Genomic DNA, 138105 nt, shown 5'->3' with positions numbered 1-138105 from the left:
TACTCTTACAGCAGTATGGCCTGAAGGGGAGACCAGTGGCATACACTTTGAGAACTCTGACTACAGCAGAGTGCGAGTATGCACAGATAGAAAAGGAGGCACTAGCTTTATATAGCAAGAGCCACAGCACAAAATGCATACTTACAAAAGGTTATAAAGGCTATAACACAGGGATGGCCTGCTCACACAGTCCCAGAGCCATACATACAGTACAGAGATGAACTGACAATACTCAGTGGAATTGTGTTCAACCAGAACAGTAGTCCCAAAAGTGTTGCAGAATAACATGTCAATAAAAAAAAAAAAAAAAAATGAAAAAATATGGTTTCATCAAAGTAGGGTAATCTTTGGCTGGTAAGGGGGATGTGACATATTGTAACATGTACTATAGGTATAGCTTCAAAAGAAAGCTATCATGTGATTGTATGGAGTGTTCAAAAAGGAAGCTACGCAGTCATTCAGGGCAGGTGGTCATGGCTCCAAGTAATAAGAGATGTTTGCAAGTCTACCGCTGTACGTGTCTACTTTATAAGAATAGATACTAACACAACAAATATCATCTGGGTAAAGGACATTTTCCAGCAGAAATTGAAAGTGCAGAGCCAGGCTAAAAAACGCTGTCCGTCCGATCGCACCCTACAAAAAGGCGCCCAGCCAGTCTACAGGGGTCACTGGTGCACGGTGAGCCCTGAAAATGTACCTGCAATCTAGCGGAGTTTAACTCCAAAACAATCAGAATCTTAAATTACATTGGAAAATTGTCATAAAATGTGTTGAAGAAAACATTTCTGTACAGTTTCATAATGCAATTCACCAACTGTCCAAATAATATAATAAAATCATAGCTTTAAAGAGTTTTTAACACTGTACAAAATACAACATTACAAAAACAGAAAACAACATGAAAAAACAAACCAAAATAACTAGACTCTTCTCTGAGGCGTTGTTGACGCTTTAGAAGCCTCGTTGAACCCTGTCTCCATATTATGGAGCGCCATTTGTACCAAAACTGTTCATCAATTAATTTGTGAATTCATAAATTAATTTGTCAATTCGTCCATCAATTCATCAATTCGTGCAGCAATTCTTCAATTAATTAGTAAATTCATTCATAGGAAAGGCTTGGCGGGCTTCTGGGTGAATCGATTGGTCCACGATTGACCTGCGAATTAATGAATTAAAAGATGAATTGATGGACAAATTGACGAATTACTTTCTCAATTGATAGACGAACTGTCTAATTATTTTTTAATTGATAGACGAATTGACTAATTAATTTCTGAATTGATGGACAAATTGACTAATTAATTTCTGAACAGACGAATTCATTTCTCATTTCATGAACAAATTGACGAATTAATTTCAGAATTGATGGACGAATGGATGATTTTAATCTATGAATTTGTGCAAGAATTGAATCGTTAATTGACAAATTAACTGATGAATTGACAAATTAATTGATGAATAGTTTTGGCACAAATGTCGCTCTATACCATATTTTCACGACATCTTCCAGTTTCACTTTGTTGCATTTGGATGTTCGCCTTCACAATTTGTTGACGTTTCTGCCTCTTTTTAAGCAAGTCAGTCGGTTCTCCTTGAGCGCCAGGTTTTTGTGTAATCCAAAGAAACCCGCTCAGATAGGCTTTCACATTTGTTCCTCAGTGGCAACAACGGCACACAGCCCCCATCTCAGCACAGCCAAGTAAGCTTTACCAGAGAGTAAAGGATGTATTCCAGCCAGAAGGGCTTGTCCTTTGTGTTGCGTGGGGTCCATTGAGCGGAGGAGCTGAACCAATGCTGCCAATTATTGTGCTTGGCAGGGGGATGAATGCATGAGCATCTTTAAAAGCGTATCAGCGTCACTTAGGCTCTTTTGAAACGCTTTACATGCTTCGTTTTAAATCTCATGAATGCAACACAATTAGTCAAAAACAGCTTGGAAACAACTTGTATTCAATTATCGATATTTATAGAAAAACATTTTTCAGGATAAGCAGCTAGTGTTTAACCAAATTGGACTTGTATATAGATATGAAAAATAACTTAGGTTGGCTGAAAGCGCACATGTTTGTTTGACTTTCTGCGGTATCTCTCATACAAACTTGTCATCCAGCACGAATTGCAAGATCAATGTAAAGAACAGCCGAACACTTAGCCAGTCATATTTCATGAACACATGACATTCCTTTACAAATAACATTATTTCGTTACACCATACCCTTTTTAAAAATGTTTTACCATTGCCATAAAGTTATTTATCTAATTAATACTAACTACGAAGGGTCTTTGTCAGTGCACTCGTTGTATCTGCTTTCAAGTGTAGCTCAGTAATATAAACACAACGCTACATGTGCAATGTTACGTTGCTTCTTGATTGCACACTTCTTGCCATTTCTTCACAAATGTCTGAGTTTCACAAACTGAACAATAATGGTAAGATGTTTTATCAAGCATATGCGACATAAGGATACTGAGGTCTGTTGCAAGGTGTATTATTATAGAATGGTATACAGGCTGGCAGACAGTAGTATTATAGAACCAGGCTGGCAGACAGCAGTATTATAAACCAGGCTGGCAGACAGTAGTATTATAGAACCAGGCTGGGAGACAGTATTATTATAGAACGGTATACAGGCTGGCAGACAGTAGTTGTATAGAATGGTATACAGGCTGGCAGACAGCAGTATTATAGAAACAGGCTGGCAGACAGTAGTATTATAGAACCAGGCTGGGAGACAGTATTATTATAGAACAGTATACAGGCTGGCAGACGGTAGCATTATAGAATGGTATAAAGACTGGCAGACAGTTGTTTACTATTGCAAAAGCACACACAACACAGTACAACGTTTTAACAACAAATACATCTGTCTGGAGACAGCTGTCTGACTTGCAATGGTCACCCCTAATCTGCACATTAAAACACTTCTGATTGTTGTCTTCACAGTATGGATTAAACTGATGTTCTACAGAGCACTTCATCCATGACCACTGTAATCACTGAGTTTAGTGAAAGTAAAGTAAAGTGAAATACCTTTTATTCCTTCATTCGCAAGTTACTTACCTATTTAAGACATACATCTATGAACTGAGTGAGTTGTTAGAGGATTACCTCTACTTTTACTTTATTTTGTTCTGCACCTTCAGAGCCTATACCAAAGATACATTAAAATAACACATTTTGTCCATTGACTCATTTGAGTGATATGGCCTGGAAAGAAGCACATCTCTCTCTCTCTCTCTCTCTCTCTCTCTCTCTCTCTCTCTCTCTCTCTCTCTCTCTCTCTCTCTCTCTGTCTCTCTCTCTCTGTCTCTCTCTCTCTCTGTCTCTCTCTCTCGCTCTGTCTCTCTCTCTCTCTCTCTCTCTCTCTGTACATTTTCACCTATTAGTCCAAACAAGTAGTATTCATCTTGTAAAGAGTGTAACACAAATATTTCAGTTGAATTGCAGATGTAATCTAACAGAAGTAGTTTTCTGTGAATTTATTGCAAGTGTTGTTCTCCTTGTCTACAACGCATCCTTAAGGTGGATCTCTCTGCACACAGGAACCTCCCAATATTGAAAGGAAACAGCTCCTAATGAGCCTGTAATAGCTGAAGGGATCATTCACAAAAGAAGACAGGTAGGGTTAGGTCGGCCAGGGTGTCCTCGGCTCACCGCGCACCAGCGACCCCTGTAGTCTGGCCAGGCGCCTGCGGGCTTGCCTGTAACCTGCCCGAGAGCTGCGTTGTCCTCCGATGTTGTAGCTCTTGGGTGGCTGCATGGTGAGTCCGCAGCGCAGGGGTGGTAGCGGTGAGCTGAGCGTGATAAAATAATTGGCGATTCCAAATTGGGAGAATATAATAAAAATAATTGGCAGCGACAAAATTTATTAAATAAATAAATAAATAAATAAATAAAAAAAGACCCCACACAGAAAAATGTATTTGAACAAAATCTGTTTCAGCGAAACATGATAAAAATGTACTATAGTTTCATCTTTTCATTTTTAAAGTGGTTGCGGTTGCTAGTTTACATTCGAAAATATTAATCTCCTTCTGCCTAATATGTTTTGATGGTCGCATTCTGAACAAAGAGACAAACAACTAACTAAACAAAATAGTAGAATTAAATAATATAGTGAATCCAAATATTGCCTCTTTAAATGGTGTAATATAATACTTAAAGCCTTGTTACTGAACTGTAGTCGTAGGCTAGTGATGACAAACCCGCGTGACCTTGAGGTATTTCACCGTAGCACCGTGCCACTATGAAACGGAAATCCATTAATTTGCCCCTGAATTTAAAGTAAGGACAATTTAAAATATGCCTCTACAGACTTAATTACATTTGTATGTCATCACCTTAATTTAGAATAAGGTTATAATTAATATAAAGTCCTCACTTTTCCAGTTAAAGGGAACTCAATAGAAATTAAACTTCAAATAGCTTTAACAAAAAAAAAATGTCCTTTAGTCAACATAAATGAAGGGCTGCCAGCAAAAAACGTGTTGTACGAGTTAACACAGAGTGGATTTTCTAGTTTCTAGTTTCAGAAATTGCATAAAATAACTCAAAACATGACAATGGAATAACACAGAAACAGAGCAATAAGGTGTGATGCTCCTCAAATATGAAACTCAAAATGAAACCACCGTGGGTTTATTTACACCTTAAAAAATGATAACCACATTTAGAATTTATTTGCACGCAAAAGTGTGCTATATTCCCCCACAACAAAGTGTTATAAGATTAAACTCTTTTAAAATAAAACAAATCTAGTTTATTCTTTCATGACAGTGATTTCAACATTAATCTTGATTTTCTACAGTTGTTTATGTAATACCTGGTTATATTTATACTACTGAAAACACAAAAATAAAATAGAACAAAAAAAAATAATAATAATTTCCAAATCATTGCTTTTATTTGCCACAAATTTGTATTTATACAAAAGTCAAAGATAAGTAAATTAATCTTATCTTAGAAATCACCTTACAGTTACTCAGTACTTGCAATATTAAATTATCTCCATTTAGATTAAAATGTCCTGCCATAAAAAATAAGCACTCTAAAACATTAGTATTTTTACACATATGTACACTTTGGATTAAAAATAATAGCAGAAAACATTAAATACTGGGAGATACTGAAATTGAAGAAGGAATCTATGAAAAAGACCTAGGAGTTTATGTTGACTCAGAAATGTCTTCATCTAGACAACGTGAGGAAGCTATAAAAAAAGGCCAACAAGATGCTCGGATATATTGTGAAAAGTGTTGAATTTAAATCAAGGGAAGTAATGTTAAAACTTTACAATGCTTAAGTAAGACCTCATCTAGAATATTGTGTTCAGTTCTGGTCACCTCGTTACAAAAAGGATATTGCTGCTCTAGAAAGAGTGCAAAGAAGAGCAACCAGAATTATCCCAGGTATGTCGTATGCAGACAGGCTAAAAGAATTGAATCTGTTCAGTCTTGAACAAAGACTACGCGGTGATCTGATTCAAGCATTCAAAATTCTAAAAGGTATTGACTTTTTCGACCTGAAAAAAGAAACAAGGAGCAGGGGTCACAAATGGAGATTAGATAAAGGGGCATTCAGAACAGAAAATAGGAGGCACTTTTTTACACAGAGAATTGTGAGGGTGTGGAACCAACTCCCCAGTAATGTTGTTGAAGCTGACACCCTGGGATCCTTCAAGAAGCTGCTTGATGAGATTCTGGGATCAATAAGCTACTAACAACCAAACGAGCAAGATGGGCCGAATGGCCTCCTCTCATTTGTAAACTTTCTTATGTTCTTATGTTCTAAATTAAATGTCCATGTGCCCTTTTAAAGCTAGGATACATTGTGGTAATTGCAATGAAATGTTGTATGGTAGGTCCAGATTTGAGTCCATTTTTCCTTCAGACCTTGCAGCCACACACAAATATATATATATATATATATATATATATATATATATATATAAAGCCAGCATGAGTAGCAATTTTTATATTTCTCTATAAACTCTCGCTTTCTCGTTCCACCTCTGAACACCAAACCCCGAGAGAGATTTTCACCTCCTTTTATGCAGCTGTGTCTGGGCTCGATTGCTTGCTAATCAAGCAAAACCAATGTAACTGTGTCTGATTCAGTGTTTCTAACACGGTATAGCAGTTTCTGGATCAACGTCAGGTGGTGGGTAGAGTCAGGGCAGCAAACACGTTATTTACCTCTGTGTGTAGGTGAGAGGAAGTATTTAATCTGACCAAACATAGCACCCTGTGGTTCATTATCCTCTTTAGTTTGCACATAACATGATGTCTGTCTATTTTTGTTTTGAACTTCAGCTGTTGAGCAGACAATAGGCCTTAATGAATTGGACCAATTAAGCTTCTAATAAGTACTTAATTGATCCAATTAAGTAATTTAGGGTACAGTTAGAACAAAAACCAGAAGAGACACCCGCCCTCCATGACCAGGAACTGAGACCCCTGCAATAAGACAACTCTTATCCTGGCCACAAGGGTTACTTCTCTCGAACAGTACACAGCTGTGGCAGAGCAAGAGCTCTGCCTGTAATGGAAGGAAAATATATATTATAAATATATTGACATAAAATATATTGTCATTTTAGTCTTAAGGTTTATTTAATATTCTTGAATGTTTATTTGTTATTTTTATTTTGCATTTGTATAATTACTAACTACTTTAAAGTATTCACATGTCAAAAAAACGAATATTAGAGTATGATTTACGTACTGTACAATATAATGAAAATATTGAAATATATTCTGTAACACATTTTGTAATCTTCAATATATTGAAATATATTAATCAGTATATTACATTTTATTTCTCAATATATTAAAATATATTTTCGTTCCGTAAGGATAGTGTAGTGTTTTATGGTATTTTGGTGGTAGTCGGCAGGGATGGGGTTAATTCCTGTCCCTGCCAAAAACATGTGAGAATGTGGCTTTGCACAATACGCACATCACATAAAAGAAGAGCCCAGGGCTCCATTTGGGAAGAGGAGTTTGGGAAGTGTCTCTGCGTTGTTACCGTGCCTCTGCATTGTTACCGTGCCTCTGCGTTGTTACCGTGCCTCTGCGTTGTTACCGTGTGTGGCGGAGTGTCCCGCCCCTATTTATTATTATTTGTATTTTTGTTTACGGCGCGGGTAAAAGCGCCGCGTCTTTTATTATTTTATATTTAAAAACCCCGTGAGGATGCATGGCTGATCAGCTACTGATGATTTAACTAGCTGACAGTCATGCATCCTTACCAAACGCGTGCAGACTCTGGCCGAGGGATAATAAGATAATTAACAACTAGTTAATCCCTCGGCCAGAGTATATAAACCTGCAGCTCTCTGCACTTGAGGTTGGGTGTACAGAGGAGAGTACGGGGAGCAGAGAGAGCGAGCAACATTCGAAAAACAATTGCTAAAACATGCTGGATTCTCCAGCACGACACTTACTTGTTTGTTTATTCGTTTGGCCCTCATGCCCTTTTGTTTTGTGTTTTGTTGTTTTGTTTAAATCTTTTGTTTGGTTTGTTAATAAATACGCTGAGTGCCATTGCACTCAGCTTCACCCACCCATCCACTGTTTTGGTTTGAGTTACTTCCTGGTCCGTGACGTCATCAACCTCACGACTGCGAGCCAGACTGTCACACCGTGCCTCTGCATTTTGTATTTGTAAAGTTCAGTGAAGGCTCTGCCCAGCCTGAATAGTTTTTGTATTGTAAGTAGTGAAGACGAATGCCCAGCCTACGTTTTTGTGTTTGTTTAAACCTTTATTTTGGGCCGTGTGCCTGTTTATTTGTTCCTGTGTTTTGCTTTATTTAAGTTTTTGTTTATTAAATGGCACACTTGTGCTTTGTACTGCCACTATCCTGTCACAACAACACAGAGTAAACATTTTAGAATTGTAAGAAGTCAAAGGCAAAACTGAATTTCAAACATGCTGCATACCTGTAACTGCTCAGCACAGTTGCAGCCATGTCTTCAAACAACCCAGCTGTTGGCTCTTTCAAATGGGAATTGCCATGTTGTAGTGACTCGGTGATGTTCAATAATTATATATATATATATATATATATATATATATATATATATATATATATATATATATATATATATATATATATATATATATATATATATATATATTAGCTCCTATATACAATTATTGACCTTACCTCCTGTTTCTCAACTCTGCCATTTGGACTTTACTGCCATTTTTATTTCTTTAGATTTCTAATCTGATCTCATTCTGTTTTTAACTGTATCAGGGGGAGAACACAACGTAATTGATTCAAGCCCCCAGAAGTTCAGTATAAGTTCAATAGCTGCCCCTCCCCCTTTTTTTTGTCCATACTATAAATTCATACATTTTAATTCATTTTTAATTTATTTTTTAGATTGTGGCAAGGCTTTGCTTAATTAGATACAAAGTGTGGAAGACTGCCCTTTACAAAAAAAAAACATAGATTGGGGTCCTATCACCAGCCAGGTTTGTGTTTCTGTTTTTGGAGGTGGGAGTTCCTAGACAAAGTTACTTGGCTTGGGGTACATCTACACCTGCTGCTGCTTAACTAGGTGATGTATTTGAACTATGAAAGCTAATCGTTGAAGCTCATTTATTCAGCACTGTATTGTATCGTATATTTTGCATTTCATAGTTAATATCATTTTAAAGTTTGAGCTTCAGCAACTCACCCAGTGAGCTGTATGATTGCCTTCGTGTTCCAGATGACTTGTTCTGAGCTGGGAAGTGCAGCACTATGCCAACCTAATGAGCCACAGCATCTGTGCATACACCTGAAGCAACTCTGTCAGCCCTGCAAAGGCTAAATTGGACTTGGCTGCAGGATATTGTTACATTTTTATATTTACTTGTTAGTTAAGAACAGCTGATAATGAATCATAATAACTTTTTTTTAAAGATTTTATTTAGAAACTATTACAGATTGTTCTTTTGTACACTATTACTGTGAGTAATATCATATTGAACTTCTATTTCTTCTACTGTCCATGTACAGAACACAAGGATGGGTCATATGTTGGCCTTGGGTCAATTACCAAAGGTAAGCTTTCAAACATTGCTGTAATGGATTTAAATACTTTATTCTATGTTCTATGAAGTTATTGACCTTCTGTCGTGTGTGTGTGTACTCAAGTTGTGTTTTTTTGGTTTTTTAATATGGTAACTGTTTTATGTATTCATTTACAGTTAAGGAAAACCAGGGCCGTCGAGAGCCGTCATGGGCCCCGTGGAAGGATTGGTATGTCCCGCTGCCCCCCCCCCCAACGGTACTACATTCATCCGACTTTGTAGTATACTGTAGTCTAAACCAAGCAATTGCAATCTTAGCAGTGTCTGAGGAAGATAATTTCAACCGATACAGCTTTTTGATAATGGATTTGAAGGAAACTGTCAACGGCGCATAGAAGTTTCAATATCTCAATTGAAATTTGCAGCAGGATAGTTTACTCTTTCTCAAAGTAGTTATGTTTAAGTTTACAGTATTCAAACTTTGTTTTTAGGTAAGTGAATAAATATATTTTTTGTACAAACTCCATGTGTAATAGTCATTAATCGGAAGCTTACTTAACATCAAATAACATGCGTTTTTAGCATAAACTAAATTTTAATGGTGTTGCTATACACTATTTTATTTATCCCGTGCCAAAAATAAACCACTCATCTCTGCTCTTAGCTAATAGCCTGTATTGGTAAATATATATTTGTATTTTAAGCACTCTAATTGTGTTTACCACCAGCTGAAGAAAGTACTGTATTTATTTTACACGATACAATGTTTCTAACAAACTGCTACACCAAGTTGTTTTGAGCAAATAATAGATCTTAATAATAGAATAATTCATACTGTGGTATATATTGTGCAACTTTAGGGTTCTTTTAAAGTTTTTAAAAGTCTTTTAAAAAATACATAAAATTGCTTTGCCTTTTTTCAGCTTTTTGGTGCAAAATATGAAATGCAAAAATTTAAATCCTTGTGTGAAAGGAAGTGTTTGACAGCGCCTGGATACACAATCATTACACAACAGAAGCACATCGGCTCGGTGTGCAGTACGGGAGTTTTTCTTTTTAATGTGGTGGTGGGAACGCAAAGGGTCTTGTGCAGGGCTAGTTGTTTTAAAATATTTTATATATATATATATATATATATATATATATATATATATATATATATATATATATATATATTAAAAAAATAAATAAATAAATAAATAAAATAAAAAAGTTCCCCCTTCATCAGGGCCCCCCTTCAGGGCGTTGGGCCCCCTTCGTGGCGTTGGGCCCTGGGAAATTTCCCTGTCCTCCCCGCCCTCTAGGTGGGCCTGAGGAAAACTACAGAGCAGTTAAGATACAGGCTCTTACAGAGGTCAATAGCAAGTATAGGGTATACATGATGCTTTTTTCTGTTACTTACATTTTAAACATAATTGGAGTGAAACCTGAAACTTGTGATTGACCTGTTCTCATTTGAGAATTCAGAAGAGAAAGGCTTTTCAAATCCGAGATGGAACACGCAGGGTTAACTTCGCTTTGTCATAGAACATCTAATGTTGACAAAGTAGTCAGGCCCTCATTTTATCAGACTTATTCTTGCTTGGAGGTTTGCTATCCGAATCTAATGTGGGATGTTTGCATAAAATATTAGTATTTGTGTTCACATAAAAACATTCTTCAAATGGTTTTACAAGTACCTGTTTTAGCAGTCTTTCACATATATGCAGTGCTTAATTTGTAAATAAAGAGGTGCCGGCACGCAAGCAATGACTATAATACCGTTCTTAAGAACTGCACATTCAAAATAATGCATGTTTATTTGAAAGAGTATTGTATGTACTAGTGTTAGATGTTTACAACCACGTATTCTACATCATTCATATATAAAGCAGTTGTACGTGCAGAAAAATGAATTCAAGGCAACCGCAGGACTAAATAAATAAATGAATGAATGAATGAATGAATGAATGAATGAATAAATAAAAGCCTGCATATATAGTAGGGTTGCCATCTTTGAAATGCAAAAAAACTGCCACCGACAACGCAACTGCCCCGCCCCTCACAGTGAATACTACAGGACTCATGTCTGATATGTATGTTAATAAACAATCTTTACTTGTTATGCCAATTATATTGTAGCGTGCACGTGGGAAGGCAGCAGCAGGGCTGGTAGGTTGCGTAACCACACACAAAGACACGAGCTCGATATACGCTCCTTGCAAAAGAGCCGGCTGTTTTGTACAGCGGTATCGGCTCTATGCTTTAGTGCGAGAAATCCCGTGTTCGCGCCCCCCTCCGCCTGTGGATGGATTGCCTCGCCCTGATGCGCCTGCCTGCGGGAACCGAGATCGCTACAATATATACTATACAGTAACTTACAGTAGCACATACACATGTATAGATAAACAGGTAGTGATATATGATACCGGTAGATAAGATTTGACATTTTTCTTACCTTGGTCGTGTTTTCAACAACATTTATTAAGAGATGTTTGGTTTTCAACAGCACAGAGAACTTGAATGTGAACTGATGTTTCAGAACTTTGTAGCCTACATAATATCATTTGAGTCTATTTTTTGAATTTGTACTTGCTGTTTGATTTTGCCGCTTCCAACTATGTATTGTTGTTTTTAACGGTGACATCGTAGAATTCCACAGGAACCGCTGAGGTGGCATCTAACAAATTTCCATTTCAAACCTAGTACCTCTCTCACACGTCTCCTCACTCTCGGGTGATTTGCAAACTCACAAACGTGGCGCGCTTGATTGTTGGTGGACAGACTGGGTGCGTTAAGTAAGTGAGCGGCTCAGAGAGGCTCAGTAAAAGAATCAACTTAACGCCTCGCTGTTCCGCTCCCGCTGGAGATGACAGGCAGGATTGACAAATACGTTTGTCAAGAACGATGAAATGGTTTCGATGTATGAAGTTATGTATTAAATTGGCTAAATTACATGTTAAAAATTGTTGTTTTTGAATTTGTATCATTTAATTTCATTTTTTTAATGTAGAGCTGTTTTATAGTTATTAATGTATTATTATTAGGCTTGTAGTATTAATATTATTCATAATTTTCATTATTAACGTCGGTATTTCCGGTATTAAACACAGCCAGATATGAGGTTCAGTCCAAGCAGATCGCCGAACTCAGCGAGGTACAGCAGGGGACAGTAACTTCACAGGGGGGCATTTTATCTACCATCACCTCAGAAACACAAACAAGCAAATAATTATTATTCGCCATTTTTAAAAGTCGCTCAGTGCTCTCGTGGAGCAGAGCGTTAAGTCATTTAAATCTGCTCAGTGTGCTTTCTGAGCATTCTCACTCTGAGCGGCTCACTTACTTAACGCGCCCACTGTTACAACAACTGTTGTATTTTCAGCAGTATTAATCTGTTATCACTTAAAACGGGCAAGTGGCAATACTGCAGCAATGATCATAATGTTCATATTGAAGTGGCTACAATATTTTTTTCATTAAAACTTATTGTTCTTTATTGAAATTAATGTTCAGCTTTCATATTTTGTTGTGTACTCATTTAATCAAACCAAATAGTGTAAGACGTTGTTTTTCAAATCAAGTAAGCTTATTTGTGAATAAAAACAGTCCTTGTTGTGCTGCCAGTGTCATTAAAGACACTCGGCTAAAATCGTAGAGTATAAAGTACAAACTTGGCAGCAGACTGTCTCTCTTTAGCGCAGACGCAAGAACTGTGTTGAGAATTTTAAGAAAACGCATTTGAGAGCAAAACAATGTATGCGATTTTTAACTTTCATAACTGAAGAGGTTCCGGGGTTGTGGCCTGGCACAAATTAAGAACTGCAGAAACGCCATTTTTTTGTTTGTTTGTTTGTTTGTTTTTCTTCCCCAAATATTATCATAGCGTGTTATGGTGCAGTATCTCACATGATTTTAAATAGCAGCTCTAAGCATTTTGTTTAGTGTCTAGTTATAACTACAGACAGACACTGATAGTTCAGATGTTGCAACCAAATGCTATTGTTTGAAGGATTTTTTTGGTGTTTATCAGGTCATGATTTAAAAATGGTTGTGTAGAAATGCGGGTATTGAATTTCACTAGGCTTGTTTTCTCTGCAGTGTACTTTCCATCCTACTCCACAAACAGAGCAGACCTCTACTCTTCCACGAACTGTCTGCTGCTATGAAATGACATTCACAGTGTCCAATAATTTAAAAGTATGTTTGAAAAAAGGCTGATATTAGATCATCTTTTAACCATTTTTAAAAATATTCTTTCAGATGGTAGACCTTATTTTTTTGAGAAATAAGTACCTCTCAACACACAAAGACCTGCCCATGTGGAATTGTGACCAGAAATGAGACCAATGTACTTACTGATGAGGGGGAGCAAGTTGAAAGGAAGGAGGGAGGGAGGGCAAGTGGAAAGGATGGGAGGGCTAGCTGAAAGGAGGAAGGGAGAGTTTAAAGAAAGGATGGAGGCCTGAGAGTTGTGACTTACAAGGGTCTGAGAGCTCTGATGAAGCGGGAGTTTTGAGAAAGAGGCTGGTGAAAAAGCCTGTAATATGCAAAGAAAAGAATGTGGGGCGGGGGGTGTCAAGATGAATGAAGTTTGAGTATGTAGATTACAGTCCACCAAAGGCTTGTAAGACTGCTTTTGGTCAAAGATCACCCAAAAAGAAATGCAGACTGTACAGTAACATTCCTGTTGCATCTTCATTGCAGTAAAACAACGGAAATTGTTTTTACGGACTGTTTTTTTTTTTGTTTTGTTTTTTTAAATACTATAAGTGTTGAAGTTTCACATTGTCTGTATTTACTTTGTTGAAATGTAATGTCTGCATCTTTAAATTAACTTTAATTAAATTGTGGGACAGCAGCTTTATTCTATTAACTGTTCTTTGCTGTATGTGAGTTTCAGACGTTTATTAAGTGTTGTTGGTCCCTTATATATCCTTAACTTAAGGTGAATATTTAAGGGGTTTAAATTTCTTAATTGACACTTGAAATGCAGAATTCATGGTTTTAAACCCTTTTAAATAATCACCTTAAAACACAAGTCAGGGATATATTGTAGCGATCTCGGTAAACGCAGACTGGCACATCACACAGAGCGACACAATCCACGCACCGGGGGGGCGAACCCGGTGTCTCTCGCACTGCTGTGAGCAGTGGGATGCAGGCACCCCGGCACGCACTCGTCGGACTGTAGCCTGGTGAGTAAGTCAGGGGCGGACTTGAGGCTGGCAGGGGAGAGTGTAGCGTGCATGGGGGAAGGCAGCAGCTGGGTTGGTAGATGACGTAATCATACACGAAGACGTAAGCTTCGTGTGTTGCAAGGGAGCCAGCTCTTACAGCGGTGTCGGCGCTGTGCTTTAGTGCGAGAGATCCCGGGTTCGCGCCTGCACTCCGTCTGTGTGTGGATTACCTCGCCCTGTATGATGCGCCAGCCTGCGTTTACCGAGATCGCTACAATATATAAAGTAATGATAAGCCTTAATGACCCCTTAAATTCACTGTTAAGGGGTAAATACCCCTTATACTATGCACGTAAATTAAGTGGAAATGCAGAGTAAATTAAGGGAAAAATACATTACTTTTCCCTTAAAACTATGATTGGTAAAATGAATGTAATTAAGGGATTTGGTTCATAGTGATGCGTCCCCTCCCAGGAGTGAAACTATAGAAGCTGGGCCGCGGTTAACTCTCCACCGCTTCAGGTGTCTTGTGTTCAAGTTATCACGATCGGAGAATTCAGTATTTCGGGCTTTAGCTCGAGTTCAGACCCAACCCAGGGCGCATCGTATGCTTAACAGCAGAGTGCAGTCACGCGCGGATTAATGCCCTGCTGAAAATGTCAGTAACGGCTGACGAGCTGGTGAACAGCTAGGAGATGGGAGCTGAAACATATCCACTGGCATACTGTGCATCCAGCGGCTTTATAGAATTCCAGAAGAGGTACAACAAAACAACTATATCCACTTAGAACTTACAGTAAAGGGCTTGGTAATGAACCAGTTTATGTAGCTGCTCAACCAGCACCCAGTCTCCTGATCCAGCACGACCAGTGCTGGAATGTCTTAAAATAATCTATTTTGGAGCAAGTGTAAATGCCTATTATAATTATAACGCTAAAAGCTAAAGCAAGCCACAATTTAGAGCAAGCATTGATGTTCCGTCCTACCGTTGCTTGTTGCTAGTTTTACGTATTTACATTTTTTTTTCTTTCTGAAATTTGTGCGTGCTTAATATATATATATATATATATATATATATATATATATATATATATATATATATATATATATATATATATATATATATATATAGCGCTGTTATTGAGAGAAAAAATCCATGTGGGTTGTTTCGACTGGCTGGTCCGTCTATTCTTTTTTGTCTCATTTTATTTTTAACCATTAACTTGCATTTTAAGCAGCTTATATTCATTCCGGCACTACTGTTCCTCACGACGTTCCTTTCCCTTCGTTGGGTTCTTTCATATGACAATGGGTAGCATCACAATAGCGCCCGTTCTCAAGGGTTCCATTGTGAATTTTGCCCCGACAAAGAATTGAGAACTTTTTTTTCTTTTTAAAAGTAAATGAGAAAATTGCCCGTATTATTGGAAAGTAATGTAGTTTATTTGTGATAGACGTTCTAGTTAGTAGTATCCCGGTTTTAAACTGTCCACAGCTGTTCTAGTTACCAAACTGTGTTTCAAAAGACTCATGACGGTTTGAGAGCTGTATGTAAATTAAAAGAACTGTAAATCTGAAATTAGATTAAGCACAATAAGGTCACTCGAGATATTAACGTCGTCAATTAACAGATCATGTAAAATGGGCTGTATACACCATAATCATGCGGAAACCATAACCCCGAACAAATGCTGGCACCGTGGCACAGTAGATGAATCTAATAGCAATGTAAATAACATCGTTTCAGTTTGTATTATAGAGAGAGAGAGAGAGAGAGAGAGAGAGAGAGAGAGAGAGAGAGAGAGAGGGGAGGGGGGGAGGATAAACCACTTTAATCGACAAATCACAGTCATGTCCATTAAATTCGTAGTGTTACCCAATCATTTGAATTTTAAGATAGTAATTAATGCTGTATTAATGTGTGTTAAGGTTGCATATGGTGTGAAACTATTTTATGCACAAATTAAATATCCGTGTAGGAAATAATTATTTCTTAGTATTCTGTGTAGAGAAACCTTTTGAAATGAATACAGGACTGCTTCTTCTTCTAGTACCACCACCACTAATAATAATAATAATAATAATAATAATAATAATAATAAGCAGATTCAATGAACAGTGTAAAAGTCCAAATATTTTTTCACAAAATGTTTTATTTTTTGTCATCACCTGATGTTTTAGAAAAACCATCCCAGACAGTGAAAGAATAATCTTATATAGAAAATATATACTTATATTGAAATATTATTTAATAAATATACAACGATGATTTACATAAATTACCCCCTTTTAAGTACAAAAATGCCCTAGAAATTGACAAGAGACCACCGATTTGTTGCTCCTCACAGAAGACCTATATTATTCATTCACAAGACCTTTCCACAATCTCAACGATTAAAAAAAAATCAAATCAAATACAAAACCAAAAACAATCTACATATTATTAGTCTCGGCTCTGTTCTTCATTTGTGTCATAGCTATGCTATTAAAACAATCAAAGACATATAAAAGTGCATTTAGATAGAAAACAACAAAGTTAAGGCAAAGTGAACGATAATCAATAAGACATTACTGGCAAAAAAAAACCCCATCAAAACACATGCATGCTCAAGACATGCACAGTACACGTCCGAACACACAATACAGCTATCAGAGTAAAGACGTTATCAAAGAGCGTCCCTTCGGACAAGTGTCTTGAGATTTTGGGCAAAGATAAGGCTGACATTTTATCTTGAACTCTGTTTCTGAGTTTCTAATAAATTAACTCATAGAGGAAAGTGGATGCGGAGAAGAAGAGTGGCCATGGTTCTAATTAAACGCTGGGAAGGCAGGGCTGTGCACGGTGTGGATACTGTGTAGACTGGCGCTGCAGCTGGGGTTTCGGAGGTAGCATGGAAACGCTTCCTCCATCGACCCGTCGGGGCTGTGGCTGCCGGTGTCCTGGGACGCGGGCGAATAAGCCGATGAGTCCCATTCTGAGGAGTGGGCGCTGGGCGAACTGCCGAGCTCCATCGTGCACGCGCTGGGCATTTGCAAGAATGCTTCTCTGGTTTGCTGGTGCTCTGGAAGAAGCAAGCACTGGTCTGCCATCTGCAGGGTTTCAGTGAGAGCCCAGATGTAGTTGTGGGCAAACCTGAGAGTTTCAATCTTGGTGAGTTTGGCATCGTCCGGGAAGGTGGGCAGGACGCTCCTCAGTGCGTCTAAAGCAGAATTCAGGCTGTGCATTCGGTTCCTCTCTCTGTCATTCGCTTTCACTCGGCGATTCTTCTTCTGTTTCGTCACCACGCCTTCGCCCTTGGCCTTGGCGCGCCCCCTCTTCGCCTTGTGTGTCTTCTGCTGGGGTCCCTGGGTAACCCCACCATACACGTCCGCTGTTTCCCCGGAGGTCTCGTCCGCTGAGGCGAAACTGTCAGCCAGATCAGATGGGGAAGGCGATGTGACCGGAGAGGAGGGCAAACTTTCAGAGTCAAAAGTTAAGGAGGTACCCTCGTCTTCAGAAATCCCAAAGAAGTGATCCCGGGTCGGGATTGAAGAACAGTTCGTTTTAGGAGACATTCTGGAATAAAGAAATGCATTTATAAAATACAGTTTAATGCTGAATGCAAAATGTAGAACAGGGTGTATCACCAAATTAGAAAATATATGAAAATGTGTTTTAAACAGAAAAGCTGGCGAATTCTATAAGGCTATATACTGTATTTGCAATCAATGCATAATCATTCTTTATATGTCATAGGGTGATGATAGTTCCTAATAATGAAAGACCTACCTGAAAGTGATGAGTGACTATAGTTTTAATCTAATTCACCGACGTTTTTCCTTTAAAAAAAGCACGAGTCTATGAAGTACAGTCTCGTGATGGGGCTGCGTGTCTGGCACACGACTGACTCCGCTCTCCTTAAATAGTGCAGGGACACAATGGGGTTTGATCACCGCGCCAGAGCGTGCCCCCCTTTGGCATTCTTTATCTTATCAGCCTGCCCGGAGTGTGCCTGCGGTGCCTCACCAGCGACGGGCAAGTGACCAATCAGCGCCGGAGCTGGGGACTGAGCCACGCGAGTCCCTTACTGGCTCCTTTCACCCTAATTACACCACTCACCGGGAGCAACAAAGAAAGGGCCAAGATACCAAGGTCGAGCTGAACACAAAATAAATAACAATAGGCCTAATAACAATAGCATGGATCCAAAAATGAACAAGGCAGTGTTTCAGTTCAGGGGATTCAGAGAATCACATAATTCTATTTTTAAACAAGGGTCTAAAAACATAACGAATATTTATAGTATCGTGTTGATTTACTTCACGCTGTATGATTTTAAACAATTTAAAACAATGTGTTTAAAACGTGCTGTGTGAGAATTGTTAAATACTGGGTTTTACAGCGAACTAACTTGTGAAAAATCATTCTTATCCCGTAGTTCCTTTATAAAAGTTTACCACTGTGTCCACATACTTTTCCCATGGTTCTACTTTATATATCCGGTAGTTTACTATAGATTTCCGTGCTTGTTAATACGCTTTACCATACATCTCTGGGCTTTACAATACTTACCTAAACTTTACCACGATTTCACTGTGCTTTCTTACACTTTGTAAGGGTTACTAAATACTTCTCAAATAAAAAACAATTTGTTTTTGTTTCTCAAGTTCAGAATTATAGAAAACTCAGATATCAACACACAAGGCCACTTTCACAAAGAACCCCAAATGCAATGCATTTTATAAATGTTTTATATTTAAACTACAAAAGTATGAAACAACATATTAGCATTTTCCCCCACTGGAGCAATAGGCCTAACTGTCAAAATCCTCTCACTTCTTTGCTGACTTCATAAAATCTAACTAACACAGCCCAACAGAATCACTTTGTGTGTGATCCTTTTAGGCATACCACGAGCCCAAAGTCCCAAAATATGAGTTTTTTCTCTAACCTCCAAAGACTATCATATTTCCTCAATAGCTCCTAACTCAGTTTCTACAACAAACAGAACACACAACAAATGCTTGTATTTATACTTAATGCAAGCGCATAAGCCGCGATTCTTCTATGTGAATTCTCTTTAGATTAGTTTCTAAACAAATCCGTGTTTCCTACAATGACAGAACAAACACCTGCTCTGTGCTAGGTATCCTTTCTTCTTAAAGCAAATACAGAGATCAGGCCACTGGGTCAAAGAAAACCGGAGTAGGCCTATTGTTGAACTTTTGCACCGTCAAAAGAAAATAATCTCTGCGAGCACCATATAAATAATATAAATGGTAAAAAAACAAACAAAAAAAAAAAAAAAACACTTTTGAAATCATGTACTTTTAAAGATTCATGTGCGAGGTGGGGGTCATTTGACTGCTTATATTGAAGCTGTAATGACTCATGCCCTCACACCCTTAAAACGAGCTTGCATTTTATCAAAGTTTCAAGTTGCTAACATAATAATGATCACGATAAATTAAAATGATCTTCAAGCAAAAACATGTAAATATAAAAAGATATATCGTTATTATAATAGTAATAATAACAACATTACACCAAACATGCACATGTTTGATTTTTAAGTCAATTGATTTTTTTAAAATGTATAATTATTAAATGAATTATAGGAATCATGCACCAAGTTAAATACTTTGTTAATCAACGTTCAGTATTAGTATTTTTGTCATATAATTTAATAACACGGTTTGCTAATTATCATTTATTTGCAAATTTAAAATGCAATAAGATATATTGCCTTAACCATACAGGTAAAACGTATATGTATTACCATTCAGGGCAGATACCTGTAAATGATCCTATCTGAGCAGATTCTCGTTTCACATAATGACAATCACCCCTGAGACCAACGTCCAACGCCATAAGCAGTCTAAGATGCAGATATTTAAAATACTTAAAAACACACCTCTGTAAAGTTAATAACGAGCTTCGGGCTTTCGAATTTTAAAATATTTATATCTCAGATATGAAACCATTCTAAAACGTGTAGATGGATTATTCAAATTTACATTATAGTGCTCTGCTTTTGCGCAAACTATTCCAAATCCCACGATTGCGCAGTTGTTTTTTATATTCTGTAATAATAATTTTGAGCTCAAACCTAAAGTTTTTGTTGTGTTTTCAGTCACCCCTTTGTACAACACAGCTTGATGTGGTGTTCTTAAAAGCTGTAGGCAAATGAAATTAACAACGGAACTGGATTTGCTGTCATGGACTTTCTGCACAAACATAACCCTTGTATTCCAGTTTTATTGTGGATTTTTAACGAGCTAAATTGTCATATAAATATTAACGTATGAGGCAGAGATTCACAATGAATGCTAGTATCTGAAAACCCTTTCACAAATGAAACCCAAAGGATTCTTTTTTCTAGAGTCATTTTGGCATTTTGCTGCCACTATGCGCACGCGTCTCCAAAAGCGCACATGTCAGAGAAAATAATTGTTTGTTTTACAAGTGCTGTACATATGGTAACTGGCTTGCAATTAGACGTTTTTGAAAGCTTATTTTTTCACTTTTCATGTGAACTTTTCTTTTTTCTTTTTTTATATGTAGCCTTTTACATGTCTGAACAAGAGAAACATTGAATAGCATGCCCGATAGTTTGGAACTTGAACAAATGGGTGACAAAAATCTGGTGAGCGAGTTTTCAAGCTTAGATTGCCCACTTCAAACGTCCTTCAAACAAAAGCTGAAGACGAAAATAAAGCCCCACCTGGTACTACTGTTTGCTAAAATAATAATAAATAGATTTCGTTTAATAAATAATTAGAACAGATTGTAAAGTGAAGTGGTTGAGGGAATATTAATCACGGTGCCGAGGGCAGGTATCACCTGCTCCGGAGCAAGTCTTGTTTATTGTTAAACTACCTTCAGACTTACACATTTCTGATAACTCTATCCCATTCTCATAGCAACTGGTCGCTTATGTTTACCCATACTTAGCATAACAAGCACAATATTACACACAAAACTGATAAAAAAATCTAGGGGGAAAACTAACCGGTTTAAACTCACACCTGCCCAATAAGAAAGGATATGGATTTGGCATCAAATGGTTATTTGCGGGGCGGCACTTTTTAGTTTACATTGGATTATTTTATACTTTTTTTTTTATAACAGGCCGACTACAATTCCTATCTCCCTGTCCTATTTGTATGTTTTATTGAAAGCATATGGTGACCAGATGAAACACATATTTAATTTGCCACTGTTGGGGAGGTCTTGCAATCTCGTTTGCAGCACACACGTATCAGGCTCTTGTGACCAAATGTTGCCTTTAATTGCTAGGCTCTCTTGAGATAAGAGACATATTTTTTATATACCTAAAACAACACTGTCCCAGATTTCGTCTGCAATTAAGGCTGTATGCGCTCTTGACTTTTGGATAGGTTATGAGGCACCATATGTTTGTGGTCATGTTCTGGTGATGTCCGGACGCACATGTCTGGGGAAAACCCAGACACACAAAAAGTAAAGCCCTTGTACTTGAAAACAAAGTTCGCAAAACCTTTTGTTTACATATTCCAAACCAAGCATTCAGTAAAATGTAAACACAGTATTTATTATATTACTTTAGCGGGAGCTAAAAAAAAAAAGGGGGGGGGGGGAGGGGGGGCTCGGTGCGTTAAAAAGGTGCGTTGCGCGCAGGCACCTAACACCTGTTTTTCTGGCTGTCTCGTCTCAGTCTCAGTCTCGCTCATTTTTTTAGCTCCAAAGCAAATGTGTGTGCACTATAAAAAAGATACTGTGATTTGTGGCGACATATGCTGAGCGAATATGTGTATACTCTTCACAAAGCGCAGCTGCTCTTCCAAATGTACCTAACCAATAATATAATACCTGCAGCCCATGGCGCATGGCTGCCCCCTCCCCCTCCCCCTTAAGACCTTAGACCTCAACTAATCTTGCTGACAACTGTTGTGTTTCATGACTTTATTGTCGCCTTAAAACAGATGCACGTTGTTATAAAATACTCATGATCGCACACAGAAATGTTATTCTTGTGATACAAGTGACCACATATGCTAAGCGCAAGGTGCACATATGTGCTCTTTTGTGGACTGTGCTTCCCAAGTGGACTTAAGAGCCAGCCAATCCAAACAAAGGTTTTTTTGAATAAGAAAAAAACACATTAAATTGTATAGCTCTAAAACGTTCCCCATCTATATATCTTGCTTGCCAGCTTATTTAGAAGGGCAGCCCAAGCTTGGCTCTCGTTTCTGTCCGAGAGGGAGCTGGAAGCGTTGAACGGTGTGCTCTTGGAATGTAGTGGTCTGTTGTGTCCTGGAAAACGATCATTAGCAAGAGGTAGTATTGACTGTATAAACTACATTATTCAAATATATATGATTTAGAGTAGAGAGCATGGTTAAATATGCATGTGGAATATAACCTAAGCTTTACATTATGGATAAAATACACTAAAATAAACTATTTAAGCAGTTTATCGTGTCAAATTCTAGTTTCGATAGTTTAAAGAAATATAATAACAGAAAGAACTTGTTGGATAAAAATAATGGTCGGGTTGGAAGTTTCACAATTCATTTAAGGAGCGCTTCAAATAACTACGCAGTTGTATGAATCTCTGAAGGATGTACTACAGGCACTAACCAAACGCTTAGATATAAAACGCTCTTACTTTGTTGGTTTGTTGTTAAGTGTTAAATTGTATCACCTGTAATGTGATAGGTGAAACTTTCTTTAAGAATTGGGCACCAGTACAGCCTCGGCATGCATGGAAGATGATTAATTCTGTGACCCGTGCTCTTACAGCACGAGCGAGGAACTGTCGGGTCGTATCCCAGTGTCACAGCAGTTAGAACATGTAAGATCAGAACAAATTCCAAAGCGTGCAGCAAATCTCCAGTTGGACGATTGTTGTTGTCGCTGCTGCTGCAGCCAGCCCACTGTGCAGTTGCTTGAACGTTGCGAAAATATTTTGGACACACGTTTAGTAAAAGAGTCGAATTAATTTGCACCACATGAATCCAGAATAAAGCGCATAGCGTACAACAAACAGCTACAAAGTACAAGGTACAGCTCTCGCTACAGTGCATTATTAATACATTTTACATTACCTAAGGAGTGTTTAAAAAGTGGCACATGCCGTGATTTAAAACAACTGCAGCAGAAGTTTGTTCTGAACTAGTATACAATGCAATGTAATGCGCATTTATGCATCCTCGCGTTACCATCACAGATGCATGGACATGTATGGTGCTCACATACATTGCATTGCAAATATATATATAAATGTTCCTTTGCATGCCCTTGCAATCTTAATAGAAATGATCTACGTTATAAAATACAGATTTTAAACAAATACAAAAAAGCGTGCATACTTCTTTGTTACCTCAAATGAAATGTGCACGATGCTCTGATGTGGAAGCCTGCGTTGTAGCCATGTGTATGGAGGGAGCATTAGTCTGGTCTACACCTCTCCATACCTGTGGAGAGCTATACTCAACAAAGGGTTTGCTGAAATCAAACCATGAAATGGCACCTTTTATGCCCATATAAAATTAAAATGAAACCGCTTGTAACTTTTATTTTGGGAATTAAAATAAATATTCATTGGTCTCTTTCTGGACACCTAGGTTTACAGCAACTATCTCCATTTGGGAGTGAAGACAAGGAGCTGTTAATGGACCAGCTTACTGTAAAGAGCCCTCACTCTAGTGCCAGTGGATGCAGTCAAGAAAGTGTAATAAAGCACAGTGAAAACATGGTAAAAGCACAGCAAAGTCTAATAAAGGGCAGCAGTGTGGAGTAGTGGTTAGGGCTCTGGACTCTTGACCGGAGGGTCATGGGTTCAATCCCAGGTGGGAGACACTGCTGCTGTACCCTTGAGCAAGGTACTTTACCTAGATTGCTCCAGTAAAAACCCAACTGTATAAATGGGTAATTGTATGTAAAAATAATGTGATATCTTGTAACAATTGTAACTCGCCCTGGATAAGGGTGTCGGCTAAGAAATAAATAAATAATATAATAAAGCACAGTTAAAGCATGGTAAAATCACAGCAAAGTGTAATAAAGCACAGTGAAAGTATGGTAAAATCACAGCAAAGTGTAATAAAGCACAGTGAAAGCATGGTAAAATCACAGCAAAGTGTAATAAAGCACAGTGAAAGCATGGTAAAATCACAGCAAAATGTAATAAAACACAGTGAAAGCATGGTAAAAGCACAGCAAAGTGTAATAAAGCACAGTGAAAGCATGGTAAAAGCACAGCAAAGTGTAATAAAGCACAGTGAAAGCATGGTAAAAGCACAGCAAAGTGTAATAAAGCACAGTGAAAGCATGGTAAAAGCACAGCAAAGTGTAATAAAGCACAGTGAAAGCATGGTAAAATCACAGCAAAGTGTAATAAAGCACAATGAAAGCATGGTAAAAGCACAGCAAAGTGTAATAAAGCACAGTGAAAGCATGGTAAAGCACTCTAAAACCCAAAGAGGTATGGTAAAGCATATTAATAATCATGGTGAACCATGTTAAACTTTGACAAATCTATTGTACATGTATAACCATTAAAAAAAACAAAAAAAATACCATGGTTTTATTAGGGTGTAGTCATGCATTCTTCCACAACACTGAAATTCTCAACTTTCAAAGAAAACTTGCAAATGCACAGATTCTGTATTCATATTGATATTTTTTTGTTAGACTGTACTTTTGGAGCTACAATATACATGTGGTTCACAATCTCATGATTTTTTGAAAAAGGTAAAACACCCGTTCATTTTGCAAAACTAGAACCGAACAAATAAGTCATATATTTCAAGTTCTCTTAAACATTCTCAGTGTGTTGTGTTTTTCATTTTATAACATTTTCTCCTTTCAAAAAACTGGAGTTAATTATATAATGTAAGAAAGGTAGGTCTTTGTAGAATGTAGGCCTTTAGTTTCACTGCAGTACACTGTTTTATTAGGACATTAATTCGTGACACCCAATAATAAAGTCTGTGGGCAAACAATAAGAAAGTCAAAAGGCAGTTCTGAGGCAAGTACAAAGGCAAATGTCAAATATTAGCAAGAGATTGTTGGTACTAGAGGGTAGAAGTAGTTCATTTTTTTCTGTGTAGGTTCTTTGCACGTGCTTCAAAGGGCACTAAGAACCAAACATTTCTACCCAAGCACTACCTGAAACACCTGCTTTTGGAATGAAGTACAGTTTAATATTCATGAAACTGTTCTAGATGGGTTTTTTAACAGTAGTCTAGTACAGTTTCAAGAATAACAATCTTACTTAACAGACGTTAAAAACATTGGTTAGAGCTGAAGCTTTGTGAAAAGGGTCCTGTAACACACAGTGAATGTTTTATAAATACATCCGTGGTGCAGGTTCGCTAGGCCTCTGATTTTCTGGCACTTTGTCACCCCGGGGCTTCTTCAGCAAATGTTTTCAAACAAGATATTCTTCATTTTCCAGCAATAAGAAAAAGGCTTCTATTCATTGTGTTCTGACCTGTTGTTGGTAGAGACATACTGTAGGAACTTTATTATTATTATTATTATTATTATTATTATTATTATTTATTTCTTAGCAGACGCCCTTATCCAGGGCGACTTACAATCGTAAGCAAAAACATTTCAAGCGTTACAATACAAGTAATACAATAAGAGCAAGAAATACAATAACTTTTGTTCAAGTAAAGTACAAGTTTGACAAACCACAATTCAATAATACAGCAGGTAATAGTGTTAGTTACATCAGGATATGATTAAATAGTGATAGTTACATCAGGATGTGATTAAATACAAAGTACTACAGGTTAAAAACTTGGCAGATTACAGTATTCTGAAGTACAGGATTAAATGCAGTAAAATAGAGGCTGATAAGAGCAAAATAAAGCACATTTACATGAAGGGTGATAGTGTCCCAGGATACAAACAGAGGAGTTCTACAGGTGCTCTTTGAAGAGGTGAGTCTTAAGGAGGCGCCGGAATGTGGTCAGGGACTGGGCAGTCCTGACATCTGTAGGAAGGTCATTCCACCACTGCGGAGCAAGGGTGGAGAAGGAGCGGGCTTTGGAGGCAGGGGAGCGTAGCGGTGGTAGAGCTAGTCTTCTAGTGCAGGCGGAGCGGAGAGGTCGAGTGGGGGTGTAGGGAGAGATGAGGGTCTGGAGGTAGCTGGGTGCAGACTGGTCAAGGCATCTGTAGGCTAGTACAAGAGTCTTGAACTGGATGCGAGCGGTGATCGAGAGCCAGTGGAGCGAGCGGAGCAGTGGAGTAGCGTGGGCGAAGCGAGGCAGAGAGAACACCAGGCGGGCAGCAGAGTTCTGGATGAGCTGGAGCGGACGGGTGGCGGACGCAGGGAGGCCAGCCAGGAGGGAGTTGCAGTAGTCTAGGCGGGAGAGTACCAGGGCCTGGACCAGGAGCTGGGTAGCATAGTTGGTGAAGAGTTATTAAGAGTATTTTGAAGGCTTCTTGCTCCTATGTTGTTATTTTTCAACAGACACCAGTCAATGAACTCCATAGGGTTCTCTATTTCAGCCTTTACCTTCAACATAATGGCTTCACACTCAAAGTGCTCATTCTCCAGATCTGCTGCACTTAATTAGTTCTGAGCAACCCTGTCGCCACAAACACTGAAGCCACATCACTTAGGGGCTTTACAGGAGTGCTGACCAGGGCTTTAAAACCAAAAACCTCTACCTATTATTAACACAGGCAACATTATCACTGCCATTACAGGAGTGCTGACCAGATTATTATTTTTTATTTCTTAGCAGACACCCTTATCCAGGGCGACTTACAATTGTTACAAGATATCACGTTATTTTTTACATTTAATTACATTATTTTTATATACAATTACCCATTTATACAGTTGGGTTTTTACTGGAGCAATCTAGGTAAAGTACCTTGCTCAAGGGTACAGCAGCAGTGTCCTCCACCGGGGATTGAACCCATGACCCTCCGGTCAAGAGTCCAGAGCCCTAACCACTAACCACTACTCCACACTGCTCCCTATCTTCTTTTTTAAAACCAAAAACCTTTACCTGTTATTAGCACAGACAACATTATCACTGCCATTACAGGAGTGCTAACCAACTTTTAAATCCATTGCTTTACCTGTTATTAGCGCGAGCAACATTATCACCGGAACTGTTGGGAGAAGACATGCCTGAGAGCTGCACTGAAGCCACAGCTAAATTTCGTACCTCCTTTTAGTACCAGAAACACTATCACTGCCCCCCCCCTCTTTAAATGAGTGCTAACCAAGGCTTCTTTCATGTCCATTTGCTCCATAAGGAATACAGCTCTCTATATAGCTCTATCTAGTGCCTAATCATATCCTTCTGGGGCTGTATGTCATGAGGTTTGATTACATTAATACTACTGGAGTAAACCTGACCTACATCACATGGAAGTGATTAGGTACTAGGAAGCAACCGACACATTTATTCTATCACCTTGCCATTCAAGTTGAGGCTTTTTAGTTTAAAACCTGACTTGAGAAACTATTCACAAAACTTTAAGAGTTGTTTTAAGGAGCGTTTTGTTCAGGACTGTTTTTGAGCAGGTTATTGTGAACTGTAGACTTGATTATTAATACAAATACCATTTAAAAAAAACAGACCTTACCAAAACCTTCTTTAAAATAGGTCTTCAGTTTTGTGAATGGGGTCCATTAAATCAAGCTTTTTATTTTATTAAACCCCTTTCAAATATTTTAAAGAGGGTTTATTAGTTTAAGCTCAATACAGTCCTTACAGTTAAGCGAATAGAGCCTAATGTGTCCTCATGTATGCTTCTTTGCTCATGGGACTCCCTGGTCATGTGATATATGCAACACAGCAAATTTCAGTGACGACGTTGATAAAATTGAAACAGTTTGAAAATGTTCCCTGAAACTATTTGAAGAAATGTGTTTCCTGTGCTGCTGGGTTCAAAAAGACAAACATTTTTGATCTTATTGTATAAATACCAACACTTGCAAGTCCACTTGTAAACAGGTACAGTGAGAGTCTAGACTCTGGTGTGCCCAGCGCGAGTTTGAAGGATTGTTTCATGTGGCTCTCCCTAATCCTTCAGCAAACACCAATGAGTCTGGTCTCTCTCTCACTGGCCCAGCTTTACTCTTCAGGCAGCACAAACTACCAGACTACCAGAGGCAGAATCAGAGGAGAAGGGGCCTTAGGTTCTGATGAGGAACAAGCTACTGTGTTGGACCATAAAGAAATACAATGTGCAAGATTAATAACACACACCATTACCATTCTAAACATAAAGAAATACTCACCTATCGCAAGTCTACAAAAATACTTAAACACACCATCATTGCATTGAGTAATACAGTATATACAAAACCAAGTCATTGTAATTTGCTAAATTGTCCCAAGACAAGAGTCAGTCATCTTAATAAATAGGAACTCGCTGGAGATCACACCTTCACCCTTATGGGATGAAGAGGGGAAAAGGAAAACACAGCAGTTCCAATTCCCCCCAGCTAATGGGATTCAATGGCAATGCAATCAAGGAACTAAAGAGTAAGTAGCGGAGTGCAGACAAATATAGCGTTACACGTCCCCACGTGTTGCTACAACTGTTTAAATAACATACCTGTCATTTCTCTTTTCATTGTAACACCCTGATAACTTTGTACACTTATAACTTTAAAGTCTGTTCAAAGCTTTTTTCAAAATGTCCGCTCTAGTGAAGTGGAGTTTGAGAGCTGTCCTCTAAATCACTGCAGGAAAAGCAATAAATAATAATAATAATAATAATAATAATAATAATAATAATAATAATAATAATAATAATAATAATAATAATAATAATAATAACAAGTTCTCTGGCTTTTCTGGATCATTGCTGTGTTACCTGTTTGACAATGTGGGAAATAAGCATACACAGGGCTGATTATTCATTACAGTACCATATAAAGACAACATTGTGCAGTATAAATGGTTCTTCTAGTGTTTTTTCAGGGTGATCACTGGGACTAGAATGGTAATGGTCTATATTGAATGCACACAAGTGTGTATGCCACATGCTGAAACCAGGAGCTGTAAACAAACTGGACCATCAACAAGGGCACATGATGTGTAGTATTTAGAACAAAAGAGGTCTACTGTAAACTTTGCACAGATTTTGCAGAGGTGTTGGTTGCTGTAGAAATGATTCCCGGGCTTCTTGTGATGATGTAACTATACTGTGATTATTGTATTGCAAACCAACTGTATATAATCCTTTTCTTGCCTTTCTTAGCACTAGCACTAGTAGTAGTATTAACACTGCCCCACTTTTCTGCTGTTGAAGATTCTTTGGTTCTTTGCTGGTATTTTATCATGCTGTAGCCAGTAGTTTTTCAATAGCATTGTATTTGAAATATTTGTATATCCTGACTTAGGGGGGAAACAAAGAGGTACACCCAAAAGATTTATAATGCAATACAAAGAATGGGACACTTACAGTTAATACAGCTACAAATAAACAAGAAATCCGTTTTAAAAAGTGGTTTAGCACTCCTTTAATATTTGACTTTATGTGAACACAGAATCTTGTGAGCTTTCCTAAATCCAGCCCAGAATCAGCGAGGGGTACCCTGTCCCGCAGCTTTCTCCAGAGCTTTAGTCTGTGTGGAACGGAGTCCCTCTGGTGGTTAAGAATGGAATAGCAAGAGCATGTCCTGGTCGAAGTTACCAAACAGGTATCCAGACTTTACCCTGAATCAATCTCCATAGTTCTGTACAGTATATCATGGTGAATTTCCATGGTTCTGTATAGTATATCATGGTGAATTTCCATGGTTCTGTACAGTATATCATGGTGAATCTCCATGGTTCTGTACAGTATATCATGGTGAATCTCCATGGTTCTGTACAGTATATCATGGTGAATCTCCATGGTTCTGTACAGTACAGTGCCTTGCGAAAGTATTCGGCCCCCTTGAACTTTGCGACCTTTTGCCACATTTCAGGCTTCAAACATAAAGATATGAAACTGTAATTTTTTGTGAAGAATCAACAACAAGTGGGACACAATCATGAAGTGGAACGAAATTTATTGGATATTTCAAACTTTTTTAACAAATAAAAAACTGAAAAATTGGGCGTGCAAAATTATTCAGCCCCCTTAAGTTAATACTTTGTAGCGCCACCTTTTGCTGCGATTACAGCTGTAAGTCGCTTGGGGTATGTCTCTATCAGTTTTGCACATTGAGAGACTGAAATTTTTGCCCATTCCTCCTTGCAAAACAGCTCGAGCTCAGTGAGGTTGGATGGAGAGCATTTGTGAACAGCAGTTTTCAGTTCTTTCCACAGATTCTCGATTGGATTCAGGTCTGGACTTTGATTTGGCCATTCTAACACCTGGATATGTTTATTTGTGAACCATTCCATTGTAGATTTTGCTTTATGTTTTGGATCATTGTCTTGTTGGAAGACAAATCTCCGTCCCAGTCTCAGGTCTTTTGCATTCTTCCAGAATGGTCCTGTATTTGGCTCCATCCATCTTCCCATCAATTTTAACCATCTTCCCTGTCCCTGCTGAAGAAAAGCAGGCCCAAACCATGATGCTGCCACCACCATGTTTGACAGTGGGGATGGTGTGTTCAGGGTGATGAGCTGTGTTGCTTTTACGCCAAACATAACGTTTTGCATTGTTGCCAAAAAGTTCGATTTTGGTTTCATCTGACCAGAGCACCTTCTTCCACATGTTTGGTGTGTCTCCCAGGTGGCTTGTGGCAAACTGTAAACGACACTTTTTATGGATATCTTTAAGAAATGGCTTTCTTCTTGCCACTCTTCCATAAAGGCCAGATTTGTGCAGTATACGACTGATTGTTGTCCTATGGACAGAGTCTCCCACCTCAGCTGTAGATCTCTGCAGTTCATCCAGAGTGATCATGGGCCTCTTGGCTGCATCTCTGATCAGTCTTCTCCTTGTATGAGCTGAAAGTTTAGAGGGACGGCCAGGTCTTGGTAGATTTGCAGTGGTCTGATACTCCTTCCATTTCAATATTATCGCTTGCACAGTGCTCCTTGGGATGTTTAAAGCTTGGGAAATCTTTTTGTATCCAAATCCGGCTTTAAACTTCTCCACAACAGTATCTCGGACCTGCCTGGTGTGTTCCTTGTTCTTCATGATGCTCTCTGCGCTTTAAACGGACCTCTGAGACTATCACAGTGCAGGTGCATTTATACGGAGACTTGATTACACACAGGTGGATTCTATTTATCATCATTAGTCATTTAGGTCAACATTGGATCATTCAGAGATCCTCACTGAACTTCTGGAGAGAGTTTGCTGCACTGAAAGTAAAGGGGCTGAATAATTTTGCACGCCCAATTTTTCAGTTTTTTATTTGTTAAAAAAGTTTGAAATATCCAATAAATTTGTCCCACTTGTTGTTGATTCTTCACAAAAAATTACAGTTTCATATCTTTATGTTTGAAGCCTGAAATGTGGCAAAAGGTCGCAAAGTTCAAGGGGGCCGAATACTTTCGCAAGGCACTGTATATCATGGTGAATCTCCATGGTTCTGTACAGTATATCATCGATTCAAACAAGCCTGCATTAAATAAATTGTCTTCTTGCTGGTGTATCACATTCAACTGACACTCATTTGTTTAATTAACACAACATGTGCTATCTAAACTGCTGGAATTATATGTAGTTTCTACAAGCTGTGTTTATTATTATGCTTGTTATTTTATTTGTCTTATTCAATATTAGATTTATTCTTGCAATCAAAGTCGGACACTGTAACTTGGAATGGCAGTGTAAATACAGGTTTCCAGGCTGAAGGTGTTTTGAAATCAGTCCTGTGTTTCCATTGGCAGCAGACTGGTCTGAATTGGGACCCGAGGATCACTGGCAGGAATCTAAGGAGAAAGTTACTTAGCCCCAGTTTGATACTGAAATGAGATTGAGTCAATACTTGTAATTGGTATGCACGAACACTGATTTAACTTCTTTCTTTTAAACACTTAATCAGACAGGCATTTAATCAACCCACATTTTATTTTGTTTTATCTTGAGCAAATAGAAGGGGGGTGTAACAATTCTATGTTTGTATTCTTTAACCCCTTAATGCCTGCCGCCCTGCTGGCGTGATGTGTGAGGGTGTGTGGGGAATATTGGGGTGGCAGGGAGGGGGTTAAATTCCTCTCTGCCAGAAAACACGTGGGAATGTGGCTGGGGCCATAATGGAATGATTATGGTTAATGAGGCTCCAGCCACAGGTGTATAAAAGAGTTAATCACAGGTGTTAGTAGAATTAAATATTGGTGTGCTGTGTGCTGTGTGCTGTGTGCTGTTTGTGAGTTTTGTGTAAAACCTTTTATTTTGGCCACGGTCCCTTTTTTGCTTGGTACTGTGTTTTTGTTTATAGTTTTGTAACTAAAGTGCATTAGCGCTTAAACCTGCAGCTTCTGTTGTCTGAGTCTCTCCCTGGTGGGAACAGCCTTGCCAGTAACACTATTATTTCACATGTGGTGTCAGTTGCAGGATAGTGCCCCTGGAGACTCAGAGGCAGAACTGCAGGTGCATTAAAAAAAAAGTGAAGAATGGGAGCCGTCTCCAGCGCCCAAGAAGGGGGAGCCATCTCCAGCACCCAAGAAGGGGGAGCCGTCTCCAGCACCCAAGAAGGGGGAGCCGTCTCCAGCGCCCAAGAAGGGGGAGCTGTCTCCATTGCCCAAGAAGGGGGAGCCGTCTCCAGCACCCAGGAAGGGGGAGCTGTCTCCAGCACCCAGGAAGGGGGAGCCGTCTCCAGCTGCACGTCCGGAGGGGCCAGCATTGCTGCAAGCATTGCCACTGCCAGCGTTACCACTGCCACTGCCACTACTGAAGGAGGGGGCGAGGGGACCTCCTCCACCACAACCCTGACCATCACCCCTATGTCCCGACCCGGTGCTGATGGGCCAGAGCCCTTGGTTTGGGCTCCCAGACACCCAGCATTGGTCGCTGTGCCTAGCTCCTGGGTCACTGCATCACCAGGCACAGTTCATTGCCTGGTATCCTGTTTTGCTCCCCCCGGTGGTCCAGATGTCGCACCACGGTCGCCAAGGCTCGCACCACTGCCTGCTGCTGCACCTGCCCGGTTGCCAACCTACGCTCCCCTCCAACCCGCCCACAAGAATCCACACGGGGAAAGATGGGCATGAGGGGAGGGGGTCGGTGTTCTTAAGGGGGGAGGTGGCTGATTACAGCAAGGTGTGCTGTGCACATGAGGAGAGGTATGTGGCAGGGTATATGACATGCACTTCCCTTGACTCTCACTAGATGGGACCCATCCTGTGCAGTGCAGGGTGATGCCTCTCCTTCTCCTGGGTCCCATCCTGTGCAGTGCAGGGTGATGCCTCTCCTTCTCCTGGGTCCCATTCTGTGCAGTGCAGGGTGATGCCTCTCCTTCTTCTGGGACCCAACCTGTGCAGTGCAGGGTCATGCCTCTCCTTCTCCTGGGTCCCATCCTGTGCAGTGCAGGGTGATGCCTCTCCTTCTCCTGGGTCCCATCCTGTGCAGTGCAGGGTGATGCCTCTCCTTCTCCTGGGTCCCATCCTGTGCAGTGCAGGGTGATGCCTCTCCTTCTCCTGGGTCCCATTCTGTGCAGTGCAGGGTGATGCCTCTCCTTCTTCTGGGTCCCATTCTGTGCAGTGCAGGGTGATGCCTCTCCTTCTCCTGGGACCCAGCCAGGGAGAGGTTCTGAGCAGCGGCTGCCCAGGTGTGACTTGAGTCTGACCTGCACAAAAACTAACCACATTGCTGCCAGTCTCAGAACCCATTATCAATATAAACATCCACACTTCAATCACTACTCATTCCACATTTCTCTTTTACTCCCTGTTTACAAACCAGACTTCCCGAGGAAACAGTACACCTACGCAATACACTCAGAGATGAAATGTTTTTGTTGTCCTACCCCCCTTTCTATTTATTTGTAGAATTTGTTAAATAAATACATTTTAAAAAATCAACAATGAAAATCAAGTTCTAATTTACAGATTAAACAATCCCTCCTTACTTCTGAAATGTAAGGCAAGTTGTCTGTGTGTTTGTAGTACAGTGTGCAGACTGAGTAAAGTGGTCTGTGTGTTTGTAGTACAGTGTCCAGACTGAGTAAAGTGGTCTGTGTGTTTGTAGTACAGCGTGCACACTGAGTAAAGTGGTCTGTGTGTTTGTAGTACAGCGTGCACACTGAGTAAAGTGGTCTGTGTGTTTGTAGTACAGTGTCCAGACTGAGTAAAGTGGTCTGTGTGTTTGTAGTACAGCGTGCACACTGAGTAAAGTGGTCTGTGTGTTTGTAGTACAGTGTCCAGACTGAGTAAAGTGGTCTATGTGTTTGTAGTACAGCGTGCACACTGAGTAAAGCAAGCTGAGACACCTGTGCCACCTGCCCTTGTGATGTGCAGCTTAGCCACGTGTGTATTCATTACCTAAAGGGAAAGACGACCCCCTAGCAAAGCCCAAATTAATCCCAGCTCAAGTAGGATCCCTTTGCTGCCCAGACTGTACAACACAATAGAAATGTAATACATCCAGGGGCCGCCTGACTAATGCTCTCATTGATCGACAGTGCCCTGCTTACTAATTAGAGCACCGGGCATCTAATAGTGATCACAATGACCTAAGAATCTTATTTGACTAAGCCAATTTACTCAGAAATAACTGGGCTACATGAAAAAGATCCTTTATCAGAAAAAAACCCTTTAAGAATACATTGATATAATGTGTTCTGCATTTACAGCAATTACTTTGAGCAGATGCTGGTAAGGAAGACTCTTGGCCGCCCTGAACCAGTACATTTTAGTCCTCTAGTCATTTTTGGTCATGTACAACTCCTGAACAATAAAATATTACTGACAAATTAATTTGAAGGTACAGGCACTTCGCTTTAATGAACCCTTCTTATAACAAGCCCAATAGCAAGAACCGTTTTTTTCAAGGATCTACCCGGAAACAACAATTTCAGTACTGACTGACACTGAACTTTCTCCAGTGTGAATGTGTTTCTCTCAGTGAAAACAAACACCATGTTTGGCTATTTCAAAGATAAGGCTAATTTAAAGATAACCTATTGTAGTGTGAATCATGCATGACGTGTGCAATCGTTGCCTGCCCTCCATCTCTACACAAACTGCAACCAGGCAACGGGCGTGAGGAGGCAAATACAAAAACAGTGCATTGATAAAAGCAAGGAAAATAGGAAGCAATCTACACGGAATATTGTTTTCAAAAGAAAGAACATATTGTTTTTCATTTCTTTATTGTTTTCTTTTAAACATACTATTTAAATGTTGATCAATGTGAAGTAATCTTCATAAAAGTACTATATATTGATGTTCAATTCAAAATGGACGTTTCTTCATTATTCTGATGCAGCAAATTGCCAAACCCTATTATAGTGAACACCCTGATATAACGAACATTTCTCCAGGTCCCATGGGGGACCTCAATACTGATGCATGCTGGGAGTTATCTCCTCCCTGTCAACATTCTGTTGCCTTGGAAACAAAGACATGTACCAACAGCAAGGCAGAACTCATCATTAATTCTGTCTGAATTTTTATTTTATTATTTCAAAAACTAACAAGAAACAACTTCAGACCACTCACAAGCTCTTAAAATGACATTTCTGACAGTTTATTTCTGATTTGGTAACTTTATCAGATGCAACTTTCCTTTCTCAAAAAACAAAACAAAAGCTTTGAGACTCTAGCTCAGTGGTTGTCAATACACCAAGTATTGAGATCCATTTTGGTGGATCTCAATGGGCTCCGCGCTCCACCAGCAATAAAGTGAACAAGAGAAAAAAGTAAAACCTTTTTGATCAATTGAGATTATCTGGCTTTAAGCTAGTGGTGACCAATATGTAAAAGTAGCAATAAATAAAAAACAGAATGCAAACATATCAGCATTTTCAACTAAGAAAGGAAGGAAAATACTTAAGTTTTTTTTTTATCCGAGGAAAAGAAAGTTCTGAAAGCTGCTGTGTATTTTGTCTAATAGAAATCACCCCATAAAAGTAACAATGAACATTTCAATTTATTAAAAAAGCACAATTGCCTAAAGTTTAGTGTGAACTTTGCATGCTTTGGTTTTGACCATTTTTCCAGCTCAGGCTCAAAAGATGTTACAGCACAACAAAGCTGAGCCTCGAGAATTTGATCAGAAAGCTTTCCTCGCTTTTTCGACTGCAGGTCGGTCAGTGTTGAAAATGTAAGCCCCTTTCACACTGGCATGATCTACCGGGTCGGCTACGTGATTTCACACTGCTTTTAATAAAACAGGGTTGACCTGAGCGACAGGCGCAAATGCACAATGTGCGTATCAATGCCCTGAAAGCAGCTTGTTACAGACACTTCCATCCAAGCATCTCTGGATTGAACCTTCAGCCTAAATGTTGATTACAGAAAATGTTTCTTCATCCCTGCTGCAATCTGTCTCATGGTGTGTCTCAAGCAACAAAAAACATGGCTAAACAGAAAAGTTCCTTGTGGAAGTGAAACCTTCACGGAGACGTAGCTGTTTGTTAGAGTCGGCTCACGAACGGCCATCAAGCATTTTGTCTCGCTCAACCCGGGTCAAAGCGTGTAGACCCACATCCTGAGGTGGGTCGCTGGGACCCGGGTACGACCTAGATATGTGGTTTCACACTACGCAGGTTTGTGACCCGGGTAGCCAGGACCCGGTCCAGACCTGGGTTGGAGTGCCAGTGTGAAAGGTGCGAACCTCGGCGACCGTGGTGCAATATCTGGGCCACCAGGGGGAGCGAAGCAGGATACCAGGCGACCACAGGCATGTGGAACCAAAAATAACGGCAAATTCCAGCTCCCACCTTTCGTTAATGTTATGCTTTGGCGCCAGCTTTGCTTTCTTTGAAACTGGGATTTTGGGCGTCTGGATAAGGGCATCTGCTAAGAAATAAATAATAATAATAATAATAATAATACTGGATGGCAGAGAAGGCTCTCCCCCATCTTTTGTAACTCGCACCACAAAGCGATCCGTTGAAACTCACAACTGTACACTACGAAACGCATTGAAGAAGCTTGTTGCTTGGGTTACTGAGGTATGGAAGTACAGTTATTAGCGCCATCTACTGTTTGGAATTAATGTCATTTTTCTTTGTATGTATTCATTGACAGGAGTTACATTTTTCAAATACGCAATCAACCCTGTTAAAACTATGCTATGCTTATGTGTTGATGCTTGTTCAGATTTGCCCGAAGATCCACATATTGGCCACCACTGCTCTAGTCCAATGTAGTGAATTCTAAACAAGCATTTAAAAGCAGAGTTCATAGAACTGACCACTCAGTCTGGGGAACTTAACTCTGTCACGTGTGAGGGTCACATGGAGGACAAAACTTCAGAAACCATCTTGTTTGTGAGATCTGTCATCTTACCCACCTCTTTATGAACCTGCTTCCATACGCAGTGTTGTCTCTATAAGAGAGAAAGGAACTGAAACAGACTGTCCCTGCCTAGCTGCCAGCACTCCAGATAAATTTTTCGGTCAGAGAGTAACTTACCCTCTAATTTTAACACTGAGAGAGTAAAATGTATTTTCAGGGAGTAAAATGCAACATTACCTTGAAGTCATGAGTAATCTCAATTAAATACTGTACAATCTTTAATGGTAATGGAGTAAGCATTAAAAAAACAGCCTTCCATTTTAACTGCAATGTTACTTTGAACTACTGTACAGCCACGCGTGTGTTCTACAAGGTTCTTTATCGGCTCAGCACATTTTTTGTTACTTCTATTTTAACATTCATTACACTCAGTGAACATGTTAAAACTTCAATATCAAGTCATACAGATAAATAAGGAAAGCATTAATAAGTTATAAAACTGTTTGTTTTATATTACAGACATCTTTTTTCAGCGGTTGCCTTGGACGATTCACACTTCAACTTGTGTAGCGTCCTTGTTTTCTTATTTACTTTGATTGGCTGCAAAGACATCAGGGCTAGCCAGAGATTGGATAATGTTTGTTGGGCTGGTTTTTCTTCTGTATAATTTCCTTGTAACTGAAGACATTGCATTCTGGGAGATGTAGTTGTTAGTGGAAGTTTTAGTGGCGGTGGGAGTGGAGGCAGACAAGCTGTGCAGCAAAATTGCTGTGCGTATATGTGTAACCATTAAATGAAAATTGCAGTGCGTATATTTTTAATGCGTAACAACGGCAGGAACTCGGCTTATCTGGACCAGTGCTAGCTGCCATTCCAAAATGTCTGACAGCCTTCCTCAGCATAACTATTCAAGTACTTTGGTAAATATTAACTCTTAAAAAAAAAACACAAAACAATTTACACATTACTTAACAGCAATCGATTAAATGAATTTGTAAAGAAATTGCCAGAGTGCGCGACTGCAGTGAAGAACCAGGACTTGGTGTTGAAGTCACTCTGGATGCAGCAATGGAAAGACTGATTAAGGGCTGGGTGCCAGTATAAATGCAAAATAGAACTGCAATTGCTACTACTAATATAAAACGCCCACCTCTACGAATAATAATAATAAAACACAACATTCAATAAGTACGTTAGTTGCATGTTAGAAGCATTCCGCCCATCTTGGCCAAAATGAAATCAGCGTCATGACAAAGTAGGACGGACAGGTTCTGATATTCTGTTTCAAACTGTGCTCAATACAATTGCAATAACCCCACTTGCAATGCAATACCTCAGTGATGCCCCTTCTGATTGCATGAAACAAAGAGACACACTTTACTTTGGATTTTATTTTAGAAATGATTTATTTTCAACAGACATCAATCCATTTCAGGCATTCAGATATTTTTGTCAGTGTGTTTAAAGCATTTGTGAGCAACCTCATCATATTTCAGGTATACAAATTACAGTAATATAGTATACTGGTATTCAATATCAAAATCCGTACTGGCAAGCAGACTCATTATTTATATATACAAGAGTAATATACAGATAAAAGATAGCTATATCACATAGAACAATTCATTCTTTAATAAATCAAACCACAAGTCAACTTTGAAAACAGTAACTTCAAAATGTAATCTGGTTTATTTTTTCTAACTGCACAGCACCAAACACACTTCCTCATTCCATTCAAATCATGTGACAAAATGGCATTTCAACTTGGCTGGACCCCCCTGCTCCCCCTCCCTGTATATGCAGAGTAGGTGGAGCCAGCAGAGTTGAAAAGAGGAAGTCTGCTCAGTGCTAGGCAGTTAGGATTCTCCAGACAAGTTCAAAGCAATTTAAAAGATATAGAGGATAATATCAGAACCCAGAAGCACTGCAAATGACTGCAAACATCACAAAGAGACAAGTAAAGGTGAACAATTAAATACATACAATGACATTTGAAGCTATGTAAGGATTTGCATTTCTGGGCAATTTCTCCCTTAAATCTTTTTTCAGATAAAAAAATAAAAAACTCTCCCAAGGCATATTGTACACAGTAATGCAAAACACTCGGGCTCTTCATTATAATAGTGAGATGAAAACCAAGGCTGGACTTGCACAATCATGTCTTTAAATCTATGGCTTTGGGAAATGGGACTGCTTTAAGCTTGAAGTCCCCAATAGCTTTAATCTTACCCAGATTCAGCGGCAATGTTATTTCTATGTTCTATGATTCAGCGCAGTGTTACTGCAGAGACATGCCCACAGGAGGGGTGTGCTGAGCAGCCTGACAGAACACTGTTTATTAATGGAGAGGAGTGAGGGGTGAGGAATCTCACGTTACCATGGCGAAGTCCATCAACACCAATCTCAAACATGCTTGCTACCACGACCCAGCAGTGTTCCATAATTCAATCAGGTTTGCCTTTCTTGCTTTATTTAAAGTGATTGTAGCTAACAAAATAAATATATAAACCTTACCCATGTTGCACTTGAATTAGCTACATTGGTCTCAAATGAGCAGTTTTGAAAGAATCAGTAATTTTCATTTTAAAACATGGTATCTGGTACTACTCTAGGTTAAAGAAATCTGTTTGCGAGCAATGCTGTCATTTCACCCCAGCAGTGTCTTGTTGGTCAAAGCATGTTACTGGCTGAAAGCATGTCAGTCAATACAGGAAGCAGCTGATTGGTTATTGACAGGAAAAAAAGCCAGTGAAGAGGTGAAGACCATTTCACCCTCCAGGTGATCCAGGAAGTGCAAGACATGGCTTGAAAACAGAGCTTTTTTAAACGTAGAGCAGTTCCAGATATCATACTTTAAATTTAACATACATGTGTGTTAACACATGTGGTTCTTTCAGAACTACACCTTTAGACACATGAAATGAATGGAAGTGTATGGCAGAGAAAATGCATCGCATATCAATTTCACACATCTATATTCTGTGTCTGCCTACTTCTGACATGTCTTGTAGATTGTGCCACTTATTTTGAATCCTAAGAAAAGCACACCTGGAAGCAAGCAAAAGAGTGGCAGTCGATTTAAACACACACAACATGGTATTAATAACTGAACTGGTTAAACTACTACACAAGGCAAATTGCACTTAAATACAAGCTTCAATTCTAAATGGGTCTTCACCTCTCTCCGACATCATTGGTTAGAAAAGCTGTACAAACCACCCAAAGTCCGTGTGTACTGCAGTGTGTCAAGAGAGTGAATCAGAAACTATTGTTACAATTAGCATTGCAGGAGGAGGTGAGAGAGAGAGAGATCACCAATGGAACACGAAACTGCCTATGGGTAAAGTTAAGCCTTTGTACATGTGTCTGACAAAATTACAAATTCTATTCTGTCCAACACTGAAGAGGCAAACTGGACAACATAACTCTGCCCACTAGCAATGAAGCCGTCTCAACTGGATTCCCAATAACACCATTTAGAGATGGTTCTGCAAGTCCACAATGTCTTAGGGTCAGTCTTACAGTTCTAAGTACACTGTATTGCACACAAATTGCCAAAGATCTAGGTGAACTGTGTGAAAGAACACAGTCTCTGGATCTCATTTTCCTAGCGATCCATATTTAACACTTGAACAGCCTGTTTTATAATGTTTCTCTTGGCCTCTAAGTTTCCAATTCTAACCAGGTTGTGAAAGTTCAGCTTTCTCTCATTTTAATGAGATTCCTTTTAAAGCTGGGAGCTGGCTATTCTTCAGGATAGGATGGTTCCATCCTTTCTACTCTACTATTTATGAACAACAAGAAACAGACTTTTGGCAACTGGAAAAATGGCATTGAATGATGCAGTCAAAACAAGCTGAATAAAACACAACTGTCTACTAGACTGAGAAGTTCAAGACAGCTATGGATGCTCGTTTATAACAGAATTCAAAAACAAACAAGACGTTTGCTTCAAACCGGACGTGGAAATGCAGGACCAAACCGAACTGCATTATGAAATGCTTTGAAAAAGTAAGAAAACACTTACAAATAATCACTTACATTTAAATATGTTAGATACCTCTGCACGCAGTGGTTATTAATGCATCTAGAACAGGTCTTCTCCCCACCATTTACATTCCAATCTCCTGACATTTTGTTAAAACACCTTTCCAGCAACCAGGACAGTAGAACTGGGATTTGACTGAATATCCCATGAAAACATTCCCTTATCTGGTCACTGGGATCCTGTTGTGAACCCTGAAGGTGAAGCAGGTAGCAGGTTTAAAAGAGACCTGCAGGTTTGTTTACATTTCAGTGCCTGTTTCTTCATATGCTGATAACACATATGCCTATAAATATAGAAAACTGTATTTTAGAAAGACTCTGTATTAAAATGTGTAATTTGTATAAACTTAATTATTAACAACTAGGATCTGAAAGCACTGTTTCTGAAAGTGAAGATACATGCCTATATTCAACTGATCTAAACCAGGGATGGAAATGAGACCCTTGCTGTGTAGTAGTTTTACACATTCCATGTTTTAATGTGAGCTTAGCCACACTGTGTATGTATCAAGCTAAAACCAATACTAAAACCAGAAATGGATCAAATCACTATGCATTGGGAGTCTTATTTCCATCCCGGCTTTTATAGTTGTGGATCTAGATACTGCCACCATTTAAATATTCGATTAGGCCATATCAGACTTTTTAAAGAGAAACACGCACCAAAGACACTCACACACATAGTGAGAGATGACTCAAACAGCAGCTGTGTTTAGGTCAGCCACCATTTAAATCAACTGAATAGGCCCCACAACGATTACACCAGTATATTCTTTAATTAAAAAAAGGTTAAAGACATTTAAACCTGTTGCATGTTCCCTGAGAATCATTCAAGGCAGATAAAACAGTGAAGACCCTCAAGACAGACCAAGTGTCATGTTCCGGATTCTTACAGCAATCCCAGCAGAAGCCTGCAGGAGCGCCCTGGATTGGAAAGCTGCTCTGTGTGCTCCGAGTCCAGGCAGGCGTGCTGAGGGCTCGGGGTCCCTGTGGGATCACTGCTGGCTGCGGGTCACCACCACGTACAGGAGCCCCATGAGCAGGGCTCCCCGGAGCCCCACCACAGCCAGGACCAGCAGCAGCCCGACGGACATGAGGGGCTCTATGACCTGCGTGCCCAGGTTCCAGCGAGGGAAGCCCAGGTTGACCAGCAGCTGGTTCATGTCAGAGAAGGCGGAGCGGCCCTGACCCCTGGGAGCGTGAGGAGCCTGCGGTGTGTTCTGTGCCTGCACTCCATCGTGAGTCTGACGGATGAAACCCTGGAGTAGCAAAACCAACAATACAGGCAGTCAGGAGTTGACAATAGCTAGGAGAAGGTATTCACTGTTCTGTAACAGTGCACCAAAACTGTGACGTCTAACTACATTTTAGAAAAAAAAGAATAATTGTCAATCAGTTGCCCAGAGCAAGCCTGATTTTTAAATGGATTATAATTCCAGCAAATTCTAAATTAAATAATATTCCAGGGACAGCAATATGACTCCTATTTCATAGGAGTTTCACCCACTCCAGGTTTTAAAACAAGCTTGATTGGCCAGTGTATATGTAACAAGCTCAGGTGTGTCTTAAACTCACAGTGAAACTAGGAGTGGATCAAATTGCTATGCAATGGGAGTGTTATTTCCATCCCTGTATTTTATTTTTTTGTTGCTGTTTTTATGGTAGCTAGTGTTTAATAAAAACACAGAATCCCAGGACTCAGTAATTAGCAGTTCAGAGCTGGTAGCTGACAGCCTCTAGAGGATGTAGGTATGAATGACAACTTACAGGTTACACCATACAAACAACAAGCTTAAAATGATTAATCATTACTTTAATAACCATCTATTTGCTCAATCTGGGGGGGGGGGATGTAGTAATGGGGGGAGCTTAGAAGAACTCTTACAGTGTCAGGGAAAAGGTACGGCAGCAGGACAGTAAAACTGAAGAGTAGATACGTGACATTCACTGTACATGAAATTTCTCAATTGAGGACTAGGAGCAGGAGGATGACTATCTACATCACAGAGTGGCAGGGATGTGTGTCTGGTACCTGAGAGAGCACACACAGAAGACTAGACTATTGACGAATTTATGCGAGTCAGTATTTCTCACACTCATTCATGTAAAATATATTCAAATTAAAATAATTAAAGTAATGTTCTTGTGGATTCATAATAAAGCACTTTGTTTGCACAGATGTATTATATGATGGTAGTTTGCTCAGGGAACAGTACAGTACTTCCCCCTAGGGGCTGGCAGTGCGCACTGCCCTACTTGTTTGTCGGATAGTCAGTTCTGTCCTGCTGGCCACTCTTACCTGCCGGGGCACATGGACTTCCTCTCTCCGATTGTGGGGTTTCCGAACCCGGGGGTCATCATCCTGCACAATCTCTCCATTGGCCAAAATCCGAACCATACTCTCAGACTGCAACGTTAATGCCTTGAATAGTAAGTACACACAACGAAAGGGTGAAAGGGTTACATAACACACATATCGCATGCCAAGAAAGAAACAACTGTCTGCGTAAAGTCTCACCCAACGTCTGTCTACTGTGCCAAGTTGTGACTCCTTTAAGATAAGGAATGTCCATGCCAAGCTTCACCAGGACTGGGATGCCTAAACATGAGCCGATGCACATTCCAGAACCTTCATCTATTTCAGAACCGAGTCATGACCCCCTATCACCCTGCTGAACATTCCAGAACCTTCATCTGTTTCAGAACCGAGTCGTGACCCCCTATCACCCTGCTGAACATTCCAGAACCTTCATCTGTTTCTCAACCCTGTCATCACCCCCTATCACCCTGAACATTCCAGAACCTTCATCTGTTTCAGAACCCTGTCATCACCCTGTTGAACATTCCAGAACCTTCAGCTGTTTCAGAACCTGTCATCACCTCCTATCACCCTGCTGAACATTCTAGAACCTTCAGCTGTTTCAGAACCCTGAAAAACATTCCAGCAACTGCTGGAGCTGGTGAGCTGAAACACATATTCACTGGCATCTTACTGGTCACCCAGCGGGTTTATACAATCCCAGTCAAGGTTTACAGCAAATACATCTCTGATGGGGAATCCTGCATTGTAGCCGTGTGTACGGAGGCAGCATAAGGCTGGTCTCCTTATCAATCTACACCTCTCCATACCTGTGGAGCCCCATACTCATTAAGAGTTTGCTGAAACCAAACCATGAAATGGTACCTTTTGATGTCCAGTTAAGAATCAATGATACACCTTGTAATTGAACCCCAAGTCGTTTTAGGTCAGCGGTTTAAAATGAAAACGCTTGTAACTTATATTTTTACAATGGTTCAGATAATATTCTTTTCAATTTAATTGACATTCCTACCATATATGAGCTGGGAATTAAAATAAATATTCACTGGTCTCTTACTGGACACCTAGGTTTACAGCAACTATCTCCATTTAGGAGTGAAGACAAGGAGTTGTTCATGGACCAGCTTAACCTGCAGTTCAGACAGCACCCAGTCTCCTGAACCAGCACGACCAGCTGAAACCAGTAAACCGCTGCTGGAATCTCCTTCAGAGCACTGTTTAATCCCACTTTTTGTATTAAAAACAATAACTTTGACCATCTCTGAAGGTGCAGCACTGTGACGGCAGGTATTAATACGGGCAGATGTTACTGCGAGTAGAAATTCTACTGCTTGTACTGCTGACAGTAGCTGCACAGAACAGTTTAATATAATTCCCCATTTCTTTACTTCTAAACCTGAATGAAATATACATATTTATTTGTATTCAGCCCTGATGTTAAACCAGGGATGGTAACAAGACTCCTATTGCATAGCAGTGTCACCCATTCCAGGGTTTAGTATGAGCTTGATCAGCCAGTGTATATCGGTGACAAGCTCAGGTGTGTCTTATTAATATCCTAGTAAAACCAGCTGCTATGTAATAGGAGTCTTATTTCCATCCCTGTAAACTACTGGCAGCAGTCTTTATTAGCAGCAGAAGGTATTCTGTACTGGTAATAAGAAACTACAAAAAGGCTGCTGCCAGTTTAATTTCTACTGGTTTTAGTAGTCACTCCGATTAATATTATTCCTGCGCTGATGTTTCCATCTCCTCCCCTCACACAATATAATGCATTCTCAAGACTCCGCCAACTTGATCTGCAGTAACGTTTTAAAAAACACCTGTACATGTTATGTGACATAAAACCTGGTGTATTAACCAACGAACGCTTCTGAACATTAAATCATGAAAGAACTAGGAACGTTCTTCAGTTTAAAAACGGGTGAGATTTGATGCATGAATATGCAGATTTGTATGCTGCCAGCTGCTCAATAAAAGTGACGGTGACATATGAATGAGGACAGTGTATAATTATCAACAATCACAGTAACACAGCTAATCAAATGAACTGTGCAGACTTTCAACATTACTAAGCTATGCACGGTACCGAGTGCACAAGAGGAATGGAAAGATTTTGACAAGACTTTGCTTTAGGATCAATGAGATGCAAACACAGGGTTTCAGCCTGGCTACTCATACGGCCAAACGTTTTGCATCACCCTACAGAATTAACGAATGTTGCTTCATGAAGTCGAATTAAATCTGCTGAATAACGTTACATTAAATATTGAATAACGTAATGCCTTGTAGCTTTCTATAGACTTTCTGAAAAACTGACAAGGGAAACATTTGACATTTCAAAATCTAACATGAAATACTGTACTATTATGGTTTCTGGTAGGCTTTTGCGGTATAATTTTGTAGTTTTTGATTACATGATATTAAATAAAATATCTAAATTATGTTCATATATATTTGTCAGAAAGCACCAGATGATAGACTAGATAAACTAATACCAACAGCGGAAGTGCTGAGCATGATCGAAGCAGTTTTAGAAAACAGTTTTTACATTTGTTGATAAGAATTACAAACAAAACGATGGTACAGCAATAGGATCTAAATTAGGAATGCATTTGGAAATGGGAAGAACAATTACTTAGAAAATCAGAAAGAGAACCTTCAGAATACATTCGGTTTGCAGATGATATTTTTGGGGTTTGGACACATGGAGAAGAATCTCTTTTTCCAGTTTCATAAAATGGCAAATGAAATACACAGTAATATTAAGGTGGACCTTCGACGGACAAGAAAAGAAATATAATTTTTAGATACCATGGCAAAACTTGAAGAAGGTTCAATTGAGACTGACCTCTTCTGTAAACCTACTGACATGCACCAGTATTTACACATGTCCTCTGCACATCCAATACACACTAAAAGGGCAATCCCAAAGGGTCTAGGAATAAGAATACGAAGAAAGAAAGTGACTATGTAAAACAAAGAAATGTATTAAAAACAAATCTTAAAAAAAATGATACAAAGGAAGAATTATAGAGACAGAGTTAAGAAAAGTGGATAAACTAAAAAGAGATGATCTAGATTATAAAAATAGAGAGAAAAAGGTCAAGAGTCCCATTAGTAATGACTTACTCTAAACTTTTTGCCTAATATTTTTAACATAGTTTGGAAAAAGTTGTGGATTCTACATAATTCGGAAAATTTGAAAAAAGTATTTCTTAAGGCCCCAGTTGTAGCATTCAAAAGAAAAGCTAATTTAGGTGATATTTTAGTTCACAGTAAACAAAAAAGAATTGACAGAATAGGTTCTACAAATGTTTGCACTAGTACATGTAAAGTGTGTAAATACATGGACAAAAGTAAAAATCTAGTTAAACATAAGAACAACACATATCCACTAAAAACTAATACCTCCTGTAAAAATAGCAATGTTATTTATGGAATAGCCTGTGAAAAATGTGATGAAGTAAAATATGTTGGAGAGACTGGAACAACGTTATGTAAAATAATTCAGAACCACCTTTAATTAATTAGAAATAAGAAAATTAGTGAACTAATAGTACAGCACTTCACCAGTCAACGACATGACATAAATGATATAGTTTGTAGTATTACTAGAACAGCTAAAAGTAGACAATGCGACATAAAGAAGAATAAAATGCCATAAATGGATAAATAGACTGAACACGATTATGCCAGCGGGACTCAACAGAAAATAATTAACACCAATAAATATATAACATAACATAAATAAATAAATAAATAAATAAATAAATAAATGAAATTCACTCAAAAGTTTTGCATGCGGATGCGCTGAGGAGGCCAAATCTATCAAGGCTGATCCTCAGAGCCAGCATTGCATGATATAATAAAATTAAGTTTATATAAACTAATGTTAATTAGAATTAATACATATTTAAAGATATAAGTAAAAATGATGTCACAATATATAGAACACCATTACATCATGCAAGAATAAATCATGGATTTGAATCTAAACAATAAAAAGTCGTTGTCATATCGTCAAAAAACTATAAATACAACATATACAATATATCAAAGTTGGACAGCTGGCTCTTCGAGCTTATATATATCTCCCTAAAAGTCTAGGTGATGCCAAATTTTTGTCCATAGCTGTGTATAATGCCTGAAATAAGTAGTCAATTCACGTTAAAACGGCGCATTTCTTGTTACAGTACTAATATACATTTTCTATGGGCCCGGCAAAATTTAGCAGTCACTTACTGTAAATTACTTATTATACTAACAATTCACATAACGCTAACTTGCTGTTCGGGCAAATTACTTTGCTGGTCCGGACATCAAATTCGTCACCCTCAAATTCTAAACACAATGACGTGTGTGTTTTCCTTTAGCTCAGTAGAAATCAATTCCAAATGCATGCGTCCGATTCGGTTTGTCGTGCAACCCTGCAACATTTTAATCAAGAAGGCGTACATGTAGATTCTGTTCAATACCTCTATCAAATTAAATCAAAGTTTTTTTCCCATCTTACCTCCGTATTAAGCTAATTCGATTCACTTTTCTTTTACCACAGTACATTTGCGACATTCACTAGCCATTTACAGCCACGGGCCACGTTGTACGTAATCGCGCAAGAGATCCGCCTCTTCTATTTCTCTGGTTCGTGATTGGCTGTTAGGATGGTTATAACTAGAAACGTATACCGGACGTCACCTGTAATTGAACTGTCAAAGAATACAGCTTGAAAGCCAGTGGTCTGTATTAATAATATGGTTAAAGGGATGTGGCACTGTAACGTTGAACGTTCACTGGACAGCATCTATAATGGAATGCTAATGAGATCATTTAAGCACCTTTCACGCTGGCACTCCTACCTGGTCCCGACCCGGCTTCATTATCCTGCATCCTTCCTTTTGGATCCTTGTTCAGCATTTGAATTTGTTTGTAGTTTCTGAATTCCACACATACATACATATTTAACATCATATATAATCTACAAGTGTGTGCGGCAGAGTGGTATGACAGACTTCTGCTTTGAGTAGAGGATTCGCTTTCCTTTTCTCACTAGTCGTGTAAAATGCCTTAAAGGTCAATAGGTACACGCTATATTTTGTGTCTTACACAAGTTTCACGTCAGTCTCGTTTTACTGTATAAATAATCAATCAATCATTGTTTTCTTTTACAAAGCACTTTACAAGATGTAGTAACAACAAGAAAATCCATAATACTTTAAATACAGAGAAATGCATAATGCATGCTATACAGTAAAATGTAATGACAAAACAGTTCACAAACAAACAAACACATTACTAATTTTTTATTGTATTTCTTGTTCTTATTGTATGACTTATATTGTAACACTTGAATGTATTTGTATTTGCTTGCGATTGTAAGTCGCCCTGGATAAGGGCGTCTGCTAAGAAATAAATAATAATAATAATAATAATACTAAGAACTTGTAATCAGTATGGGAAACAGCAGTTGTAATAACAATCATCGCCACAAGGTGGCAGTAAATGGACAGGGGAGCATTAATTGGAATAATGCTTTAGAGCTTTTGGAGCAATTTCTCCAAATTGTTTTCTTCAAAGGCTATTAAAGAAAACCACATTTTATGTTTTGTTCTCTTCAGGTGTGGACAATTAATTAATAAATAAATAAAAATAGTCCACACATAATCTAAGAAACAATTATGGAAAAATACGATTCTAATCAGACTGACAAAAGTGTTCAACCAGGTCAAGATTACAACATTTATTTTTCTAAATAATAGCTGTGGAAATAAACCACTCAGAATGTTAATAAAGTCGGAATGCTACAGACCACACACCCCTCTATTGATGAGACAGAGAGCACTCTGATTAAGAGGGAGCGACCTGCTGTTTAAAAGGAAACGTTTTCCAGTTTCGTCCCTCAATGCCACATGCGTAGCTTCACACACCTGTGAAGAGCGTCGCGCTGCTCCTCAGATAGAAGGTGATGAATTCCTGGGTTTTCAGAATAAAGGACGGGAGATTACAGGAAATGTTGGCACATTGTTGGCACTGTGTAATTAAACCAAAATATCACTGGCACACCTTTCTAGACCTGCCACGCATTAATATGCATTTCCAGAATCTAAAAAAATATAGTACAATGATGGTATGATGACATCACAATTCTAGAAAAAGAACATTCCTTTTTGGGTTCCAAAAGTAAACAGAAAGTTTGTTTTGTGGCAGTTCCAGGTGGAATCCAGCAAGTGGTGCTGTTACTATTAATGAAAAGCAGAGTAAAAACTACGTGTGCCTTTAGTGTTTTTTTTACCTGGTGCAGTCAAGAGTGGTCAGTAAGCTTTCAAATAACCCCAAATATACAGGCTTTACCTACTGGGCCTTCAGCCGCTCTTGTATATTGTAATCTCGGGGCAATGTAATTAATTGGACATAAATTAATGATTGTATTAATTAATTATATTAAACTATTATTTATAACAGTCATTAAATGACTCACTGTCGTTTCATTACAGAAATAGCTGACAGTGTTTTTAACCGCAACATACATTTAAATTTGAACATCATTTATTTGACATCTGTATTGGTGTCCAGTGCATAGTTGATGGCACTTAAAATTAAGCTGTGCTAATCACTGTATTCTGTGTGCCCCATTAAACTGCAATACTTGTTTTAAAATAGAGGGTCACTTTAAATATTATAACCTGCTGGGAAGCAGCCAGTGGAGGAGGTCCGACAGCCAAACCAGGAGGACGGTGGCTAAACTGGCCCAGAAAAAGATTACAGCACCCCACCCGGGATGGGAGTTTCCAAGGTCCAGCCTTCAGAGGAAACCCGTCAAGCTGTGCAGGAGCATCTACAGAGAAGCAGTGAGGGTCTGACCAGAGAGAAGCGGGAACAGCTGGGGGCATTGCTAATGGAGTACAAGGACTCTTTTGCTGCGAGGGACGAGGACTGTAGCCGTACAGACCTGGTACAGCACCACATTGACACTGGTTCAGCAGCCCCGATTTGCCTGCGACCACGCTGAATGGCTCTGGCGAAGAGGGAGGCTGCTGAACAGAAGATCAAGGAGATGGCCGCTGCGGGGGTCATTGAACCCTCAGACAGTCCATGGTCCGCTCCGGCCGTCCTGGTTAAAAAGAAGGACGGTACATGGAGGTCCTGCATTGATTACCGGGAGCTGAATGACGTGACCCGCAAGGACTCATACCCGTTGCCACACATTGACGACACCCTGGATTACATCGCTGGGTCACATTGATTCAGCTCCTTGGACCTCCGCAGTGGCTATTGGCAAGTGGGGCTCGCCCCAGAAGCCAGGCCAAAGACAGCTTTCTCCATCGGGCAGGGACTGTGGCAGTTAGCCGTCATGCCGTTTGGTCTTTGCAATGTACCAGCCACTTTCGAGCACCTCATGGAGCGGGTGTTGGCTGCTGTGCCCCGTTCCGAGTGCGTGCTGTACCTGGATGACCTGCTGGTACATGCTCAAAGTTTCGACAGTGCCCTGAGGAACTTGTGCCGGGTCATGGACTGTGTTCGTAGTGCTGGGCTGAAATTGAGCCCTAAAAAATGTAACCTACTGCGGCGTGAAGCCAAGTTCCTGGGGCATGTAGTGGGACCAAACAGCGTGGCCATGAACCCAAACAAGGTGGAAACCGTGCAGCAGTGGCCAGTACCAACCAAAGTTTCGGAGCTTTGCAGTTTCCTTGGTCTCGCCTCCTACTACCGTCGCTTTGTCCAAGACTTTGCCAGCATTGCCAGTCCCCTCCACCGCCTCACCGACAAGGGCAATCGGTTCGACTGGACTCCAGCCTGTGAGTCTGCCTTCATTCAGCTCTGCGAGGCCCTGGCTTTAGCTCCTGTCCTTGCCTACCCTGACCCAGAGCAACCCTTCATCGTGGACACTGATGCGAGCAATGTGGGGGTCAGCGCAGTGCTGTCACAGGAGGGACCTGAAGGAGAGAGAGTGATAGCATACTACAGCAAAGCCCTCAGCCGACCGGAGCGCAAGACTGCCGCCCCTGTATCCGGTTGGAAGACAAGGAGGAGCAGCAGTGTGCAACAGAGCTGGTAAGGGCCGGGGCTGCTGCTGGGAGTGAGTGGGTTTGCTCTTTCACCAACGCAGAACTAGAACGATCCAGTGCTGAGTCAAGTGCGGGGCTAGACAAGGTGTCGGCGTCCGCCCTGGAGGTAAAAGCACTCTACTCGCAATGGAGCAGCTTGGTAGTACGGGGTGGGCTGCTTTACCGAGCCTGGAAGACCCGTACAGACCCCAAGGACCAACCACTCTGCCTGCCTCCGAGTCAACCTCTCCATCAACCTCCTCGTCTGGATCAGTGCCAGCCGGGGTACCGACGTCAACCTGCTTGCACCAGTACCCTTGCCAGTGTCACCGCCTGCTAGTCCAGGAGGATCCTCACTACACCACAAACCCACGGCCCCTGGGAGGCCCTCATTACGGCATGCTTTAGAGACTGATCCGCACAGGTAGCCAACGGGACGTTCGGCTGCTAGGTGGGGGCAATGTAGCGTGCCTGCTGCTGCCGTCCTCAGGACTGACAAGGAACTGTGCAGTCGTTGTTGTTGTTTATAAATTATGAGTTATTGAATGTGCTTATTTGGTTGCATTTCATGCTTCTGTTGCCTGTTGTGTCCCTGTGTCTCCCCTACCGTGTGTTTCCCAATGTTGCCGTGGCCACCCTCAGCTGGCTGTCTCCGTCCAGGGATGGCTTTCCCCTCTCGTTTATGTGTGTGTGTGTTTCTGTCACTGCCTAGTTCTAGCTCTGTAAGTGCATGTGTAGAAGGGCTGCTTGAGCAGCTTAATAAAGAGCAACTATTATTATGAATCCTGCCTGTTTCCTCTGCTTGAACCATGCCAGCGCACTGGGCACTACAATATCATACTGTCCCTTTAAATGGTTGAACCCCTTGTTCAAAGCCTTTGTCAGTTTTTAATCTAATATTATCTTAACAGGTGACTTGAACATTCCTATTCACCCTGTATTTAAATAATTTATTTATGACGTGTGTTCTTTTTAACTTTAGATGACTGTTAATACAATACAGTTACTGTATATATTCATGCTTATGCTGGAGTACACATTGTTTCTGAGAAAAGGCAGCTGCTCCTTGATGTTGAAACCCAGGCACGGGGGCTAAGATGTTTAGAAAGTTGCATTACTTACATCATCATGGTAAGTTATTTGAGTAAAACTGATACAATTCCATATTAAAGCTTTTTAGGTGGATGCATTTTGTATAGAAGCATACAAGCCCTTGTGCTTACCAGTCAGAATCCAATCCCCTAAAAGAATGAAATGTTGCTGTTATTTGGGGCAATTGCTGGACCTCCCCCTCCCTTATTAAGCTGTGTTGTATATGCCTCTTCATTTAAGATACGCATGCCAGCTTAAGGGGCTTGCAGGATGAAATGGAATGTTTTTTTTTGAGTAAACGAAAATATAAAACAGATGTAATTACAGATAGTGCTATTATAGCATTATTTTTTAACTGTAGTAATTTAAATGTCATGCCTTATTATTACAGCACAGTTGAAAATAGAACCCAATATATTTATCGCTAATATTTTTAGAACTTGTCGATTTTTGTTCCAACAGTAATTTGAAGAGGGATTCTATTCAGTGATTTCAGGGTATTTAGTCGGCAAGGTGGAATCAGAGGTGTTTCTGCATGTACAGCACTCATCTGTACGCTAAGCCTGCACTGGAAGAGCAAGCAAAGGGATCACACAGGGAACACAGCTGAATTAAAGCAGCTCCTCATATTATGAGGGAAGGCACAAGTCACCGGACCCCCACACTCGAATTAATTAAAATAAAATCTATTGTCTGTCTGCAGCCCTCTTTCCCTAAGGACCGGCTTTGATCTCCCTCAAAGTGATTGAACTGCATGATCAAACAGTCTGCACAGCGTGTTTCAATTCAATTCAATCAGGACTCCAACTGAAACTATTGTACAGGTGTGCTGAGAGCTGAGAGCATGCTTACAATGCATTTCAAATAGATACAGCATGGGATAATCATTTTACAATTTGTACTGTTTACATTTCTAATGCAATCTCTGTAAACCTGCATGGAGCCTGTTCAATTAAATTCAATTCAATTTTATTTTGATATAGCGCCTTTAGCAACAGGTCGCCACAAAGCGCTTTGCAAAGGCAAACACAATACATATTACTGAACAACAGTAAGCATTTGAAAAACAGAACAGAATAAAAACAAAACAGAATATATAAGCTGTATTATAAAAATATGATTTTAATCTATATATAAAAAATAAATAAAATAAAATAAATAAAAAACAGTGGGAACAATATGGAGGCGAGAGGATATCATCTCATCTGGATGAAAATGCCAGGCTATAGAAAAGAGTTTTTAGTCTAAACTTGAAGACATTCAGTGCGTTTACATGAGCATAAGAATTCCGATATTTTACAGAAAACTAAGTTTTCCAAAAACTAATTCCGATATCAAATGTCATGTAAACACAGTTTTCGGAAAATGTATCGGAATATTCCTTAGGTCAGTTTTCGGAAAACAGCACCTAGAAATTTCTGATTCAATTCCTAAAACGAACCAAATGTATATCATGTAAACACACTTTTCAGAAAACTTATTCTGATAGCGTACTGCACATGTGCAAACTTTGACCTTCACTCCTGCACATGGTTTTAGAAAACAGAGAAAATAATAATATTTAGTCAGTCTGCATGGATCCATTTGCTCCGTTGAATCGTATTTTGTCATGTTCTTGCTAGAACCAAAGTCATTGTGTTTTATCTTTCTCTTAATTGTATTAATACTTGTACTGTGATTCTTGAAATGTATTTTTGTTTACGACTGTAAGTCGCTCTTGAAAAGGCGTCTGCTAAGAAATAAATAATAATAATAATAAAAAGAAGAAGAAGAAGTAGTAAGGGATAAAGTAATATTTGTCTGTATGTATTTTTTTAATAGCCCATACTGAAGCAGCACATGTTTTCCAGCTTTAAAATTACGTGATAATTTTAAATAATGACTGCAAAAGAAACTGGTAATATAGAACAGGATGAGCTGTTTGAAAGGCTGATTGCACATTGTGGGGAATCTGAAAATAGGTATAGGATAGTAATATTTTGAATTTAAGACCTGACACTTCGATAAAGCACTTGTTATTGGATTGGTCTCCGTTCTATCGCAGAAAAAATGTCCGGTCTGTTGAAATCGTACTTAGGGTACTACAATACTTTGCATGCGAAAATATCCTGCTTTTTCCGAAAACTTCAATCCATGTGTACAGTTGAATTCTAATTAGACTTTCTAGCGTTAATCATGTACACATAGAAAAGTGACGTTTTAAGAAAATCAGTTTTCTGATTCAGTTTTCCAAAAACATTAGTTTTCGGAAAACACTTTGTCATGTAAACGTACTGATTGACTGAAGGGGCTTCTCTAATTGTGATGGGCAAGTTGTTCCATAATTTAGATGCCATATAACTAAAAGATCTACCACCTGAAGTTTTTTTCTGAATAATAGGTACAAACAGTGACCCAACATCCAGTCATCGGAGCAGGCGATTGGGGACAGGGTTCCAAAATACCTTTAAGGTATGGAGGTGCGAGACCATTTAAAGCCTTATGAGTTAGTAGCAACACCTTCAAATCTATGTTTAATAACATTAAAAAGTTATTAAACATCCAGTTCTTAATGTCAGCAAGACAGGTATTCAAAATGTTAGCAGCAGATACATAGTCCTGTTTGAGGGACAAGTAAAGCTGAGTATCATCAGCATAACAGTGGAAACTAACTCCATGTCTACGAATAATGTCACCCAAGGGTAACATGTAAAGAGAAAATAAAACTGGACCAAGAATTGAACCCTGAGGGACTCCACAAGTAACCTCTGATAAAAAAGAGGTCTCCTCTTCAAGTTTTATAAACTGAAATCTGTTTGAAAGATAGGACCGGAACCTGGACAAGACAGTACCTGACAATCCCACCAAATGTTCAAGACGATCAATTAAAAGAGAGTGATCAATGGTGTCAAAAGCTGCACTTAAATCAAGTAAAACAAGAACCGAAGGTGAGCCCAAGTCAGAGGACAGCAGAACATCATTCACTACTTGGATTAGTGCTGTCTCAGTACTATGATAAGGCTTGAAGAAATATTCTGTGCATCAAGAAATCTATTGAGTTGACCAGCCACTACTCTTTCTACCACTTTGGACAGAAAAGGGAGATTGGAAGTAGGTCTGTAATTATTAGGAGCAGTGGGATCAAGGGTGGGCTTCTTAAGAGGTTTTACTACTGCAGTCTTAAATGAGTCTGGCACAATGCCTGATAAAAGAGAACTGTTAATAATATTTAAAACTGGTATTTATTTTTGGATATATCGCTTTTAAAAGTATGGTAGGAATAGGATCTAATGTGCAAGTTATGGGTTTCACTTTTCTAAATAAGGAATCCTGCTCTACTTCAGACTTCAAGGAAAAAAACTCAAGAATCTGTTTCGGTTCAGTATCAGTAATTTTGTTTGCTGACAAGTCTCAAGTTAATACAGAGTTACTAATCTGATTTCTAAGGTCAGTCACTTTTTTGTTAAAGTGATTCACAGCTTACTGAGACAGAATTCTGTGTAACACATTCCGATTAAGGAGTTGTTAATTTTGCTATTGACTCAAAGAGAAATCTTGGGTTATTCCTGTTTTTATCAATAAGATTTGATAGATAAAGTGATCTAGCTTGAGACAGTGCAGTCTTATATTTAGAAACACACTCTTTCCAATTAAGATAGTGTACCTGGAGTCCAGTAGCTCTCCATCTACGTTCTGCTTTACGGCAAATACGTTTGTGTATGCGTGTTGTTTCATTAAACTAAGGAGAAAATCTTTTTGTTGATAATTTCTTAATTTTATAAGCCGCAATACTATCGAGTGTATTTGTAAGAGTTGTGTTGTAACTATCCACCAGTTCCACAACTGCTCCTGAATGGGTGAACGCTGGAACAGTCAAAACTTCCAGCAACTTATCAGCTATTAATGCATTTAAAATTCTAGTTTTAATACAGCGTGGGGGCTGTTTTATCGATACTGGCAGTAATATATCAAAGATAACAGCAGAATGATCTGAAACTGTTAGATCCTTAATAGAAAGATTCTGGATAGTTAAACCATGAGATATAACCAGGTCTAGAGTATGGTCATGAACATGAGTAGACCCCGTGACATGCTGAGTAAAGCCATAAGATTCCAGCACTCCCAAGAAGTTTCTACCAAGAGGGTCACTGTCAACGTCAACATGCACATTAAAATCACCTGAGAGTAAAACCCTATCGTGGTTCACAACAATTATAGATAAAAACTCACTAAACTCATCACATGTGTATAGAAGCTGTAATTGTGTTTATAACACCCTCATCACATGTGTATAGAAGCTGTAATTGTGTTTATAACACCCTCATCACACGTGTATAGAAGCTGTAATTGTGTTTATAACACCCTCATCACATGTGTATAGCACTAGAACCGCCACGCGGGTCAATTTGACTCATTTTGGATTCAAAATGTTAATTACTCTTCCGTTGTGAATCGTATACATATGTCAGTTTTTTACTTTTGTTAAATATGTAAATTAAATATCCTGACAGCGTTTGATAGCCAGAATCACAAAAATGAGGAAGTTATAAACAGTTCCACCTACAATCGCCACACGGGTCAATCTGACCCATGCATTACAATACAGGTTTTTTTTTAATATAATGTAAGATATTCTATTTTTTTGTAAATATAGCCCTCTCCTCCTCCTAGAGCACGTGTTTTTCCTTCAAGTCTTTGTTTGTAGACTGACTACTCCTATCAGAGACCAACGAGACAGAGATTTGCTATAATTGTGGATTTGTACAATTGCACCAAGGTGCCAACTCAGTGAAAGCCTAGTTGCTTTATTTCTCAATGTACCTGGAAGACATCAATCCTTCGTTTTGTTCAAAGAAAATATCAGAAGGAAATATTTCATCTTGAAAGTAGGTATTTCGATAGGAATCCTGCAAGCTGCACGCATGTACACACAGCAAAGGGAAATGGCAGGTAGGATAACAACTTCTGTGCCTAATATGAAACGTATGTATGTATATTTTTTATATTACTTTTAGTATTTTGGTGTTACAGTTTTGTATGTATATAAGCCTACCCGTTTACATCTCCTTACACAATAGTGTTTACACATTTTCTGTAGTCTGCTGTATGCGCTAACTTTGAACAGGAATTCAGTTATATATTCTTTCTTGCTTTATATCTGTGAGCATTGTGCTTTTTTGGGTATTATTTTTGATATAATTCGCATTACATACAGCGGTCTTTGAATGATCAAGTAGGACCGAACAGCCACAGCTGTGCCTCGTTTGCCCCCAGCTGCACATTATTATTATTATTATTATTATTATTATTATTATTATTATTATTATTATTATTATTATTATTATTGTTGTTGTTGTATTTAGCTGACGCCTTTATCGAAAGTGACTTACAAGTGTATGAGAAGTGCAATTTATAAATAAATAAAACAAATAAACAAATAGAGTAATACAGGAAGAAGAAACACAGTAGAATATAGGCTACAGTGTAATAGGCAAACGCTGCTGAAAGCTGAGGTACAGAGGTGTATTCAGCATAGGCTTACATGCCCGGAAGTAGAGTAATATATTCATTTTTATGTTACTGTTTGAAAAAATTGTTTCAGTTTTACAGTTTTGTATGTACATATACCCTTTTACACACATTCACACACGTTTCTTTTGAACTGTTTATTATAGTTTTTCATGTTTTGTAGTCGTGCTGTATATGCGCTTGTGGCAGAGCAGGGCTCTGCCCTTGTAAATATTGGCAGGGATGGGGTTAAATTCTCCTCCCTGCCCAGGTTTATTGCATCAGGTGGGAGCAATTATCAATCAATTAACACCCAGCCACCTGACATAAAAGGAGGCCTCAGCGTAGCTGAGGAAGCAAGGGTGTTTTTCTTTGTGTGCTGGGTTTTTGTTCATTTTGCAATCCAGTGAAGGCAAAGCTAAGTCTGGAAGCCTTATTTTTTGTAAGTTTTACTTTGTATTGTCTTTGTGTTTAAGAACCTTTTTGTTTGGCCCTCGTGCCTGTTTATTTTGTGTCTTTTATTTATTAAAAGTCTTTTGTTTGAATTGCAGTCTGTCTTTGGGCCTCATCCCTTGCACCATCCTGTCCCAGCGCTCATTTTGAAAATAAATCCTTTTATGTTTATTTTTTCATTTAAAAATTGTGTTTCAAATGTTTGATGTGAGGTTAATGAATAAAAAAAAAAGTTTGTCTTTCATTTTCATATCGAAGCAGTTTAAAAATGTATGGGAAGGGTAGTTTTTTTGTAGTCGTAGTAGTTTTTTTTTATACGAAAGGGGTGAAGTCAAGGTGAATTGAGTAACCATTTCCAGTGTTTTTCCAGTATTTATTAGCTATACACCGATTTCAATTTTTTGTATCAGGGGTCTTTTATCGATTTTTATCAGTTAAAACTGAACATCTGTAGCCCTAATTATACAAATACAGCTGGGTCATACACATTATAAAGCTTTTTTTAAATGTAACGATTTAGCACGATAGTTATTTTCTATACATACCAGTACGTTTTCTTCTCAATTTTACTAGTGTTTTCAAGCCTTGTCTGGAATAATACTTTTTAAATACAGTTGTATAAGTGTGCAGTGTCCCTGTGCTGCAGATAATGTGGGATGCGATTGTTGTCTGATTACACCATGATATTGCAGGAGCTCAGCAGCAGTGCTGGGATTCATATTTAAAGAATGGCACATCCCAGGGGATAGAGAGCTGTAAACCAGGAGATGTGTACCAATGGGGAGCCACAGCACCCAACACTGCAGAAGATCAGGCCTGCAGCTAGCTTGCCAGCCTCAGCTTGCTGTGTACCAATGGGGAGCCACAGCACCCAACACTGCAGGAGATCAGGCCTGTAGCTAGCTTGCCATCCTCAGCTTGCTGTGTACCAATGGGGAGCCACAGCACCCAACACTGCAGGAGATCAGGCCTGCAGCTAGCTTGCCATCCTCAGCTTGCTGTGTACCAATGGGGAGCCACAGCACCCAACACTGCAGGAGATCAGGCCTGTAGCTAGCTTGCCATCCTCAGCTTGCTGTGTACCAATGGAGAGCCACAGCACCCAACACTGCAGGAGATCAGGCCTGTAGCTAGCTTGTCATCCTTGGCTTGCTGTGTACCAATGGAGAGCCACAGCACCCAACACTGCAGGAGATCAGGCCTGTAGCTAGCTTGTCATCCTTGGCTTGCTAGGTGTTTCCTGGGCACACTGTAGGGTGGTTTGCTCTAGTGTCTGAAATCCTTGATAGTGCCTTAAACACTTTTGTGATGATATTTGATATGCATTACAATAACAATTAGCACAAAAAAATGTACCATTTAATTTAGGTGCCATTTCCATCGCCTATGGGAGAATGAAAAAATTCACTCAAAAAAACCCAAGTTACAAACTAAAACTAACATACAAACTAAAAATGAGGGTACCCATGCTAACCCATTCTAACTTGTGACATTAATACCTTTTTATGCATGCAAAGCATTTTTTGTGCAGCTTCCATTATTGTCAATTCATACTTCTACATTTTATAAATGTAAATTTACAGAGTGCTTTAGAAATATACACAGTAACAGCTGCAGAGGTACCCCTCAGTCCTGATTTTAATGCAAAGACAAGACTTCTGAGAGAAATCAAACAATTGGAATGGGAAAACCAGCAACAAAGGTAGTTTTGTGCTGGAGTTATTCTGTTTAAAGAAATCTTTGACTTTGCACTTGATTGAAAATCATTTTCTTATATATATCATATATATTTTTTGTAAATCAAGTTTTTTTTTTTAATACAGAAAAATGTGGATCTGCTAAAACCCCAGTTCTGATATTTACACCTGTATGGGATTAGCTGGTTCCTGAGCACCTGCATTCTTGCAGGATTGTGGATATACAGTAAACAGAAGGCTCAGCTGACAGTCAGGAGACAAATCTATACACCAGCATTGCTGACAAAGGTAATGTGCTGGAAACCTGCATCTTTGCTCTCGATATTAAAAGATCAATTTGTCATGTGACTGTCTGTATTAGAATGCTAAGTCAGCCACATCACTGCGTATGCAATTGCGTCAGCCACGTAAAAATAAAGCTGTGAAAGTGAAATCCTGCCATTTAAGCCACCACACATCTGTTTAAATCCAGCAGTGTGGAGCAGTGGTTAGGGCTCTGGACTCTTGACCATGGGGTCGTGGGTTCAATCCCAGGTGGGGGACACTGCTGCTGTACCCTTGAGCAAGGTACTTTACCTAGATTGCTCCACTAAAACCCAACTGTATAAATGGGTAATTGTATGTAAAAATAACGTGATATCTTGTAACAATTGTAAGTCGCCCTGGATAAGGGCGTCTGCTAAGAAATAAATAATAATAATAAATAATAATAAATCCTCCATGCTTCCTCTCCACCGCACTGCTAAACAGAGACATGTGCAGTAGAGTTTCTATTGAACACTCCCTCTCCACCGCACTGCTAAACACAGCCATGTGCAGTAGAGTTTGTATTGAACACTCCCTCTCCACCGCACTGCTAAACAGAGCTGTGTGCAGTAGAGTTTGTATTGAACACTCCCTCTCCACCGCACTGCTAAACAGAGCCATGTGCAGTAGAGTTTCTATTGAACACTCCCTCTCCATCGCACTGCTAAACAGAGCCATGTCCAGTAGAGTTTCTACTGAACACTCCCTCTCCACCGCACTGCTAAACAGAGCCATGTGCAGTAGAGTTTCTATTGAACACTCCCTCTCCACCGCTCTGCTAAACAGAGTCGTGTGCAGTAGAGTTTCTATTGAACACTCCCTCTCCACCGCACTGCTAAACAGCCATGTGCAGTAGAGTTTCTATTGAACACTCCCTCTCCACCGCACTGCTAAACAGAGCCGTGTGCAGTAGAGTTTCTATTGAACACTCCTTCTCCACCGCACTCCTAAACTGAGCCATGTGCAGTAGAGTTTCTATTGAACACTCCCTCTCCACCGCACTGCTAAACAGCCATGTGCAGTAGAGTTTCTATTTGGAATACTGAGGTGTAAAATGTGACCAGTTTAGGGCAGGTCCAAACCATGAGTATTAGAGTTACAGGGGCTTGTTTACACCTAACACAGGTTGGGTCTAAATGTGGATAAATTCTAGCAAGTTTGGCTTTGGACAACTGGAGGTGTGTAGAATTTAAAATTGTATTAGTCCATCTCTGGCACAAATGGAAAAGGAGTGCACCCAAAAAAAATCGACTCTCAATCATCATCTATCAAAACAAGCCCTAGATCCTGCTCCAAAAGAGTCTCCAGTGCAGATGTTAAAGGGCAGCGGAAAGCTGATATATTGTTAAAGATGTTAGATTTCATAGCCTTACAGAGCGGGGATCCAGGTGGAGATTAAGGGGGTGCCTGGGGGAACTGGGCTGTTTTTTTATACATAGTCACACACCTGATTGTAGCGATAAAAATGTGACTGTGACAAACTACATTTCTGGGACAACTGATCGGATGCAAAGCCGTCATTGAACATATTAACCTTTTAGAGTTTTAATATAATTTCTATGCCATGTGCAGAAGGCCATGTCTCCCAGCGAGGGTGGAAACAAATGATTAGCATCAATGGGGGCTAGGATTGAGATTGACTGCCAATCAAAGCAGTGCCTAGTTCAGCGTTATCCAATCAGGTCCTGGAGGGCCACTCCATGTGTAACAGGTAAAATGAACTAATGAACTACTTTAGGGTCTGGATGGGTGTTTCATTGGTTCAATTAAACATTTTGGAACAGGGTTGGGACAAAGACCTGGACTGACCTAATCTGTGTCCAAATCTGAAGCGACTGCCGAACCATAGAGTCAGTACTAATACGAGAGGTGGAGAGGGGAAAGGAAGCGCAAAGTAAAGGAGGTGGTGAGGCAGACTGACATGCGGCCTCCAAGTGCAGCCAGGCAGGGGGTGGGAGTGTAACCAAAATGAAAGGGTGCGAAAGTTAGCAGAACACCATACCCCCCAGAGACTTGGGTCCCTGAAGAAAATCTTTTGTGCATTACAATTTCTAGCTGCTATAATTAAGAGATCTTTTTTTAAGTATAGTGTACAAGTAGGCTTATTGAGAGTTATGGAATGTGTACATCTGAGTTCACTCCACTTAAAAAACATAAAATACAAAAATCATTGCTATTATACACCCTTCCTCTATAGAAAATTACATTAACACATGCTTTGTTCTTTTTCATTTGTTTTTCATTCTCAGATACTTGAATAATAATAGAAATGTTTGCTGTTTGCTTTGCTGTCCTGCTGTGGTCTGCATGGTCACCATAGTGGAGGAACGTTCATGGTCACCATAGAGGAGGAATGTTCATGATCACCATAGTGGAGGAACGTTCATGGTCACCATAGTGGAGGAACGTTCATGATCACCATAGTGGAGGAACGTTCATGATCACCATAGTGGAGGAACGTTCATGATCACCATAGTGGAGGAACGTTCATGATCACCATAGTGGAGGAACGTTCATGATCACCATAGTGGAGGAACGTTCATGATCACCATAGTGGAGGAACGTTGTTTTATTTAGCCAGGACTAGTTCCATTTCATACACTACTGAAATAAAAACAACCTTAGTGTATTGTGACATGATCTAGTGCCTCGGAGCAATATTAGAAAGGGTGTGATGTTGTATGATACTTGTTGTAAGTTACAAAGGTGCTGAACAGGTAAGAAACTTTAAAAGATCAAAGAATAGAACAGAAGCTCTCACCAGCCATCCCAATGTCTTCCTCAGTGCAGTAAACACGGTCTCTACAAAACATCAGGAGCTTAGCAATGTTTTAACCCAGTTATCTGTACTAAGAGGTAGATGTGATTTTGAACAGTATGGATACTGCAGAGTTGTGAAGCTCCTGTTTTTAAAAGAGTGCATTATTGTCCAGTATAAAGGCCACTCATATATAAAAATAGAAAAAAGGCCACAGTTGTCCTGTTTTTTCAAGTTTGGCCTTTGTGGTGAATGGATGGGAGAGTGTTTCGAGTTCTGGTCCAGGTTTTCTTCTCGCTCCTGTCAGAGTGTCTCTGTCTCTGCCTCCAGCCTCCAGGCCCTCAGTTCTGGATGTACTGTTAGCGTGTAATGATTCTGCAGTAGCAGGATGCAGACCGTTCAAGAGTGTTTATGTGTTTGAGCGCCGCCCTTTTGAATACGCAGTCTGGCAGTGAGCATGTGCAGAAGGACAGAGTGCTTCAACCCTTATGGGTGTAACGTAAGAGATAAGCTCTGGAAGTTGAAACTTTTCCAATGTGTGAAGGAATGAAGCACTGATATAATATAACATGAACCTGATGTATCCTGTACACTCAAATACAGGGAACAAAGCTGCTGCAACTGTTCCTGTGGCTGATGTTATTCATCCACTAACCATCCTGCGTTGGAGCTCCAGCCTGGCCCCACCTCCTCAGAAATCTCAGTGGAGCTCCATCCTGGCCCCGCCTCCTCAGAAATCTCAGTGGAGTTCCAGCCTGGCCCCGCCTCCTCAGAAATCTCAGTGGCGCTCCAGCCTGGCCCCACCTTCTCAGAAATCTCAGTGGAGCTCCATCCTGGCCCCGCCTCCTCAGAAATCTCAGTGGTGCTCCATCCTGGCCCCACCTCCTCAGAAATCTCTGTGGAACTCCAGCCTGGCCCTGCCTCCTCAGAAATCACTGTGGAACTCCAGCCTGGCCCTGCCTCCTCAGAAATCACTGTGGTTCCAGCCTGGTCCAGCCACCACAGAAATCTCTGTGGAGCTCCAACCTCAGAAATCTCGGTCCCAGCCGGAAAGCTCATCGACTGGCTCATCCAGCTCAGGAGGGAAGGTGTCGAAGTTGCTGTGATCCAGTGGTCCATGCAGCTAGACAGAAAGGAAGGGAAGCATACAGAGGATACACCATGAGCACTTGTAAAGCTATTATTCCATGACACGAGGCAAGGGGGTGAGTTGCAGACTTGTCTACAGACATCTTCATTAGTTAAATTATCACAGCACTCCATTCAGTTTGCGTTTTAAACCCAAATTAAACAGCTTAGCTCAGAGAATGACTTTCCTTAGATAAGGAGCTGCATTTGCATAGTAGCTTCCTTGGATTTGAATTAATGCAAGATAGAAACAATATTCATGGCATATGACAAAATCATTCTAAGCTAGATCTCTCAAATCCTGTATATGTGTATATTCAGGGTTTTAACCTAGACTTTTTAGGTGTTTAACCAGGATGCGTAAAAGATTGAATAAACGATTAATCACATGGTCCACTGATTAAACGATTAATCACACAGCCCATTGATTAAACGATTAATCACATAGTCCACTGATTAAACGATTAATCACATAGCACATTGATTAAATGATTAATCACATAGTCCATTGATGAAACAGTTAATCACACAGTCCCATAACATTTGCAGGAATAGGAAGCAGTCAGTAAAAAAGAAAAACTATGTTAACATTAAAGTTAAGCTCCAGGACAAAGACGGTTGTTTCAGTAAAGGCATTCCTAGTTTTTAAAGTCATTTGCATGTTTCCCTTACCTCCCTCCTCAGTGGAGAAGACAGTTTTCTGCTTCTTAATCCTTCCCAGTTAAAGCCCTGAAACCACCTGAAAGAAACATTAGAAATCACGTCCAAGAAATCAACCAATCACTGTGCAGGTTTAAATCATTACGTCTTAACCAGTGTACAGATGTCATCCTTTGCATGGAACACACAACATAATTCCGAAGTTAAAAAAACTACACTTTATATATTGAATAGCAGTATTTTAGTGATTTGTAATAATGTAATACTGTTTGTTGTGTGAAGGGTGTCTCTTTTTATAACAAAAATAATTTTGCACAGTTTTGAGGAACCAGAACACAGGATCCCAAACTGTATGAGATGACGTCTCTCATAAAACATGAGACAACATATTTACAAAAAACATCATTCAACACCATCCATTCAACAACAAACCACCATCCATTCAACAACAGACCACCATCCATTCAACAACAAACTACCATCCATTCACAAACCACCATCCATTCACAAACTATCATCCATTCAACAACAAACCACCATCCATTCACAAACCACCATCCATTCAACAACAAACCACCATCCATTCACAAACTATCATCCATTCAACAACAGACCACCATCCATTCAACAACAAACTACCATCCATTCACAAACCACCATCCATTCACAAACTATCATCCATTCAACAACAAACCACCATCCATTCACAAACCACCATCCATTCAACAACAAACCACCATCCATTCACAAACTATCATCCATTCAACAACAAACCACCATCCATTCACAAACCATCATCCATTCAACAAACCAGCATCCATTCACAAACCACCATCCATTCACAAACCAGCATCCATTCAACAACAAACCACCATCCATTCAACAACAAACCACCATCCATTCAACAACAAACCATCATCCATTCACAAACCACCATCCATTCACAAACCACCATCCATTCAACAACAAACCACCATCCATTCACAAACTATCATCCATTCAACAACAAACCACCATCTATTCACAAACCAGCATCCATTCAACAACAAACCACCATCCATTCACAAACTATCATCCATTCAACAACAAACCACCATCCATTCACAAACTATCATCCATTCAACAACAAACCATCATCCATTCACAAACCACCATCCATTCAACAACAAACCACCATCCATTCACAAACTATCATCCATTCAACAACAAACCACCATCCATTCACAAACTATCATCCATTCAACAACAAACCATCATCCATTCACAAACCAGCATCCATTCAACAACAAACCAGCATCCATTCAACAACAAACCACCATCCATTCACAAACCAGCATCCATTCAACAACAAATCACCATCCATTCAACAACAAACCACCATCCATTCAACAACAAACCATCATCCATTCAACAACAAACCAGCATCCATTCAACAACAAACCACCATCCATTCAACAACAAACCAGCATCCATTCAACAACAAACCACCATCCATTCAACAACAAACCACCATCCATTCACAAACTATCATCCATTCAACAACAAACCACCATCTATTCACAAACCACCATCCATTCAACAACAAACCACCATCCATTCACAAACTATCATCCATTCAACAACAAACCACCATCCATTCACAAACTATCATCCATTCAACAACAAACCATCATCCATTCACAAACCAGCATCCATTCAACAACAAACCAGCATCCATTCAACAACAAACCACCATCCATTCACAAACCAGCATCCATTCAACAACAAATCACCATCCATTCAACAACAAACCACCATCCATTCAACAACAAACCATCATCCATTCAACAACAAACCAGCATCCATTCAACAACAAACCACCATCCATTCAACAACAAACCAGCATCCATTCAACAACAAACCACCATCCATTCAACAACAAACCAGCATCCATTCAACAACAAACCACCATCCATTCAACAACAAACCACCATCCATTCAACAACAAACCACCATCCATTCAACAACAAACCACCATCCATTCACAAACCACCATCCATTCACAAACCACCATCCATTCACAAACTATCATCCATTCAACAACAAACCACCATCCATTCACAAACTATCATCCATTCAACAACAAACCACCATCCATTCACAAACCATCATCCATTCAACAACAAACCACCATCCATTCACAAACTATCATCCATTCAACAACAAACCACCATCCATTCACAAACCATCATCCATTCAACAAACCAGCATCCATTCACAAACTATGACCCATTCAACAACAAACCACCATCCATTGAACAACAAACCAGCATCCATTCAACAACAAACCAGCATCCATTCAACAACAAACCAACTTATTTCCACACATTTTTAGATGTATGACAGTGAAAGCATATAAAAGTGCTTTTGAACCTGTTTTGAGATCACAGAAATAAATACAATACACTTCATCTACAGATTTTCCTTTTCCATCTTATCAATTCAAGTTATTGCTTTTTGAATGCTAATCTTGCAGGCTTCGGGAGGTTCAGGTTTTTATAATCTTAAGAAACAATATCATTATTTTGACTGTATACTGACTTGTGCTTCCGTATATCATTGATCCCATTCTTCTTGTTTCCGATTCGCTCTGCAGGATTAAGTCTGAAGGACAAATATAACTGTTACTATACATCATCACAACCTTTCCTACCAATAAGAGCTCCTGCTCTGTAGATGATGTCACAATATGCTACTGCGTTTGATTTCAGGAGTGCATGAAAATTCAATTTTTTGGGTCTCACTTAAGTTTAAGGAATAATCTACAAATAATATCTATAAATGCATTCTTAAATGTTTTGATGATGATTATAATAACATTTTAATGATACATTACAAGTTAATGTCATGTTATAAAGTAACAATAAAGCTAATTATAAATGCTTCTAAGCGAGTAGGTTATTGCTTAAAACATCTTTAATGTCTTATTGATAATATCTATTACGTGTCTATGAGTTTCTTGTAATTTCGTGTGGGTTAATTTCAGTGTTAATGCAGTTAAAACTGTAGTATTAACTGACATCCTGTCTATACAGTGCCTTGGATTGCCTGCACTTGCCATGCACTATATGACCCCTCATGCTGTAGTGTACTGAGCTGAAGCGGTCCTTACTTGCACAGTCTTCTGATGAGATCCTCCGGACGCTTCCCAATGCGCTTGGGGAAGTCCACCTTCTCTATCCCTCTCAGCACTGTGCTGTAGATTTTAATGGGGTCTGATCCTGAAAATGGAGGACTACAGAAGAAAAGAGGTCACACTTTAGCTTCTAAAATGATCTACTAATGTTATTAAAGATTGTGATGATTAATAACAAAGAACAAAATGCCATTTTAATCACATTTTGAGGCAGAGCGCCACAAACAAGCAAGTCAGAAATGATGTGATATATGCTTCTGACACTTTTTTAATTCTCTAATCCTGACTAAACCAATGACATTTCTGATAAAGCTAGCCAACCTCTTTCCTTGTGCTACTCTTATCCTAACTGCATACATCTCCCTTGCCTTGACTTCACATCAATATTCACTGCTATTTAGGATTCCTGCCACGCATTAAAAGGAGCTATTACTTTAAAATGAAAACGCAATCGCTAGAAATGAAAACGAACGACAGAAATTTGCTGAAGTGGTCAAGAGAGAGACATCACATTATTTTCTCCTGCCATGGATGGCTGTTTCCTTGACAACCTTCAATTTCAAATCCCTTCCTACGGTGATCTATGCAAGTGAGTGCTTGATGACTCCCCTCATTAAAAGCTCCCTGAGTTGTCCCTTTTGAGGGACCACCATGATTACTGTTCACACAGATCCTTTGGCCGTTAATGGTGAAACATCATTAACCCTAACCACAGCTGGTCTCAAGATAGATTTAAGTGACAATTCCTCAGTATCCGTATGGTAACCACATCAAGCCAGAATAAAAGGATGAACCAGTCCACCTTCACCGTGATCTCTACAAAATATTGCCCAGTTGCATAATAACAGTTACGTAATACACAATTGGGGTGAAGGCCACCCCTGAATTCAGAGAGCATGGTATCTGCTATCATCTGGTTTCACAAACCCACACATCTTGGATTACTTTATCTTATTTTAGGTAAGGTAGTCCAAAATTGGTGCTACTCTGCATTAAATGTTGCTTCTTGAAGAACAGGACGAGCTCCTGATCTATCACAGGAATGAAAGTGCTGTTTATGCATAAGATATTGCAGTGTGCAGATCTGTTCAGTAACATACAGACATTCCAATCTGGACTACAGTAACTTTTTTATATGTGTGCTTTTTTCTTTCTTTCTTTTTTCAAATACAGTACTCCCTCATTTATTTAATGATTCGATAATTTTGTTTTCAATATTTCACAGGTTCTTTGATGTGTCAGATAGCAAAATAAAGAGGGAGAATTGCATTAAATATTTACAAGAGGTTGTGCCATAAAGTTCTGCTTCTTTGAATTCTAAGAATGTTCACTTTGTAGTCCAGCATTTTCACCTGGACACCCTTCAAATATAAGAATGTTTTCTTCACAACAGCCTTGTAGTGACGTGATCAGCTACCTTTATTAACTGACACACGCGTCAGTGTGGCTCGAAGCAGAATTCAAAAGGACAGTAATTGTAAATACTCTGTGACTATTACATCTTGGCTCTTGGTACTTAGTGCCTAATGAAGAGACTTTTCCTTCAGTGGCTAATACTGTGTGTATTTATAGAGGCACTTCACCAGGGTGTGTCATCCGCAGTGCTTTATATGGAAACCCTGGCAATAATAAATACTTCAGTGTACCTCAATCAAACCCTCGCTGAACCACGCAATCAAATAGGGGGTTATCGCTTCCCAGTAGAGAACAGTGGGCTGGATATTCCACGCTCCCTTATCAAGCTGGGATGCGAAGTTGCAATTTAGGAATAAACAGAAAATATGAGGTGGAATTACAGAAATGAGGACCACACGTGGCCAAAAATGCTTTCCCATACAAGACCGTTTTCCTGTAATAAGAAAACAAATACACGATTTTCTCAAATAATTAAAAAAGAATTTGGCTTTGGGGCAAGGTTAAAAATGTGCCCTAATATTATTTCATCCAGATGTATTACACACTCAATAAAGCTGAATTTATAAATTCTAATAGAAACATAATAAATGAATTAATAAATGTTTCGACTGGAAGTTTTTCATTGAAGATATTAGAAAAGACTCATAGTTGAAACATTAGTCATTGAATTTCTGAATATTATCTGAGAAAATGATCTTCCATTTTTTCCTAGTATTGAAATAAGAACATGTTGCTAAGAAAAGCATTTCTGGCAAAAAAGGATCTAAAAAAGGCCCAATATTTTTAAAGGTCCAAGTATAATATCATGAATGATTAGTTTTAGGATTTGTTATTCTAAGGGTTTCCAGTACTTTTTGAGGATGTACAGTACAGTGATGGTCTGGTTAGCTGCTTTTCTGGATAATTAACTCACAATGAAAAGGATGCACTGAAACACTGGATACTACTGCAAGAACAAAGCTGCCAGTTGTGACATCTAGTAGCCTGCAAAACCTAAATGAACTTGCAGCCCATGTTAAATAAAACACAAAGGATACATGTTTTATTGTGACCAGGTAGTGGGCTCTGCACTGCAGTTGAGTTTGCTGTGTAGAACATGTGTGATCATGTTCTATTAAAATACAAACCCCACAACCATGGAATGGAATGGTTTCCTCAGTGCTCTATTAAAATACAAACCCCAGACACATGGAATGGAATGGTTTCCTCAGTGCTCTATTAAAATACAAACCCCAGACGCATGGAATGGAATGGTTTCCTCGGTGTTCTATTAAAATACAAACCCCACACACATGGAATGGAATGGTTTCCTCAGCACTCTATTAAAATACAAACCCCACACACATGGAATGGAATGGTTTCCTCAGTGCTCTATTAAAATACAAACCCCAGACACATGGAATGGAATGGTTTCCTCAGTGCTCTATTAAAATACAAACCCCACACACATGGAATGGAATGGTTTCCTCAGTGCTCTATTAAAATACAAACCCCAGACGCATGGAATGGAATGGTTTCCTCAGTGCTCTATTAAAATACAAACCCCAGACGCATGGAATGGAATGGTTTCCTCAGTGCTCTATTAAAATACAAACCCCAGACGCATGGAATGGAATGGTTTCCTCAGTGCTCTATTAAAATACAAACCCCACACACATGGAATGGAATGGTTTCCTCACCTCCCCGTGAGGAGCTCGAAGATCAGGATTCCCAGGGACCAGTAATCGGCTCCGAAGTCGTGGCCCTTGTTCATGATGATCTCTGGGGCCACGTACTCTGGGGTGCCACAGAAAGTCCAAGTCTTCTTCCCAAGACCGATTCTCTTCGCAAACCCAAAATCTACCTAAGAAACAAAGTCCGCAATGACAGAATGCCTATTAAGCAGGTGTGCACAACTCAGCTTTAACATGGACCGCATTGTAATTTGATTTTAATTGACAGTCCTTCCTGCTGATCCTTCTACCCTGTACGAAGCCAATGCTTACATGTCATAACCCTATGAATCAGACCCATCTTTATGCCTGGACTCCAGACATGATATTGACTCAGACATGATGTGAATATAGCTTTCAAGCACAAAATGTTTTAACGTGTTTGAATCAAAATGTACTTCAGTGAAAAACAGAAACACCTGGAGTATTTACACAAACTCTGGAACACCTAAATAATTCGGTGTGAAGGAGAACAAAGTGCTAACCCTCAAGTGCCACGAAGGTTGCAGATTTGAAGTTGTTCTGGGACAGTGTTGCGTGCGTCCCCTGTACAGAATGTGGATTACAGGTTAATTCAGGGTGTGCAGAGTGTGTTAGAGTTATCACCCTGCCTGTAATTCACTTTCAGTAAAGAATGAAGGTCACTTTATTCCATGGATTCACAAAGGGCAAAGCAACTGGTCTAATAGCAGGGGTTTGGTTGGCAGGTGCCGCTGTATCTCAAGACTGCACAAATTGGTCTCAAAAGTGACAACTCCACCCCCAACTTCCCTGAACAAATTAGAGGTGCTAACCCTGGAGGAATGCATCCCTGGTAACGTAACACTTAAACACCTTGCAGAGTCATTGTGTTGAATCCTGGCTGTCAGGGACAGCACACTATACTCCCCCAATCAGCTGAGCGCCTCATACCATTTTCACATAGCCATCCTTGTCCAGCAGCAAGTTCTCTGGTTTTAAATCCCGATAGACAATTCCTCTCCCGTGGAGATAACTGAAGGCTTCGAGAACGCAGCCAATACAAAAGCGGGCCGATGGCTCCTCAAAGAAACACCTGCAATAGAGGAAAGCTTCAGTTTAGAACAAGCGGAGTTCAAAAGAGGACAGCAATTAGAGGGGGGAACTCCCTGAGAGGGAAGCTCTGGCCAGGTGCCAGTGCAATGGGTACTAACATTATGTGAATATGCACTCCATGCACCCAGGAGTGAAAATAGGATTATAGGAATTAAATAAATTACTTACAGCTTTTTTTACTGTTTAGTTTATTCAGAGTAATGATATAGCATTTGGTTTCTTCAAAGAAGGAAATGAAGGATGGTTTATACTTTAAGAATTTAGTTTTGTGTATATGATATTTTGTTTTGTGTAGATGATATTTTGCCAATAATATTGACATATGTATAATGTCTATCAAATTATTATCAATTATATTTGCATTTTGTAAACCAAACAGTATATCTTTTAAATGGAGTTTAAGATTTAGATGCACTCCTCTAAAAATAAAATTTTCCATATCAATCCAGAACACTTTGGTATATGAACATTCAGAAAATAAATAAGGAATGGTTTAATCAAAAACACCACAAAAAGTACAAAGTGTATCTATATTTGGGTGTATTCTTGTTTTGGTTGGGTAGAATCTATGCAATATTTTAAAGGATAATTCCTTTATCTTGGAAGTTATAGGATATTTATTGACTAGAGTCCATGTTCTTTTCCAGTTAATATAGCCAAATTTAGAAGCCCAAAAGGAAGTTGCAGAAGGTATAGAAGAGTGTACATTTTGAAATTGCTTTCTTATGTATTTATTATTGCATCTATATTCATAAAATTTAACATGGCCAATATACAGAGTGCTAGAGTCAAAGGTAGGGAGGGTAGCTGATCCTGAAGTGCCAGATTTAAGAAGGATAAGGATTTGTTCAGGAAGCGCATAAAAAAAAATAGCATATTCTTTAGGGATAACTGGAAATAACTGGATTTTTCCATAAATCTTGAGTAAGACAAAGGAAACCCTTCCTCATCCAATAATTACTTAACCAAAATAATGTTTTTTCCACCAAGTTTTTAAAATAGATTTAGTTTTGTATCTTAAATTTCTGTTGTTCCAAATGATATACTTATGTGGGGAAAAGCTGTGAACATAAATCAGTTTCCAAGCTAATAATACCTGTTGGTGAAAGTTAGATAATTTAATAGGAATTTCACAGACATCAAAATCACAATGCAAGATAAATTTGTTAAACAAGAATGTTGGTATTATGTTCCAAACAGAATCAGGATTATTAATAATGTTTTTTTTAACCATTTTGAGTGAAATGTTAAAGGAAGTAAAATCCAGAACATTCAAACCACCCTTTTTATGACTATTTAGTAAAACATTTCTTTTAACATTTTGAGTTTGGTTTTTCCATATAAATTAAAAAATTGAATATATCTAAAATTCTACATGTCTTTATTTACATCAAGGGCTAATGCTAAATAGGTCAAACGTGATATACCCTCAGCTTTGGATAATAATATCTGACCGTGTAAGGATAAGTCTCTTTGAAGCCAAAAATTGAATCTGGATTTAACTTTTGGAATTACAGTATTGCAGTTAGATACTGACCTAGATTTAGGGTTTTTATCTATTAGTACTCCCAAATAAGTTACTTCATGTTTGACTGGGACATTTTCAATCTCAGTACATTGACATCGTTTAATTGGTAACAATTCACACTTCTTTGTGTTAAGAAACAAGCCTAAAACATTAGAGAATTATGCAAATTATGCCAATGGCAACTCTTACTTGTGTTTCATCTTTAATAAAAAGTGTGATGTCATCAGCTAGCCGACAACTTTTAACATTCCTTCAAACATCTGAATACCCTTCAAGTGACTTTTGATTATTGGAGTAGCCAGAATTTGAACAGTGAGAAGAAAGAGAAAAGGAGAAATAGGGCATTCTATTTCTTAGTTTAAAATAGCTATTACCCTCCTTATACAAGGTTGATATGGCTCTAGTGAAATAACTGCCAAACCCAAAAAGCTTTAATGCATTTAGAATAAAATGGTGCTCTATCGTATCAAAAGCTTTACAGAAATCTAGAAATAATACAAAGCTGTCCTTGGTGATTAGACTGGAGTAATCAACTAAATCAAGAACGAGGCGGATGTTGTTGACAATGTGTCTGTTTATTAATAAAGCCTTACTGTGATTCATCTATTATTTCATTTAAACCAGATTTAAGTCTTGATGCAAAAATATGAGCCGGGATCTTGTAATCAAGATTCAACAAGCTTAAAGGCCTCCAATTATCCAAATATGTTGTATTTTTATTAGGCTTGGGAATCAAAATGAAAACTTTGCTCTAATGATGGGGGTAATAATTCTCTTTCAATAGCTTCAATGTAAAGATTGTGTAGAAAGTACTGAAATTTGTCAGAAAAAAAATTGTAGAGTTCAGATGTAAAACCATTGTTCCCTGGAGATGTGCCATGCTGCTTCTGTTCCACTTCCCTTCCCCTGCGCATGTCATATAGCAAAGGGAGGAGTTCCATAGCAACCACTGAAGCAGGCTTCCTGTTTACCAGAATGCAGATTTAAAACTTTCAATTAATTGAGTAAAACTGAACACTGGAGTTTGTTTTGGGGTATGTAAACTAGTTATTTTTTTATTAGTTGTACAAATCACTGGATGGATTAATCTGAACAGGACCAATAAAGAACAAGCAGCTTCAAGCCCCATTTGAATTGTTTTCCTACACACCCCCTGCCTCACCGTGTAATGTGCTTTGCACTAATTGTGGTTTTGGGTTAGGGGTGTGCCAATACTTGCATGCTCTGAGTAATTGCCTTTAAGAAGTATTTATCAGCAGCTATTAAATAAATCCAAATAAGCCTATTTAATAATGTGTTGATTTCAAAACAAGAACCTTTACAATTGAGTACCAATCAATTGCAAGGACTATTGTACTAAGAACCAGCAAGCACATTTAATTTGAGCTGCGCAAGAGCACGTCTCAAAAGTTGCGGGCTATGTATTAACTGCAGAGTGTTGAAAACTGCACCTGTGCATCTGAATGTGGGCTAGAGTATTTAAATGAAGTGAATGTGCCGCGCATCAGAATAGTGTAGGCTCCAGACTTGGCTGAAGGGGAATTGTGTGGCTGTTGCTTGAAATCCTGGCACCCGTGTTCAATACCCCTTTCACACACAAATGCGCTACTGAGCCGTCTCAGAGATGTTTAAATAATCTTTAAAATACCCATTCGCATAGTACGAAAATGCCGTCATAACCCTTTCACACGGCAAAGGGACCATGCCAGTCAACCGATCGTTCTCAGGGCTACAGAAACTTCACTTCAACTAAATCTTTTTTTATTTCTTTCGACACTCTGCAACACAACTGCATTATATTTAGGGCTTCTGTTTTTCGGGTTTTATTAATTGTATTTTTTGGTGTTTATTTTTAGCTATTTTCGAGTTTTATGTAAATGTTTTTTTTCGGGGCTTTCATTTTTGATATACCGATTTCATTTTTTTTGTACTGGTTGTGTTTTATCGGGTTTTATTGGTTAAAACCGAAAATCAGAAGCCCTAATTATACTGCATACTGCATATCATTTAAAATAACTAAGCAGGTTTGGATAGGGGCACCTACCGCAATATTTAATATTTTAAACACCCTTATTTAATTTCCAACTATGCATTAATTTTCTTTGCCATTGTTAAACCATCTCAATTACTGTACATGAATATCAGACGATTATAAACCGTGGAAAAGAAAATTCTAGTTATACATTTCACTGGACAGAACTGTTTTCTTTCATAATGTGTGTGTTCAGTACGGCCGCACAACTGAAATTTACCAATATGGAAGTGGAGATTTTGGTACAAGCAGTACTTGTAACACAGGAAGATCACCAGGACAAATTAAAAAAATATGGACTGTGCGGTGGCTTCTTAATAAACAAATGTACCACTTCAGAGTTTGTAGTCTAGGTTGCTTATACATTACGATGCATACTCCAGTTACTGTGCTTCGCATATTAGTTCAACTTTTATTTCATATAGAATAATTCCAGGCTGTGGCAGGGTGAGGAGCCCTGCACATGAAAAAGGGGCAGGGCAAAGCCCTGCCATAAATGTATTGTTTATTTTAGAATGGGGTACCCCTCCCCCCCTGTGCAATTTATCATTTTGTATTTGTTTTGTTGTATTATTATTATTATTATTATTATTATTATTATTATTATTATTATTATTATTATTTATATGTATTTATAAATATGAAGGCAAAGCTGTATGCTTTTGTTATTGTTTTCATTTAAATGTGTTCTGGCAGAGGCAAGGTCGTCAGCTTGTCCTCTGCCAGTAGTATTTAAAAACCTCGTGGTAATGTGTGGCTGTCGGCTAGTGCGTTGTTAAACTAGCCGGCAGTCACACGTAATTAATAAACTGGTGCAGATTGTGGAGGTATATAAACCTGCAGCGCTCTCAATTCGGTGTGGGTGTTCGGAAGTGGAGAACGACAATGGAGGAGACGAGAGAAAACAAAACTAAAATATAAATAGGAACAGTGACAGCAACTAAAACTGCCCAGCCTGACCTATTGTGTTTAGTGTTCGTGATTATTTTGTTCAAACTTTTGTTTTGCTCTGTGAGCAAGTGTTTCTTTTTGATAAAACTGTTTATTTTATTTTTGTTGTTTGAAGAAAATAAACGGCGCCTCTTTCTTTGTTTTTTCCTGCGTTCTGGCCTGATGTCATCACATCGGCTACCCTGTCACACAGGTATATAGACTTTTCAAACTTCAGAAACAATACGTTTTATTTACTTACATCCATGGCAGTCAAACGGGTGGATAATCCTTCCATTGTTGTACAGCAATATGTTCAGCAACAATAACGTTAGGTTACTTACCGTAACCCTGTAGTGATGGCTTTCTGCATGAGGTATTAATTATGTTATTAATTATAAGTTTTACATTATGTGTATATGTGTGTCTTTTATAATTAAGTTGTTTTTAATCATTGTGTTTAAATTGTGTGTGAATGTGTTTTTTAAAGTCGTTTTAATGTGCTTACTAATTCAGTTGCTTTAATATGCTTTTATATTAAGTTTCTATACAATATTGTATAAGTTTCGAGTTCTTTCATTTCCCGTTGGCAAAACCAGCTATGTGCAGTTTTGCATAGCCTAACACGACTCAAAGTTACAGATGGGTAAACGCCAAAAGGCAGGAGATTAGCAGAGATAGTGTGAAATGGGGGAGGGGAACTGAAAGACAAGATGGATGCACCCTGCTAGGTATAACGTGGTACCCCCCCAACCCCCCCCCCTCTTTTTCCCCCGCAGAGGGAATGTAAAATGATAGAGTGGAAACCCCTAACATTGGACATAAGTAAGACACATGGGAGTGGAGTCAACAACTGTTTACAAAGGTATAAATATCAAACATTGTGAAGTTTTGTCAGTCTTTTTATTTCAGTCTTTTCACAACGGATAGCCAAAAAATGTGCGCCCAGAGACATTGAATCTATGGGGGCATGGCAAGCAGAGATAGCCGCTAAATACACCTTCAATGTGGAAGGTGACCTACCAGCATCAAGAAGTTCTTGCAGAAACTGTAAGATGACTGGCATGGGACAAGATATGGGGTCATGGTTTCTAGCCAGACACCAAGCCTGGAAATACCTCCACTTATAGGTGTACAAGGACCTAGTGGAGTCTGCCTTCGCGCTCTGCAATGTACCCACAACCGCATCTGATAGCCCTAGGGCTAACCAGAGGTCCCTTTCAGGGGCCAGACCCATAGCCGGAACCTGCCTGGTTCCGGATGCCAAAGTGAGCCTATCGCATGACTGAGGAGATCCATGCGCAGTGGAAACTCCCAGTGCTGGCCGTGTAACAGCTGGCACAGGGTTGAAAACCAGATTCTCCTGGGCCACTTGGAGGCCACTAGGAGAACTGACACTTCCTCTAACCGGACCTTTTCGAGAAAGGCCGGGACCAGCGGCATAGGCGGGAAAGCATACAAAAACGCTTTGGGACCAATTGACGGTTGTGTATCACTCCTTTCCTTCTGCCTTCGCTCAGGTGAGAGGCTTGCCTACACCAGCTAGAGCTTCCCAGCATAGGCAAGACACGGTCAGCCGATGGTGTCTGTTGCGCTTGGGGTGCAGCCGAAGGCACTGAGCCACACTTGGATCGGGCGCTTGTGGAGTAACCCTAGTTGGGTGGGTGATGAAGCCGCGGCCATCAGATCCAATAGTTTTAAACACAACACCAATTGTACTGTGAACCCTTGTTGAACAGGGCCAGACAGTTGCGAATGGCAACTACTCTGTTGAATGACAGGTAGGCTCGCATCGTATGGGAATCCAGTCGGAGACTGAAGTAGACCGTACTTTACGCCGGTATTAATTGGCTCTGGCATCGTTGAGGGTGAGACCCAGCCTCAACAGATGCTTCATCACAAATCGCTGTGTGGGCCACTGCTCCTTCCTGCAACTGGGGCAGATCAACCAGTCGTCCAGGTAGTTCATCACTCTGATCACTTGCAGCCGCAAGGGAGCTAGGATGGCATCCATGAACTTTGAAAACGCGTGGGGGGCTAAGGAGAGGCCGAATCACAGCACGGAAAACTCAAAGACGCTCCCCTGAAAGGTGAAGCGGAGATACTTCCTGTGCGCTGGACGAATAGGAACATGGAATCCGCATTCTTTCGGTCCAGTGTGATAAACCAATCGCCCGGCAGGACAGCCTGGAGAGTACAGTGGACGCCAGTGTCTCGTTCTCCCTCTGTCGAGACACCTTGCATTCTCGGTGAGAGCGCTGCAGAGCCACCTTCCCATGAGGCCGCGATAGAATCGCATCATGGTCTTCCTCAGCAATGCTGAAATCCGGTTCTGTAACATCCGGGGCAACCACTGGTGCAGGCGGGGTCAGCTCCGGGGCCGGCGTTATCAGCTGAACTGGGGCCTGAGCAAGGGCTTGAGCCTGCTGCCTGGCCAGGGGGCTCCCAATGCCGCGTACAGCTCAGCCATGCTAGCAGGGGACGTTGTGCAGGACGTACAAGCGTGGACTTTAGCCATGCTTGATGTCTGCACAGCCCCAAGGGCGTTGTTAAAACACCGGATGGTGTAGACCTGTGTATTGAAGCACTCAGTTACCAAGGGTGGAGGCGCACCGAGGACACTGAGTGAGGTAGAATACAAGGATCGGGGCACCGAGTGCAGGTGTTATTGACATGCTGTGGTGCTAAGCACCGAGGCATGGAGCATCTAAACACCAAGGGTGCCGAAGCACTGAGAGGCGCCCAGCCTTAACCGCGTGAAGTCAACACAACCCAGGGTAGCACATACTATATACTGGGGTGGATACACAGGATTGAGTGGCTGCGGTAGGCAATCAGGAGAGCAGTACAGGGGAGAGCACGGTGCTGCACCACGGTGCAGAGCGGCGATAACCTGGTTCTGGACCACGTGCAGTCACACAACGTGGCAGTGCGTAGTTTATGCCAGAGCGGAGCACAGGCTCAAGGAGCTGAGGCGTGTTAGGCAGGAATAAAAGTGTACTGCTTATTTTTTTCCTAACTGCAAAGGCAGTAATAGGAAAACATAGAGGATTACACACACAGCAATTCAGCTCTGGGAGAAACACATTCACCATGCCAGGTGGGTGTCCAAGTGCGCCGAGTAGGCGGGCTGAGACAAGCCTGCTGATTGAACTTAACAGCGGGACACAGCAGAGCTGAGACCCGGTGGAGGAATCACGCTGCTACTACTTTTTCTTTTTAGACTGCAAGGCAGTAAAGAAAAAACACATATTATTATTATTATTATTATTATTATTATTATTATTATTATTATTATTATTATTAATTTCTTAGCAGACGCCCTTAGCCAGGGCGACTTACAATTGTTACAAGATATCACATTATACATTATTTCACATACAATTACCCATTTATACAGTTGTTTTTTTTACTGGAGTGTGGCAATGTGCCCCGCCCCTGTGTGCATTTCTATGTTGTATGTTGCATGTGTTAATGTTGGTGTATAGAGATGGCTGCATGGGATATAAATGGGTGTGTGCAGCATGAGTTATTTAAGATGTAGAATTGTATTTAGGCACGAGGATGGCACATCACTTCACGTGCATTTAAAGTATTTAATACGTGAGCACGAGGTTGCACATAATTAATTCATGTGCTGGGATTCAAGTGAATAATTAATTGGTAATTGAATCCCGGCACAATAGTATATATAGATGCACGTTTTACTCACTCGTGGTGGTGTGTTCGGTGAGTGGAGAACGGATGTGGAGAGGAGGTAAAAAGAATAAAAATAATAATAATAATAAGAAGTGTTTAAACTCACTGTGTTTGTGTGTCTGTCCGTCCACCGTTTGTTAATGTTAGTCCGTTTTGTTTGTCTATTTATTTTGGCGTAAAGTGCCGTGTCCTGTCTTCTGTTTTGTTCAACCTTTTTTTATTTATAATAAACTGGCGCAAGCAAGCGTCTTCATCATTTCACCTCATCTGTCCTGTCTCTGTGTATTCATTTCCTGGTTCTGACGTCACCACTCAGCCAGCCGTGTGACATGGAGCAATCTAGATAAAGTACAGAACCCTAACCACTACTCCACACACACACACACACACACACACATATCAGCAAAGTTGTGAGGGTAAAATAGCAGTCACCACGGCAGAGCGTGTAACTGCTTTTTTTTTTTTTTTTTTTAAACCAGCCCACAGAGTAGGTGGGCTGAAACAAGCCGGCATAAGCAACTCAACACCGGGGCGCAGCAGAGCTGGGTCCCGATGGAGGAATCGCGCATGTATTATTTTTTATTTCTAAACTGCAAGGCAGTGAAATAAAATCACACATACACGTACACAACAGCAAAGCTGTGAGGGTAATACAACAGACACCACTGCAACGCGGGTGAACTGCAAGTTTTAAGCACTCGAGAGGGCGGGCTGAGGCAATCCAGCAGAGTCAACTCCACAGCAGGGCGCCGCAGAGCCGGGGTCCGGTGGAGGATCTCGCACCTCTTTTTTTTTTTTGTTTAACTGCAATAGCAGAGGAAAACGCAAGCGTTGTAAGGTTTGAAAGCAGACTGTAATCGCAAAGTGATGTTGGCTGTTAAACAAAAAAAGAGTAAACACAGTGCAATAACTGGACAGGGGTGTCTAGCCTGGACTATGTGCAGTCACACGACCGGGGCAGCGCGTAGCCTACAGCGGAGTGGAGCACCGTTTACAGGCAGAGGGCAATGAAGCACCTCAAGGGCGCTGTGCGCACTGAGGTACTAGACAGCTGCCTACCATACACAGTACCGTAAGCACTACGTGCATCACGTACCATGCAGCACTGTGCGTTCCAGCACTAGCTCTGTAGCAGTTGGCACCACCGTGCGCACGAGTACCGTGCACTGTGTGCACCATGTACCGTGCAGCACCGTGAGCTCTTGCGCTAGTTCTGTGGCAGTAGCCAAGCACCGTGTGCACCACGTACCGTGCAGCACCGTGCGTTCCAGCACTAGCATAGTAGCAGTGGGTACCAAGCACCGTGTGCACCATGTGTACCAAGCACCGCGTACACCGAGTACCAAGAGCACTATGTGCACCGTGTACCGTGCAGCGTTGTGACTGTGCAGTGACGCTGTGGTGCTGGGCACCGTGTGCCATATCCACTGAGCACTTGTGCATCGAGATACCTAAGTACCAAGGGTTATGCGTGGGCCAAAGTCACGGTGGGCGACAAGGCCCGACTCACCAAGGTGGGCGGGCCTACGCAGCCAGCGAGGTCTACTCGACAGCGGGGATGCGGCAAGGCCTAGCCCCGTGGAGGAGAGCACGGCTGGAAGAGTCACTCAACAGCGGGGATACAGCAAGGCCTAGCCCCGTGGAGGAACTGTGTACTGTCAGGAAGAAATAGACAACCACTCGCAGGTGACTGCACAGGTAGTCGCTCACACATGACATACAGATAACAAAGAGCGGCCGACGCCGCAAGCGAGGAGGCCGCTGAAAGACAGAAAGGCAAAAGGCTTGCTCTTTTCAAAGTCGTTGATTCTGGGAAAGCGGCGAGCCAGCTTTCAGCACGAATGCAAGGGAAATACAATCGACTCGATTTGACTCGAGAAGCTCTTTTCTCTCAACACGCTCAGCTAGTCAGAGGTCTTAGAAGGAAAAAGAGAAATGTCTTCCTTTGGACATTTTTATCCCCTTGGTGGGCGGGACCGAGTGCATCATCCCAGGAAGGGGCCTATCGGCAGCTCTGATATCGAGAGCTCAGCAATACCTACCCAATGGTCGTCTTCGAATTGAAAGGGAACTCCATACAGCTGCATACAAACAGTCTTCAGTTTAACTACCACTTATATCTTCTTAAAGTCTTATGCAGTTACAACTCTCCTATTTCTTATGTTTGTCTGTATTTCTTACTCTATGTATGATTTTCAAGCATATCTGTATGGTATATATGGTCGAAAAACTGTACTTGCTCTAGCTATAAACTAACTGCGTCATCTGTCCCTCTGTCCTTTCTTTTTTTACCGTTTTCTTTCCAACTCAAATTTAACAATACTGCCTGAACCAGTATTGTTAAATACCAGAATGCCATATTACAAAAGATACACTCTGTAGGCATTACTAAAATAACGGTGGAGGATGAGTCCTCATTGTATATAAGACTTTTTCTTTCGTGTGCCTTGGAATATCGTTCCATCTTTTCTTAATCTCCTCCACCGTTCTTTTGCCTACACTCTAAGAAGTAAAGGCTCTCATAAGAGCCTTGCTTTGCCACTGTGGGGAGACCTTTTTAGGTGCTTCTAAGAACCTGTTTTACATGGGTTCTTTATTCTCTATTTGCAGACGTCTGTTTTGTCATGTAAGCTATGAAACATGTATTAAAAATTGAAGTTTGCAAAACAATACGGTACCTGTATTATAAACCATAATTTACAAACTGACTTGATCAGAAGGGTTAAAAAATTAGCTCTTTGCAAACTGTTATTAAATGTTTCTTTGTCCTTGAAAACGATGTCTCCTCCTTGCTGCAGACAAGTCTCCCACATCACCTTGCCTTTTATATAGCCTACTGTCTGATTGCAGCAAATTAACATCTGCTTTTCAGAGTTCTTAAAATAATCAAGCAAATACGAGGCCCACAATTACCGGCAGCTTTAAAAAATTAGAATATTTAATAGATCTCATTTGCAAAGTCCCCTCCCAATTTTAGCGGTTTTGTTCGGAAACGCCCCAGAATTAAATATGCATATACAGAATTACATATACCTCAAGGGCTAAAGCGCACAGAGACATTGCCCCCGCAAGTCACGTATTAATTGTGTGTTTATGCCATTGCGTGTGTTTTATAAATCCCATCCAAAAATTCAGAACCCTCAGCACCCATTTTGCGGTAGTAAAACATGTACAATCGTTTTATAAATCTGGGCTAACAGCTGATTGGAAGCAAATTATCCCCTCATCCGGACCGCTGCCATTTTTACTGCCGTGCCACCGTACTGAGGCCATACGCTGAAAATGACAATAAGCAAAACTAGCAAATGAAACTGTTTCATCGCGTAAACATGATCTTTCCTTAACCCTATCATGAGCTACTGCTGTGGACACTGGGATAAGTATTTCTGTGGAGTTTAATCAGGGATAACATACGACATGGTTTATTTAGATTTTCCAGAAAGCTTTTGACAAAGTCCCGCATAAAAGATGAATTCTCAAACTGTATTAGATCCTCTGCTATTCCTAATCTACATTAATGATTTAGATTCTGGTATAGTAAGCAAACTTGTTAAATTTGCAGACAACACAAAAATAGGAGGAGTAGCAAACATTGTTGCAGCAGCAAAGGTCATTCAAAATGATCTAGACAGCATTCCGAACTGGGCAGACACATGGCAAATTACATTTAATAGAGAAAAGTGTAAAGTACTGCACGCAGGCAATAAAAATGTGCATTATAAATATCATATGGGAGATACTCAAATTGAAGAAGGAATCTATGAAAAAGACCTAGGAGTTTATGTTGACTCAGAAATGTCTTCATCTAGACAATATGGGGAAGCTATAAAAAAGGCCAACAAGATGCTTGGATATATTGTGAGAAGTGTTGAATTTAAATCAAGGGAAGTAATGTTAAAACTTTACAATGCATTAGTAAGACCTCACTTAGAATATTGTGTTCAGGTCTGGTCACCTTGTTACAAAAAGGATATTGCTGCTCTAGAAAGAGCGCAAAGAAGAATTATCCCGGGTTTAAAAGGCATGTCGTATGCAGACAGGCTAAAATAATTGAATCTATTCAGTCTTGAACAAAGAAGACTACGCAGCGATCTGATTCAAGCATTCAAAATCTTAAAAGGTATAGACAATGTCGACCCAGGGGACTTTTTTGACCTGAAAAAAGAAACATGGACCAGGGGTCACAAATGGTGATTAGATAAAGGGGCATTCAGAACAGAAAATAGGAGGCACTTTTTTACACAGAGAATTGTGAGGGTCTGGAACCAACTCCCCAGTAATGTTGTTGAAGTTGACACCCTGGGAACCTTCAAGAAGCAGCTTGATGAGATTTTGGGATCAATAAGCTACTAACAACCAAACGAGCAAGATGGGCCGAATGCATTTCTCAGGAAAATAAGGAAGTTGAAAAAAAAGATTTAATATCAAAAGGATAAAAGAAAGGTAAGACAAATAATCGCTTATTAAATATGAATTATCTTTGTTCGTTAATGACAGGTTCTATATTAAATAACTGTCATTGATTGTTATGATTGATACTCAATAATTGTGTAGGGAAACTGAAGGCCCACATTGTTTTGTGTTGAGTAATTAACATGTTTTATTCCATGTAATTAATACCTAACAACCACTCTGGAAACGCGAGTAAGGGCACACCCCTAATGTGGATTATGTTGCTCCAGTGCTGTTATTATTGTTCTGTTGATCACTGAGTTATTATTAGTATACTGTAAATCTAAAGCTCTAAATCTAAGGATCTAAAGCTCAAGCTTGAAGAAGCTCAGTACAACTTCATACAATTGTGATATCTTTTACAGTCAATCACATTTAGTATGACTTCTATTAATATAATGGGACTCAATGGAAAAAACACTCTGCACTTGAATTGTTTTATTACACCTTTCCACTTGCTTCAAAATGGGGCCTTGTGTGTTTTTGTGCTCTCTTCATTGCTAGTGGAATGTAAAACCAGCTCCCTACATGAATGTGACTCCCACAGCCATGCAGAAGAAGCATAGTAGTGATGGGAAGCCAGCAGGCTGCAGTGAGAACTCACACTCACATGTCCCTCAAGATACTCCATAGCTCTCCTCCGAGACACGCCTCCAGCAACATGTACACGTACTTGTTGTCCCGAAAAGTCCGGAACATCCTGGTGGGAGAGAAGCAAACAATCAAATAGTAGAACTTCTAACACGACTGCTAGTGCAGCGTTTCCACTGCACTCCTCTGCACCTCAGCTTGTACCATAGCAGCTGATGTGGTCAAGTTTTCTGCGTATCTGTGGCTGATCTGGTCGGTTGCATGAGCAAATACATCTCATGTCAAAGTATGCTTTAGACAGAATCTTCTGTAGCTTCTCTAACTCTTTGGAAGATAGAGCTTTACAATGCAGTACAGAGCTTTAGCTACTTGACAGGTGGGTGCAGAGATGCAGTCTTCAGACCCTGTATTTTAATCTTCTTGAAATTCCTTTATTAAAAAAATCATCATCCAAGTAATAATTTAGATTAAAATTTTGCTTCCATCTTAAAATATTTGGTATTTTGTAGAGTTTGTTTCAATGATGCCTGGTATTTTTAGCAATAGAATGTATTTGCATTGCAGGATGTCACAATTTAAAAAATATCTGCTCTAACTTTTCGTAACATAACAAAAATGTTTATAACATAACAAATCTTTCTTATAAAAAGAGCTTCATTTTAATTGACAGTGATAGTATTAAGATCTGTTCCTGTTTCACTCATCTCATTTCACTTGTGACCGTGTGAGTTATGATTCAGGAATAAGAACCTGGTAAATGTAGAGCCACCCACTCACTACACCTCACAGGCAAAGAATGCAGAATGATTCGAGGCATCCATCCAGCACATAGAAACTGGAAAGGAAGCAGTGGAAATCAAGCTCATAGACTTCCAATCCCACATCCCATTGTTCTTACCCATAGGCAGCAGCTGTTCAAACACAACTTCCATCTACTCCCGTCTGTCCCCCGAAACGCAAACAGTCAGAGGTCGTTTGGTTATTATAAACTAGACTGTGCAATGGCTGTTCGGTAGGGTGGGATATTTGTGTTTGCAGATGCCTTTGTCTAGAAAATGTCACAGACCAGATTAACCGTCTTCACCCTCTAAGAATCAACACTGCAGAGGTGTTGTTAAAATGCCCTCTGGCTCCCTGGCAACATATTGAGCAGATGAAGCATCATACTCTCTGTGTAAGAGAACCATTGGTGACCTTCCTCAAAATCTGGGTGCATCTTCAAACTCACTCCCTATTAGACATGTTAGAGTCTGTTTAAATCCCTCAACATTTAAACGTTTAAATGTTGTAATCAATCAAAAGAGCCACGAGCCTCCTTTTTTACAATACACTATAACATGAATGTGTGTATATGGAAACCTTCCACTTACTTTAAATAAACTTACACTGCACAGTAGTGTTTTATAAAATAAGAACAGGCCCTCACTTTGTATTTGTCTTCAGCCTTTTAGTAGTATAAAGATACTGAGTACCCCCATTTGCTTTCACAATAGCTCCTTCACTCATTGTATGTTGGTGCACTTTATTAAAATGTTTAATTCATGCATTTGGACAAAATGAAAATTAAAAACTGCAGCAATAATCAGTACAGACAAGTACACCGGGAATTATGGGCTGCAAAGGGAGGCGGGTCACTTTTATATTCCAAAGAGCTTTTCTATTTGATTTGTGAAAAGTGTACATCCAAATCAGTGTATAATAAAAGACAGCAGCATTGTTAAGCAAATAGGATAATCCTGATTTATAACAGGACACTTTTAATTAGCAATTTTGAATTTAAACAAGGTACAGTACAACGCACTCAAGACCTAATTATTTTCCATATAAGTGCTTGGCATAATGTTTTTATTACCTGTATCCATTCAGACATGTAGTATTATCAGCACTGTCTAAAAGCATAACATGTCGGTAACAAACATTCTCATTATTAGTGTATGCAGGCATTTTCTTTTAAATACATGTTTTCCATGGTAAAGACCCTAGGCAAGCATGCTAAAACATAGAGCGGTATGGTTAAGCACATTAAGAACCAACCAAATGAATACAAACATGCAATTTTCAGAGGACAAGCCAGAAAGTGACAGAGCTGGGCCCTCCCTGACATCCCAGGCAGAGCCCCAGAGTATCAATGGCTATTGAATAAGGAGGGGCCTTGTAATAATGTTCAGCAGTAAGAGGGTTGCAGTGTTTATCAGTGATGGCTGTTAGAATCAGGAGGGGCCTCATCGTAATGTTCAGCATGAGGGGGTTGCAGTGTTTATCAGTGATGGCTGTTAGAATCAGGAGGGGCCTCATCGTAATGTTCAGCATGAGGGGGTTGCAGTGTTTATCAGTGATGGCTGTTAGAATCAGGAGGGGCCTCATCGTAATGTTCAGCATGAGGGGGTTGCAGTGTTTATCAGTGATGGGTGTTAGAATCAGGAGGGGCCTCATCGTAATGTTCAGCATGAGGGGGTTGCAGTGTTTATCAGTGATGGCTGTTAGAATCAGGAGGGGCCTCATCGTAATGTTCAGCATGAGGGGGTTGCAGTGTTTATCAGTGATGGCTGTTAGAATCAGGAGGGGCCTCATCGTAATGTTCAGCATGAGGGGGTTGCAGTGTTTATCAGTGATGGCTGTTAGAATCAGGAGGGGCCTCATCGTAATGTTCAGCATGAGGGGGTTGCAGTGTTTATCAGTGATGGCTGTTAGAATCAGGAGGGGCCTCATCATAATGTTCAGCATGAGGGGGTTGCAGTGTTTACAGCAGAAGTACAAAGCTTATTGCTCATACTTCTTTTTAGGGAAGTTCACTGTAAAATAACAACGTTATGACTGTCTGATCCCTAAGACTGGGGTTTTAGCACTGCGGCCCTGGCACCAGTAACCTCCGCTCTGCCCACTGTAAGGACTCACTTGACGATGAACGGGGAGCTGCTCTGCTGCAGGATGTTCTTCTCAGAGTAGATGTGCTCCTGCTGCCGTGAGTCCACGATGTGCTTCTTTTTGATGCACTTCAGTGCAAAGGCTGTGTCTTCATCTCTCAGCTTCACCTGCAACACAGATCAACAGCAATCAGCAGCTTTGCTTGTAGTTTCTGAACTATAACACTATTGATTTAAACTGCTGATTTCTGATCCTCCACTCTAATGGGTCTGTCAGAATGAGAAACAAGTGATTTCTAAATCCATTTTCTAACCACGGGATATGCAGATATTTCAGAAACCACAATACAATTAAAAATGTCAGTTGCTTCTGGGAACCTAATAACTTATTATGTGCTGGATATGCTTCTAAAACTACTAATAATTATGGATAAGGCTGTATTTTTCACAGTTTTCATGGATTTCATGATTCCCATGAAATGTACCCTTTGTCATATAATATGTAGTCCCCTGTGAAAATTCCCATTTCTGAAGGAATAGTGTAAGTAAAATATTTTTTTTATCAAAAATAAATACAGCAAAGGTTTCCTTATTGAAGAACCACCTGTGACATTGCTTTTAGGAACCTGGCAGAGGGTTTAGTTTGCTTCCGGTAAATGACTGAACACACACTGCATAGAGCATAGAGCAGCACAATTTTTTTAAAATGTATTCAGCTAAGAAGACACCAGTGGCATCAAAGATTGGAAATATGTCTGCTAAAGATTGCTCTGTCCAATACAAGAAGGGAACATTTTTTGCATTTATTTATGTTTTTATTTTGTCTGACAATTCACTGATATTCTACAATTTAGCATTTACTGTTTTTAAGGAAAGCTATTAACTGTTTAGGAGCATTTGTTGTATAATAGTATAATGTAATAATATTATATTTAATCATGAAATATCTTGAAATACCTGTTTACCATGAAAAAAATACAGCCCTAATTATGGATAATTCAAATATGATGCTATTGGCTTAGGGCAGGGGTGCACAATTCTGGTCCTGGAGGGCCGGTGTCCCTCCTGGCTTTTGTTCCAACCTTGCCCTAAATTACTTAATTGGACCAATTATTACCAATTATTGGTCTAATTAAGTAATTTAGAACACAGTTGGAACAAAAGCCAGGAGGGATCCGGCCCTCCAGGACCGGAATTGTGCACCCCTGGCTTAGGGTTACAGACAGGGTTAGGGTTAGGGTTACAGATAGGGTTAGGGTTAAGGATAGGGTTAGGGTTACAGATAGGCTTAGGTCATTTTAATAATTCCCTGTATGATGTATATATCTCAAGCTGATGGGTTCATATTCCTACATGTCCTGAAGTCAATAGATATGTTATAGAAATGACACGGCATCTGTATTATTCAAATGCTTTACATAGCTGGCTTTTTATGACAATTTTTGTTTGAGTAGGAAACTAATTCAGCACCTTCTCTTACCAGGGCCCTCTTGGAAATTAGATGTGTATCTCAAGGGCTCTAGCATGGTGTGACTGAGACAAAATGATTCTTGGTGATACATCTCCCTCCCTCCCTGTGGGGGCACTGTGTAAAGGGAACAGAGTACCCTGGACTGGATGGCCAGACAATTAATTCCCAGGGTTAGGTGGAAGTTGGTCATCTAGAAAGGGGGCGGAGCTCCAGTACACTTAATCATTGACCCGGAAGGGAAACGATGTGGCAGCTGTGGATTGGAGGAGCCGTTGCACTCGTTAACCAAGTGGTCATGATTGATGGTACAAAAGGGGCGGAGCGAAGTGATCTGTTCCTTTGTATGGTTAATGGTCAACCAGAAGGAGAACAGTAGAATTGTTATCATGAGTGTTTGTTTTGTTTTGGTCGTGTCTAAAAAATACACTGTTATTATTAGATGGCTGAATGATCCAGAGCTGTTGCTAAAGGCCAGCACTTACCCGGACATCACTGCACTGTGTCATGAATAAACTGTAAATACACCACGAGAACTTTAGCACGCACTGTGGACTTGTGTATGTGTTTTGTGTTACGTGTGGGTGTTTAAGTACCGGACTGTTATTATTTCGGGACCAACCCGCGGATTACAACAAAGCAATATATGCCACTGTATTGCTTGTTAACATTATTATTTGCTGTATTTGGGTCATCAGACCAATTGGATTGTATAAATAAACACCATTGCACCTGGATTACCGCTGTCTGTCTTTTCAATAATCACTTTGCTATACGTGGTAAAATAAATACATTCGAAATTTGACTCATATTCAAACGCTTGCGTCCAATTAAGTTCCATGTTCTGTGATTCTAGAGCCAATTACTTAAAGTATGAATCTCAATTTGTTTAGCAAATACAGATCCACATCACTGAGCGAGTTTGAATCAGTATATCTACAAATTGCAGATAACATTGGTTGGAATAAATGTGGTTCTGATAAGCTATAGATAACTGTATATTAGCTCATACTGTCAGATACAGTTTCTTATTACTATTGATTGGTACTTAATAATGTGTAGATTGCAAATGATGGGAAATTTCCTGTTTCGTAGCTAAAATACCTGCCAACTTAAACTATGTTAAAGGGGATTTCTTGAAGAGTCCGCCCTAGTGGATACACACTATTGTTTTTTTATTAACACGGAACTGAACTCCAATAAATGGGTAATTGCATATCAATTAGATGGAATATTTTTTTATAAGGTGCCCCTGTGTGAACCATGAAGCAGATAAGCAGTGCTCTCTCACCAGCTCCACGCGGCCAAAGCCTCCCATGCCCAGCGTGGCGATGATCTCCAGGTGCTGGAAGGGAGTGTCCGTAGCAAAGGGGCTGATCTTCTCCCTCAGCCTGGTGACCTCACTGTCCACCAGTGGAGACAGGGGCCTAGGGGCAGGGCAGGAGAGAGGGAGGCCCATCAGACAAAAACAACCAGGGGGAGAGAGGGAGGCCCATGAAAACAACAACAACCAGGTGAAGACTGCCCGTTAAAGTCTTTGACCAGCTGGCTCTAACGTTGCTTCTATGGAAACCAGCACAGCTTTGAGCTGAGCTGTGAAGATGTCCTCGATGGGGGAAAAAAACCATATATTTTTTTTGTTAGCTTGTCCTGTTTAAATAACAACAAAAATAATTTGTGTTTTTTGTTGTTGTTTTGTTTTATTTTCATGGAGGACTTTTTCAAGCCCCAGCTCAAAGGTATTTAGAAGACTAAAACAGCATTTGGTTGAAGTTATCAAAAGTTAGTTACTAGGCTCCTTGGTCATGGAATTCTACAGGAAGGCTACAGCAATGGATTATAGTCATTGTCATATTTTCTGTTTGGGATGGAACATACTTCATACTGAACCCTAAGGGCTTTAGGACCCTGGAGGACATGAAAGCTGTTAGTAGAATTCTGGCTTCAGATTAAGGGCAGGTGGAAAGTTTGGCCGAGCTAATTAGTTAAATAGTTTCAGGTCTAGTTGTTAGCTCTGCTAATCATCTCTGTCCTCAACAAACTAATTAAGAGGAGGTGCCATTAGGGGGACTACTAGAGACTGCAAACAACTGTGTTGTGCTGTTTTGTATTGCGTTGTGTTGTTTTGTACTGTATTGTGTTGTGTTCATTTATAAAAGGTTTAAATATGTGATGGGGGTAAAAGGACTTAGCCTTCCCCCACGGTTAGTATAGGACATAGTTAAGGAGAAATTACCTCTTTATAAGTTTAGGTTATTTCTCCCAGCGGGAGGTTTTTGTTTTGTTCCTTAAAGGGCCAGAAGTCGAATGTAAAATGTATTTTTTTTTAAACTTGCGCAGTCAGCAGCTGAACTCTGACCCAATGTTTCTGTGACTTGTTTTCTTTTTCCTGATCTAGCTTATCTGACATCGAAGGTGCTATATCACACTGTTTTTGATGAATGCTCTTACCGATTAGGCGACATTCTGGAAATCCATTTGTAGTGTGGAAGTGTTTAGTATTATTGTGTGAAAAAAAATTAAAAAATGGCCATTGTAAACAAAACTCAACAAGACTGTTTCCTGAATTAGAAATCATTGTAATCTCTGATTAATGGGCATTAGATCCTGGGGCCGCCATCATCCGTCGTATTTTGTAAACCCCTAGCTAAGTCATAAACTATTAGAACCACTGCAAGACTTTAAATGGCCAACCACCACCAGATTTTTTCAACTCCACAAACATTTGAACTGACCCTGACTGAGTACTGCTATTGGTTGCTAGGGCGACCTCTTCCCAGGTTCTGCTAACATTCTATCGGCTGGCCTTTTGTTGTGCGTAATTGTACCTTAACGTCACGCTGAAAGAAGAGTCCTCTGAAGCAGTTGCGTTTTACCATACCATGCAACATGATGTGCTACAGTTACTGCTGATAGCAGCAGCAGCAGATATTACTGAAACTATGAATACAGTTTACTCAAATTCAAAGATGTTGCCAAGTTGTACCTTGTTTGCTATTTGTGTTATGTAGCTTGGAGGTCTTATGAAATCGAGTGACAATATAGTCTCATGTTTAGTGATTGTTTCCCAAATTATGGTTACAGAATAGGGAAGAAATACTGATTAGACTTTGATTTATGTAGTTATGTGGATAACAATGTATATATTATATTGATGAATATGCTTTTTGAGATTTCATGGGTTTGGGGCTGAAGATGTAAAATTACGGTTGGACGATAATGACATTTTCAGCAATCGATTATCATCTGTAAATTATCACGATGATTGTGATTTATTAGCTGAATAAATAAAGCATAAAAAATGATTGTAATTTATCAAATTCATACTTGAGCAGCATAACAAACACTAGTTTAAGTCACTGAGTTTAGAAAAAAAATAAAAATATCTAGACAGTATTTGCACCAAGTTTTTAAATTTATGGTGGGTGCCCAGAACAAACGTGAGTATAAAAATACACCTATTGTAATTTGTATATTAACAAATTATGTAGTTTTCCTATAAAATAATATATATATATATATATATTGAAACATTTATTGAAACATTTATGTTAATTCAAGAATGTTTACTTTCATAAAAAAAGTGCCACCAAATGCATTAATATAACGAAACCATACGGTACGGATGTAACCCTGGTTCCCTGAAAGAGAAGACGACAAACAAAAATACTTTTGGGATATGCCTGCCTCAAGTCAGGTATTTACTGAGCATTTTATGTCAGAGCTGTCGATAGCAGGATTTGTTGGTCATCTTCTATTTCAGGGAACTGGGGTTACATCTGTAACCTATCATTTCATTTCAATTCGAAGATGACCAACAACCAATACTTTTGTGAAAGTATATCAAAGCCGTCGCGAGGAAGCGTGAGTGGACAGCAGATGAGGGACGTCTCGCTACCACCAGACTAATGTTTGTGGTGTGAGCGTGCAACTCCAAGGACCCTTGTGCCTAATGAAGGCAGAGAGGAATCTACCACATTGAGTCGGTAGAACCTGGTGAATGTATGCGGAGTAGCCCAGCTAGCTGCAGTACAAATAGGCCGACATTAGTATACGTAGTCAAAACTGTGTCCACAATCCAGTGGGACAGTCGCTGCTTCGAGAGGGCTTGACCCAGGGTCCTTTCACCATGACAGACCATGGTCCTTTCACCATGGTCCTTTCACCATGGTCAGACTGACACAGTGCGCTCATCCTATCCATATGACAGCTCAATGCCCAAACCGGGCAGAGGGATTTCCTCTGACGAAAAAAGGAGGGGGATGGAAAGCCTAGTTCCACTGATTGATTCAAGTGGAAAGCTGTAACCACCTTAGGGGGGAAAGCGGGGTTTGTGCGTAACAATACCGTTTCCATCATCCCATACACGCATACAGGAGCTATGCACTGACAGAGCCTGTAGCTCACTAACCCACTTAGTGGAGGTGATGGCTAACAAAAAGGCTGTCTTCATAGAGAGATATTTCAACTCTATGGAATGTATAGGTTCAAATGGGGCCTTAGTGAGAGCCTCCAATATCACGGACGTCCTTTCTAGGAAGACGTAACCACTGAACACCCTTCAAAAAATGGGTCGCTAGTATAAGAGTGCCCAGGGACATGGGTGTATGGGGACAAGGCATGCAGATATGGCTGCTAGGTACACTTTCAGCATAGAGGGGGACCTACCCTCCTCTAGCAAGTCTTGCAGAAACTGTAAAATGGTTGCTATAGAGCAATAAATGGGGTCATAACCTCTGGCCATACACCAATTTTGGCAATACCTCCACTTATAGGCATATAACAACCTTGTAGAGGGGGCACTACCCTTCTGCAGTGTACTGACATCTGCGTCTAAGAGCCCTAAGGCAGACAGACTCCCGTTCAGGCACCAGACCCACAGTTGGAGTCTGCCCGGTTCTGGGTGACAGAGCATGCCTCTCGCCTGACTGAGGAGATCCATGAGCCTGGGCCATCTGGGGGGCACCAGGAGAACTGTCACCTCTTCTCTCTGAACTTTCTCTGGGAAGGCCGGGAGCAACGGTATTGATGGGAATGCGTACAAGCGCGTCCTGGGTCATTCGTGGGCTAGGGCATTGACGCCTAATAGACCGCCACAGCGGAGGAGGGAGAACCATGGGGGCAGTGAGTCATCTCTGCCGTGGCAAAGAATTCGACTCGGGCCCTCTCGAACTGTTCCCAAATGTGCTCTACCACCTGAGGGTGGAGTCGCCATTCTGACAGATGGGGACCTTCCCTCAAGAGGAGGTCCGCTGCCCAATTCATCACTCCAGGAAGACGAACAGCCCTGAGGGATAGCAAGTTCCTCTTTGCCTAAGTCAATAGCCAAAAGGCTATGCGGTGCAACCCCAGGGACCAAAGTCCTCCCTGGCGGTTGTCATGCGTGTGGACAAGGACATGTCTCCTCTGGAGCACTAGGAGGAAATGCTGGAGAGCGAGGTGAATCGCTCGCAGTTTCAGCGCATTTATGTGCAGGGATGTCCATTGACCCAACCAGCACCCACGGACTCCTCTGCCTGCCCAGACTGCACCCCAACAAAGTTGAATGCGTCTGTCGTCACCACCTGACGGCTGTGGATCACTCCCATCCTTACATCTTCGCGTAGGTGAGAGGCTTGCCTCTGCCAGAATAGGGCTTCCCAGCATATGCGAGACACCGTCAGCTGACAGTGTCTGTCGCGTTTAGGGTGTAGCCGGAAGGCACTGAGCCACGCTCAGATCGGGCGCATGTGGCGTAACCATAGTTGTGGCCATCAGATTCAATAGTTTCTGACAAAACACCAATTGTACTGTGGATCCCTGTTGAAACAGGGCTAGACAGTTGTGAATGGTGGCCACTCTGTTGTCCGACAGGAAGGCTTGCATTGTAAGGGAATCCAGCCGGAGACCCAAGTAAACCGTACTTTACATCGGTATTAATTGGCTTTTGGCATTGTTGAGGGTGAGACACTCACCAGATGCTCTGTCACAATCACTGTGTGGGCCACTGCTCCTTCCTGTGACTGGGAGCAGATCAACTATTTGTCTAGATAGTTCAACACCTTCATCCTCGGCAACCTAGGATGGCATCCACGTACTTTGAGAATGTGCAGGGGGCTAAGGAGAGGCCGAATGGCAGCACGGAAAACTCGAAGATGCTTCCCTGAAAGACAAAGTGGAGATATTTACTGTGCTCGGGACAAATACGGACATGAAAATATGTGTCCTTTAAGTCTACAGTGGTAAACCAGTCGCCCAGCCAGACAGACTGGAGGATGTGGCGATGTGTGACCATCTGGAACCTCCTCTCCCTCAAGAACCCGTTGAGGTGTCTCAGGTCTAGGATGGAGCGAAGGCCCCCATCCTTTTTTGGCACCAGAAAGTATCTCAAGTAGAACCCATCTTCTTGAGTGGTGTGTTCTACAAGGCAGATGGCTTGCTTGAGAAGTAATGTTTTCACTTCTTGCCTGAGGGCCAAGACTGGGAGAGGGTCGCTCACGGATGTAACCGTGATCCCTCGAAAGGGAGCAGGGCCTGTGAGGAACTGCAGCGTGTAACTGGTGAGTACGGTGGCGAGCACCCAAGAGTCTGAGGTGCAATTGCACCAGTATTGCAGTTGGTGTTGTAAGAATGGGTGGGTCTGAGGTTGGGGCTGCTGAGGCTGTGGTGGAGCCTGTCTTGGAGGCTGTTTAGAGCAGTTCTGTGGGAACTGTCTCCTAGGGTGCTGATGTGTTGGGGCCCCATGTCCGGCGTTCCCCCATCCTTGTGGTGGCCCCGGGTATTAGCTGCCGCGGAAGCATGCAGGCGATCCATGTGGCAAAGTGGGGATTGGGACTGTCCGGGTTACCGTGGTTACGGGCGAGCGTCCAACAAGGCCAACTTGTCTGCATCCTGTGATGGCCAAAGCTGTCTGCGCACCACAAGACCCGCCGGGCTTCTACCAAGGGCTTGCTCGCAGATCATAAGATGCCTTCCAGGTAGGCCGATAGAAGACCTGCCGTGTTTCTTGAGGTGGGTCTCCGTGATCCTGCATTGGCCATTAGGACATACAGGGTCCTTGAACAACCCTCCTACTGGAGGGGCTCGCACCAGGGCTGCTATAGTGGAATCCACCAGTGGGAATTGCGCTAGTCCCAGCGCCCCCGCACCTTCCAAGTTGGCCAGCGGGGCTGTGTGTTTGGAAACACTCGGCACTGAGGCCGGTTGGTGCCAGGAAGATTGTACCTCCTCCAGAAAATCTGGGAACACCGGAAAATGCTGCGGGGTCGAAGCTTGTGCTAGTCTGAAAACAGAACGGTGCTGTTCAGGTGCTGCCTTGAGGAAATTGGAGGCTCGCTCCATGAGTGCTCAAACCGAGCTTGATGGACGGGTAACACCCCTCTCTGAGGCCACCTCAGAGCTGGGGCCCATCTCCTGGGTCACTTCCTCCTGCTGCTCCTGCTGCTCCAATGCGTCCCCCTCCCAGGAAGCCGCGATCAAAATTGCGTTCTGGTCCTCCTTGCTCATCGCCTCGTCTCGCTCTGAGATATCTGTGACCGCTGGAGAGGGTGGGGTTGGTATCAGGACAGGTGACAGTGGCGGAGCTGGGGCAGGCACAGGGTGAAGAGCCTGCTGCCTGACCAGATACTCAAGGACCTGGGCCACCTGGCTCTTCAGGTCCGAGATATCCTTGGCCTGCCTGCTGTGCCTTGCCCGCTTACTGCTCCACGAAGGAGACCGTGAGCGGCTGCAGGTTCAGTGGACTGCAGCCTCTGCACAGGGTATATTCTGTGACAGGCTGGAAGGCAGGTGGAGGAGGGGGGAGGATGGGCTGGCTGAGGAAGCCTGTGAACTCTGCAAGCCTCTTGTGCAGGGTCCGAGCCTGGGATGCTGCGCAGATCAAACAGAATGTCTCATCGTCTACGGTGGAGGAGGCATGCTGCATCCCCAAGCACTTGATGTACAGAAGGTGTTTTTGTCCTGTGGGGGAAGCATCCCTCCACAGGACGTGCAAGGGTGGAACTTGGACATTGCGCCGCCCGGAGTGTCTGCACTAGGGGTGCCTAAGCACCGCTGCTTCGAGGTCCAGAGCGTTGAGGGGCCAAAAAGCACCGAGGTACCGAGGCTCTGAGGTGTCGAAGCACTGAAGATATCGATGCAGGAGCGTCTAAGCACCGAATGGCGGTGAAGCACCGAGGCGTCAAGGCTCTGGGGCACCGAAGGCAGCGAAGCATCGAGGTACAAAAGCTCTGCATCGAAGCACTGAGGAAATCAATGCAGGGAGTGCCTGTGCACCGAAGGTGCCGAAGCACCAAGACACCGAGGCTCTGGAGCACTGAGGGTGCCGAAGCACCAAGGCTCTGAGGCACTGAAGCACCAAGGGCACCGAGGGTATCGATGCAGGGAGTGCCTGTGTACCGAAGGAGGCGAGACACCAAGGCACCGGGGCTCTGGAGCACTGAGGGTGCCAAAACACCAAGGCTCTGAGGCACCAAAGCACCAAGGACACCAAGGGTATCGATGCAGGAAGTGCCTGTGTACCGAAGCAGGCGAGGCACCGAGGCTCTGGAGCACCAGAAGGCGCCGAAACACCAAGGCACTGAGGCTCAGGAGCACTGAGGGTGCCGAAGCACCAAGGCTCTGAGGCACCGAAGCACCAAAGGCACCGAGGGTATCAATGCAGAGAGTGCCTGTGCACTGAAGGAGGCAAGACACTGAGGCACCGAGGCTCTGGAGCATCAAGGGTGTCGAAGCACCGAGGCTTTGAGGCGCCGAGGCTCTGGAGCACCGAAGCACTGAGGCGTTGAGGCTCTAGGGTGCCGATGCACCAAGGGCACCGAGTGCACTGAAGTCACCGATGCAGGGAGCGTCTAAGCACTGAAGGCGCCGAGGCACCGAGGCACCAAGACACCGAGGCTCTGAGGCACCGAGACATAGACAGCGCCGAAGCACCAAGGCACCGAGAGCACTGAAGGCACCAAGTACCAAGGGCGAAGCACCGGGGTTACTGGGCTGGGTGTCTAATCTGGACTGCGTGCAATCACACAACTGATGCAGCATGCAGCTTGCAGCGGTGTGGAGTACTGCCTACAGACAGTATAAGCCTGGACCGCGTGCAGTTACACAACCGGAGCAGAGCATAGCTTACAACGGCCTGGAGCACAGCCTTCAGACAGTACACAGAAAAAAAAGAGACAGTAAGAGAGATTTTTTTTTTTTGGGGTGGTCAATGTATGTAAGTCTACCCTACAGTGGGCCAATCAGACCCAGAGGAGGAAGCACACATTGTATTTTTATTTATTTATTCAAAAAACAAGACACACACAAAATACAACACACACACTCACACACAGCAGTACAGTTTTTTTTTAGGCCGCGCACTCCGATAGGGCGGGCAAGGTCAGCACAGCGGCGTTGACTCGACAGTAGGTGGGGCAGAGCCGGGCCCCGGTGGAGGAAGCGTCTCTCTTTTCTCTCTTTGTTATTTATTTTTTTAGCTGCAAAAAGCAGAGGAAAAAAGACAGACAGCAGATGCTGTAGGTTAGACAGCAGATGCTGTAGGTTAGAAAGCAGACTACAGCTGCTGAGTGATGTAGGCTGTTGAAGAATTATTATTTTTATTTATTTATTTTTAACACTAGAAGGACCGGAGATATACTCATACCTAGAAGCCCCACAGTCGGATATAATTAATCTAGTACCCAGTACCCAGGAGTTGATGGCTGCTAGGTCCAATGCATTGTAAAACACCTGAACAGAACACCGTCGGGAGCCAGCTTTCACGGAATACTTCCGTGCCATCTGATCCAAAACATCAACTCCATATTTTCTTGCATTGTAAAAGTCCACGGTCTCTGGTATTTATTTTCACTAGTTCCGATGCTAATTGACTGTCAGTCATTCACTCAGGCAGAGAGTAGAGACTAATCTAACTACAACGAAGCTCATTGCAGACTAGTAAATAAAAATAATAAAGTAGAATACTGTTCTGTATAATCACAATACAATTGTTTTCTATGTGGCCATCAATGTGACTGCTCCGGAGGCTTTTAGGTAATATATCTCCTTTATTTCTGCACTCCCGCGTTTCATGCTTTGTGAGAATATTTAATACATACGGACAGAAAGGTACATGAACGCACAGTCCCATATGTGTTACACGACCAGAGAAAATTACATTTTAAAACCAGAAACCACCAAAATGGCTGCCGCGGGGCTTTTAGTGTTAAATGGAGCGCAGATGCGCAGTGTTTCAGCTCAGTCCTCAGAAGCCGAGTTTCTGATTCTGGGAAGTGGCAAGCCGACTTCCAGCAATAATTTGCAGTGGAACTATCAGAAAACTGGAAATGAGAGCTCTTTAAAAAGAAAACAATCACTCAACTGGAGAGGTTAGTTATATCTACCTTACCTACCTGATTGTGAGAAGCAAAAGAGAATGTGATCTCCCCAGAGTGACTACTTAATCCCTCAGCAGGCGGGACCGAGGACATCACTCCCCAGAGGGGCCTATCGGCAGCTTTGACATAAAATGCTCAGTAAATACCTGACCAGTGGCAGGCATATCCCAAAAGTATTGGTTGTTGGTCGTCTTCGAATTGAAAGAGAACAAATTTGCTAACATTACCTGGAAGCATTTGTTTTCTTTACTTGTGTGGTGAATCTGACATTATGAGAATCAAACTAGGTTTAAAAAAAATAAATAAAATGTGTGTGTCTCTGTATATGTAGTTGTATAGGAACATGCTGAGTTTTGCACATCGCTCCTTGTATGCAGACAGTTTAATCACATAAACCAGCTATCCTTCCATTAAAATCCTTCCATCTCTTCTATTTATGTAACTACCCTTTTTTTACAATAGCAACGCCATAGGATCAGGTATATATATACAGTATACAAGCTTATTTTTCCCAGTGCTGTGCATAGGCTGCAGTATAGTACTCATGTCTTTACTGTAGTTTAAAATAAAGAAGCAACAGAAGCAGCAAAGTTGTTTATGCTATATTACACATGTGCTATGTGTTTTTTTCTTTTTTGATGAACCTTGGGCAACTAAGACATTTGTTTAAATCCATGAAACAGAACACTATTTATTTTATCAAAATAAAGTGACCAACCTGCACTGTTTTCATAAGCTTGCCCCCTTTTTTAAATGATCTAAAAGATATTTAGGTAAGCCACTGTTTAGATCAGCTGAGTAGATTCCACCACCTCTAGCCTGTCCTGTAAAACCCTTGCTTAGAAGTTTTGTAAACAATTTTGGATTGATGCCATTTTGTGGTGTTTGTTTGGTTCTAGTCAAGCACCGGAATTTAAGGAGTTACGCTTCTTAATCATTTGCAGCCCAAAGTACAAAATCCCATTATATGAAACATGCTGCCTGAGCTGTGCAGTAAAGTGGATGGAAGAGCTGCTTCTTCAGCTGCTCTTAATCCACACTAATTAAAGAGCTTGGGGGATCATCACACTGGGAACCAGCAATTATTCTCTCGTGGAGATTTGCAGATGATTATTTTATCCTCATCAAAAGCTTCTCTGGTGTTATGGCTATCCGAGTACTCTGCTGAGAATGACCTTGGAGTGATTTTAACAGCCTGCATTGATGTACAGTAATACATTTAACACAGTAATGAAAATGGAATGTGGAACCTGTCTTGACCGTCACCTTTTTTAGAAACCCATTGTTCACCCAGTCATTGTGCATTGGTAGTGCATAGATCACATGTGGGGATCCACACCTCAGATAATGAGCCTATTTTTGAAGAGGGGGCTAGTCAGGGATTCCAAGCTATTTAATTTGATTGGGGTTAAATGGAGGAAAAAACCCAACCCCAAATGAATGAATACAGCTTGCTCATTAAATTCATTTTTATATATCTGAAGAGATTTTCAGCATATTTTGTAAGCACCATAAACCATTCATTTGTTGATAGGTATGTGTTAAAGTACTCTTAGTCACTTCTTACCCAGTCATAAAATGTTGTTAAGAAGAGGCTATCGTATCACTGTACCACCAGCAGCTACCACAACAAGCCTGTTCTTGAAGTAGACCGAATTAGCTTTACAATGTGGTGGGTAGAGCCTCTCTGTCACATTAAGCCCCTAATTTAAGCCCCTCTTTGGTTGAGCATGGCTTGACTGGCTTGCACGAGCCTTGGATACTCACACAACGTTCCTCTCCTCGTCGCTGCGGGACAGCTGCTCTACGTACTCCTTCAGGTAGGTCTGCAGCTCTTCATACGTCCCCACCATCTGGTTGAAGGTGCTGCAAACAAGAGGAAAATGAGCAGGACGGAGTGGCTTCCATTTCCTTGGCAGATCCTGGGACTCCTGACATTCCTGGAACACTATTTAGGGTTTCCATAGGACTCCATTTCCTTTTCAGCTCATATCGCAATGGCTTTTGGTACATTTTAGACACCCTTCCCAGCAGGACTACACTTACCAGAATGCATTGGGGTGCGAGTTGAAAGCCTGAACTGTCCGAAACGGTCCTAGTACGTGAGTATGGCCCCTTATGCTTTAGTTATGAATGCCACGGATTGCTGTGTTTTTGTTTGTTTTGTGTATTACAGAGGACTAGGAGATGGGAGCTGCAGCCACGGAGCCAGCACAACACCCTGAGCACTACACTCACTGCACAGCACAGACAAGCACCACCATCCCCGGTTTGGGGATTACAATTGTTGTACTGCATTATTATTATTATTGGGACTGTAATCCGCTGTGTTCACTTCACCCATACCATTGCTGGTATCAGGGTGTTGTTATTGTTTAATATTTCATTAACACGGACGTTTGGAAACTGCAATTTAACTGTTTGGACATTATTCCCAACACCACTTACATCCTGTCACAAGGACCAATTTCCTTGACCGTGAAAACACATTTAGACAGGGGGAGAGGAGAGTTGAGCATAATGTGAAATTAACCCCTTAAGGACCGGGATCGTGTTAACATGATCATACTGAAGTGCCCGGCCAGTCTACAGGGGTTGCTGGTGCACAGTGAGCCGAGGACACCTTGGCCAACCTAAGCCCTCCCCACCCAGGCGGCGCTCGGCCAACTGAACTCTCGTCCACGATCGGCAGTGGAATAGCCTGGACTCGAAGTATTTTTTTATTATGCATTCTGCTTGGAGATAAAAACATGTTATTCTATGATCTGAGGGACCTTACAATAATTCCTGAAAGTTTTGTTGAAAAATATTGATGTTTGGGAAAATTACAAGACATTGTTTTATCTGAGCGATTGCAATGACATAATACACGTTTATTCTCAGGGTCTTTATAAGCAATAATGGACACTACCAGTGGCGGCGTTAGGGACATGCAACCCATGCAATCGCATGGGGCCCAGAGGCAGCGACAGTTTTTATTTTTGTTTACATTTTATTAACAATATGCACAAATTCAAAACATGACAAGACAACAAAGGTGACAGTTACGTGTCACTGGTGACTAGGGAAAGCCAAAGCACAGTGCATATCGCTTTTCGACAAGTTCGGACCAGGGAGGGACTCTGCCGGTGTCGAGTGCTGCCGACTAGTGCACAACAAACATGACTATTAGGGGGAAAAATTACTAATACTGACAGCCACGTGACCTGACAAGACTATTACGAAAAAACAGAGGGCGGTATGCTGGAAATTGTAAATGTGTTTAAGGTTAACAAATAAAAAATAAATAAAATAAGGTATACCCTTTTTACACGTGACCACATAGACCGGTTTTTAGGTTCATAGATTATTTTTGTAATAGAATACTATTCAGTTTCACAGTGCATTTAATTGTACAGTCTAAAAAACAACCTCCATACATAACGAGTAGATTAACTCATCTTCTAGTGCGGCCCGTTGCTTATGCTTTAATTACCAAAGTGTAGGAGCGTGAAAAAGAAACAAAGCGGAATTATCCCAGTGGCGCTGAAAACACTCACAAGAAAAAGCAAAGTGTGTGGTAACTTACCCTAAACTAACATCATTCTCTGCATCACAGCAAGCGGCAGGCGATAACGAGGGTGCCAGTAGTAGAAGGTTGTCAGCTGCAGCTGCTGAAGGATGTTACTGGACCATGGGCTGAAACACCTGCAGATGATGTGGAAACCCAGGAGGGCCCTGTCTCACATCATGCTGTGGCTAGCACAGCAGATATCAGCATGTTATCTAATGACCTGTCGCTTTGGCCAGATCATATAAGCATTGATCAACGAAGTAAAATTGTAAAAAGAGGTCCGAAGCAGATTATGGAAATGGAATTTCCACAGAGCGATGCGGCAGCGGCTGCACGCCGTTTTACGAAAGAGAACTACTCCATGCATGTGAAGAACAGTGAAAAAATGATTCGGTAGGTGGCTTATATATTCTCTTTTGGATGCAGTGTTTTGCTTTTGCTTTGCACTCTTCAGCTAACGTGATAGCAGTATTTTCAAGGCCTGGCAGCGCCTTTCACATACTCTTAAAGAACATTAACATTCAAAGCCACACGCACCCAACATGGGAACATGGCGCACCCTACAGGTAGGAATGAGCACTAGAACTACTATTGATCACGCCAACATGGAATCAATTTAGCTGGAACAAAAGTACTAAAAATCTGTTCTGACTGGACTTGTAATCATTGTTTGTCACCTGGCAGAATGGAATCTGGTTTTTCGTGGACATACAATGAATCTGCATGATCCACACAATGGAAACTTTCTTGGTCAGATTGAATTACTTGCAAAGTTCAATCATGTTATGAGTGAGCACGTGACACGTATTAAGAAAGAAATTGCTATCTCAGTAAAGATATTCAAAGCAAACTTATTGCACTGATTGCAGACCATACTCTCAAAGCTATAGTGAAGAGGATAAAAAATGCCAGATATTTTGCTGTTATAATGGACTGCACTCCAGATATCAGCCACACGGAGCAGCTATCAGTAACACTGCGGACTGTCACTTGCGTGTTATCAGTCGGCACATCAATATCTGTCATCTTGAGAACCTGGAAGTCAACATCGCAGACTGCAGAGGACAGTCCTACGATAATGGTAGCAACATGAAGGGAAAGCAGCAAGGTGTAAAGCGAAGAGTCTTGGAGATTAACAAAAAGGCCTTATAAAAGGCCTTGTGATAGTCACAACCTTCTGGCGCAAATCATCAGTGTTAACCGTGACTTTGTTTGGTGTTCTGCAGCGTGTCTACGCTATATTTACTTCTGTTCAACGCTGGTCAGTCTTGAAAGAGCATGTTACCCAGTTTACTGTAAAACAGCTCTCCTCCACTAGATGGGAGTGTTGGGTTGAAAGTGTAAAAGTGCTTCGCTACCAATTAAAAGAAGTTCAGAAAAAAGATAGCGATACAGCATCTGGATTCGTGAGCCTGGCGAAGGAGATTGGTTCATCTCGTTTCATTTTGAGTGTTGTTATTTGGTACGATATATTGTACCAAATAAATCTCACAACAAGCTGCTTCAGAGCCCCAACATAGCCATGGATACCCTCAGAAACGAGATAGAAGCAGTGCGAACATTTCTTCAGAACTACAGGGAGAATGGATTTTCATCTGCACAAACTGATGCGCGAGAAATCGCTGAGGAACTGGAGATTGAAATGGCATTTCCTGAACAAAGGCCCGAAAGAAAACTTGAATGCTTCTCAATTTAACCACGATTTTTTCTTTCCATTAGTTGACATCAATTAAAACTTTCAGAAAGTATTGTAAGGTCCCTCGGGTCATAGAATAACGCTCTAAGCAGACTACATAATAAAAAATACTTAACAAAAAAAAACAACTATTGTGTTGAAAAACAGGCGAAAAGTGTGTATGGTTTCTGAAGTACGTTATGTTCCCCATTTCCACCATTTCCAAGATGCTACTGGAAAAAAATAGATTTTTAGTCAATTTTTATAAGAGAGTCAACTACAGCCAAAAAATGCCTGGTCCTGGGGGGTGGGGGGTGGGGCTTCCTACTAAAAAACACTTGGTCCTAAAAGGGTTAAAGAAAGGAGACTGTAAAATATTAATATTACATTGCATGACAAGTGAAAGAGAATGTATGCTTTTAAAGATAAAAAAAGGTATTTTATGAACACTGCATTAAATTCTCAAAGCGCTTTACTCGTCATTAGCTCATTCCAGGGAGGAAAAAAAAAACACCTAATAAAGTTACCAAACCAGGAATAAATAACTCAAACATTTAAATTATAGGTTTTTAACAGTCCCAGTTTTTAAAAAAAAAATGTATTTTAGAATTGTAATTTTTGTTTTTTTACTTACAGAACAAATTGGGTTAATGACAATTTGGAATAATAGCCTTGAGATTATAGCCTATAGTGTTAAATGGACATTAAAGTTTCTTGACTGATTGACAGATACACAATAATCTAAACCCTGTGCATTGCATCCACCCCAAAGGAGAAATAAGAAGAGAACAGGGTTATATACTTACTCTCTGTCAACAACGAGGCACTGCGTATCGTTCTCATTTGCAATGATGTTAGCTGAACGAACATCCTCACTGCAATGGGAAATGGGACTGGTTAGTACTGGGTATGGGGACTGGCCAGCCTGAGCCAACTCAAGTGCTTCCAAAGAGAAAGGGTAACAGAAGAACCTCATTGATCCATCTCAAGTGCTAATGGGAAAAACCTCATTGAGCCATCTCAAGTGCTAATGGGAAGAACCTCATTGATCCATCTCAAGTGCTAATGGGAAAAACCTCATTGAGCCATCTCAAGTGCTAATGGGAAGAACCTCATTGATCCATCTCAAGTGCTAATGGGAAGAACCTCATTGATCCATCTCAAGTGCTAATGGGAAGAACCTCACTGAGCCATCTCAAGTGTTAATGGTAAGAACCTCATTGAGCCATCTGAAGGGCTAATGGGAAGAACCTCATTGAGCCATCTGAAGTGCAAATGGGAAGAACCTCATTGAAAACTGTAACGGTCCCAACTTCCCTGACAAATTAAGGCAGAGCATTCCATAATTTAGCAGCTCTACAAGAAAAAGCCCTACCTCCCGCGTTGCTTTTGTTGACCCTAGGAATAACCAGCAGCCCTGCATCATGTGATCTTAGAGTGAGGTTTGGAAGATATAGGGTCAGTAACTCCTGCAAATAACTAGATGCTAATCCATTCAGAGCCTTGTAAGTTAACAGCAAAATCTTAAAATCAATTATATACTGCACAGGGAGCCAGTGTAAAGAGGCCAAAACAGGGGTAATATGTTCACTCTTTCTGGTTTTAGTCAGAATTCTAGCTGCGGTATTCTGAACAAGCTGCAAGAGGGATACCACACATTTTGGGACACCAGAAAAAAATGCATTACAATAATCAATTCTAGATGAAACAAAGGCATGCATTAAGGGACGTTCACACCAGACGCGGCGCGGCACTAGCAATGGTTTTCAATGAAGGCGGTTACATGCAGCGGCAGAGGGACGCGGCACCGTAGAGCGGAGCGCAAGAGATAAAATATTTTCAACTTTTGCCGTGCCGCGTCGTGACGTAACCTAAAAACAGCCTATCAGGGAAAAGTAGGCGGTTCCTTTGCGAGGAAGAAATAAAAAAATAAAATGGAGGAAAAGCTGTTAGCTTTAATTTCAGATTTCCCGGCGTTGTATAATACAACAATTAATAGTTACCGAGATATTAATAAAAAAACTGCAGCATGAAGGTCTGTGGGTGTACAAATGGGATGACCGAGTGAATATTAAATATACATAATTACATAAATGAGATAATATATATTTTTTGTGCTAAACTCCACATTGAAAATAATTATGCACCTGCTACTATAACGTAAGCATTTTTTTTGGATAAATTAACTGCAGACAAACTTTTAAAAGATAAAGCAAAACGTTTTATTTTGGTGTACATATATTATATTTGAACAGTTTTTAACAAAATTAATAAAAAAGGAGGGGGGGTGATTGTGGTGGTGTGGGGGTTACAATTAGGTTATAAAAAAATATTTATATTGTCAGTGTCTTCAGTTCTGTCAAAAGAGTTTTATGTTCCCGCTGGCATTCCCGCTGGTGAACGCCCCTTTAATCTCTCGGCATCAGATATGGAAATAATTGGTCTGGTTATATTTCTCAAATGGTAAAAAGATACTTTAGTAACTTCCCTAATATGAGTCTCAAATGATAGATCAGGATCAAAGATGACCCCAAACTCTTAATTTTAGTTTAAGTTTTGATGAGAGATTGCAAGGGTCAAGCTCATGTAATTCCACCTTTTAGTTGGTTCTGTGATCCCGTTAGCATAACCTCTGTTTCATCTGAATTCAACATTAGAAAATTCTATGACATCCAATGCTTGATGCCTGTAAGGCAAGTAGCTAATACACCCAGGCAGAAAAAATTCCTGGCTTTAAGGACAAATATAGCTGGGTATCATCAGCATAGCAATGGAAGTTCACTTTGTGTCTGCAGATAACGTCACCTAACAGTAGCATATATAATGAAAACAGCAAGGGACCTAGAATGGAGTCCTGTGCAACACCACAGGCAACTCCCCAATAGAGATGAACTATAACCTGTCAGAAAGATAAGATTTGAACCAGGTTAGGACAAGGCCAGTCCAACTGTGTTTTCAAGATGATTCAGTAGGATGGAATGGTCTACAGTATCAAAGGCAGCACTTAGATGAAGAAGAATTAATACTGAAGCCGATCATACAGATCGTTCACAACTCTGACAAGAGCCATCTCGGTGCTATGTGCAGCACAAAAACCAGACCGAAACTTCTTAAATATACCACTGTAGTATTGTGATCGTTCATGCTAAGGTAAGAGTGGTGGCGGGTGTAAAGGGTGCGGAAAACAGCAGGCAAATCAGCAGCAAGGAATTCTAAAAAATTGCAATCTTTTATTTCTCCAATCACCAGGAAAACAGGAATTCAACACTTAACACTTGTGAAACTATTTACCGAAGAAAACAAAACAAAACAATAAAAAAACATAATAAAAAAAATACACAAACTGGACCATCAACTTCCAGGTCAGTTGGCAAAGAGGGTTTTGCTGTTTTAAATAACATTGGCTCACTACAGCCACAGCCTAGGATGCCCTCCTCTCACAGCTCTCAAACGTTAACCCCCACTAAGACACAAAGCTGCCTTTATATACCTGTACCAGGTTCCTCCCTTTTAGGTTATACCATTATCCCATGTAAGTTAAATATTAGACCAATACAGTGTTGAACTTTAAAAACAATACATTTGTATTAAAAATATGACTATAAACATAGTTAAATACCCTTATCAATATGTATTTATCTTTCAATAAATCCCATACAGGTAACACAGCTTAATTTATTATAATCCTGCTGTTTCTTTCTCAATACAGTACACGTATGCTTTTCCCCCCATGCATCAATGTACATTACTGTGTACCTGATGAAGACCTGTTGTGTTGAAACCCGTAGTTCTACCTTTTTGTTTGCTCGGTTTAGTAAAACATGTTTTAACTAATAAAATGAAGGCAATCTTTTTCTGTCCAGATTTTGAGTGTGCGACCAACTGATCTTTTGGACTTCAATCTATAAATCAAGGTTGGTGGATCGATTTGAGAAGTGAGTGTAAGCCCAAACAGACTTTCTTTTGTTTTAATATATATATATAGACTGCTGTGCAAAAGTCTTAGACATTGCATTCTTCTGCTCTGATGCATTATGAGCATCAATAATTTACTCAAAGCCTCCAGTAGTATTTTCTACTATTATAACAACCTTGACTTGCATAAAGAAGGAAAAATATTGAGTGAAATAGCTTGCATCACTCGATTTTCAAGGTCTGGTATCCAAAGCATAATCAACAAGTACAGAGAAACATCATCTGGCAGAAGGCACAGGTGTTGTTGTCCATCAAATCAACAGTACTTGTTTTTCCTTCTTTATTCAAGTCAAGGTTGTTATAATAGTAGAAAACACTAGTGGAGGCTTTGAGTAAATTCTTGATGCTCATAATGCATCAGAGTAGAAATTAATTAATTAATAATTCAATTTAATGTTTTGTCAATTGTCCTCAATGATGTAATTGATTGGCATTTAAAAACTCTGTTTTTTGTGAGTGTTGGACGAGGGAGAATGCGAGGAGTTTGGTTGGTGGTTGGTGGTTGGTGGTTGGTGGTTGGTGGTTGGTGGTTGGTGGTTGGTGACGGGTGACAGGTGACGGGTGACTGGTGGAAATTATTTGTTATTTGTTATTTGGTTTACTGGTAAACGAACACTGAAACAGGTATTTGGAATTCGACTTTTGGATTGTGATTTGGTTTTGATGACGAGGGAACAGGCTTAGCCTGTCTCGTATTCAGATAGTACCAACACCTTTTTTAAAACAAACAAAAAACGTTTTTTTTTGTTTGTTTTAAATCTATTAAATCTACCGAGTTACCTTATTTTGTTTCAAATCATGTTGTGTTTGGATTATATGGTAATATTATATAAAAAGAAGCTGAATTTAGTATGATAGTTAAATTAGTCAGGATTTGGGAGATTAATTCAAATGTTTTGCTTTGCTTTGGACATAAAATGTTAACAGTAATGAACAACCATAGTTCAGATAGAAATGACTGCTGTTTTATTATTATTACAATGTTAAAGGGACATCTGATGCTGACGCACGCATATTCTTTTCAGTTGTTATCCTTTTTATAATTAGAAGTGTATAACTATTATGCACAACAGTGTTTTTAGTTATTGGATCTTCTGTTAAAAAAAAAACAAAAAACTAATGTTTGTTCTTTATTTTGAAAAATAAAACGTTAGTTAAATGCCTATACGATAATCAAATATGAAATTAGGATGCAGATTGCACCACTAATATATATATATATATATATATATATATATATATATATATATATATATATATATTAGGGGGTTTAATCAAGTCATGATTAATCACACCTGTGGGCTTTGATTGATGAAAAAATTATTGATTGATAAATGTTGTCTACCTGAACGCAGTATCAAAAAACAGTGCACGAAGAAGAAATCTTGAAAAATGGCGGAGTGGACCTACAAAGATATTCTATATTACCAAGATACTCAACTCTGGCCTTACATCCGTCACGTGGTGTGCAATGGATCATGGGATATAATGAGAGCTCTGGGGCTATTGTCCTATACAGAGGGGTCAGATGGGATGATTTTCTCAGTCTTTAAAAATGTAAAAACCTTTTTAAGTCTGTTTCACTGTTGCTCAGGGTCCACGCAAGAAATATAGTAACCTGGTGAATGATGATATAAAGTGATTGATAATTAAAATGAACTTTAATGAACACCGTACTTTATCTGTGCATGAGCAGTTAAGATCACATGTTTTCTAGTACTGTGTAAAAACGTTTTGTGATTGCAGTATCATATTTACATGTAGTAAAATAAATTAGCTACTTCAGTAGTATGGTGATAAGCATTATATTTTGCTGTACTAATGCAAACTATACTATTACCGTAATTAAATATTATGTGAAATTCAACAACCAATGAGCTTGATTGATTCCAGAATTCACAATTATCTTATTTAATTTTCTAATACCAATAAATCCAATAAATACGTTTTACAATTGCATCTGCTGTGAAACCCTAATCTCTGCGCATGCGCTACCTCTGCTACTGTGCTCAGTCACAGTATGTCTACATTAACATGGATAATGTTTTTTATCAAGACACCCTGGGCAAGAGTAAAACAGACTTCACCACTCAATCCAACACCACTCCATTGACTCTCACTAGAAAAACATATCCTGAGCGTTCATTATATCCCATAACCCTTTGCGTGCAGCGCGACGGAAGTCCCCATGGAGAATCAGCAGATTGGAGTATCTTGGTAATAAATAATATCTTTGGTGTTTCTAAAGACCTTGACAAAGGGCAACTGGAAGGTATACATATTTCACAATATCTCAGAATGAAGAAAAAAAGACTGCAACTTGCAACATTTGCACATCGTTGCTTTCCTTTCACGGCAGTCCTACATGTTTATTGTAACATCTTAGTGGCAAATATTTTCAAACTGTCAAATTACTTGTGAATAGCATTATGTTAATACTTTAAATTACTTGTAATTGTCTTTCAATAAAATTTCATACCACGAGCAAACAGGTGTGATTAATCGATCAATAGAAAATGTTATGATGAAAACCCCTAATATACAGTGCTGTGAAAAAGTATTTGCCCCCTGTCTGAATTTCTGCATTTTTGCATATTTTTTACACTGAATGTTATCAGATCTTCAACCAAAACCTAATATTTGATAAAAGGAACCCTGAGTGAACAAATAACACAAAAAATGAGACATATTTCATTTATTTATTAAAGAAAGTTATGCAACACCCAATGCCCCCGTATGAAAAAGTAATCGCCCCCTTAGACTCAATAACTGGTTACGCCACCTTTAGCAGCAATAACTGCAACCAAACACTTCCTGTAGTTATTGATTAATCTCTCACAGCGCCGTGGAGGAATTTTGGCCCACTCCTCCATGCAGAAATCCTTCAACTCAGTGACATTTGTGGGTTTTCGAGCATGAACTGCTCGTTTCAGGTCCTGCCACAACATCTCAATGGGGTTTAGGTCTGGACTTTGACTAGGCCATTCCAAAACTTTAAATTTCTTGTTCTTCAACCATTGTGTGTTTCAGATCATTGTCTTGCTGTATTATTATTATTATTTGTTTATTTAGCAGACCCCTTTATCCAAGGCGACTTACAGAGACTAGGGTGTGTGAACTATGCATCAGCTGCAGAGTCACTTACAATTATGTCTCACCTGAAAGATGGGGCACAAGGAGGTTAAGTGACTTGCTCAGGGTCACACAATGAGTCAGTGGCTGAGGTGGGATTTGAACCGGGGACTTTCTGGTTACAAGCCCTTTTCTTTAACCACTGGACCACACAGCCTACCTGCATGACCCAGCTGCGCTTCAGCTTCAGCTCACGGACGGATGGCCTGACATTCTCCTGCAGAATTCTCTGATACAGAACAGAATTCATGGTTCCTTCAATGATGGCAAGACGTCCAGGTCCTGATGCAGCAAAGCATCCCCAAACCATAACACTACCACCACCATGCTTGACCGTTGGTATGAGGTTCTTACAGTGGCATGCAGTGTTTGGTTTTTGCCAGACATAACGGGGCCCATGTCGGCCAAAAAGTTCCACTTTTGATCTGTCCATAGAACATTGTTCCAGAACTCTTGAGGATCATCCAGGTGCTTTTTGGAAAACTTGAGACGAGCATTCATGTTCTTCTTAGTGAGCAATGGTTTCTGCCTTGCTACTCTGCCATGAATCCAATTTTTGCCCAGTGTCTTTCTGATGGTTGAGTCATGAACACTGACCTTAGTGGGGGCGAGAGAGGCCTGCAGATCCCTGGATGTTGTTCTAGGGTTCTTTGTGACTTCCTGGACAATTTTAAGCCTTGCTCTTAGAGAGATTCTGGCAGGACGGCCACCCCTGGGAAGATTCACTACTGTCCCAAACTTTCTCCATTTGGACAATATGGCTCTGACTGTGGTTCAGTGGAGCCCCAGAGCCTTAGAAATGGCTTTGTAACCCTTTCTAGACTGATAGGCATCAACAACTTTTTCCCGGGGGTCTTTCTTTTGTTCGTGGCATGATGTGCCTCTAGAACCTGTGTGCTGACAACTTAACTCTGATGGTAAGGGCCAAAGTTAGTCCGATTTATATTGGGCAGGGCTGGCCCAAATCAGGCCTGGTTGTTAACCAAAGTACTCAAACAGCTGACCCTAATTATCCCTTTAATTGGGTTGAGTTAACTAGGGGGGTGTGACAGGCTAGCTGCAGGGATGACGTCAGGCCAGAAAGAATCACACACAGACAGGCAGTACTCGGTTTGAAACTGAGACGCTGCGGTGCTCAGTGTTTTATTGTAAAATAAAAGGTTTAAACAGAAAACAGGACACGGCACTTGAGGCCAAAATAAATAGACAAACAAAACGAGTTAACACTAGACAAACAGTGGATGAACAGACAAACAAACACGGTGAGTCTAAACGCTAACAATTATTATTTTAGTTTACTTTTCCTCCTTCTCCACACCCGTTCTCCACTCACCGAACACACCCAACTCCGAGTGAATGAAACGTGCATCTATATATACAATTGTGCTGGGATTCAATTACCAATTAATTATTCACTTGAATCCCAGCAGGTGAACTAAATCTGTGCAACCCCGTGCTCACATATTATTAAATACTTTAAATGCATGTGAAGTGAAGGGCAATCCCCGTGCCTAAATACAATGATACATTTTAAATAACTTGTGCTACACACACCCATTTATATCCCGTGCAGCCATATCTATACACCAACATTAACACACACAACATACAACATATAACATAATAATACACACAGGGGCGGGGCACATTGCACAGGGGGACAATAACTTTTTCACACCTGAAGATTGCATGTTTGATTACCTTGCACACCAAACAAATGAAAGAAGCACCAAACTCTGGTGTCATTTTTTCTCACAGACTCCCTCTATATACTAATACAACCCACAAAAAAATCTAACCAAATACAATGTGAAAAATGTGCAAAAATGCAGAAAATCAGACAGGGGGCAACTACTTTTTCACGGCACTGTATATATTAAACAGAAAACTATGTTTTACTTGATGGTAAGGGCTGACAATTCCGAAAAAGATGGGAAATTGTCAGGTCAGGCCTTACCTGACAATTTCCCATGTCAGCTCTTACCATCAGGTAGAACTTACTTTTTTGTGTTTAATATCCATTCATTTTCACTGGAAGGCTGATTATTTATTAAACATTATATTTATATGCAATGGAAAGTAGATCCCTCCATTTTGATTGAATATCTTAGAGGGAGTTTTTGGTTTGCTATTTATTTTTGTATAAGAAAACAAACATTCCTAATTAGGACCACATTTTAGATACATTATACACATATACACAGACTTCTAATACATACAAAGCTATTATTATTAGGATATTACAATTTTTAAAAACATGAATACTTTAGTGAAATCTCTTAATGAATACTTTATTTATATTAGGCTAGCTATCTGATTGATTATTAACAACAACATGAATATATTAATAAATGTATTTATATTTATAACTTGTTTAAAAGAAAATAATAATGTAATTGTATGTAAAAATAATGTGTTATCTTGTAACAATTGTAAGTCGCCCTGGATAAGGGCGTCTGCTAAGAAATAAATAATAATAATAATAATAATAAAAAGTGTACATAGATTCAAATGGCGTCATTAGGAGGAGAACGGCACATTTCCATACAATCGATTCAACCATTTCAGGATCTCCCAGATCTAATAATCATGAACAGGATCTCCCAGATCTAATAATCATGAACAACAGGATCTCCCAGAGCTAATAATCATAAACAACAGGATCTCCCAGAGCTAATAATCATAAACAACATGATCTCCCAGATCTAATAATCATGAACAACAGGATCTCCCAGATCTAATAATCATGAACAGGATCTCCCAGATCCAATAATCATGTACAACGGGATCTCCCAGAGCTAATAATCATGAACAGGATCTCCCAGCGCTAATAATCATGAACAACAGGATCTCCCAGAGCTAATAATCATAAACAACAGGATCTCCCAGATCTAATAATCATGAACAACAGCATCTCCCAGATCTACAAATCATAAACAACAGGATCGCCCGATCTAATAATTATGAACAACAGCATCTCCCAGATATAATAATCATGAACAACAGGATCTCCCAGATCTAATAATCATGAACAACATGATCCCCCAGATCTAATAATCATGAACAACAGGATCTCCCAGATCTAATAATCATGTACAACAGGATCTCCCAGATCTAATAATCATGAACAGGACCACCAAGATACTTGTAACTCCATTAACTATGGATTTCAACACGTAAACAAAACGCTGGGGTAAATCACACACAAAAATAGAGGGTTATGAACATAAATGATCAGTCAAATGCTGCAAATCCACAACTGTTTGTCAGCAATTTATTATGTGATGTTTGTTGTTTGGAAACAAAAACCCTCAAACATTTGGCAATATTAATTATCATGCACAATATATTGCTTGTAATACATGATCGTACACAATATATTAGTATTACAATATATATATATATATATATATATATATATATATATATATATATATATATATATATATATATCTTTTATGCTTATGTTTTAAAGTGTATATAATGCATATAAACTACATATATATTGACTAATATCTTTGCTGTAAATATTTAAAAGAGGTACAATTTAATTTGTTGCTACATCCCCATTGGAGATAGCACTGTCAATCATGGTACTGCACCCGGGGTTTAGCTTCACAGACACAGTTAAGGTCGGAAATAAGTTGTAAAAAATTAAATGGATAAAGTCAGGATCCACAAGAACCACAAGACATAAGTGACCTAAGGAATTCAAATTAAATTACCCACAGAGAATCATTAAACTGACGAATCCTCGCTATCTTACTGTTGGTGGTGGAGCACCACTGCGCATGCGTAACTTTTGAGTTAGCAAAAAATAAACTGTGCAAATTAAAATAACTCCCTAAATACTTTTTTCGGATCCAAAAAAAGGCACTGCTATTCAATGGGTACTATCCGCCTGCCAGGTGTGGTGTTTAAACATGCAGACGTTTTGAGTTATTTTAGCACAAAATAAAACTCTGACTAATTTGTCAAAACTCATTTTTTAACAATTCTATAACTTAAAAACTACCGCCTCGGATTTTCACGAAACTTGGACAAAATAATTATCCGTCAAGCGGACACAGAGCATATGAAACTAACAGTAAAAAAGACTGTAACATAAAATAAATTGTATTAGCTAAATCTAAAGAGCGGACTGAATAGTAGCAAAGGTATTTTAGAGAAGAGATAAAAGAAAGTTTAAATGAACCACAAAAGAAAAAGATTCAGTATTGTTTGTGCTCATTAAAGATGTGTCATGTTTAAACATTTTGACTGTACTTTAATCTATCATTGGGACCATTAAGAGTTGAATGTGATCCTCCACTTCCAAATTAGGAAAGTCCTATTGGGGAGCTCAGCGACGCTTTATTATATTCGGATGAGCAGTCAGGAGTGAAACTGTCAACATCCACTTGAAACCAAATGAAATACATTTCTACATTATATCTGTAAAAAAATCAAGCTCTTGAAAGCCAAAAAACAAATGTCTAACAACACAATACATACCTTATTAATGCTTTCTCCCCGAAGTAGTCCCCCACACCTAGAGTTTTAATTTCCTGGGGATCTAGACTGCCATCCATTGTCTGCGTCACACAGACCTGCCAGGGGAACAGAGTGCCATGTTACCAGTGCCCACTCCAGCAGTCTCATGACTGTTACCAGCTTCCACTCCAGCAGTCTCATTTAGTATTACCAGCTCCCACTCCAGCAGTGACACTGAGTATTACCAGCTCCCACTCCAGCAGTGACATTGAGTATTACCAGTTCCCACTCCAGCAGTGACATTGAGTATTACCAGCTCTCACTCCAGCAGTCTCATTGAGTGTTACCAGTGCCCACTCCAGCTGTGTCATTGAGTGTTACTAGCTCCCACTCCAGCAGTCTCATGACTGTTACCAGCTCTCACTCCAGCAGTCTCATGACTGTTACCAGCTCCCACTCCAGCTGTGTCATTGAGTGTTACTAGCTCCCACTCCAGCAGTCTCATGACTGTTACCAGTTCCCACTCCAGCAGTCTCATGACTTTTACCAGCTCCCACTCCAGCAGTCTCATGACTGTTACCAGCTCCCACTCCGGCAGTCTCATTTAGTATTACCAGCTCCCACTCCAGAAGTCTCATTGATTGTTATCAGCTTCCACTACAGCAGCCTCACTGAGCTTCCTGACTGTAATCCTGCAGGCATTCCCCAACATGAACACAGGGCTGCCCTGGACCATTGCTGTGACTGCAGGCACCAACGCTGGCCTAGACTCTCTCAAAGCAACTTCAGCTTTCAGAGTTACTAAACTCTCATTGTGCCATTATTATTCACAATACACACCCTGCTGCTGGAAGAATGCCTGAGGAGACAGTGGGCTCTATGCCTTGTCTTTTCCTTTAATAATAATAGCCCAAACTGAGGTCAAGTGCTTGCTTTTCCATTTCCATAGTTCTACCCTCGACTCTTAACCAACAAACCCTAATTTCTGTTCTTTTTGTTGTTGTCTTTTTCTATAATGGCTGCCATTGTTTTAAAGCTGCCTGCCAGATCTTACTGGGCCCCAATCATGTATTAAAAGAAATGTTAATACTGTTGTTGGTCTTCAAAGTTTTATGAATAACATGAAGTGTTATTTCGCAAAACAGACTTTATAAAAGACTACAATTAAAGCTATGTGAATAGGGCCCATTCAATTCTACCCTTGTCAACATACGTCAAGCACACAGCATTCTGAAGACCCTGCCAGCAGACCATCTCCATTTGACAACAAATGTATGATATGTTATTCTACAGGGATAAAACTATACTAGGATTCCTAAAATCATAAGATTTATTCTGTATTTGAGCAGTAGTCTTACGTGGTTCATATGCTGTTTTTAATTTGCATTCAACAAAACAGCTTTGTAGTTAGAGATAGACCCCTATATCGTATTTCTCTATCCTTATTCAATGTCACTTTTGAAAGTGGGTCCCCGAACCTCACCTCTCCTACGGCTATGATGAAGAAGGTGTTTCCCTCTTCTCCCTCTCGTATGATATATTCTCCTTTGTCATAATAGTCCTGGAACAGTGAAAAAAAAGTCTGACATATGCTGAAAATTGTGCACCACTTGGCTAATGTTTAAACTATCAACCCCACAGATATAGAACTGCATTTTTATGGGTGCAATCACCCTTTGTATTTGTAAAGCAAATAAATCAGTGATACTGCACTATAAAATTACTGTACCCAACATAGTGCATTAACATTGCAGTACATATATTTTCATTGTGGTTTTAATGACAAAGTTTTTCTTTTTGTTTGTTTTCCAAATGGTACTGAATTCAGTGTATCTACCCTGGAATGCAAAACAATTGTTTAAAAACCTATTTAACCTCGACTACAAGGCATTACTAAGTGTTCCTCTTCGCATGACGTTTTCAGTTGTCATAGCTGGGTATCAGAGCTCTAGGAATGTTATTTGGTGTTCTCAGAAAACATCAAATACCAAAATCTGAAAAATGTGGAATATGCCAATTAACATTCAGGAATATCATTTGCATATTTTTGTCAGTTTTCCCCCCATTTTCACAGTTTGTAACTACTATTTAAAAGTATTTTTGCTGTTATTGTATCAGATTCCAATACACTCGAGAAACTATGGTAAACTATGGTAAATCCATTCATATGACCATGGGAAAAGAAGGGGGAAACTGAAAAAATGCTGTGCAGAAATACTGTGGTAAACTTTGACGACATATACTCTTTGTAACTTACAAAGCTTTGAAAGCCTGGTCCAATGCACATGTACTCTGCATGCATAGGGTATACTCACCACTTCCAGGCAATCAATGATCTTTGAAAGCTTCTCTTCGGGCAAATCTCTTAACAAAGAAACACTGGAAGAGGAAGAGAAACAAAGAGAAACAAAAAAACTCACAGTTACTCCAGCCCTGCTCCCTGGGGCTCGGGGTCACCCACAAACCTCAAGCCACAGCACACTTTGTAGGTACAAAGCAGCCGTACACAATTTTTCATGTTATCAGACGACACGCTTTCAAAGAATCAAATACTATTATTATACTTCAAGCCAAAATGCATTGAAAATCAGAACTTTTTGTACCACCAGAATCTCAAAGTCATATCCATACTCAAAAAAAAAATGAACGAATGGAAGAAACTGCTGAAGTGTGCTCTTCCTCCTGCTGATGTGTAATTGAAGTTAAATAAAAATCAAGCAGTGTTTCAGAGACATGAAAATGAAAATGTCTAACATTTGAGTTATATGGTACTGGAGAATGCCATTACCACATGACACAAGCCTGGCTGTGTTTACCTGCGCAGGAAGCTGAAGTACTCCTCATGCCGTGCCTTGGCGGTCCTCATCATGATGTTCTGAGAGATCTGCCGGTCCAGAACCCAGATCCTGGTGTGGGTCACCGCTGTGAAGCAACAAGACAGCACAGGTATCACTGACTCTAGACATGGTTATTCTTCCAGAACTTCAAAACATGCAATCAAAAATACAGAGGAAAACTGGAGAGAAAGAGAAACTAGAATTTCCACCAATTTTTCTCTGCATAGGTACGAAAGTCAGAACTTTACAACATGATCACTCATTTAAACAGCATACAACTATTTCTGGTCTTTGCCCTACAAGGTCAACTGATGAACACAGGTGCAAAGCATGACAATTTATTTTACAACACATGACCGGTTTGATGTATGGCCGTTTATCCAAAGGCTACAGCAAATGTTTTAAATCTGAACAACCTGGGGTCCATCTTCACCCTAATATCATATATTTGTGTTAAGAAGAATCAGGAAATCTGTGTTTAAGTTCCATTTCCTTGAAGAACACGAATACTAAAGGGAATTGCTCATGCCCTACTTGCACCGACACCCTTTGCCCTTCCAGCTGCCCCACCTTTTACGGTTGCTGTCCTCTTACAGTTGTACAGTACGGCCAGCTCACCAAAGGCTGTCCCAGCATGCATTTGCCCAAGAAGCTTATTGTTCTGTATGACCTCTAGCAACCCCTCTGAAAAACAAAAAATACATTAATAGAGCATTACAATTAAAAATACATTAATAGAGCATTACAATTCATTGAGTTCCAAGGTATTTGTCACCCAGTAGCAAGTTTAATTAACTCTGAGCTAACAAATGTAGCACCCATTGCTGAATCTGACTGTTTCATGGTAACTCTGCTTATGGTATAACAATGACTGGTTGTGATGTATGACCATGGTTTGGCTGAAGTCTTTAAAATATGAAAAGGAGTCGACATAGTTTACCTAAACCATTACTTTAGGCGCAGTACAGAACCCAGGACCAGAGGACACACTTGTAAATTAAGTGAAGACAGGACAGAGGGAAGGAAACAGTTTTTCACACAGAGAGTGGTGAGGGTATGGAATGGCCTACCTAGTTATGTTGTTGAGGCAGAAAAACTTGACAAAGTTCTGAGATCAATCATCTACTAGGAACCGGACAAGCTTAGATGGGCTGAATGGCCTACTCTCATTCATAAATGTTCTTATGTTCTTATGATACCAAGAATGGTCTATTAATGGTTGACCATGCTATTGTTAGTCCATGGTTTAACCCTTAGGGTACTACTGGGCCAATGATCGTCCCAGTGATGTATGCTGCTAAAGCACATCGGCCCTAGATCGTCTCTCCCAGAAATTTGTTTATTGGACTATTTTACCTAGCAACAAAGTGTGCCAACCAATAGCAGAGAGTTTTGCTATTAATATTAGCCAATTAAATAGTAAAATAAAATACAGCTTTTTATTGTTTAAAAAAAAACCACATATCCCTGAGCTGACAGTTGAGAGATGGCAAATTTAGTGAGTGTGTTTTGTTGTGAGTCCAATGAAGAAAGAGAATCATTTACATGTTTTACAGCTTCTGAAGCCGATAAAACGTATAATTGAGCGAACCTATATAGGAATCTGGATGGGGATGACAGCGATGTCGATTTAAATGAAGAGGAGGATGGAGAAGAGAACAATCTTTACCTGCATTGTTATGCATCAAGAAAACCAAACAAACAGCATAAACCGTATATAATATAGCATGGCATAAACACCTACAACAATTTTGCACTCGATGCACGTAAAGATTCTGGTTACATTTTTTTTTTTTCATATTGTTTTTTTTTTTTATGTAAAAGAAACTAGCTGGTAAATAAATGTCGGCTTATGGATGGAAATGTGTTGCAGAAAGGCCTATTTTAATAAGTGTGTATGTGGATTTATTTTTTATAAAGCCAAAAAAAAAAGAATAACAATTCAAAGAATTTACAGTAATATTTATTAAACATTTACTTGCTTGCTTTTTAAAATGATGGATGATTGTATGATAACATACTTGGCTAGTTCATTATTATTATTATTATTAGTTTATTTAGCAGGCGCCTTTATCCAAGGCGACTTACAGAGACTAATATTTATTCCTATCATTCTAAAATGTTTATAATATTGTGAAAATGAAACCAATGCCTTATGTTTGTGTTGGTATAAAAATTTAACAACGTTTATTAAATAAAAAATGAAATGGCTTTTGAGGGCCAGTACGTTTACCTGTGGTTCTGGCCAGTTTGTAGGTAGATGCTTTGCTTGCAAAATAGTGTATATTTTGTATATGTTGTTTGCAGACCATTTGGGGATTTGTATGTAGTATGTTTTAAGTATGTTTTAAGTGTTTATTTGCATAGTTGATTCTGAAAAGAATGGATGTTTTGAGGAAGTTTTTAAATAACATTTGTATAACAAGCGTTTATTTGCTAATAAATATTTCTATATTCACTCCAGAAATTATATTAATAAAAGACAGAACAAAAAACATCAGTGTCTTACGTATCTTGTGATATATAGGTTTCATACAATCATTTTTATTTTTGGTGTAAAATTAAGTAATTTGCTGCTCTATCACAAGTGTGTTCATTTGTGTGTGACACGTGTAGTCCTGTGGGGTACAGTGCAGTGGTCGTGCCTTTGTCCCCAGAGGTTTAAAATGGTGAAACATGGGTTTTGTCTGACCTGCTAGAACATAGAGATGGTTCCCTGGCTCTCCTTCCTGGATGACCAGCTGTCCCTCCTGGTAGGTCTTCTCATACATGCACTCCACCATGTCCCTGGTGTGCTGGGGATCCAGCTTCTTCAAGAAGTCATTGTTCATGATGGCCTCATTGATCAGCTTCTTAGTGCTGCCAGAGCAAGAGAGAGGAGAGCACTCAGGGCTTCCGATTCCATCAGCCTCTTAACGTCAAACATGCTGTACTGTATACATTTTATATATTGCATGAGCTTCACGTGTGACGATTTTAAGAATATTTTAGAGAGCTTGCATCTTTAATATTTCAATCTGGTAAAAGTATGTATGCAATCTGGTTATGTTGAAGCTAGAAATTGTGCTTTTTAGAAAAAAAAGTATTTACCATCAATGCCTGCCTGGGGACTATGGAGGAACATTTGCTATTTGGCTAAATCAATGCATCTTATGTCAAGTTAAATGGCATCAATTTTATAATAGTTATTCCTGACAAAGAAATGAAATAAATAAATAAACAGGGGATACAGTGCTAGGTGATGCCTGTAATTAAGTCTTTGTTACTTTCTTACTCAATATTTTGTATTCTGTGGCCCCTATACTAGCAGAACATTGATTAGGGTTATAGTGAAGCTGTGTGGTTATCCTGCGCTGCTAAGTGGACCTTATGACCAGAGCATTCAGTCCTGGGGCTGTTTTAGGCTGCCAATGGTGTGGTGGTTTAGTGGATTAATGTCCTCTCTTCAAACCCAGGACATGTTGGATCCCAGGTCTCTGGAGGTGAGAGGCTGGTGAGTTCCCTGGATTCAGCACTGCGTTATCCTCACTATTGAAATGAGCAGCAGTGAGGCCCCTTGCTGGATCTGCTCTGCACCGATCACCCTATCACAGGAGTGTGACTGCAGTAATACTGCTCACCAGAGTCAACACCATTACAAATGTATTTTTAACTGGAAGTCATTTCATGAGTGTGTCAACAATAAGAAGAATAATGAAACATGTGTTTGGAAACATGGAAAATGCACACAAATTGTGTTTCTGGGTTACAAAATGGTACAATTTAAAAAAAATTCAGAATGGGTACCTATCACAGATGACTTGTAGTGGTGACATCAGACCCGGAAGAAACACACAGTACTGCGAGATGAAATGGTGAAGACGCTTGCTTGCGCTGGTTTATTGCATACAAAATAAAAAGGTTTGACACAAAACAATGCTCACAGAGCAAAAACAAAAGGTTGAACACAAAACTGACACCAACTAAACAAACAGGGACGAATACTAAACAAGTATTGTGTGAGTCCTCTCGCACGAGTAGCATTTGTTATTTTAATTATTTTTCTCCTTCTCACTCCTGTTCTTTCTGCCTGAACACACAAACCCGAGTGAGTGAATTGTGCAACTATTTATACAGCTGTGCTGGGATTCAATTACTAATTAATTATTCACCATGCTCACATATTATTACACACTTTATCTGCACGTGAAGTCATTGTGCAATCCCGTGCCTAAATACAACTATATATTTTAAATCACTCGTGCTACACAGACCCATTTATATCCCATGCACCAATACCTATACACCAACATTAACACACCACACGCAACATATAACACAAAAATACGCACAGGGGTGGGGCACTTTGCCACATACCTCCCCACTTGTGCACAGCACACATGGCCTCAACGGCCCCCCTTAAAATCCCCAAAGTCTCGCTCAAAGTCCCAGGCCAGGGACTTCAAGGGGTTCATGGGAGGCAATGTTGCCAGTAGCCAGGCTGCTACTGGCAATGCTGTCAGCAGACATGCTGACAGCGGGGCGAGTTCCTCCTCCCGCTGAACCACTGGTAGAGGAAATGCTGCTGGTGGTAATGCTGTCAGCAGACGTGCTGACAGCAGTGTGACACACTCCACCAGCGGAAAGGCTGCTAACTGCCAACCAAGGTTGGCTCCTCTCGTTGCGGTGGAGGCGGAACAGTAGTCTGTCTCCCTCGGGTGGTGGAGGCAGAGGTAGCCCCTGCTCCTCTCCTCCTGGTGGTGGAGGCGGTGGAAGCAGAGGTAGCTCCTGCTGCTCTCCCTCTGGCGGTGGAGGCAGAGGCAGCTTCTGCTGCTCTCCCCTTCCGGGAGCTGGACGCTTGTGCTCTCCCTTCCGGGCACTGGAAACTCGTGATTCCTCCTTCTGGGCGCTGGAGTGTATTATTGGTTTCTGTATAACTTGTGAATTGTATCACTTAACCATAGGCGATAATGGAAATGCCAACAAGTCATGGGAACTCCCTGTTATTACACTGATTTTATTTCAATAAATACAAAGTACCACCACACAAACACATAGAGTCAGAGTTCTGAAAACCCAGGACTGTCGTTTCAGCTGTTCTGTCTGTATCTCTATAGTATCCAGTTCCATCATGACATGAGGGATCCCCTCCCTGCTGTGTTACTATTGTAACACAGCAGGGAGGGGGTTAATATCCTCCCTGCATAAAACACGTGCGTATAAATATTTTGTTTAATTGTTTAATTTATTTTATTGTTAATTATCCCCTGCACCTGGTAGTAATTGTAAAGTAGAACCAGGTGCAGGGTATTTAAGAGGTGCAGTCAGTCTGCACAGGACTGCTGGGTAGAAGGAGACAGAAGGTGTGCTCTGTTTCCGAGCAGTCAATATACAAGTAAGTGCTGTGTTAAAACTGTGGGTTTTGTTTATGTACAGGTAAACGGCTTAGCCATCCTGCGTGTTAGTCAGGGACCTGTTCAAAGTGAAGTTTGGCTCTACGTTTGAGCTAGGTGTTTATTTTGTTTTTAAAAATAGCTCAACTGCGCTTGAAAAATCTATTTCTGTGTCCTGGGTCTGTGCATTATAGGAGCAAACGAACGACCGTGAGTGCTGGCCGGTTACACCATATATTACAGGTTTACTGCATAACTTTACTCCATGAAAAGTGTGATGTGACTGTGCTGTTGCATAAGGGGGTATGTTTGCATTCAGCAGCTGTGTGACGTGCTTAGTGCGTGTGCCACCAGTAATTTCGAGAGTTGAGAGCTGCGACAGAATTCATCAAACGTGTTCTTGTTATTAAATATAACAGTTCCGTTCAATACCGGATCCGTGTCTTTCATTTAAAGAACTGCACACTGGGGGGATGTATTAACATGGATGTGTGTCTGGGCGGATAAAGGATTCGGATTTGGTTCACCAAATCCTAAAACGAATCCTGGATTCAGTGCATCCCTAAAAATAATACAAATATAGTGTAGGTATATTTAAAAACCAATTATCCCAAACAGGCAGTAGTGGTCGATAAATTAACAAAAAAAAACAAAAAGAAAAATTGCCGAACACAGCAAGATATTACTGAGCTTAAGTTAAAGCACTGCTGAAGTTGAACAAATAAGACAAATAACATTAATTTAAAGTTAGACAAAGATAATTAGACTTGTGAATTGTATTTTAATATTTAAACAGCTTAAACGTTTTCTGTCTTTCCACAAAATAACACACCGTGCAAGACTGAGAAGAGACGAAGTCGTGCTGCTCATATTTATAGCCTTTGTTGTCTTGGCATGTGCGCGCTGAGTGCCTGATCACCGTGTTCGCTCCATCCAGACATTTTTAAGCCAATCATAGCCAGTCCTGGCTGACGGCTGGCTGCTCCTGCGCATGTGCACGGTGGATTTGGGTGCTCGCATTTCTGAGCGAGCACAGCCCGGCTTCAGCCCATTATACAGATTGGATGAACGGCATTGTTGATGTGCCAGTGAGAGGGGGAAAATGAAACGCACATCACCCAGTAGAAGGGAAGCGCAATTTATTAATAAGAGACTGGGGGTTCATTGAGCAAGCAAACACTGTTAACCGGCCGCCCCTGATAGATTGTTTGTAGTAAATGTAAATTGTCATTAAACAAATATAATATACTAGTGCCGGGACGAACAAATATTTTTTTACGTGTATTCGGATACAAAAATCAGATGTTCGTATTCGCTACAAATGACAAAAATACCTTGTACTTACTAGTTGCGCGACAGTTTCAAAAATGGCAAATGAAAAAGAGCTCTGTGTAAGATTAATATATAAAAAAAACACAGGATCAACACAACATTTAAAAGTTTTAGACTGCAAAAAGTAAACAAACCAGATTATGTACATGCATGCATAGCGATCTCTATGGAAGGCCATCTGGGTCAAAAATGCATTGTGTTGCTTTAGAGTGAGTCAGAATCTCATGGGACAGAAAAAAGGCAAGCACGTCATTCTGAAATGCCTCGCTTAAACAGTGCCCAACTTGCTGGAAATGCTGTGCAGTGATTTTTATATAGATTTAATATATTATATATTTATTGTTGCGACTTTAAATGTGGAATATAATAAACAAGAACCAACGGTGAGTTTTTCCCCTTAATTTTACAACACTATTTCCATGTTTGTTTAATTTGAAGTATTTAATGTTAAATTTCAGTTTTTGTTTCAACTACAAAAAGGCACAAGTAAACCTCATGCTATTACTTTATGAAAATGTGTCTATGGCCGCTGTTTATGGCAAGGAATGAAAAGAAGTACAAAATAAATAAAATGCGGTGTCAGCTTTATGTACTATTTATTTTGGGAATAAACAAAACAACGTTTAACTTGAACTGCTATTTGGCATCCTTTGTTTTGTAGTTAATTCACTGGGGTAAAGTAAGTCCGACACAACTTATTATTTATATTTTTTTAATTTAACGTGTTACAGCAGTGTAACATCTTGCTGTAAAGTAAAGGCAAACACACTGGGCCATGGCCACTACCCCCACCCCTGCTCCTATGCTGTCTCTGCCTGTGTTCAGAGCAATATAATGGCTTTTATTACTTTTTGAAAACGAACGAATATTTAAATTATGAGCGAATATCTGAACTTGAAAATCCCGTGTTCATCCCAGTATAATATACTGGCAAATGTACTGACATTTACCAATAACAATGTGTATGTACATATACAAATTATAATTGCCATTCATTACTCTGGCAGCCAGAAGCAATATCACTATCCACATTAACAATTATAATAATTTTGATCAAATTAAAGAGTACAAATACATCAGGAAGCATCTTGTTCAAGTAATGGTTATTTATTAAGATGCACCAAAAACCAAAAAAGTTATGTTTAACCTTATCCACTAAATAAATTCCTGCTAGTGAACGAACCTTCGAACCTTCAAACAGCCCTACCTGTCATGAGGATCCTTATTAAAACAGTGTGTGAATGAGCCTGACGAACCTTCGAAGGGTTAGAACTCCCTTTGAAATCCTGCTAGCGAACAACCGAACCTTCAAACACAACCCTATTATTATTATTATTATTATTTATTTCTTAGCAGACGCCCTTATCCAGGGCGACTTACAATCGTAAGCAATTTAAATTCCTGCTAGTGAACGAACCTTCGAACCTTCAAACAACCCTACCTGTCATGAGGATCCTTATTAAAACATACAGTGTGTGAATGAGCCTGATGAACCTTCGAAGGCTTAGGACTCCCTTCGAAATCCTGCTAGCGAACGAAAGAACCTTCAAACACAACCCTACCTGTCATGAGGATCCTTATTAAAACATACAGTGCGTGAATGAGCCTGACGAACCTTCGAAGGGTTAGAACTCCCTTGAAATCCTACTAGCGAACGACCAAACCTTCGAACCTTTGAACACAACCCTAGCAGCTGTAATAAGGCTTTCAGCACCCCCAGTAAAAATGGTTCCAGCACTACTGCTTCCAAATGCAAAAAAATGTATGCTTTGCCTAAAATTACACAATCTATAAACTCTCCCCCTTCTCCTTGGATTCCTTGCTACTAACATAGGATCCATGTTGAAAGTCAGGGTGACTGGATCTGAAGTGCTGTGACACTTTCTATATGGTGGATATACGTATTGTCCATTCTGAAGCAGACAGAAAGCAAACTGGTTGAAGTTTAAATTGTCCACCACTTTAGTCTTTGGAAAATAGACATGGATTCTTAGATTATTATATATTCCACCAAAAAGAAAGCCTCTGAATAACTAATGAACCAAACTAGCAGATAGATTCCCACCGTGTTTTCTATAGCTTTAGAAAACACTCAATCGAAAGGAAAAACAGAGGTGCAGAAAAAACAGTGGAAATAGTGGCGTATAGTGCTATCCTCCAGTGGAACGCCTTTGTTGTGATCTTTTCACTTTTCCCAGCTATTTTTCCAAAGTGAATCACTTGGTTCATGCAAGCGCTGCTCGTGCTACAGAAAGCATTTTCATTTGCACATCTAAGGGGGAAGGGTGCCCAGCCATCAGCCTCCGGGATGAAACTCATGAATTCATTACCAGAGAGCGCTTCAAGCAGACACAGAATACCTTGGTAATTAAAACGGCAATTACATTTCTAATGCATATAGATGGACTGTCTTTTGTTCATCACAGTGCCTTTTGTTGCTCATGGCTAGTTATTAAATTCATGTGTTTAGCTCTCAGGCTTTTGCAGCAAACAACCCTTCTAGATCCAGTCTAGTTGGATTGTTACATTGTGCCAGTTACACACTTATGTGACCAAATTACTTTGGGCTTGATTTTCTAAGCTTTTCTCCAGTTTTATTAGCGCTACTCTTGGACTGCCTCACCTGCAGTAAGGATAACAGATAATTGCTAATCAGGGTCTGTGAAATCAGCTGCCTTTCTCAAAACTACTGTCATTTCTCTTTGAACACAGTAGACCTCAGACTCATTTTCTTAGGCAGATTGCATCCCTCACACATATTCTTTGATATATAAAAACAAAATACATCAAAATAGGAGGCTGTGTGGTCCAGTGGTTAAAGAAACAGGCTTGTAACCAGGAAGTCCCCGGTTCAAATCCCATCTCAGCCACTGACTCATTGTGTGACCCTGAGCAAGTCACTTAACCTCCTTGTGCTCCGTCTTTCGGGTGAGACGTAATTGTAAGTGACTCTGCAGCTGATGCATAGTTCACACACCCTAGTCTCTGTAAGTCGCCTTGGATAAAGGCGTCTGTGAAATAAACAAACAAACAAAGTTGTCTCTCCCTGTCACAGGTCAGTTTAGTCATTATTGTTATGGCAGGACATCTCATAGACGTTTCATGGTAGGCACTCAGTTAGCAAGTGCTTTGGTATCCAAGACTGGGTAGAAATGACGACTCTCTGGGCCATTCTGGAGAACAAACTTCCCTGAAGAAATGAATGTTCATGCTAACTTCCAACACAATGAACTTTTGAGGTCTTTTCACATCTGGTCAAGCTTTAAAAAACACTCTGTGGCAAACTAAGTATTTGGTTATGAATGAACTTTAGTCCTTTAGAAACAAAGATAAGATGATAAGAAGCCTCTTAACGGCTCATGATATTCAGGAGGTGGGCATTCCAAGCAAAAACAAAAGACTGCCAGGCACTATATTCTATACACTCAATACTAAAGAATGTCCTACCACATTTCATCACAATTGAAACCTGTTTCTCCCTAAGTCAGGCATCGTAAGCATACGTGTTGATAACGGGTGTCTCTATTTCCTTTCAGGTACAAAATGTCTTTTAGCAAAGCGGAGCAAATTCAGATCATTTTCATGGGTGGTGCAGATATTATTATTATTTCTTTCTTAGCAGACGCCCTTATCCAGGGCAACTTACAATTGTTACAAGATATCACATTATTTTTACATACAATTAGCCATTTAAATAGTTGGGTTTTTACTGGAGCAATCTAGGTAAAGTACCTTGCTCAAGGGTAACAATAGTAAGTTGCCCTGGATAAGGGCGTCTGCTAAGAAATAAATAATAATAATAATACAGCAGCAGTGTCCCCCCACCTGGGATTGAACCCACGACCCTGCGGTCAAGAGTCCAAAGCCCTAACTACTACTCCACACTGCTGCCCATAGTCATAGATAGTCAACGGGTGTAACAAAGACCATCCTAATCGGCAGTAATTCGACAAATCTTGCTTACGATGTCTGACTTATGGGACACCCTGTAGGTACAGACAGTGTCTGATATTGACCTTGGCTCTTACCTGGAGTCCTTGCCCACCCGCGCCCGCTCAAAGGAGAAGTGCTGGAGGTTGTGGCTGTAGTAGTTCCGGGAGGTGGGCTCAGCCGAGACCCCTTCCTTGGCTTTGAGGCGCCGGTGGACCTCCGCTGCCACCTGCTGGAATCTCTTGGGCCCCTCATTGATGACACTGAGCAGCCTCTGGCTTGGGCTCACCCGGGGCGAGGACAGGGCCAGGCTGTTGTACCCCAGCGCGTCCTGCAGCTTGTCGATCTGGGACACCTTGGACTGGAGCTCCTTCTCCAGCGCTCCCAGACGCTCATCCCTCAGCCTCAGCTCCTCCTCCAGCCCCCTGATCCTGCCCTTCAGGCTCTCCACAAGCTCCAGAGGAAGAGGGGGCTCCTTAGCAGCCGAGGCCAGGCAGCTCTCCTCCATTCTTGGGCCTTTGATGGAACCGTTCCCCATGTCGCGCCCATAGGAAGGCCCTCCTATCCCCCCGCCAGCCCTGGTGCTCAGTGTTTGCTGATAAGTCGTTTCTGTTGTTGTCTCCTGAAGACCATCAGCAAGATCCTTTTACTTCTAAACAAAAAAAACACAACGGGGTCTATTCAATTGATCTGACTGGTGGTAGGATCCAAATGCAGCCAATAAAACTGTAAAAACAGGGCTGTCCCTGGCAAATGTAGGTTGGATTTTTCATGTCCATAGCCTTGATATCACAAGAACCCCAATTATTTAAACAGTGGTGGTAATTACATATGCTGCATTCAACTGAATCAGACCAAATCAGGAAATATCTGTTTTCTAGGAAATCCATGTAGGACGGTAGTGTGTATATTGTAGTGAGTGAAGTATTACTTTCATTCATCAGTATCGGAATATCCACAATTATATATATTGGCCCCACATCATTATTGTTGTTGTTGTATGAATAGGTATTCTACATGTTATCCCTTACAAAAGTTTACCACAGTGAATTTGCTGTGTCATTTCCGCCCCAGGGGTATACTATGCATTTACCAATGTTTGCCATGTTTTTAAAAGATGCATTACAATATCTCCCTGGGCTTTACAAGGCTTATCTATGCTTTACCATGCTTTCACTATGCTTTATTACACTGTGCTGTGTTTTCATTATGCTTTATTACACGTTGCTATGCTTTCACTATGGTAAACTTTATTTGCCCCGTTATTGGTATTGGAAGGTTCAAATAAGAAGCAGAGCTGTTTAAGATATTACTTGAGTGATATACAAAGGAATCCGAGCATCAAGATGAGTACATCAGTTCTGATACCTGATAGTTCACACCATTACATACGGAGAAAAAATACAAGAAATATAATTCAAAAATATATTTTTAAAACATAGCGTATATTGAAATACACTGTAAAAATATATATTTCATTGTATATATTTAAATACATTTTAGACATATATTTAAAAATATATCCCAACATATAGTACTCAATATAAGGGAACATATTTCAAAATATGCTTCCAAAATATGCTTTGAAATATGCTTGGAATATATGTCAAAAATATATTTACATATATAAAATGTAATATAAGAGAACATATGTTTCCATATATTTGAAATATATAAAATTATATATTTTTACAATATTTAGATTTATATTGTAACATTTTTTTAACATATTGTAACATTACTGCTACACATGCATTCTACCCAGAACCGACAGATTCAACAGTTAAATCAACCAAGTTTTATTCATCCAACCCGGGATAACATTTTAAGAATTTTTTAAAATGCACTAAAGAAAACGTGTACCCTAAAACTTCATATAATTGCAGAGTCTCAAATAATCGCCTGTCTCCAATACGCGCCGGGTCTGCTGGTAAATGCTGTAAATAAACGCCGGGTCTCTATTAAACACCGGGTCTCTGGTATTGCTATTGTCATTGGGAGGCAGTGTGGTCAAGTGGCTAAAGTCCAGGGCTTGTAACCAAAAGGTCACTGGTTCAAATCCCACCTCTGCAACTGACTGACTCACTGTGTGATCCTGAGCAAGTCACTTAACCTCCTTGTGCTCCATCCTGCAGATGAGATGTTAAATCAATGTCCTATTGTAAGTGACTCTGTATATAAAGCACAATTCACAGCCTACATCTGTAAAGTGCTTTGTGATGGTGGTCCACTATGAAAAGAGAAATATAAAGATATTATTATTGAAGATGAGGAGCTTGAGCATAATGAACTGCTAATAAGTGACAGCGATGAAAGTGACTTGCATATTTGTTTAATGCAGTTATTAAAAGTTTTGATAGTTTAAGTAGGCCAGATACAACCCTCTTGGTGTATTGTAACGTGTTTTATTGTATTAACAATGTACAAGCTTGAGATTAAACAATACATTATTTTTGCTTTTATTGTTCATTTAAAAAAAATGTTTAGAAGTTTGTATTATTATTATTATTATTATTATTATTATTATTATTATTATTATTATTATTATTATTATTATTATTATTGTTGTGCTGTAAGTTTACATGCTTGTGTTCTGATATCTACAGGGCTGTCTATTAGTGGATTTAATTATTATTATTATTATTATTATTATTATTATTATTATTATTATTATTATTATTAACAATGGTAGATCTAATTCCGTTTTTAAATACAAATTCGTACTTCTGCTTGTTCATTTTCCATCGTTTTACATAACGTATCCTTGTTAACCAGTACATATAAAAGGACTCGGGCAGCAGCATCTGCAGGTTGGAATGTACACAGCTGGTCAGAAAGCTGTTTCAGTTGTCCGTGCTGTCCAGGCGATAATGTGTTACCAATCATGTCTGTATGACTCAATTTAAAGGTAGTTTTAAAAACAACACAAATCTCCCCAGCCCGGTAGATTTCTATGTTTCTAGATATGGGTGGCTGTTATCATAATGTTCTATCTCGATTGTTCGGAAAGTGTACTCACTTCTACCAAATCAAACAGCACTAACTCCTAACAACATGGCCAATGGAAATGGCTTTTCAGCGGCATGCTTGCTTTAATCTGTAATCAATAGCACACTTGTGTTGTTTATTGCTATTTCTATTAATAGTGTATCAATGTTTGTGTCTGTGTAAAGAGCCTTGTGGCGATTTATCGAGAAAGGCGCTATATAAATAAAAACGGATTGACAAGATAACACTGAATTGCTAAATATACTGTAGTAAATACCAGCGGTAGAGTTTCCCTGTGTTACTTAAGTATAATTACTGGCACACAGGTATAAAAAAAGACCCAGCAGTTTTAGACCCTGTGTTGCTAACAACAACAACAACAACAACAAACACTGCATATCACAATCACAACAACATATCACAGCCTAATGTTAAGTTCAGTAGTTTCATAATCACCAGAGGAAGGCTTCATAATTGAACCAAGTTATATTGGGTTACAGCTGTTTGTACCTGCACGTCCGTTCACAAAATAACAATAAAAAAGAAAGAAATACTGTTAGCGACCTTCACTTCATTGAATATGAAATTGGTACCAAAAAGTCAAAATAAAATGTAAAACTATTATTATTATTATTATTATTATTATTATTATTATTATTATTATTATTATTATTATTATTATTATTAGTCGTCGTAGTAGTAGTAGTAGTCGTAGTCGTATTAGTAGTATTGTTGTAACTACTCACCTGCTGTTGGTTTCAAAGTCAATGCAACACTAGTTGCCAGCACCATGCAGACAATGTTTATTAATGTTTATTAATGTTAGATTTGGTAATATCCGGATACTGATCTGAACGAGTTGCTGTATCCCTGAGCTCGATGCTCTATTCAAATTGATATGGGAGAACTCATCTACTCCCTGCCTGTGATTGAAAAACCTGCCCACTGACGAGGTGAAGATCAGCACAGTAGCTGTCACGGATTCCAAAGGCGAGGGACCTAGCGCCATCTTCTGTAGACACTGGCAATGAACACAGGAAGGAAAGCTTGGTTCCCTGTACAATAGTACAGGTGCATGCACGTGCAGTATATCTTTCTCTACAGCATAGCAGATGAGTGTTGGAGATTAAGTGGACCCAGAGCAGCTCAAGGGGAGCAGGCACATGCAATGAACATGTGTGTTTCAAACAAGAACTCATAAAGGAGGTTTATTGGGGAATCCCAAGAAAATCCGGGAAAAGCTGGCATCCTTTCACTAATGTATTGTTATACATTGATATATATATATATATATATATATATATATATATATATATATATATATATATATATGATATCATGCTTGTTACCATGCATATCTAAGAATTCCCATTATTGGCTGTGTGACAGGGTGGGTGTTCCACCTTGTGCATAATACATGCAAGCTTCTTATCCTATATACATCATTATATATTGTATGGTTTGGCAGGGCCGGGGTTAAAACCCATCTGTGCTTAGCTCAGCCAAGCATGTGAAATGTGTGTGTGAATGGGAGGCCTGGCCTGGCCTGATCAGCGGGGATTGGAAAGCCTTGTGGGGAATGTGGTCAGATCCGATTGGATCATTAATGGACAATTTAACCTGGCCACATATATACAAAGCACAGGCCATGCTGACTGATTTATCAGTTCAGGGAAGGAACTTCAAGGCAGAGGACAATTGGTGGTGTGCTTGTGTGGCTGTGTAACAACAAAAACAAAAACAAAAACAAAACAAAACAAAAAAACTCTTTGCCTGTTTAAAGGAGGCATTTGTTTCCTATTTTGTTTCCTGTGTTTTGTTTGTAGATAACATTGTGCTTGGGTGACTCATGTGCACCATTGTACCACAGTAGCCCTGTATAAGAGGGTATGTTCAATACAATAACATGCATCAGAGAGCATGTTACACAGGTCCAACGATGTCCTGTCATATGTGTGTGTGTGTGTGTGTGTGTGTGTGTGTGTGTGTGTGTGTGTGTTTTACCATGCTATGATATTAACAAGACTACATATGGCACATTGTGTTCAATTATTATTATTTTTTTATTTAATTGTTTTTTACAGTTTGGCACTTGGTAATTTCAGCTGCCTTAAATTGTTTCTGAAGCAACATAATACAGAAATAAAAGGAGGAAAAAAAGAATATATACATCAGGTTTGTTATAACTGGATCAAAAACGGTCCTTTCTGAAAGTGACTAGGAAACTTGACTTTTCTGAATAATATTGGACACAGAAATACTGAATAAGTAGCAATATATTTCTGAAGATATACAAAACAACCTTTAACTGTGTAATCATATAAAGAACACTTCAAATTAAGAATCATGCATCTAATTAGCATATTATATGCCAAGTGTAGATAGGTAAGTCAAATTCAAATTGCATATCAATTGATTATATATATATATATATATATATATATATATATATATATATATATATATATATATATAGTAGACATCCTCCCTGGTTAAATAAAGCTGTGAGTATCATAAAATAGAATAGTTCACTTTTTTAGTCTGGTTATAAAAAGCACCCGCTAATTACTCTGAACCAGTTTATAACATGGTAATTACCTGCCTCTTAGATACTTAATTGGATGTTTGTAACAAAACATTTATTTTACAACAAAAAATATACATACAGTAGCAATAATCACTCAACAATTGTTTCCATAAGAAAAAAAAAATTCTCAGAAATACACTTATCTGGACACGTGGAACTGTGAACAAACACGTGTTAGAAATGAGAACCATAGCTGCCACTGTGGTAAATACATGGGCAGGGTATTTCTCAGCCTGGATGTAACACAGGGGCGGCTGCAATGGGAGGAGTTATTGGTAGTATGTTCAGATCATATGACAAAATCACAGCCAGTTGTGAGCAAGGTATGAGACAGTAAGCACTGGCAATTCATTGCAGTCCAGGGCACCATATCAATAGCAGGCAGGCAGTGTGCTACCGTATCTCTGGACTGTGCAATATTTGCTCCAAATCCATTGCATTGCCATTGCTGGTACTACTGTGGTCTTCTTGCAGATTTGTATTTTTAATGATATCCCAGTTACTAAGTATGGCGGGTCGTTGGTTATGTCGAGATCAAAAGATAATTTATCTTGTGATTTTGATAAAAAACCATTCCGTTCTCGCGATCACAAGATCATTTGTCACAGGATCTCAAGAAAACAGAAGTGATTACTTCCATTTTCTCGAGATTCTTAGATTTTTTTTTTTCAATGGCCTCAACGAGCTGCAGTAACGAAGAGCTGTTGTGTCTCTTGACAATTTTGAAGTTTGGTAAAAATAAAAAAAAACTACAAAGTCCCTTTAGAGTAGCAAAAATGATTACATATGAAAAAAGGATATTGTACAGCAGAAGGCGTCACTGGTTCTTTTAAAATCAACTGACACAAGAGTTAAGGATATCCAACATGGCGTTGGTGTTTAAGGATTCAGTTTGGATTATGGCAGCTCTATCCTAGCAGCGTTTTGAAAGAAGCAATGAAAAAACTAAGAAACAGATGATACACGGGTGATCATTTATGAGTTATCCACGAAGAACCATTGTGTTTCTTTTTAGACCATTTAGTTAGATTTTAAAATGCTTTTATGGATTGCTGTGAATGCAAAGCCTGGTGGAGCCACTATTGTGACACCACAGAAATACGATTGAGAACACCCACATTCCGAGTATAAAGATGGTTCCTGTTTTGACAATTCAGTGTAACTGTTCTTTTGTTACACGGTGCTTCTTCAAAGCCGATGAAGAATGGTGCCGCCATAATTACAATTTAATCCCAACCTGTCTTGAGAAACTAAAAAGGGCCAGTGCAAGTGTAAAATAAACATGGTGTTCTGCATGCCAAGAATATCAAACACAAAGAAAATGTTAAACATTCAAATCTATATGTATATATACTGTATATACTTTATGACTGCAAATGGAAAGACATATAAGTTCAGCCCTCTCCCCTCTCCGAAAGTAACACACACACAATATCTTATTGAGTATCTTACAGAGTACCATACATCCTATTCT

The 138105-nt window shown here is 40.1% G+C and overlaps 3 protein-coding genes across 4 annotated transcripts; all 3 read right to left on the bottom strand.

Moving 5' to 3' along the window:
• Positions 1-16365: 16365 nt before the first annotated feature.
• On the bottom strand, positions 16366-18051 carry neurog3 (neurogenin 3). The gene is made up of 2 exons (XM_034031320.2): positions 17960-18051; positions 16366-17746 (listed from the first exon to the last, which is right to left on the bottom strand). Exon 2 carries the CDS (start codon positions 17743-17745, stop codon positions 16999-17001), a length of 747 nt encoding a protein of 248 aa, XP_033887211.1. The 5' UTR covers position 17746; positions 17960-18051; the 3' UTR covers positions 16366-16998.
• Positions 18052-38864: 20813 nt separating this feature from the next.
• On the bottom strand, positions 38865-48498 carry LOC117418444 (protein FAM241B-like). Of its 2 annotated transcripts, none has more exons than XM_034031508.3 (3): positions 48372-48498; positions 43835-43957; positions 38865-42794 (listed from the first exon to the last, which is right to left on the bottom strand). In XM_034031508.3, exons 2-3 carry the CDS (start codon positions 43931-43933, stop codon positions 42531-42533), a joined length of 363 nt encoding a protein of 120 aa, XP_033887399.3. In that variant the 5' UTR covers positions 43934-43957; positions 48372-48498; the 3' UTR covers positions 38865-42530. The 2 variants fall into 2 exon arrangements, with proteins under 2 accessions (XP_033887399.3, XP_033887401.3); XM_034031510.3 differs by lacking the exon at positions 48372-48498 and adding an exon at positions 48101-48348.
• Positions 48499-64547: 16049 nt separating this feature from the next.
• On the bottom strand, positions 64548-134918 carry LOC117417630 (cGMP-dependent protein kinase 2). Its single transcript, XM_059035279.1, has 19 exons — positions 134791-134918; positions 131155-131708; positions 123115-123281; positions 120993-121106; positions 120402-120507; positions 119901-119964; positions 119069-119146; positions 117607-117701; positions 106812-106880; positions 102545-102643; positions 91714-91849; positions 88986-89122; positions 86110-86199; positions 72697-72838; positions 71752-71915; positions 68633-68755; positions 68062-68124; positions 65494-65560; positions 64548-64816 (listed from the first exon to the last, which is right to left on the bottom strand). The coding sequence occupies exons 2-19, from the start codon at positions 131592-131594 to the stop codon at positions 64721-64723; spliced, it is 2250 nt and encodes a 749-aa protein (XP_058891262.1). The 5' UTR covers positions 131595-131708; positions 134791-134918; the 3' UTR covers positions 64548-64720.
• Between the last annotated feature and the right edge of the window lie 3187 nt (positions 134919-138105).

This window comes from Acipenser ruthenus, chromosome 13 (assembly GCF_902713425.1).
Source record: "Acipenser ruthenus chromosome 13, fAciRut3.2 maternal haplotype, whole genome shotgun sequence".
Classification (NCBI taxonomy): Eukaryota; Metazoa; Chordata; class Actinopteri; order Acipenseriformes; family Acipenseridae; genus Acipenser; species Acipenser ruthenus.
The sequence above is the reverse complement of the archived record's forward strand: the minus strand, read 5'-3'. Positions and strand labels throughout refer to the sequence as shown.

Bases quoted from the DNA above. Each gene is read 5' to 3' on its own strand.
- LOC117417630 (XM_059035279.1), bottom strand. From the start codon at position 131,594: ATGGGGAACGGTTCCATCAAAGGCCCAAGAATGGAGGAGAGCTGCCTG. The intron at 120,508-120,992 runs GTGGGGCAGCTG...GTTGCTTCACAG, and splicing joins GAGGACAGCAACCGTAAAAG to CGGTGACCCACACCAGGATC. The intron at 86,200-88,985 runs GTGAGTCCTTAC...CTCTCCCACCAG, and splicing joins AGCTCCCCGTTCATCGTCAA to GATGTTCCGGACTTTTCGGG.
- neurog3 (XM_034031320.2), bottom strand. From the start codon at position 17,745: ATGTCTCCTAAAACGAACTGTTCTTCAATCCCGACCCGGGATCACTTC.
- LOC117418444 (XM_034031508.3), bottom strand. From the start codon at position 43,933: ATGGTTCGGATTTTGGCCAATGGAGAGATTGTGCAGGATGATGACCCC. The intron at 42,795-43,834 runs GTAAGAGTGGCC...TTGCTACTCCAG, and splicing joins AAGTCCATGTGCCCCGGCAG to GGTTTCATCCGTCAGACTCA.